This window comes from Rhinatrema bivittatum, chromosome 3, assembly GCF_901001135.1.
Source record: "Rhinatrema bivittatum chromosome 3, aRhiBiv1.1, whole genome shotgun sequence".
NCBI classification, from domain to species: domain Eukaryota; kingdom Metazoa; phylum Chordata; class Amphibia; order Gymnophiona; family Rhinatrematidae; genus Rhinatrema; species Rhinatrema bivittatum.
The window spans coordinates 32866862-33011040 of NC_042617.1; the positions used below are offsets into that span (position 1 = coordinate 32866862).

The following is a 144179-nucleotide window of genomic DNA, read 5'->3' on the forward strand; positions in this document are numbered from 1 at the left end:
GGGAAAAACACACCGTGCTGCTGTAACCAGTGCTATAAAAGTGATAAGAATCGCACATGTGCTGGCGATCTCATTACAATTACTGAATTGACATTTTTTCTCTAGCTGGCAGCAACATCATTAGACTATATAATAATATACCAGATCCCCACCATCCATCGTTTGCTGCAATACATTTTTTCAAGATTTTGTAGCAAGAGGTTGCAAAGTCTGGCAGAATTTTCACAATTCTACTGCAATTCGGTGGTAAATTTGCATGATTTTGCATGTATTTGCATATTGATTATGCATTTTTATTACTTTATAAAAATGAAGTCATTTTTCTACATTTCTGTGTCTAGTTCTTTTTAGGGTACGAGATCCTAGTGATGGTACTGGGAAAGGGGATGTGGAGAGAGAGAAAACCAGGGAAGGACAGTGGAGAATGAATCTCAGGTAGAAGGATGGAGGTGAGGGGGATAGAGATACAGGAGGAGGGGAGGATTAAGGGGGATCAGAGGGAAAGATGAGTGGAGGAGAGGAAAGTGGGAGGAGAAAGAGAGGGGACATTGGATTGGGTAATAAGAGGGATGATTCATTTGTACCCTTCCTCTCAATGGGCCTGATGCAAAACAAAAACATGCAGAAAGATCAACTTGTTCTCTCTCCAACCTACTCCTCCAGTCCTCTTACTCACAACCCACAGCATCTCTAATCTCACTCTCTTGCATCCAATCCCTCCACCCTGCACTCCCTCTGACCCCTCATTTACTCTCATTCTTGTCCCATCCCCTCATTCATTCTCCCACCTTCTCCCGTGCCTCATCTGATTCCCTCATGCCTCACCACCTATCCATGCACTCTTGTCCTACCCCCCACCCATCCTTTCACTTATTTCTTGTCAGCCCCCCGCCCCTCCCAGCCTCTTTCCAAGTACTCCTCATCCTTCCCTTCTCCGTTGATCGGCGGCAGGCAGAGGAGGAGGGGAGCCGTGGCAGCACATCGGCCCTACTTCTCCTCTTCTGCCGTCCAGGGCCCTCTGCGGCTTTCGACTGTGTGGCAGTTTGCAGAAGAGGAGGATGTGGCCCAGTGCATTGACGCTGCTCTCCTCCTCTTCCAACTGCCCAGTCAGCATGGGGAGAGAAGCCAGAGCACAGCCCGGGCAATCTCTCCACAAGCCACACAGCAGGACACGTCACCTCCCCACAACTTGCCTCTCCCTGCCTCCCACCGCAATTCTGCTGAAAGTCACGGGACACCAGGGGCCATGATTATACCTGGGAAATCCAGAGTTCTGCGTGAAATTGCCGTCTCTTGCGAAACCTCCAGGAAATCTCCAGGTGCAGGTTGAATCAGCCAGTGTAAGGTTGGAAGAAGAAGGAGATGGCATCATTGGCCCACATGGGCTGGAAGAAGAAGAGGAGGTAGGAGCCTGCACAAGCTGAAAACAGGAGGATTTGGCATCATCGACCTTTGAAGGCTAGAAGGAGGACAAAGCAGCTGCACTGAGAACAGGCAGGGCTGGCTTAAGCATTAGATAAACGTAGGTGCTTCTGGGGACCAGGCAAAGGGCAGTGAGCAGTGACAGTCAAACGGCAAGTTCTGACAGCCACAGAAACTCAGTTTGCCCTCAGTGCTTTTACTCACTTTGCCTTCACATCTTTCACGTGCACAAATAAACAGCCACACCAAGTATTGCTGTTCACCAGAGCTTTGTTTGTTTACTTTTTTTCTCATTTAAATGTGGATCAAAAAAAAAGCAGGCACATGACATCAAGCAACAATACTTCACACAGGTTGCCTTTTCAACATACATTAATGCTAAGAGCTGTATCGGCAGAAATCGGTGCAGGTAAGCGTTTCTGTGTTTTTTTATGCCGGGCGCATCATCTCCGGCGCAGAGGCCTCCCTCCAGAGCTCCTCCCTCCCATCGCTGCGCCATCACTGGGGCCTTCCTCCACCAGCACGCACCGTCAGTGTAAGAAAAGTGCTTTAAGTCCACCGACTTTTTTTTTTTTGAAGGGACACATCTGACAGTGCACTGACGTTTAGTGATCGGACTGCCACGGTGGAGGTGAAACCGCAGGGTTATCGTATCGCAAGGATTTCAGCAGATTTGGATCAGGTGCTCGAGCCCTAGGCAGCCATTCAGCAGGATGACGTCACTTTCTCCAGCTTTATTTTTGTTTAATTTAGTTTTTCTGTTTAAGTGGTTTGACTCACTTTGGGGCCAATGTAATAAGACCTGCGGCAAAACAGGCGCTCGAAATGAGCGCAGGTTTTTGATCACCGCGCATGGCTGAAGCTGCCGCTTCCGCAGGATATAAAAAAAAAAGATTTATCCAAATGATTTGCGCGCAGAAATCCTCGGATGTACGGAAAATGCGCGTACCTAAGCATGGTGCAGGGCCTATGTAATAAGCGGCCGCATCCACGCTCAAAATCCGCACTAATAATCCGCGCATAAAAGCGAGTGAGAGAGCGAACGGTTCTCCCTATTAAGTGAAAGTATGACCCTGGAAAGTATTTTTAATATTTCCAATAACTTGCCGCTCTTCTGTTCGTGTATCTGTCCGCCCAGGGACGTGCCTACCTTGGATGCCGTAAAAAGCGCTTTGCTAAGCTGGCCACTCTGAAGTCAAGATAGGTGTTCAGCCAGGCGCGTATCAGGCCGCACGTGCTCTTTTGTTCGTGGGGGCCGGCAATAGCTGTAACAGCCCCCAAGGTCGTCACACCAATGGTTTTTGCTGTGCGCAGGTAGGACAAGAGTCCACATAGGCCCTGACATCTCTCTGCATCTGGGGCCACCAGTAATACTGCTGGAGCAGCACGAGAGTCCGGGCCCACCCAGGGTGACCTGCGACACGGGGGCCATTTATTTATTTTATTTATTTATTTTTAATTTTTATAGACCGAAGTTCTTGTAGGAACTACAAATCAATCCGGTTTACATACAACTTTTAAATGCCCAAAAAGAGTAGTGGGCTTTACATAGAACAGTTGAACAATAAAACAGGTAACAATAGAACTAACAATAAATTATGGAACAAAAAGAATAGATATTCTATTTGTTCCATAAGGGTCATGGGACCATTCTAGTACCTTTTGTCAGAGTCGATGTGGAACGACCATCTTCCCTGGAGGGACGGTCACGGAAGAGGCCAAGAGAATCTGAGCTGGATCTATGATGTGCCTGGGAGGGTCAGGAGTGTCTTCAGCCTCGAAGGATCGCGATAGGGCATCCTCCTGGGTGTTTTTGGATGTGGGCCGGTATCGCACATCAAAGTCAAAACGTGTGAAAAACAGGGACCATCAAGCTTGGCGTGCATTCAGCCGTTGCGCTTGGTGAAGATGCTCCAAATTCTTGTGGTCAGTATATATCTGAAACTCCCAGTGATTCCCCAAGAGACATCACTAGTTATCTTATCAGAAGCTAGTGTAATTTCCTAAAATACTTATGATTATGAACGAGAACATGTCTACAACATGGTGTTAAACTAGAAGGTGAACGCTAACACACAGTATGTGATCGTTGACCTTGAATATGTATGCGGATCTTGTAAACTGTTGTGATCTACGTTTGGAGCAACAGTATATAAAACGCCTAAATAACTAAATAAAATGTCATAATCCAGTGTTGCGCACTTTCTAACCATTGCTGCCATTCTTCAAGCGCCATCATGATGGCTAGCAACACCTTATCTCCAATTCCATAATTCCTTGTCAAGAGAGAATTTGTGCGAGAAGAAGGAGCAAGGGCACAGGACTCCTGTATTAGAATGTTGGCTCAAGATGGCCCCAACGTCCAAGGAGGAGGTGTCGACTTCCAAGAGGAAAGGGTGTGTGGGGTCTGGGTGGTGGAGGCATGATTCTTGAAGAAAGGCCTTTTTTAATTCGAGAAACGCTTTGACTGCTTCTGGAGGCCAGACCTTAGTATTGGCCTCTTTCATAGTAAGTGCTGTGAGGGGGACTACGATCCCGGAGTAATGGGTAACAAAGTGTCAATAGTAGTTTGTGAAGCCCAAAAATCTCTGCAGCGCACAGAGGCCCAAAGGTTGGGATCAGCCCTGGATACTCTGGTCCTTCTCCACATCCAGTGGAAGCCATGGCTGGAAACAATGTATCCCAGAAAGGGTAGGTTTTCCCGATGATGTGGAAGGATATATTCTCCACGTGCAAGATGCCAGTGCAGACTCGTAGAGGAGCTGTGGTAGTAGTAATCTGGGGAGATGTTCTCCATGGATGGAAGAGATAACAAGCGGTGTCTTCGGGGAATCACTGGGAGTTTCAGATGGTCCACAAGGGCCTTCATGATGAAGTTTCCACCAGCGCATGAATCAACTAACATCAATATGGGGAACTCATGGCTGCCCACTGTGATAAGATACTGGTAGTATGAATTGGGGAACAGGGTAGTGAAACCTAGGATCATCTCCCCGCTGGCTCCTAGGCTTGCCAATTTCCTGGCCTCTGAGGGCAGTGTGCCAGCCGGTGCCCCATCCTGGCACAGAAGCAGAGTCCCAGGGTGCAGCGGTGGAGCCTCTAATCTAGAGAGAGGCGACTGCCCCAATTGCATGGGTTCTTCAGGCCACAACGCAGTAGGAGCTGTTGCCGATGTGGTAGAGAGAGGGCGCAAGTAGGTGAGAGCCATCGCACTTGCCTTCGTAGCGGCTTCAGCTCCTGGGCCCTCTGCTGAAAGTGGCAGTCAATCGTCCCGGCCAAGTCAATGAGACCATCCAGTCACTTGGGGAGTTTTTGTGCAGCCAACTCGTCTTTCACTCAGGAGGATAACCCTTCTAAGAAGATACTCCTGAGACTGTCCTCTCTCCAGTTCAGTTTGGTGGCCAAGGTTCTAAATTCAATGGTTCAGTCCATTAGTGGTCGTGTACCCTGCCAGAGATGTAGGAGATCCAATCCTACCGTGGCCAGCCGGCTGGGTTCGTCGAACACCTGCTTTTGAAGGCTTTGACAGTAGAGCATCTCTCCGTTCCCACAAGGGAGAGGTCCAGGCCAAGGCCTTCCCATCCAGGAGAGAGAGGATAAAGGTAGTCTTAACAGTGTCATTGGGGAATTGCATTGGCTGAAGCAAAAAATGCATAAAGCATTGGTTAAAAAATCTGCAGCACTACACGGGATCTCCGGTGTACCGAGAAGGAACGGGAGCCAGATCAAGGGCATGGCTGCTGCACCAGAGGCAGAGTAACTGCGGAGGCTGCTGTGGCATCAAGGTGGGTGCTGAGGCACTCCATGGAACCTGCCAGGAGTTCCAAGAATTGTTGCTGCTGCTGTATCTTCTGCGCTAGGCTGGGAATGGCCTGGAGACCTGAGAGTTCCACTGGGAACATGGCCTTGGCAGTCTGTTGCGGAAGTGGACCCTTGGACTGAGGCGAGGTTGATGCTACCCACCGGGAGGAGCCCTGAAGGTCCTAGTCGTCGGCAGGTGGAGCTGACTGGAGCAGAGGCCCAACAGGAACTTCACCACTACAAGCTCATGTCCCCCTTAGGTTGTGCCCTCGGGTGCCAGGGCCGGCTGGACTTAAGCAGGGGCCTCTGAGCTGAGATAATCCATGGGTGGAGCAACGGTTGGCCAGCAGGCAGAGAAACGATACAATCCGAGCAGGGATCGGGGCCAGCAGCAGACAGTAAAACGAGAAGGAGGTCAGGGCAGGCAGCATTCTGGAAGATGAGTAGCAAGCAAAGGTCACAAGGCAGACAGAGGTCCACGGTGGTCAGGAAGAGGTCTGAAGTCAAGCAAGGAATCCAATTAGAAGACGAAGCCAAGGTACAGTCCAAAGTCTGCTGAGGAGTCAATCCAAAGGAAGAAGGGCAGGAAGAAACAGCGGGAATGGCATGGAAGACATACGAAGGAATGCTGAAGACACTGGAACACGTAAGTAAGGCACAGGATCAGGAACCAGGAACGTGTGGCAAACAGCAGCTAGAAAGTCCGACCTACTGCCAAGGCGTCTGATGCAGGGCAGAGCAGGTCTTAAGTAGGGGAAAGCCTGTGATGTCATCTCAGGGCGCTGCAGAAGATTTCCCGCCACTGGCCCTTTAAAAGGAGCATCAGTCGCGCGCACACCTAGGGATGCCCCACTCAGCTGAGCGGCAGCCTAGCGCGGTGTGTCGGGCCTTTGCGGTCCAACAAAAGAGGTAAGAGTGGCCAGTCATGGGAACAACCCACAACCAGTCAAACGCAACAGGAAGAGGCGCACTCAGGTGTGAAACTATAGACCAGTGAGCCTGACTTCAGTGCTGGGAAAAATTGTGGAAACTGTCATAAAGAGTAAAATCACAGAACATGATTTAATGGGACACAGCCAGCATGGATTTACCCAAGGGAAGTCTTTTCTCACAAATCTACATTTTTTTGAAGGAGTTAATAAATATGTGGACAAAGGTGAACCGGTAGATGTGGTGTATTTGGATTTTCAGAAGGCGTTCAACAAAGTCCCTCATGAGAGGCTTCTAAGAAAACTAAAAAGTCGTGGGATAGGAGGTGATGCCCTTTTGTGGATTGCAAACTGGCTAAAAGACAGGAAACAGAGTAGGATTAAGTGGAAAAAAGTAAACAGTGGAGTGCTCAGGGATCTGTACTTATATATGTATAAGTACAGATATATATTTACATATGATCTGGAAAGGGAAGCATTGAGTGAGGTACTCAATGTTAGGAACTGTGGACCCTTGGTCTGAGGTGGGGTTGTTGCTACCTGAAGAGTTGGGCCCTCCAGGTCCTCACCGACGGGAGGCGAGGCTGGGCGGGAACAGAGGCGAGCTGGAACTTCACCTGTGCCGACCCTCGTTCCCCGCAGGTTGAGCCCTTGGGTGCCGGGGCCGGCTGGACTTAAGCGCACCTCTGTGTGGCTGGTCCCAGAGAGGGTAGACGGCTGGGTGCAGAGTGTGTCAGAGAGGTTAGGCACAGTCCGAGGCAGGAGCACTCTCGAGGAGAGAAGGTGAGAGAGTCTCAAGGGGTGCACGGCCACTGCAGCTCTGTAGAGTGTAGAGCAGGACCACGTGGGAGTGGCCTGGAGGTGAAGAGGAGCAGGTGCGGAGACTCGAACTAGGGTTCGCTGAATAAGGGCTAGACCGGGAAACCCGCTGTAGCAGGTGTCAGGAGAGCAGAAGCGCAGAGGTACTGCTCGAGACACGGCAACGTAGTGACAGGATCTTTTGTAGTAGAAGCGCTGGGCAAGTGCCCCGAGGAGCGGGGACGCCGAGACACTGTCCAGTAGAGACTCGGTGCTGAGCCAGGTCTAGTTGAGTGAAAGTACTGGAGCAAGCTCCTTACAGTAGAAGTGCCGTGGGGGTCCCGAGGAACAGAGGGCACTGGGTTAGGGACTCAAAGGTAGAGGCGCTGAACCAGGCCCCGAGGAGCAGGAAGCGCCGAGAGAGAGTCCAGGTGACGTAGCACTGAGATGCTATTGATGACATACTGAGACCTGAGGAGGAAAGGGAGAATAAGTAGTCTTTTGGCTCACAGGCAAACAGGTCCAGGGAGTTTGCTTGATGAAAATATTTTCCATTTAAAACTGTAATTCCCTGTAAGTACCCGGATCAGTCCAGATACCTGGGCTCATGCATCCCTGCCAGCAGGTGGAGACAGAGAAAAAAACTTGCCTGACCCTGCTACATAAAACCTAGTGCCACCTGCAGTTCCTCAGTATTTTCTCTGTCTCTAGCAGATGGCACAGGGAGCTCTACCTGCATTTCTGCTGGGTTTTTTGTCTTTAACGCTTTTCTTTTGAGCCTTCCTCCTGGGGGTTTTTTTTTGGTTTTTTTTTCTCTTAGGATTCCTTGTGGAAGAGCAGGGAGTGCACAATACCACTGAAACTGGAGGAAAGGGCATCCCTGAAAGAAGGAGCATATAAAAGCGAAGTAAAGATGCTAAGAAGGAGATGAATGTTCAGGGCCTGTTGAGAAAGATTGGAAAGCGTCACGCGGCTCCTTAATTTGGGTGACTACTTTCCCTACCTTGTCTCCAAAGAGCTTGTCCCCTGAACAGGGCACAGCGGCCAACTTGTCATGAACATCCTCGCACGAGCTGCTGGCTCCCAAACAGGCCATGTGGCGTACTCTGACGGCTGTTGCAGAAGATCCTGTTGCAGTATCAAATGATTCGTACACTGAGCAGAGGAGACTTAGTTTTTGGGGTACTTGCCGGGTTCTTGTGGCCTGGATTGGCCACTGTTGGAAACAGGATGCTGGGCTTGAAGGACCCTTGGTCTGACCCAGCATGGCATGTTCTTATGTTCTTAGATGATGTTTGCCCTTCTCTGCATTCAGAAGAACTCGCTGATAGACTGCCTGTTCTCTGTCCAGCGACTCTATCAGGGGTTTCAGTTTGTCGATGCAGTTGGGTAAGTATTGCACCATGTAGAGTTGGTGGGCTGTGATGCAGGCATTGAGCTCTGAAAGACCTTTCCAAAATTATCCAGTAGGCTAGGGTCCTTGCCTGGTGGGGTTTGGGAGAAAATGTGGGTGGTGTTAGGTGCTTTTAGCGCTGACTTCACAACCACTGACTTATGCGGTAACTGGACTACCTCAGACTCTGGGATTTGTTGTACTCTGTATTTGAGACCCAGTTTTCTGGCTACTGGGGGTGCAGAGTGCCGGTTTCTCCCACATTCTTGTTTGTAAATCGTGAAGGTTGTTGTGATTCTGCCTGTCGTGCAGCCTCCCAACCAGCAGAGCTCCACTTTACCTTAATCCAAGAAGAGTGGATGTTTTCCTGCACAGACAGACAGAGGGAGAGGCTGTAAAGGAACCGGAGAGAGATTTCTGTGCTGCTGCTGCAGTCTGGGTTTTGTCACATTCACCATCAGTGCTTAACAGTAAAGCCTTTTATTTTGGGCACTAGCCAAGTGGCTCCGGGGTATTTATTTCTGCCCTCGCTGCACCCACATCATAGCCCAGCATCCTCCCCAGGGGAAACACACAGGGAATGTGTAAGAAAACCACCCCCGTCACATCGGGACCTGCGAGGACTCCTTTTTTATTTCCCCCAGCCCAGCGAATCCACACCTTGGGAAGTAGAGGAGGTAAAAGAGCTGATCAGGGTTCCTGCCCCGAAGAGTACAAATAACTTTTTATGGCCGACCGGGGTGGAGGTTACACTCAGTATTTATTTATTTGTTGAGTTTTATATACCGTCATTCGGTAGAGCCATCACAACGGTTTACAAGTATCAAGTAATAGAAAAGGAACCGCAGTTTCATTCTGTTCCTAAAATATCTGCTCTGACTTTTCCTGAAAATAACCTTGTGCTGAAAGCTGAGGAAAAGAAACATGACACAGAAAAGCACTGGGTTTCAAAAGTACCTGTTTTTATTAACTGTTCCTTGGATTCCAGCTTCCCCTCCCACCAATTTAACCCCTGATTCCACCAGGTTAATGTCCACGCCTGCCTGAATTCCTTCCCCAGCTCTGGCTGACTTATCTGTAGAATCAGTGCCTGAACAAGAGGGGGTGAGATTCCATGCCACAGCCTCTGTGCTTTCTACTTCATTGACAAATGCTGAAAGCCATGCGCTGAAGCCTGAATCCCCTGCTCGGTGCTCCAGGTCCACAGCAGGCAGCCGGCACACTCTCCTTCCTGGGATCTAAGCCAGCATTGCACTTCTCTCCCGATTTTTCTGCTTTCCTCTTCTGAAAAAAAAATCTCTGTGACTGAAAAGGATTTTGTACTTTGCACTCAGACCTTGCCCTTACTCGCTAAGGAGGACCTTAATCCTGTCCCAGTTTTTATTCTAATTTCAGATTCTGCCTTGACCAGTTCTGTGCAGCCCCAGGGAGGGGTCCAGCTCATTCCAGCTGCCCCAGGAGGAGCGCAGTTCTACCTCAGTCTAGCTGTCCCAGGCGGGGTTCAGCCAAGTCCAGTTACCCCAGGAGGGGTCCAGCTCCAGCTCAGTTCTGGAATGGTCTAGTTCCCAGCAGCCCACAGAGGGTCCAGCTGCAGCTAAGTCCAGTTACCCCAGGAAGGGTGCAGCCTAGTCACGCGCCTCAAATACGTTAGTCCTCCTTCCCAGTGAGACCTGGGGGAAGGGGCGCTTAAGAGGGGGGTACTGTTGCGTTTCTGCCTGTTGTGCAGCCTCCCAACTTTCAGAGGGCCTTGGGGAGCTGCTCCTACCCTCTCTCCAATTATAATTTTCATGACTCAGCAGGGCCCAGCCTATTTAACCCTGCTTCTGTTTATGCTCGAGGCCTTATCATCGAGTCTGCTCGGCTCCCTGCTTCGCCCCACGTTTGTGTATGCTCTACGGCCTCCCTAGGCCTTCTGCTTTTGCCTTGTTCTGTGGCTTTCCTAAGCCTCTTGTTCCAGTATCGCTCTGTGGCTTTCCTAAGCCGCCTTGTTCCTAGTTTGCTCTCTGGCCTTCCTAAGCCTTTTGTGTTATCTGTCTGGTCTTTGTCTTGTCCTGTCCTGTCCTGGTATCCGGCCATAGTTTCTGACCCAGTCTTGTTTCAGTTCCAGTCCTGCTCAGCCTCATTCTCCAGCTCGCCTCAGCTTCCTGTCAGTGTTTCAGCTTATTCCAGTGTCCCAGACTGCTTCAGTGTTCAAGCCGGTTCCAGTGTCCCAGACTGCTTCAGTGTTTCAGCTTATTCCAGTGACCCAGCCTGCTTCAGTGTGCCACGCCTCCCTGCACCCAGTTTCAGATTCCAGTTCCATGCTGCCTCTGGTTCCAGCCTTGCCTTAGCTCCAGTCTAGCCTAACCTCAGTCTTTAGCCCCTGTCTAAGTCTTGCTGGCCACCAGAGCCCAAGGGCTCAACTTGTGGGGAGAGGTGGCTAGTATAGGCTGAAGATTCCCTAGCTTAGTTCTGTCTTGCCCTGGACTGATCTCGTGGGGGTTTCCCAGCCTTACAAGGTCCTCAACTGCAACAAAGATTCAGTGAACTGGGGTTGCCCCATGATCAAATAGGGTTTCCAGAATCTGGAGAAGTCCAAAATCTTCAGTGCGTTGGTCCTTGTTCTTACAGACATTGACTCCTAACACCTTACCCAGCTTTTTCATTAATTTGGTGTTTGAGAGGTCTTCTGGTGGTGAAGAATGCTGCAGTGGATCAGGTAGGGGGGTAGACTCTTTCTCAGAATTGAGAGATGAAGGAACACTACCCATGACCCCAGTAATGGTGATGAATGCAATCTGGACTGGGACTTTAGTCATCTTGGTGGAGAATGTTCCTGAGGTATGCTCCAAACAGTGGTGTTCTATGCTCCCTCCTCAGACTGGTTTGATTACTCCACAGAGAGGTGTGGTTGGGGGCTGGATCGCACAACTGGGACTTCTGATGGGAACTCCCAAGGCATGGAGGCAAGTGGGGCTCACTCTTGAGAGAACAAATTTGTTATTCTGGGCAGGAGAGCTTGCAAGGTTCCCTCCTTGTCATTAGCTGCCAATGAGGCAAAGAAAGTCTTCACCAAGTCCATTACTTGGTCTATTGGCTGCTGTGTCCTCTGACCAGAAGTTGGAGAAGAGACATCCTCTTCTGAAATCAGTATAGGTTCATCCTGTTGAGAAGCTCCTAATGGATGTATGGAAACCAGAGGCACCATGAAGCATATCTGATCTGGGAGGTAAGTGCAATGAATCATCCTCAGGGCCTGTCAATGATTGTTCCCACTTCAAATGCATCAAGTGCATCAATGGGGCTGGGGACCAATGCTCCAATTATGACAAGGCGCAGAGTGTCGATGGATCTGATTTTGAAAGTGTCAATGGAGCAAATAGCTGCATTGGCTGAATCAAGGCCCAATACGTTGACAGGGACTTGGTGTGTCAGTGGCACTGAAGGCTTGTGCTTTGATGATGCAGAGAGCCAGTGTGTCATTGATTCCAGGGTTTGGAGTGCCAATAGTGCTGAAGGCTGATGCATCAATGATGCATCAGCCTTCTTTGATGGCACCAGGGCTTGGTGCATCGCTGATGCTCTGGTCTGATGCATCAACGGTGCCTGGTGTATTGGTGGAACTAATCTGAACCTCAACTTCTGTGGCACTGACTGCACCACTGGCTCCGACACAGCGCATCTTTTTCTTATGCATTGACGGGGCCTGTAAAGGTTTACGGACCCTTGTCGCAGTGCTTCCACACCTTGCTCAACCCCAGTGAGCAGTAGATCTGGAAACTGGCACCACAGAAAGCAAACTATGCTCAAGGAGCTCCTTCTTAACTTGGCAGAGTGAGCCCATGGAGGCATCATTCTGAGAGGAGGATTGACTCTGGTTTTCACTGAAATGTGAAGTTCTTCTATCTTCCGGGCCGTTTCTTTGAGACTTTGGCAACATCTGGCCACAATCATTGCTGGCGTTGTGGTCTGGTTCCAGATATTTCTAACAGATATTGTGGCTGTCAGTAATGGATATTTTTCAGCCAGACATGCAATCCTTAAAGAATTGGATCAACCTTCCAAGATGCTACTCTTTCTCCAATGCCTTCCGTAAAGCTGGGTCATGGCTTCCTCAAAGTTTAATTATAATTGTCTTCATCGTGTCTTCAGTATGTTCCGAATGGTTCCTCACTTCAGCTCCCTTCCCAAGCATCTTTAGATCCTGTGTTTGGACCCCCAAGTTCCCCAGCTGGTATAGAAGATATACCTTCTTGTATTCAGCCAAAGAGAAGAGGGGGGCTTTGAGGAGGGGGTGCTGTTGCACTCGCCATTCGCAGGAGGACAGGAGTCAGGACATCACTTCGAACTTGGTACAAGGAAAGGCAAATCTCTGGCTGGATAAGCTCCACGAGCCCGGAACTAGGAACACGAACAGGAACTTGAGACTTGACTTGGAACTTCAAACTCTAGAAACAGGGTGTTACACTCGCCGGCCACAGCAGCGCTGCCAGTCCTCCAAGGCCAACCGCAGCATAGGTGCGCACGCCCCATGTCGGGTCTTAAAGGAACTGCGGCAGAAAAGGTTCCCGCAGTCCCTCACTGACGTCATCCAGCAGGGACTATTTGAACCCAGTCCCTGCTCTCCAGCCTTGCCTCTGAAACAGGTCTCCTGAAGCTGCTGGCTGCACTATTCAGCTCCTCATCTCTGGTTCCTGTTCTTCTCCATTCCCATCCTGCTCCTCGCCTCCTGGACTGTCTCTTGGCCTCGACCCTTAGATTGTTTGCAGCCTGTCTTGACCTTGGACTGTTCCCTGGATTTGCCTGTTTGCAGCCTGTCTTGACCTTGGACTGTTCCCTGGATTTGCCTGTTTGCAGCCTGTCTTGACCTTGGACTGTTCCCTGGATTTGCCTGTTTGCAGCCTGTCTTGACCTTGGACTGTTCCCTGGATTTGCCTGTTTGCAGCCTGTCTCGACCCTTGGATTGTTTTGCTGGATTCCGCTGCTAGCCGCCTGCCTCAACCCTGGACTGATATCTGGATCCATCTGTCTGCTGCTGACCACTAACCCAAACTTCTTCCTTCTGCCAGCACCCCCCCGGTCTTCAGGTGACCAGTCTTGGTCCGTGAAAAAGTTGGCAACCCTATCTGTATCCTACTCACAATTAATGATACCGGTGTCCCTCACCTTCAGAAAGCATTTAGTTCAAACTGAAGCCTTAGTAGATTCTGGAGCTGGGGCAACTTTATTTAAGAATCACTATTATGTCAGTGAAGATGCCCTACTACCAGCTTGACCACCCCTTGTGTTATTTCTTCCGTCTAAGGAGAACTCTTACTCGATTGCGTGACTATGACCACCTTACCTATCACTATGCAGATTGGGTCCCACCAAGAAACCCTCCAGTTCTATGTGCTACCTAAGGCATCCAGCCCTCTTGTACTTGCCTTACCATGGCTCAGACTCCATTAACCATCCATTGACTGGAGCACCTCACAGATCAACCAATGGGGTCCATCCTGCCAAGAGGATTGCACTGCCTCATTCTTATCTCCAGGTGCTCCACTCTGAACCATCTCGCCTGAAATACCAGATCTGCTGCTCCAGTGTACATCCTGATCCAGCCTATGTTCTGAGACACGACCAGAAACCTTAGCATCTTGTAATCTTGCTGACTGCTCAAAACCTCTGAAGCCCGTCGTCGTGGAGGTAGATGCCACTGCTAAGCCTGCAGGGACTGTCTTCATTCAGTACAATGATCTTGGAACCTACAAGTCATGTCTCTGTCCGTTCGAAGGAGCCTTGTCTGTAGAACAGGATCAATCAGCGGATGCTTCTTCAGATCAGTCCAGAAACCAAAGAATCTATAGAAGTCACGCTGAACCCCTCAAGTTCCTAGATGGTAAAAATGTACCTTCAATGTCTTCCCAGAAACTGAAGATAAGATGATTGGGAAAGGGGGCTTAGATAAGGGGGTACTGTTATGTTCTCCCACGAGCGGCTGCACTAACCTTCTGGCCAGCGAGCCTTGCCGTGGCAGGACATCGCCAAGATTGCTGCCACCGGATATTCCACTAGGCATAAACTCGCCTGAAGTCAGCTTTAAACCACAGTCTTCAGCCTGCCTTTACTTCAACCTCAAGCTACAGTCTTCAGTCTGCTTTCGTCTTCAGCCACCAGTCTTCAGCTTCGTCCGCAGTTCCAGATTTCTGGTCTTTCTCCTAATCTGGCCCATGCAAACACTTGTTTGCCCGCTGTTGGCGCAAACCTTACAGCCCTGCCCCTGAGGTTGCGTCAGTTGTGCCACGGGAAGAGAACATAAGAACATAATAACATGCCATACTGGGTCAGACCAAGGGTCCATCAAGCCCAGCATCCTGTTTCCAACAGTGGCCAATCCAGGCCATAAGAACCTGGCAAGTACCCAAAAACTAAGTCTATTCCATGTTACCGTTGCTAGTAATAGCAGTGGCTATTTTCTAAGTCAACTTAATTAATAGCAGGTAATGGACTTCTCCTCCAAGAACTTATCCAATCCTTTTTTAAACACAGCTATACTAACTGCACTAACCACATCCTCTGGCAACAAATTCCAAAGTTTAATTGTGCGTTGAGTGAAAAAGAACTTTCTCCGATTAGTTTTAAATGTGCCACATGCTAACTTCATGGAGTGCCCCCTAGTCTTTCTATTATCCGAAAGAGTAAATAACCGATTCACATCTACCCGTTCTAGACCTCTCATGATCTTAAACACCTCTATCATATCCCCCCTCAGCCGTCTCTTCTCCAAGCTGAACAGCCCTAACCTTTTCAGTCTTTCCTCAAAAGGGAGCTGTTCCATCCTCTTTATCATTTTGGTCGTCCTACTCTGTACCTTCTCCATCACAACTATATCTTTTTTGAGATGCGGCGACCAGAATTGTACACAGTATTCAAGGTGCGGTCTCACCATGGAGCTTACATTTATGCTCGCAACAGTGAGCTAATGAGATAATGTAAGACCCATCTTTAGATGTGAATGTCTCTAATCTGACATCTAAAGAAGGGGCCTATGTAATTTTAAAAGCTTTTGCATAAGATTTTTAGCTACATGTGCAGTAATACCTGTTTATAGAATTATTAATGTTCTGCATTTTTCTTATTTCCAATTTATTTATGACAGTACTGTACTTAGTGTACTATTTAAACATCTGCCTTCATAATAGTATAGTTTTCTGTGTGTCTCTGGTTAAATCTTTTTTTTATTAATTTCAAGATTCAAATTTACAAAGAATCTGTACACTGGTGGATTCTGCTCAGTGTTCAGTACAATATTGAGTTAACAGCATTAATACAGCCCCCCCCCTTCCTTCCCCCTCCCCAAAATCCCGAGTTGGCAGTAAAGGACATTTTTTTTCATTCTTCCCTAAAAGTCGTTGCTAATTAAACTCTGGGCTCCTGGGAGTCCCATATACGAGGAAAATCTTTATCCTTTTCTGGACGTGCCCAGTTTTTCCAAGTATTTTTCAAGTATATTTAGCTGGTGTATGTGATCTCGCCACTGCCTACAGGTGAGAGGGTCCACAGCGAGCCAACTTTGCAGAATGCATTTTTTCTCCCAACAAAAGCACTTTGCGCACCCATAATTTATTTTATTTATTTATTTATTATTTTTGATATACCGAGTTTCATGATAGGAATCACATCAACCCGGTTTACAATTAACAATGTGGGTAAAGGCAGAGAGTAACAAAGTAGAGAACATTTCCCAATACAACAACAAATATAGTATGAAACTTAACAAAAATTAAAACAATATTTTGGATGTGAGAAAGTTACAAAAAACATGGACGAATAACTTGGAAATGAAAGGGGAGGAATTGTAGAACGACTATTAGCATTTTAACCAGCTGTATCAATTAATAAATAAGTATAATATTATAAAATATAAAATATAGATGTGTAGCAAAATGATCAGATATGATATTGTTGTGAAGTATAATAAAATGTTGCTGTGACTGCGTGTGAAGTTAGTGGGTTTTTTTTTTTTTTTTTTACAGTTCCTAACTTTTGTGTTTATGCTGATGATGAGTGGGGAATTTAATCCAGATCTGGGAAAGCTTTTTTAAAAAGCCAAGTTTTTAGTCTTTTCCTAAAAGTTGGAGCGCATGGTTCTTGTCTTAAGTCCGGTGGGATGGAGTTCCAAAGGATTGGACCTGCTGATGAGAGAGCTCTTGAGCTGTAGGATTTATGATGGTAGGTTTTGGCATGTGGAACCTGTAGTGATTCTGTAGTGATAAGTGATTCTGTAGTGATTCTGTAGTGATAAGTGATTCTGTAGTGATTCTGTAGTGATTCTGTAGTGATAAGAGATGAATTGCGAAATGTGATACCCTATAAATGATCCCACATGTAGTGATAAGAGATACCTGTAATATAGTGATCCCACATGTAGTGATAAGAGATACATGTAGTGATAAGAGATACCCTATAAATGATTCCACATGTAGTGATAAGAGATGAATTGCGAAATGTGATACCCTATAAATGATCAAAAAGAACAATTTTAGCATTAACTGGTATTGTTGCACCTGTTATCAAAGAAATATAATGCGTAATAAACTGCCAGTAAGACTTAATGGGTGAACAATTCCAAAGTGCCTGTTGCAGCATGACATTTAACACGCTGGTCTGTGTCGTGAGATTTTCATAACAAAAGCTCGATGCTGGGAAACGTAGTATTGCATTAAAGAATATATACTGCAGTTTACAGAGAGAAGCATTACATGTAAGATACCTTATTCTCTTAAACAGTTTCAGTAAATGCAACCCCTAATCCTGTATCTCAGAGCCTCAAGATTGAAATGTAATTGTCAGAAGTTTGGTGCCCAACCAGCATGAGATGGAAAAAAGAGTGAGAATGTCGAGTAAGATCTTCATAACAAGCATGTCGAACAACGACATTCTGTTCTCCTGTTGCCAATCATCTTCGTCCAGTGAGTTTATATAATGCCTATCCTGCAAGTAGGCATAAAAATGCTTGTGATGTAAGGTAAACTCGTTTTGTAACATCTGATAGGATTTTATCTGATTATCATCCAAAAATTGGACAATATATTTCAGCCCCCTATTTCCCCATGTAGCAAATAACCAGCAAGTGCATTCCCAGCGGAAAAAAAAAAAAAAGCCCGGTTACCTTTAAATGATAAAAATTGAGAAACCGAGCTTTCCAGTCCTAACAGGACTGAGAAATATTTCCATGTTTTCAGCAACGAGAGCACTAATGGACACTCCCTAAGTTAAGGGAGTGAAATTGGGGGCATGTAAAATATAAGCAAGGTTCAAAGGGGCAGAGAAAGCTTGTTCCATATCCGTTGGCGTATAATAGTCGCATGGCGGAGATTACAGGCTATGTGATATAATTTCAAATTAGCTAAACCTGTCCCTCCCATCTCCCATTTACCCATTCATTTAGTCAAGGCAAGTCTAGGCTTAGCTCCTCTCCACAAATACCGCTGAAGGGTACCTTCCAATTTGTGCAAATCGTTCCGTGGTATGTAGCAAGGTATCATTCGAAATAGATAAAGCCACTTTGGTAATATTATCATTTGATTATAGTTCCACCCTACCTGGCAAAGATAAGGGGAAATCTCCCCACACCTGCATTAACTTATTTGTAGTGTTATAAAACTCCCGATAATTTACGGTATTCAGCTGAGTGGGATCATTATGGAGCGTGATGCCTAAATAGGTAAAAGATGATGTTGCCCAAGTCCCTGGAAAATTCCCATCCCACAACTGGTACCACCTGATCATGCAAAGGCATAGACTCAGATTTACCCCACCTGATTTTGTGCCCTGACAATTGACCATAAATGGAAAACTCCTTCGTTCAACACTACCTCCAAAGAAAGTTTAGGGCCAGCAATGTGCAAAAGAATATCATCTGCAAACACTGGCAGTTTAAAGAGCTATACACCTGAGCTTCCCACTGGGATTCCTTGAATTCCAGGGTTTTCCCGTATCCTCTGCAGGAGAGGCTCTAAAGACAAACCATATAGTAGTGGAGTCAAAGGGCAACCTTGCCTAGTACCTCTAGTGAGATGAAATTCTGCAGAACGGAATCCATTCACTGCCACCAATGCTGCTGGATTATTATACAAAGTGTGTAGTACCTGAAGAAAAAAATCTCTCAGTTCCAAAAGGTCTCAGTGTTTCAAACATGAAATCCCACTCTAACCTATCAAAGGCTTTTTCAGCATCTAGACTAACCAGCATTGCCTTTCCACAGAGGCAATTATTAATTGAATATTATTTGCTATATAATGACCATTTATGAATCCTATCTGATTTCTACCCAGTAATGTGGGAAAGACTGAAGCCAATCTGTTTGCCATAAGCTTGGCCAAGAGTTTACTGTCAAAATATAATGAGGAGATTGATCTATAGGATTTTGGAAGTTGTTGAGTCTTACCTGCCTTTGGAAAAACTTTAATTGTGGCCTTATTTGATGCAAGGGGGAAACTGGCCCAAACTGATTAGCTGTTCATACATTTTCCCTAAAGGGAGGAATAATTTTGGAGCTAATAGTTTATAAAACTCTGCCGAAAATCCATCTGGACCTGGAGCTTTCAACAATTTAGCCTTCTTTATTGTCTTTTGAATTTCAGTGAGTTAAAGTCTCCACTTGACCTTCCCAGTGTGTGAAGTTTAATAGATTGTAGGTATTTTCTCACATCTTAGGTACCAGATAGAAAGAGATTTAAACGTGAATTAAAAACATGGCTATTCAAAAACGCATGTAATTCAACTTAAAAACATCAGAATATACAGAACCACAAAGATAAGGACAAAAGATAATAATCGAATCATGAAGAATAAAGCAAACAAGAGAATGCAAGATTCTCAAAACAACCCACTAAGTCATGAAAATGGAGAAATTACTTACCTGATAATTTCGTTTCCTTAATCTCGGAAATCACCTCAGGAATTCTCGACTGGGGGAGGGACCGTTAGGTATCACCGCAGGAGAGCGGGGCTCATCTTCTAGAGGTAAGTTTTCTTTCTTCTTTGGCTTAAAAATTTTTAACACTATTCTAGTGTGTGTAGTGTCCCTATCTGCTTAGGAGATGGAGAAATACTGAAGAGCAGAGCTTCCTGCACGGGTATATGTAGGCTGACGTCCGCTTTGAAATCTGACTCCGTCTCCCATCTGCTATCAGGAGTACCCTATACCCATTGGTCCTGAGTCCATCTGGCTACACAGTAGGAAACTATCGTTTTGTTTTAATTATCCGTACTCTTTGCTTTATGTACTAGATCAATTTTAATATGTACTAGGAATTTTCACTTGATAGATATTAATGCCTGCCTACAAATTACACCTCTGTAACCAATCTTTGTTTGTTGAATTATAGCTATGAATGTCACTTTGTAAACTGTTGTGATCTATACATGGAATGATGGTATATAAAATGTCTAAAGAAATAAATAATACTTGGTGTTCCTCTATATAATGTTTGGTAATAGTTTCTAAAAACTTTTGAAATCTCTTTACCCCGTGATTATTGTACCTGATTGATGACATATTGCCACTATAGGTTCAGATCCCTCTCCAATTCTTAGATTCACTAATATCCTCCCACTCTTATTCCCATGTTGAAATAATTTACACTTATAATAAAGTATCCCTTTCTGAGCTCTTTGGTGCAGAAGGGCATTCAACTTACTTGTGTGGCTAATAGCTGTGATTTATTTAACCCTGTGGGAAACTGCTTGTACTTAGCTTTATCTAAACCAAGCTGTTTCTCTAAAATCTTTGAATTCAATTTCTTTCTGAGAGCCATTACATAAGCTATAATATCCCCCAGTACTGTCTTGGCTGTTTCCCAGAACAGAATAAGCGAATCTTGATGTCTTCCATTATGGGATACATATTTCTCCCATGTTTTCCCCAGGAATTTGTGAAAATTAGTATATATATAAAGATATTTGGGGACCCGCCTTGTTCTGTGTCTTTAGGGCAATAACCTGTGAGAGCCATCCATACTGGAGCATGGTCAGGTATCACCAACGGACCTATTTGCACAGTGATCACCTGGGAAAATGCCTCACTCGTAATCAAAAGATAATCAATGTGAGATTGCTTATGGGTAAATTCTCAATCAGAGGGGTGGAGAATCCTCCAAACATCAATCACGTCCAGGCAGTGGCACAAATATGCGGTACCCTTATATTTTGCAGAGTTGGAACCCTTATTCGGTGGTACTCTATCCATTTGCCCGTCCTGCACATAATTAAAATCGCCCCCAATAATCATCGTAGTATTTGTGTATGATAGCAATAGTCCTGCTATGGTGACAAAAAAAAGTTCGTAATTATTAAGGGCATAGACTACACCTAACCCTCTTAAGATGAAGTACCTCCCTTCCACAACAGCGATTATATTGGATTCCTGAAATGGGGTGTCCTTTCTCACCAAATCGCCACCCTCGTTTTACGGGATCCAGACGAGGTGAAATAAACCTTGCCCCACCCATTGTCTCTTTAATTTGCAGTGCTCCACTTCACTCAAGTGTGTCTCCTGCAAAATGGTGATACTGGTCTTATATCTCTTTAAAGCTTGTAAAATTATATATTGCTTGGTTGCAGATCCTATATCCACTATGTTCCATGTAACACATCAAATGAGGCCTTGGTTTCATTTGTTCATTTGTCTAATAGCCCTTCTCTACATTTCTTGGGAAAAAAAAAACAGAAATTGCTTTACTGCCCACTCCCTACCCTTTATTAAGTTGACAAATGATTCGCTTCCCCCTCCCTCCCATCACTCCCAGCCTCCAACATTCCTCCTCCCTCCCTCCCCCTTCCCCCCATTCGCATGTGTCCCCTAAAATTCTTATGCCCATAATTATTTATTTATTGAGTTTTATATACCGTCGATCGGTTTCGCCATCACAACAGTTTACAAAGTTTCGATGTGTAACAGAGTGTTCAAAAATTCATGCGCTTGTTAACATAGTTATTGAAGGTGTTACAAACGTAGTTCGGTTGTTAAACTGTACAGGATATATATTATGCACTTGCGTTGGTTCTACATGTTTCTATGGGCCGGTAGGGAGGGAAATTATAACATAGAGTCATTGGGTGTTTTGGTAGGCTTTGGTGAACATCCAAGTTTTTAGTTCTTTTTTGAAGGTTTTTAAATTTTGCTGTGTTCTCAGTTCGGTTGGGAAGGGTGTTCCAGAGTTCGGGACTTCCTAGGGATATGGCTCTCTTCCGAGTTGAGGTAAGTTGTTTGGGATGAGCAGGTGGAATTTTTAATAGACCTTTGTTAGCTGAACGGAGGTTTCGGTTTGGTGAGTGCAGTTTTATGGGTGCACTTAGCCAGTTTGTTTGTTTTTCATATATTATTTTGTGTATTATGGGGAGTATTTTGTAATCTATCCTGTATTTTAGGCATTAGGGTCACGTTCCATGTGCAGGGCTCCACTCCCCAAATATGTAAACCCTACAAACAAGTAGCTTCAACCATATATCATCAACAATAGACTCCCACTGGTAAGATTATCAAGGACAAAGAAAGAAAAGGAGGCTACTACCACAGAATTAAGCCTCTTAGGTAAAGAAGAAAGGAAGGAAAAAAGAGAGAAGGGAAAAAAAAATTTATCTCAGCTTTCAGCCCTTCAATCTTAAGTCTCCACTGGACAGCAAGAAATACAAATTAAGGAGTCCTCGCCGATGAGTATTTCAACATGCTGAAGATATTCTCTCTCTCTCTAATACCAACAGGGTATACGTCGCTGTGAAAATCTTCATTTCTCAAGTGTCTTGTGACATCCCAGTGCTGTCTCCCAGTTCGGCCAAGAATGCAGTCACTTCCTCAGCTGTTTTGAAAAGTGTGACTTTGATTGCAATGCTGGAGAAGTTGAAAACGAATATGGCAGTCTGCCAATTTAGCACACACCGGTGCAAACAGCTTCCTTTTCGCTGACACTGCAGCCAAATAATTCGGGAAGAGTAGAACCGAGCGACCATCATATTATAGTTTACGTTTTTCTCTGTATAGCCTGAGAACTTCTTCCTTAAGTCGGTAGTTAAGGAACTTCGCTGTGACAGGCTGCGGCCTATTTTGCGACTCAGCCCTTACACCCAGGCGATGCGCGCGATCTATTTGAAGAGTGCCACAGCAAGGCCCTTCCTTCTATCGATTCCGGTAAGGCAGTTAGCCTCACGCTGTAGCACCCGAGCTATTTTCCAGATCATCTAATTTTTGCTCGGTTTTTACCGCCAATGATTTTTCCACTGCTAGTTCCCTCTCTAGGACCTGGACCTGTTCCTCAATGCCAGTTAGATGCGTTTTCACGTTGTGGACCCACTGGGTGTTTCTAACAAATAGGGCTTGGATTTCGGCAAATTTTTCATAGATTTTGTCAAACCTGTCATCTAGATTAGACGCCAAAAATTGTCCAAGTTTAACCTTTATTTGAGTGGAGACGTGTATTTTGGGCACATGCACAAAATATATGTCTCCTCTCAAATAAAAGTTAAACTTGGACAATTCTTGGCGTCTAATCTACATTGTTGCCTAAACGTCCTTCTCAGATAGCCTACCCTCTTGTTTTATTAAACCTGTCATCTAGGGCATGACCACTTGTGCTATGAGATCTCTTTCACCTTCCGATGACACACTTGGAGAAGGGGGGTTGTTTGAGCCATCCACCATGTTACCCACCGCAGGCTTCCCTTTTCCCTCTGAGCCAGCTTTGTTGCCATAAATATTCCAAATTACAACTTTCCAAAACATATGAAATAAAGCTCTGGAATTTGTAGCCAGAGGATATGGTTAGTGCAGTTAGTGTAGCTGGGTTCAAAAAAGGTTTGGATAAGTTCTTGGAGAAGAAGTCCATTAACTGCTATTAATCAAGTTTACTTAGGGAATAGCCACTGCTATTAATTGCATCAGTAGCATGGGATCTTCTTAGTGTTTGGGTAATTGCCAGGTTCTTGTGACCTAGTTTGACCTCTGTTGGAAACAGGATGCTGGGCTTGATGGACCCTTGGTCTGACCCAATATGGCATGTTCTTATGTTCTTATTTAACAACTTTGAATAATTTTATGTCATCAGCAAATTTAATCACCTCACTCGTTCCCATTTCCAGGTCGTTTATAAATATATTAAAAAACAGTGGTCCCAGAACAGATCCTTGGGGCACTCCACTATTCACCTTTCTGTATTGAAAACATTTGCCATGTCATTCTACTGTTTTCTATCTTTTAACCAGTTCCCAATCCACAACAGGACCCTCCCACTATCCCATGATTTTTTAATTTCCTAAGAGGTCTCTCAATGTAGCAGATTAGTGAGGCAAGAGTTCCCTTGGCTAAATCCATGTTGGCTTTGTCCCATTAAACTATTGCATCAGTAGCATGGGATCTTCTTGGTGTTTGGGTACTTGCCAGGTTCTTGTGGCCTGGTTTGGCCTCTGTTGGAAACAGGATGCTGGGCTTGATGGACCCTTGGTCTGATCCAGCATGGCAATTTCTTATGTTCTTAAACACCAAGTGTTTTAAATTAGAGCTGTAGCACACTGTTAGCAGCCAAACTGTGCAGCAGAATGGTCCGGATATGATAAGATAGGGGAGCAGAGCCCTGGAGCGGTGAAGTTGCACATCTTCACTCTCCCATTACATCACACGACCTCCCTTTTCTGTGTGTTTAAATTTAATAATGATATACGGGGGTACCAAAGGAAGTATCCACAGAGTGCCAAATACTTTCGGTATGTCTCTGCCCCCTTCAGAACCCTACTCCTCCATCCCCTCTTGCTCTCACCTCTTGTCCTATCCCCCCTCCTTTCCCTTCGGTCTTCCTGCTTCCACCCCTCTCCTGTTGTTCTCTCTCCCTCCTACCCACCTCCCACAAGAAAAATGACAAAGGCTCAGCAGCCCCAATATAATATCAAATTGTGTGGGTGTTGCCAAGACTTTGTCATTGCTCTTGGTGAGGGGCGTTATGTTACATAACAGCCCTCACTCCCCACAAGAGCAATGCCCGGGGCTCCCCTTAGTCTAGGAGGACATGCATGGCTTTTTCTAGTGCTCCAGTGCTGCATTGCATGCAGAGTTTGGCTTCTTGAGGCTATCGTTCTAGCTTTTGTCTGCATATTTTTGTTTTTAATTTGTGATCACTCATTTTGTATTTGTTGAGGGTCATTTTGCATGTGTGACTAAGGTGAGATTCTGCTAGCACAGAGTTTCTGTGAAGGGATCTGTAGCAGTCTTGTTCATTGTGTTTTCCCAACAGGAGGTGTATTGGTGTTCTAGGGCCGGTGTAGTGTTTGCAGTGCAGGCAGAGTTGTTGCTTTTGGAGTCTTGTGAGTTAGTGCTGCTGTAGTATGGCAGATTTGCCTCATATATGCAGAGTTTCTCCCCCCGGATTTTGATTTATTTCACAATGTGCCTGGTAGTGGAGGAAATTTCTGTTTCTGTTACTTAGATGACACCAGAAATTTTTTCTATGGTGAGGTGTAGGAGAAAATATCCTACTCTGCCCCCATTGGTAGAGGGTTGTGTGGGTGTATGTTTGGGGGGGAGGGGGTGCAATGATGACAAATAGTCATTTTATACTGACATTTCTATTAGTAATGCTGTTTTTGTCATTTTCGCCTTTACAATAATGTCTGGTTTTCTAGCATCATGCATTTAATTGGTCTGGAAATGAATAATTATACACTGATTAATGCAAAGACTATATGTAAGATAGAATAATTAACAGCAAACGTAAAATAAAAACTTGGCATTGAGAATGTGGGTGGAGCTTGATTACCCCCTCCCCCAATTAAAAAGGCATTCCGCTACCCCTGGCTCCAATCTTCAGCTGGCGGGGCCTGGGGATCCCTACCAGTTACATTGCTTGGCCTCATGGCTTCTCCATCTTTTCATCTGATGGGGCCTGATGATCCCCACATTGGTCGGCCCAGTGGCTGCTCCGGCATCCCCATGCAGCAATTTTTTTGTCCCCAATCTTTGGTCCTCTAGGTCAATGGTCCCCCAACGCTGTCCTGGGGGCCCACCAGCCAGTCAGGTTTTCAGGATATCCACAATGAATATGCATGAGGGTTGGGGACCATTGCTCTAAGTGACCACCTAGCTTGCCAAATGGTAGTGCCGGCCCTGAATCAACCTAAAAAGCCCACGGAAGTTCATCAACAGAATCCTCAATCGTAAGAGATCTCCTCCTGCCCTCAGACAAACCCCCCCAGGAACTTGACTTTTCCTTCAAATTCTAGCAAAAAATATGTATTTTCTCTAATATTCACTAAACTCTATTTAGCAGTAAAAGACAAAACCAAGGAGGCAGCCTTCCCAGCCCCTTGGGGGAGGGAAATCAAAGTCACCGCAAAACGGGAACAGCTAGTGGCCAGATTTAGGGCCGATGTAGGCCCCAATTTCCCCATGAGCATCAGTGGGCAACTGCTCAGGGCCACCGCGCTGAAAGGGACGCTTCCCCCTGTGCTCCAGCAGCACTCACACAAGCACCGCTCAGACCCTCCTTAAAAGTGCGGTGGCATTCAGGGCTGCAGACCCGACTCTGCCTCTTTAAAGGGGGGAGGACTGAAAGGGCACTTCCTCCTCTCCAGGCTAAGTGGTGCTCAAGAGAAGGTGCTAGCAGGACAGAAGAGGAGGAGGCCTTCTTGTCAGGGCGTACGTTTAAGAACATAAGAACATGCCACACCGGGTCAGACCAAGGGTCCATCAAGCCCAGCATCCTGTTTCCAACAGTGGCCAATCCAGGCCATAAGAACCTGGCAAGTACCCAAACACTAAGGGGCAGATTTTATAAATCTGCGCACACGCGTACTTTTGTTCGCGCACCAGGCGCGAACAAGAGTACGCGGGATTTTAATAGATACGTGTGTATCCATTAAAATCCGGGGTCAGCGTGCGCAGGCTGCCCAAAATTGGCAGCCTGCGCGCGCTGAGCTGCGCGCCAAGCCGCGCAGCCTGCCTCCGTTCCCTCCGAGGCCACTCCGAAATCGGAGCGGCCTCGGAGGGAACTTTCCTTCCACCCTCCGCACCTTCCCTTCCCCTTCCTAACCCACCCCCCCGGCCCTATCTAAACCCCCCACCCTACCTTTGCGCGTGCTGGGCCGGCTGCCGCGCTCATGTTCCGATCCGGGGGCTGGTCCGGAGGCCGCGGCCACGCCCCCGGGCCGAAACCACGCCCGGGGCGCTGCCCCCGAAACATCGCGTCACTCCCGACACGCCCCTCCATGCAAGCCCCGGGACTTACGCACGTCCTGGGGCTTGCGCGCGCCGCCGAGCCTATGCAAAATAGGCTTGGTGCGCGCAGGGAGGGTTTGGGGTAGGTTTTCGGGGGGTACGCGTGTACCCCTTTGAAAATCTACCCCTAAGTCTATTCCATGTTACTGTTGCTAGTAATAGCAGTGGCTATTTTCTAAGTCAACTTAATTAATAGCGGGTAATGGACTTCTCCTCCAAGAACTTATCCAATCCTTTTTTAAACACAGCTACACTAACTGCACTAACCACATCCTCTGGCAAAAATTCCAGAGCTTAATTGTGCGTTGAGTGAAAAAGAACTTTCTCCAATTAGTTTTAAATGTGCCCCATGCTAACTTCATGGAGTGCCCCCTAGTCTTTCTATTATCCGAAAGAGTAAATAACCGATTCACATTTACCCGTTCTAGACCTCTCATGATTTTAAACACCTCTATCATATCCCCCCTCAGCCGTCTCTTCTCCAAGCTGAAAAGTCCTAACCTCTTCAGCCTTTCCTCATAGGGGAGCTGTTCCATCCCCTTTATCATTTTGGTAGCCCTTCTCTGTACCTTCTCCATCGCAACTATATCTTTTTTGAGATGCGGCGACCAGAATTGTACACAGTATTCAAGGTGCGGTCTCACCATGGAGCGATACTCTTGCTCCTATGCTTAGAGTCCCAGAAGGAGCCCTGATGCATGGCCCCCGCGCCACAAACGATTGCTGCTGCAGTGCTGGACTGAAGTCAGGTGTAAGGGGATAGAAACCCCCGGGTAACTGTGAATGAAGCGCAATATCTCCGCTCCGGTTCCAACTCAGCCACAAATCCAAAGGAGCAGGAACAAAGTACTAGGTCACCCAAAAAAAAAAGAGAAAACTAAGACACCCTTACATCCCCATCAGATCCTTCCCTCGTCAGGTGATAAACAATCTTCCTCGGCCACGCAGTCGTCATCCTTTCCTAGAAATTACACCCTCCAGGGCTGTCGCCGGGGAACACAGCATCCCAGGCCAAACCTGCAGTCGGTATCACCCTCCCCAACATGGCAATCCCCAGGCAGCTGCTAACGAAGGCTCGTGGTTCTGACCGAGCTGGAAACCCAAAAAGGAAGAGGAAACTGCAGGCAAAAAAAATAAAACCGCTAAATTAGATTATCTGTCATACTTTCCCTCCCCCGTTGCCTCCCTGGCTCTGGTTGGTGATCCACTTTGAATTAGTTTAGATTTGAATCCCCTTCTGAATGGGATTTGATTTGCAGTCTTCGACCTGCTGCAGGCTCCTTTCGAAGCTCCCAAGTGACTTGACTCACCAGACTTTGAGGCAGCGGCAGCAGGCATTCAACCAACTCCTCTGGGGACAGAGAGGCTCTTGATTTGGCCCTCAAGGGTTGTCTGAGTGGTGTGAGGCTGCTGACCAAAATTCCAGGTCTGCGAGAGTCCACAAGAAATCTTCCTACACTCCCCTCTTTCTAAGCTCAAATGTCGAATTGAAACACAAATAATAATAATAAAAAGTTTTGGACTGAATTAAGACTGACAAGTGGGAGCCAGTCCTATAAATGTGGGTTTTGATCTGAAGCAGGATACAGGCAGTGGGAATCAAGCAGCTGGAGTTGGCTTCTGCATCCCCCTGTGCAGCCCAAGATAAGATAAGTGTACTTTTCATGTCTCTTTGTGTGTTGTTTTCCACTGGCTCACTGAAGATTTCTCCGAGGGCCATATTTAGTTGGGGGGGGGGGTTTAGGCTGGGGGGGCGGAAGGAAAGTTCCCTCCAAGACCGCTCCGATTTCGGAGCGGTCTTGGAGGGGACAGGGAAAGCCAGCAGGGCTCCCCTAGGGCTTGGCACGCACAAGGTGCACTATTGTGCACCCCCCTATGCGCGCCGACCCCGGATTTTATAACATGCACCTGGCTGCGCGCGCATGTTATAAAATCGGGCATACATTTGTGCGCACCGGGTTGCCCGCACAAATGTACACCCGCCCGTAGGTTTTAAAATCCGGCCCTTTATGAATATGCATGAGATAAATTTGCATGCACTGCCTCAATGGTATGCAGATCTGTCTCATGTATATTCATTAGAGATATCCTAAAAACCAGACCGGTTTGTGGCCCTTGAGGACCGGAGTTGGACAATCCTGATTTAAACAGATAACTCAAAAGTTATCTTACTAAACTGATATTTGGACACACATCCGACTAGCCGGTTAAGTTAGGGGTGTTCTGGGAGTGTAACTGGGAGGAGCTGAGTTAGCCAGCTAAGCCTGGTCTGGACAAAGAGCTGGATAACAGCAGCTGGCTAACTGTAAGATAACCTGCTCCACTGTATAGTGCGGCCTCACTATTTAATATACTTCTAAAGTTAGCCAGATAAGTTTAACTGGTTAACTTTGCTATCCAAACAGTAACCGATTATGGATCTCTCTGTTCTTAGAGTGATATTGGATGTTACATGATATCTATGACTTCACATTACAAAAAACCAAAACAAAAAAAGTATACATCTTCACATAGGAATATTTAATCAATACCTATGAGCACAAGACATCTGACAGCTGAGCCACGAGTGTCTGATACCCCCACTCAGGGGTAGTGCTCCATCTACCATAAAGAGCTTTTTCACGCTTGCTTTACCATCTGCCCCTTTTTTTAAATTATTTTTTTTCTGGAGAGTGTTTTTATGTTCTTACTAGTTTTTGATACTCTTCATTGCCCCTCCTTAGCACATAGTAAAAAAAAAAAAAATTATATCCCAACTAATTCATTCCATGGTGTTTTTGATAGACACTAGATTTTTATTTCAGAATATGACAGAAATCATGGAAACCCACCACCCGAACTAGGATTCAAGCTCTTTTTCTGTAGAGGAGATGACCTCTCCTCCATCTTGTCCCTCTCCCAGCTGTTTATGTTCAGACCTCGCCAAAATCATCCATAATAAATCAGTCCTCGCGTTGCTCCACGCCAGCTCCACTTCCTGGCCCTCATGGAAACCTGGGGTGACTTTCATTCTTGGCAGCACAAGAGTGGTTAGAAATCAGAGAGTTTCAAGTTTGTTTTTTTTGCAAAGATGACTTATTTCCCCTTCACACGGACATAAAATATAGCTTCTGTGAACAGGCAGGGCTCCAAATATAAGAGACGTGTGGGTACATTCATAAATAACCTTTAAAATGGAACATAGGAGGAGTGCTGAAGAGATTGTCATGCCTAAAAAGAAAAAGCAGCAGAATTATGCACCTGGAGCCAGAGATGGATTTAGGGTTGGGCACCCCTAAGCACTGTTGCCCCCCTCTTATCTCTCTCTTCCCTCCCCCCCCCCCCCCCCAAGGTTGGACAACAGGGGGCAGAAGGGCTAAGGCACAGTCCCTCCTCATTTCCTACGGCAGCTCAGGGGTAGATCCTGTGGAAAAAATGTAAAAATTCAGAAGCAAACATTTCCATCTTTTATATTACATTATGAAACTAAAGTAGTTTTGCACTATATTTATTAGTAGAATTCATATCATTTTTATTGGAAGGCAGCAAATCTTCAGCCAGCCTGCTGCCCCATCCCTATTTCTGCTGTCTTAGGCACAGGCCTACTTTGCCTATTTGACAAATCCAGGCCTGCTCGGAGCACAGAATCCCAAGAGCAGTACAGGATGGCAGGTGAGAGACGAGAGGTGCACGAAACAGGAGAGAGATCTCGGGGGGGGGGGGGGGGGGGGGGGGTGATCCACATTTGGGAGTCCGAGGAATTCTGGGGTGCATCCAGGGAAGCATTACCAGAGGCAAAACGGTATTGCAATTTAATCAAGCATGGGGCAGACCCAAAGGACGCTTTGTTGGAGTATGGGGAAGTGCAGGAATAGACTCTTAATATTGCAACCGCATGGGAAAATGGCCCGATTCGGTGATCCTTTCTGTTTCTGTGTTAGATGTTCTGTATCTATGAAATAGTAATATTTGTTAAAAATACAATTTCGACTTGGCCACTGAAGAGAGGACCCATGTGTGGCAGGGCTCAGCCGTGCCTCGCTGACAATATGTTTGGGCAGTAGACGAGACTCATGGTGCAGTGAGGGTGGCCCCTGCCAGCCCCTTGCTCTGCATGGGGAGGATTTACTCTTGGAGGAGCCTAAACCCTTAGTGTCCCAAGGCAGAACCTGTTCCACCTCTGGAGAAGAGTGGGGTGAAAAAGTCCAAACAGCCACGTGCAATAATCACAGGAAGAGCTGTGCCCGGATAACCGCAGAGATCTAATGCACGGGAGGGAGAAGCTGTGTCAGTAAGCAGATTTAAAAAAAGAACAAGGAATCTGACCAGCTCCCATCTGTCAGCTAACTTGTTTACTGTATTACTTCAGATACATTTCATATATAGAAATTAAAATATTCTGCCAACGAAGTCTGTGCCCCCATCCAGCAACTGCAGCCTTGCCTGCATCGCAGAGAAAATGCGTTGCCTTGGCAACTTGGACGCAGAGTTTGAACAGAGAGTTATACCAGCCGACACCTAAGGTGAATGTAGTCTGCTGTGTTTGGAACAAGAAAAAAAGAAAACAGAGTTTTGTTTTAAAATTATTGACTGGCCTTGCCCTTCCCCATTCCTACTGAGAGTTCTCAGAAGGAGGGGAAGGGCCTGGGGACAGGGTTACTCTGCAGGCCCAGCCCTCCCCTCCGAGGTCCATCTCTGCCCCCGCTAAATAAACGCTCCTGTTATTACAAGCACTTGAATGATTTCTCTGCACACCTCCCCGAAAGCTAAGTCTCTAACCCATTCTTTGTCCCTGCTGGAACTTATTCTGGCACCAGCTATGGAATACACACAGGTTCAGAGCAGCGTTTTGTTAACCCGGACCTTTTGGTCTTAATCAAATAACTCCTCAACAAGCCAATCACATAGTCTCAGGCCAAGGTTTATTAAAAAAAAAAAAGATACTGACATTTCCTCCCTGCAGGATCCCGGAAGGCAGTAGTTGTGGACAACAAAGGCTTTTAGGATCAGCTGTGCTAAGGAGTTTCTCTCCTTTTGTCTTTGTGGAAAAATGGCCCCGAGATGGAGGAACCTTGAAAATATAATAAGCATGCTTGAGAATTGTGAAATTAGGTCAGAGTACCAGCTGCAGAGTGAAGTAACCATGCATTAAAGCAGACGTGATGGCCACAGCCCCCTGAATAACAACTTCCCTCTTGCATACTTACCATAGTTACTCTAGGCCCGTTTTGCAGAAAGCGTCGTCACATTCCATCAGATGTGGACATGGCCCTCATCCGGGAGCACCGTGGCCCCGCACCGATTCTGGGTGAGTGCTGCATGGTTACAGCCTGCTAGCACAACCCGCCCCCCCGGCACCCTTACCTTGTGTAATCACGCCGCAAATGATGCCTTGCAAACGCATGGGGAAATGTGCCGGCTGCAGGTGATAGGAAAGCTCCAGTCCTCATGGACACCAATATGCTCAGGGTCACAGGCAATCCCCAAGGAACACACATGAGATACGTGTGCTGGCCAGTCGGGATATTCTGAAAACAAGCCCATTGGTGTCCACAATGATTGGAGATTGCCTACCCTTTTTTCCGTTGGTGGCTATATTGTTGCTTCCTTTTCTTCTCATGTATTTCATTTTCTCTATTTTTCTGTTTTTTTTCTCAAGTTCAAATTATATTCAGTCGTCACCTGTTAGGGAGATGCCTGCATGGGGGCCTGAGTTTGAATATAGTAACAGCCCAATTTATCAGCTTCAGCCAAGCGGGAGTGGCAAAATAGGAGGAGCCCTCAAAAATGTAATAATATCTGAGGAATAAGTGTGGAAACAATCTTGAAAAGCCTCGTCATTGAGGCCTCCTCCCTCCCTTTGAACATTGCAGCAGCTTCAACAGCCCCTTTCCCGTCTTGTTCACACTCCGCAAATACCACTGAAGCAGCCCTCAAAAAGTAATCAGCCTTCTGGCCAACGCTGTCAGGTCCCAGGTCTGCTGCATTTGTCACTATCAACCCTGCTTCACTCTCTGACTCCGCAATGCCATGTAACATTAACCATGTGAAACTTCAGATCCGTAAATTGGCGAGTTTCCTACCGGCACGTGATGAGGCATGGTGAAGTATGGATATATATATATATATATATATATATATATATATATATATATATATAAAAAACCCCAAAAAGCCAGAATCATGCCCAGTTCATGGATAGGACTTCGTGACTCAATCGTTGCAGGAACAACTAGGGCTACCATGGCGAGTTGCACAGGCACTTTGAGAGGTCCGAGACATAAGCCTATCCAGAACGCTAAAATACTTACAGAACTGTATTATCAATCAGCAGGCCAGGGCCAGGATTGCCATCAACTCACACTGAGCTCAGGCAAGTCATCTTAGCTAAAGCTAATAAACATTGCTTTAGGCTCTGCTGGTGCTATGTTAAGTCAGTATCTGTCTGGTGAAAGGTATTTAAAGTGCAATGAATTTTCACTAAAAGGCATTTGCACTCTTATTACGTCCCCTGCTATTTCATGTAGGTGGGTACTTTATTAATCACTTCTCTTTACATCTTCAGGACAGTAAACAATCGCCTCCCCACCATTCCCCTCTCCCTACATATTCGAAACCTGGGCGTTACCCCTCAACAACCATCCGAACCTAAAAACATTCATAAAATCCACCCTAAAAGAATGCTATTTCAAAATCCATGTTTTAAAGAAGCTTAGGCCTCTCCTACATCTCCATGACTTTAGAACTGTTCTTCAGACCTTACATTTTCTCCAAAATCGACTATTGCAACTCCCTCCTCCTAGGCTTCCCCTACAATTACGACAGAATGCCACAGCCAGAATACTCATCAATACACACAAGAAGGATCACATTACCCCCATCCTAAAGAGTCTCCACTGGCTCCCCATTTCCTCAAGAATTCGCTACAAAAGCCTCTCACTAATGCACAAGACCCTTTACAATGAACACACACATTGGCTACACGACTCCCTCCACTTCCATCCATCCAACAGACCCACCCGAGCCGCCTAGCAAGGAACACTCCACATACCATCCCCTAAACTTACACACCTCTCCTCCACAAGGGTTGAGCATTTTCGATAGCAGGGCCCTCACTGTGGAACGAAACTCCACCCGACCTGCGCATAGAGCCATGCACGCAGAAGTTTAAAAAGAAATTGAAAACATGGCTTTTCTTGCAGGCCTTCGACTAAGCTCCCTTCCCGCTCCCTGGTTTTTTTCCCTGGTGCTTAAGCCTCCTTTAGCAACAACCCCCTTATTTGGTCCTCCCCCTGAGATTTGCCTCTCCCCAGTCCCTCCTCACATTTTGTTCACTTCTCCCCCATCACCCCTGTTACTTTTATATGTCCTTTAGCTCTCGCCCTTAAACATGTATAAATATATTTGCATTGTTTTGTCCAATTTTCACAACCCCCCCATGCCTCCAACCGCACTATATAAACTCCTTCCATATTCTTGCGTTTTGTTCTTATCATTTACAGCTTATTTTATACTTAGACTTATGTTAACCCTACTCTCTTCAACCTTGCTCTCTGTAAATAGTTTAGTTTGGTCCAGTTATTATGCACTCTACCAATTTGTTCTATGTAAATGGTTTAATCTTATTAACTACGCTATTCCTTTAATCACAATGTTCTTTGTAAACCTTTGTATAACCACAATGTTCCCTGTATACCGATACAATGTGCAAACGGTAATCGGTACATAAAAAACTCTAAATAAATAAATATTGAACAGCATTATCAAGCCAAATGCCGATTTTTGAATATTTCCACCACTTATCCAGCTAAAATTTAGGCAGATGATGTAGGGGAACTGCAGGGGTGATTGGGGGCAGAGTTAGGTTAGCCGCATAACTCTGGTCGTTCAGAGTAGTAGTTATCCAGCTGTTTTTAAGAAAGTCGGGTACATTCAGCAGCGCCACTGAATTATCCCAAACACAAGCCAGCCAGCAGCTAAATATTGTGCCCAAAGTGTCCTCTGGCTTTCTCCATGAACAAATGGAAGGGAAAAAAAAAATCAAGGGGATGCAGGGGTTGCTCATACAACTCTGGAGCATCTCAGGAGGAGCCAGACTGAAGGTAAGGATTATGCATGCAGCTTAAAAAGGGTTCAGTGGGGAGAGCGGTCTGGTCCTGTGCCAGGAGATCCGAACCAGCCCCGCTGCATTTGTTAATTTTCTTAGAAATACTTCTGCCTTCGAGTTTTAAAAATGTTTCAGTTCACTCCTACGCAATATGTCACACGTCTCATGCAGCAAGAGCAGCGCAACTTTGACTTCAGCAGTGTAGGGAATTAAAGTGAGAAAACATGCAAAAAAAAAGCTGGCACGTTAGATGGCTGAAGGAGAAAAATAAAAATTAAACCAGGATCAAAACGCAGGAGGTCCTGACCTAATCTCTCCCACCACCCTCCGACCCAGTTTGGGACTGGGATTGGTGTGCTGGCTGAGAAAGGACTGCGTTCGTACATGAGGCAAGAATTGTGCTTTTCTTTTTCCCCCCCCAAGGTTTTCACAGTCGCTTCTGGGCCTCAGCAGCCCTGTTCTAGCACGCAGGCTCCATCTAAGCTTCCAAGGCAAGAAGGGAGAAGATTATTATTATTTACCACTGCCCAAATTCATCCGGGTAAGCCAAGGCAGCCACAGAGCTGTGAACTCACTTTCCAAGGGCCGTGGCCGAGTCTTAACTCGGTATGCCACTCGACCCGACCCCAGAGGAATACGGTTTGCATTGGGTACGGGCGGGAAGCCACCGCAGCATAGACTCTAGTGGTGAAGTTTGCTGCGAAGTCAGCATTTTCTTTTTTTTTGTTTTTAAAGGGGCAGGACCATATACAGAATACAAGATTTAATCAAGCAGTGTGCTTGGCCTGTTAGGCCAGATGGAGACAGAGAAATAAAAAATCAACAATGGAGCTGTAAGGGATGTCTTTCTATCAGACTAGCTTTTGAGAGCTCCCTTCCCTCCATCAGGTCAATACAAAAGAAGCCAAGGATAGTATTTACTGTAGGGCAGCCGTAGCTCCTTCTGCTCTGATCTGTTGAAGGGAGCACAGTTCCCAGAAAACTCAAACTCAAATGTGTTAAGTCACAGCTGGTGTTTTTCAGTTGGACTAAGGTATTTGTTGAGCTTTATTTTCAGTTAATCCATTAAAATCTTAAATATGTTCAGCCTCCTCCCTACAATTAGGACAACTTTATCGTTCATTTTCTCCCATTCATTTGAAATAAAATTTCAAGAACTGCAGGGAAGTTTGGTTGAAGTTAATATCAACTTTTGTTGCACACTGACCAAATTGCTAAATCGTGTTACTTCATTGGGAGACGATTATAACACACTTACTCAACTCCCAAAAAACCTTTATCATAAATGATCTCAAAATCAGCTTCTTGAAAAAGGAATTAAAATTAGCTTTTTTTTCTCTGAATGTCACCCAATAATGCGAATCACATGGAGAAAACCACTAATTAATATTCTACTATTTATTAGATAGGCTTTTTAGTATTTGACATAAAATTATCAGAAATATACTGTGGATCCACTGCTGAGTGGTGAACTCTCTCTCACACACACATTTCACAGTCTTTTAAGATGCTTGATGAACGCTGGGCCTGGGGATGCAGGATCCCTCCATTCTCTCTAGCTAACTTCTCCTCTTCCCAGGGATCCTGCATCCCCAGACCCAGTGTTCATCAAGCATCTTAAAAGACTGTGAAATGTGTGTGTGAGAGAGAGTTCACCACTCAGCAGTGGTTCCACCCCTTTACAAATTAAGCCCTGTCTAGACCTTTGTCCCTGCTGATCATCAAGTCCCTCCTCTCCTTGGAAAATCCCCCTCTCCAGAAACTGTCCCTCCTCAAGCCAAGAATCAGATGGCTCCCCGCTGCTTTCCTGGGTGAGAGCAGGCTGGCGTGCACTGTCCACTGTCCTCAGGCTCCTTGGACAGGGGGGGTTGGGGGCCTGGAATTTAAAAGCAGGGTCTACTCTTTGCCTCCTTGGGAGTGAAAGGAAGGAAGGAAGTAATGTCAAACACTCTCCTCACTCACTTTCTTCTCTCTCCCTCCCCTGCTTCACCTTTTCTCTACCCCCTCCAATCACTTCACTCACAGATAGCCCCCCCCAATCTGATAATCTCATAGTCCCTCTGATACCCCCATTCACACCTCAGAGCACCTTTGATCCCCTGACTCATTCTTTCCCCCTCTCCCCCCCACAATCCACAGCCTCTCTAATCTCATCACTCTCTCATTTGCCCTTCCACATCCCCTCACTCGGCCTGTCACCGTCACCAGTGTGGGTCAGTAGCAGCAGCGATTGGAGGGCCTGGGATGAAAACATGCTAAGCAGGAAAGCCAAAACACGCAGGAGTGGTAGAAGTAATGGGGCTGTGGTCCCTCACAGCCTCCTAAATTGTGCTGGAAAATTGCACAAAAATCAAATCTACAGGGGCTTGAGAGAAGCAAGGACTGCCCAATTACCTGCTTGTTCAAGAAATCCGGGGGTAAGAGCTTTCTCGATGTCCCGACGGTAATTTTCTTCTGTTACCAGCTGTGACCAACTGCGACGCGGAGGGCGGGACCCCGGAAGCGGTTCCATAAGACCGGACAGCTTGCGGTGCGCAGCCAGCGCGTGGCTTGGGTTTGCCTGGCTTCGCATTGTCGGATTTTGTTGATTACGCTTGGGAAAGCCTCTCGACTTCACAATCTCCACTTGGGAGAATGAAAACAGACAACTAACTCAGTTAAATACCTTCTTATTTCTTCTGAACTTTATTGTTAAATTATGCCTCACTCGGCCCGGAAACAAAGGGCGAGAGAGAGGTTCACTATTGAAGGTGCTATAGCTAGTGCGGTGTCGGGCCCTATGGATGCCCACATCAGGAGTGCTATAAAACCGGGTGAAATGTCGCAGGAAGGCACTACAAGTCTTCGTGACTTGGAGATCTCTTTTTCCCCGGATGATAGAGCAACCCCTGGGAATCCTGCTCGAGCGAGATCTGAATCAACTGAGGACACCTTGTCGCCTCTAAAAAGAAGTGGTGACTTAGAGGGTGAACTGGGAACAACTGAGGTTCCAGAGGCAGAGTACACTAGAAGGTCGAGTGTACCAGAGGGGAATGTTAGAGAGGAGTTGTTGATCACTCAAGAATCTATTTTAGACTCAATTATTTAAATTCCGGCTTTTTCCTCAGCGAGGAGACTTTTGAGACCCTCTGGATCTAAAAAGGAATAGGTCTTACCATCTAGCTTTACTATACATTTACAGGGGTATTTTAGGCTGAAATATCCACCCTTATCTGTAATTTCCCTTCTATATTGTAAAAAGTTTTTCCTTTTCATTTGCGTGGATTTTATTAAATCCAGATAAATCCAAATCTTTTGGCCATAGAATGTTGATAGCCTATTTCGGAAGAAAGATCTCAATGTGTTATCCCTATCAGTTGAGAAGGCAAACTGTACTAAGAGAGTAGCCCTAGAAGTAATTTCAATTTCATCTTGGGATTTTTGTAGGAGATCAGAAAGATCTATTGACTCTCCTCCAATTACTTTACCTTCCTCATTTCCTGTTTTATTCCCTAAATTCAACTCCTTCTTTTTACTCCCCAGATAATACACTTTTACTATCACTGGCAATATTTTTTCAGGAATTTTTAAAATTTGTAACATATAATTCCTGAACAGTTCTAGTGCGTCTATCTTTTTAATTATGGGAAAATTATTCACCCTCAGATTTAACGATCTTACTGCATTTTCAAGATTTTCCAATCTTTTGCCTATTTCATTTTCATTTTTTATCTGGTGAGTCTGAATCCTCTCAATTTGACATACACGCTTTTCTATTTCATTAATAACTTCCTGTTGTTTTCCTAATTCAGTAGTATTTAATACTAATGAATTTGAGGTCTTAATCACTACTTCAGTTAAGTTATTTATGGAGACATCTATCTTAGCCATATAATTCCATAGGGATTCCATAGTGATATTTGCAGGTTTTTTGGGTATAGTAGCTTGTTTAATAGTAACAGTAATATTTTCTTGATTTCCTAACAACATATTCCCAATTTTAGGTGTACTCGTCTCTATCGGTATGATAACAGAATTATCTGATTTACTTAATTTCAAACTTTCTCCCTTCCCATTCTGTTGAATTTTTTCCAAATTTTTAACCCCTTGTGCAAAGGTTCCCTGATAGTCCAGAACAGTCTCATTCCCCTCGTTAAGAACACCTGGATTTCCAGGGGAAATCCCTATCTCCTTTCCAGGTGGTGGTGGCGTTTCCGGTGCTCCAGGGCTAAGTGATGCCTCTATGGCCAGAGGGGAACCATACCGTTCCACTGGATCCACCTCAACGGCCAGCTCATCTGGATTATGCTGTGAGTCTAACCACTGTAATACAGTCTTTTGGCCCGTTTCTGTTGAAGCCACATCACTGGAAGGCTTAAGCTTCGCCTTCCTTTTAGTATGTGGCATGTTTAAAAGGAAACAAATAAATTTAAACCTATTTCAATTAGGCTTCAAGTTTGTATCAGAGTGTTGCGTATTAAGCTTTGAGGTTCAGCTAATGAAGGCAGTAATAGAGAGAGCAGCTAAACCACTTCTAAGGCAATATTACAAAAGTCTCTGACCTGGTATAATGTCCAGCAAAGTCCCGGCCAAGTCCCGGCAAAGCCTACAGCGTGCGCCCCTTGAGCGCGCGCGGCTTAAGCAGCGCACCGGCGTCGACTGCGCGCCGCAGCATGATGACCTTTTGTAGGAACTTCCGGGTCCCGCCTGCAGTGGACACGCCGGGTAGGCAAATCAGAATCCCAGGTGCAAATCAGCGTTGGGGGCAGCCGAGACACCCCCAGAGTCCGTTCAGGTAATGTAAGCTGTTCTTTTCTCTCTGCTTCAATGAAACCAGGCAGAGGCAAGGCTTTTATGGGAACTTCCGGGTCCCGCCTGCAGTGGACACGCCGGGTAGGCAAATCAGAATCCCAGGTGCAAATCAGCGTCGGGGGCAGCCGAGACACCCCCGGAGTCCGTTCAGGTAATGTAAGCTGTTCTTTTCTCTCTGCCTCAATGAAACCAGGCAGAGGCAAGGCTTTTATGGGAACTTCCGGGTCCCGCCTGCAGTGGACACGCCGGGTAGGCAAATCAGAATCCCAGGTGCAAATCAGCGTCGGGGGCAGCCGAGACACCCCCGGAGTCCGTTCAGGTAATGTAAGCTGTTCTTTTCTCTCTGCCTCCTCAAGAATCTATTTTAAGTGAGGAAGAGTCAGAAATAATACCAATTGTAAGACCACAAATTTTTTCATTAGAAGTTATACGGGAAACATTAGTTGTGTTAAATAAAAATTTTGCAATTGCAATTGCAATTAAAACCCATAGTTAAAAATATAGAAAAAAAAATGGACCTTAAAGTTAATAAGATAATTTGTGATGATAAAATGAGGGATCGGGCTATTGAGAGAAATTCTGAAGAATTGAAAAAGTTAAGTAATCAGAATGAATTAATAATGATAGAAAATCAGTTTCTGATTAGAAAAATGGAAAATTTGGAAAAATCAATCTAGAAGTAGAAATCTAAGATTGGTAAATTTTCCTAAAGCTTCTAATTTCTCAGCAAAAGAAATGTGGAATAAGTTTGCATTAGAATTTCTTAAAATCCCACAACAAGCTTTACGTCCTTTAACTCAAGTATATTATATTCCTTCAGGGAAAATAACATCTGAAAAAGAGCAACCTTATCAAGCTTTAATGCCACTAAATGTAACTGAAATTCTAGAATCCACTAGTTTAGAAGAGGCCCAACCAGCCACAATGGTAATTTCTTTTTTTTTACTAAACTCAGATAAAGAGTGGGTTCAAAAATTATTTTTTAGGAATATAAAGGAGAAGTTTTACCAAAAGGAAGTAAGAATGTTTCCAGATGTCACCAAAGAAACTCAAAGGAGGAGAAAAAGAGTTCCTCTTATTAAAGCTAAAATTATTACAGATGGGTGCTTTGTACAAACAAATCTCCATGTAAATGTTCTATTGTTTATCAAAGTGTTAAGGTTTGTTTCTTTCAATCTTCTCATTTGAAAAAAATTTATAATAGATAAACAAAGTGAGCAAAATGTGAAACAACACTCCCTCAGTAAAATAACAAATGGCTCGATAAAGTTGTAAGTTGGCCTACCTAGTTAAATCGTCTTATTTCCTAGTGGGGGGTTTTTTTTCCCTTGGATATAATGCCTTTGTAATATTCCTATTTATATTCTCCCAATTGTTGAGGACTTAGAAGATGGTACATGAAATATTTACTTGTATGTTAAAATTTATTTTATGATCTTGTTTATGTAAGTAATGGCCAGATTTTGTTATCAAGAAATTCTTGATTGTAAACTGAAAATTTGAGAAATAAAAAAAAAACAAAACCAAATCTACAGGGCTGCCCATGTCTCAGTGTAAGCAGCTTCAACACTCTGTTCTTCTCTGCTTCCTCCAAGGGGCCGGGGACCACCACTTACTAATGTAACTGGCTCTGCTCTGGTTCCCCGGGGTGAGCCAGAATCGATAAACATTGCCAGCTGTGCTCCGCTCCATTTTCTTGGGTCCCAGAAAAAGAGGTAGCAGAACACCATTCGGTTTTGTTCTGCCAGCAAATAGGCCCTCGATGAATTTGAAAGTTGTGAGCAGGAGTGCCATTCATCAAGGCCAGGGCTTGATACCTTGACAACTGGCACTACTGCTCCCAAGTTTAAAAACTTGTGTCTGTCGTTGCAGCATCTGCTTCAGTATCACCCCCTGCCCCTTCTGTTCCCTGCAATACAGAAGTGAGAAGAAGAGGAGTGGGCCTGGTTTAGGAAGCCGCTCTCTTCTCAGAGTGCTCCAACCTCACCCCCTCTCCTTCACTTCCCTGCAGGCTGCCTGGAGGGGAGGGGCTGGGGCTGGAGTAGAACACCCCCTGCTGCTCTGGCTCCTTAAATCGGAAAGGAAGACCTGGCCCTGCAGTGCTGGCTGCTCTCCTACAAATTAATGCCAGGACTAAGGAAAGAAACCTGGTTATTCCTTTCTTGCAGCAAATGGGGGAATTCCCAAAGTCTATTTCTTCAAAATCTTAAGAATGTTCTTATCAAAAAAAAAATAAATTAAAAGTATTGGGGAGGGTAGAAATGGTAAGACTTATTCCCCATCACAGGAGGATTTGGCCTCCAGTTTTTGTTAGAGAAAATGTTCTCCAAAATAAGATTCAATTGCAGCCCTGTAAGCAATATGATGGAAAAATATTAATTCCAAGGGTCGGCCTCTATCGTTACTACAAGTTTAGCAAAGGATTGTGGTCGAAGTGTACTGTGTGCTATTTGCAAGCTTTTAGTATTCTTAAGTTACAGTTCTTTAAAGAAGAAAAAATGTCTCTGCATAGCCTAAATTCCTACCCAAAAGCAGATTCAATTACTGTGCTTACAGCTTTAGACAAATTCTTGTTGACCTTAATAGAACGAGGTTAACCTTACAACACAGCATTTTCTTTTTAAGTAATTCAAGATGACTCAGTGCAGCACTCAATCCACCTACATGATCTCATACCTCATTTGTGTAGGTTTTTCTTGAAATCTTCCTATCAAAAGAGTGTCTCATAAATTTAAAACACAACGCCAGCAGCAATCACAAGCACCAAGAGCGAGAAGTCATCTGTTTCAGCCTCGCTCCTCCCAGCCCTGCCAAATTCAAGCTCTGCCACATGGCTTGAAAGATGCAAACTAAAACAGTTACTCGGTGTTCCTTGAAGAGAGCAGCTCAGTCGCCCACATGGGCGATATCAGCAGAGAGTGCCGACCACAAAACCATTTCAGAACTTCTTAGGGCACTTCCCACATGCCTACAGCTGAGGAGTGCGCCACGATTGTGGAATTAAGAACAGAAGGATGGAGGGCTTGCGGGGGCCTGGTGGGTAATTCCTGGCTTCAGAGAACACCTGAGCAAATTCCCTTTCAAATCAAGCAATTCAACACAGTCACACCGATACAACTCTCTACTTAAGATTTGTCTTAAACAAGGAAAAAACAACTTCTCCCACAGGGGAGGACAACTATTTTCAGCATGTTAGAATTTCTTTTTCTTTAATTTTTATTCAGCACCATTGTTAGGCTCACAAATAAGCCAGCTCCAGAAAAAAACAAAACAAAACCCACACATGCTAACAAATTTACAAAATTAAGACAAAGGAAAAATATGTATACAGATTAGACCCCCAATATAAAGTAGGGGAGGAGAAGAAAATGAGATTATTAAAGCACAACACATAGAAAAAAAAAAATAGGACTTCCTTTTCTTTTTTCAAACAGGAAGACAAACTTAGAACACAGAAATAGGGCCAAGCAGGGCTGGAATTCAGCTGTAACCCTGAAAAGGTCCCTGAAGAATGAATGGAGTACCCAAACCAGATGTCACACCAGAAGTTTGTATCTAAACAATAACAGAATGGGAAGAGGTGGATTGAACCCCACATTGCAGCCTGCAAATCTCTTCTAGACCAGTTGACCTCAGATGGGCCTTTGATGCAGCTATGGCCCTGACTTTTTAGACCTTAGGCATAAATGAAAGATTATAGAATCTGCTATCCAACGGGCTAGTGTTCTCATCGTGACAGCACTTTCAGGTTGGTTGGAGTAAAAGGAAGGAGCTAGAAGAGCCTTCTGAAGCCTTTAGTCTGCTCCAGACAGAAGGCAACATCTGTTTTGCAATCTGCAGCATGAAAGGCTTGTTCATCTTTGTTGGCATGCGTTCTTGGGGAAAAATGTTGGAAGAACAAGTGACGGATAAAGGTGGAGATCAGTCACAACCCAAGTAGAAACTGAGGACTCGTGTGTAGCACTACTCTGTTGTGATGAAACTTAAGAGGTCGATAACTTTTTTAGGGGCTGACACTCCCTACCTCTGTGAACTGAAGTTACTGCCACCAAGGAAGCAACCTTCCAGATCAGGTATGTTAATTTACAAGAGTTCAAAGGCTCAGCTGCATCCAGGTCACATGACAGGAGGCTTAATACAAGGCTTTACTCAATTAAGTTCTACATGAATCATACAACTAAGGGGTATACAGATCTCAGTCTTCCTTCTACATTCAATTCAATCATTTATAAACCACTTTTTCTTTTTGTTTTTTTTTTTGGGGGGGGGGGGGATTAGACCATATTAAATGATGGTATGTGCCAATGGCATTGCAGCATATCCTTCAGCGATAATTTTGAGTCTAGACTTAAAAATATGCAGAAGAGGCTCTTCACATAGCTTTTAAAGTCATTTATAAGCTTCTACAGCTTGCTAGTTTGAGAGAAATGCAATTTAAGTTGTTTAACTAGGGAAAGGGGAGCCAAGCTGAAATTGTGGGAATCCAGGAATGGTTTCAAATGTAAAACTCATCTAGGGTCATTATGTCACATGTTCACGGTCTTAGGCCGCAACAGTCTGGGGGCCACATATGGGATTGCGTGGAAAGATTAGTGGGGTAGAGCAAGCCCATGGGAGGGGAAGATGATTCATTTGCATTGGTTTGAACAAGCTTTGAGTCTTCCAGCGAGAGACCCCAAATTGCTTACTATTCTGTTCACCATTGCCTTGAAGGTCATCTTCTCCCATTGGAACAGAGGAACCACCCATGTTTGCAGAATGGCAAGCTGAAATGCTAGAGAAACTACAATTCCAAGATTCGCAGGGTCATAGGTCAATATTATACCAGAGGAAGCATTTTCTTTAGTGGGAAAGGTTGGCAAAATTAATGAACGTGTGAGATGTATTATTGTCTAGGTCAGGATTTGTAGGAATGATTGAATGAGGTGTGAATGAAGTGTGGATAGGGTAAATTGTGTGTGGTGGGGGGGGGAAATGTTAACACAGGCAACAAATGTTTGTTCATATTTTGATTCCACACTAATACTGTATCTTACTACTTCTTCAAATGTGGATGGTGGGGTTTGTATATTCATGCTTCTTGTGTTAATAAATATATTTAAAAACAAATATGCAGAAGGTATTCAAACTGTGTTGGACAGGGGGAAAAAAAAAATAATAAAAGATTAGTGCAGGGTTGGCTAACTCCAGTCGTCAAGAGCTGCAAAAGGCCTGGTTTTCAGAATATTCACAATGAATATGAATGAGATAGATTTGCATATTCTTTGTGGACATGGATGGCAGGCGGGTTTCTGGAGGACCAAACTCCTGCTGTCCTTAGGAAACACCTGTTAAGAGAAAAGCAACTCTGCTTCCTCTGAGGACAAGCAGGATGGTAGTTTTCACACATGGGTAAATCCCTAGCTACAGGCTGCTCCCCAACACAAAAGGGGACCAAGAGACACCTAACCAAATGCCAATGGGCACAACAATTGTGCTGTTGGTAACAGAGGGAGGAGACAGCCTGAACCCAAAACAACGGACCCTAGGCGGGTAGAGTTGGGTTCTACACCTCAAACAGATTCCGAAAGGCAGACTGGCTGAACCTGTCACATCTGCCATCCTTAGCCAAACAATAGTGAAATGTGAACACCACATCTCTGCCTTGCAGATCTCCTCCACGGGAACTGCTCGCATGTGGGCCACTGATGCTGCCATGAGGCTACAGAATTAGCCTTGACATGACCCCCAAGATGCAGGCCCGGCTGGGCATACCAGAAAGATGCAATCTGCTAGCCAACTGGATGGTGTCTGGCAACAACAATGCCCAACCTATTCCCAAAGAAATAAAAAGTTGTGTGGACTATCTATGGCAGGGGTGGGCAAGTCCAGTCCTTGAGGGCTGCAAACCAGTCGGGTTTTCAGGATATCCTTAAGGAATATGCATGAGAGAGACCTGCATACACACTGCCTCAGTTATATACAAATCTATTTCATGCATATTCATTAGGGGTATCCTGAAAACCCGACTGGTTTGCAGCCCTCGAGGATCGGACTTGCCCACCCCTGATCTATGGGCTTCTGTCCACTCCAGATAGAAGGCTAAGGCTTGCTTGAAGTCCAAACCGTGCACTTCTTGTTCGCTTTGGTGCAAATGGGGCCTGGGAAAGAATGTTGGCAGGACAATGGCCTGGTTAAGAATTAAGTCCATCACCACCTTAAGCAGGAACCACCCTGTCAGGATAAAAAAAAGTGTAAGGTGAGTAAGTCACTAAGGCCTTGAGCTCACCGACTCTGATGCTGAGGTGACTTCCACCAAAAATATGACCATCCAGGTCAGGTACTTCAGGTCACAGGTGCACAGCAGCTCAAAAGGAGCTATCAGCTGAACTAACAGCATGGTGAGGTCCCAAGACACAGCGGGAGGCCTTAGGGGCAGCTTCAATTTAAGCAGGCCCCACATGAATCATACAATTGTAGACGGTACAGAGATGGGCATGCTATCTACACCATGGTAGTATGCACCAATTGCACTGAGATGAACGCTAACGGCGTTGGTTTTTAAGCGAGCTTCCACTACGCGTAGAAAGTAATCAAGCAGTTTTTGTGTGGGGAGAACAGATCTAGGCCCTTCTGCTCACACCATATAGAAAACCTCCTCCACTTCAGTCCATTGGCCTTTCTAGTGGAAGGCTTTCTAGGACCTGAGACATATCTTCTGAGAGATCAAGTGGTTGCAGAATTAAACTCTCAACATCCAGGCTGTGAGCAAGAGGGCCTAGAGCTTGGAATGTCACAACCTGCCTCACTCTTGCATGATGAGATCTGAGGAAGGCCCCAGACTGTTTGGTCTTCAGATGGACAACTCCCAGAGGTGTGGAAAACAGACCTGTCTCGGCTAGAAAGTGGCTATGACCATCACAGTCCCCTTGTCCTCACAAAGCTTCAAGAGAGTCTGCACCAGACACTAAGGCTGAGATTCTAATGGCAAAGAAAAAAAGGCTTGGCTTGAGGTGTCAGGCTCTAGTTGGAGTCAGGGAATTTGTACTTTGCATAATATATTTCATGTAGGTTGCAGGCTCCATTTCTGTCTAAACTTGCAGAGGGTTCAGCATGTGTAAGGTAATTACCAGTGACCCTAAACAAGTATGTGCATCATTGAACTGAAGGCCTGCAGCCATGTACACAGCTTGAACCAGAATGAAGGCCTAAGCAGCACAAAATATGGAGTCTTCAGGCTCATGATGATCTTGGCCACTGCATAAGGGACTGTGATTTGCACATAGAAGAAACCAATTGTTCTCCCATCTCAGACATCTATCTGCACCTTACACAATGGTGGGATACAGGGGACACAAGAATTGTCAGCATGTCCTTAGCCAGCCATGAAACCAGTTATGAAATGGGTATTGTTCAGCAACTATCCACTGATGAACTTTAGTACTTGCAGTGAGAACATTCAGATGCCATCATTTACATCACACCAATCCTTTCTCTATAGCTGGTGGCGACATCCAATCAAGATCAACACTGAATCCTATGGAACGGAATGAGGTTCCAAACAGAGGAAAGGACTCTGAACATTTTCTAAGAAATCCTTAGACTGACTGTTGCAGTTTACTACACCTGTGAACTTGCAAGTATAAGACTTAAGTTCCGTGCTCAGTAGATCCTGCTCCATAACCTGGACATAGGTGTCTTGCCACCTTAGCCCTTGAAAGAGCTTTGGTTAAAGCCAAGAACTTCTTACATAGTATTAGCAGCAGAAAAGACCAATGGTCCATCAAGTCTCCCTAGCACACTACCCATGGCAGCAATTGCCACTCAGTATAAATTACACCCATGTGTCTGTTAAGGGCAGTAACTGTTGCTCCATGCTGGTTACCCTCATGCCTTATGTTAAGGATAGCAATATTTACAAGCAAAACCAAGCAAACTTTCACACCCATAACAAAAATTACTGCAACATATTTACATGGTGAACAACCTTCCTGATTATTCAGACTACGCTTCTTGAAAGTTCTTTGCTTTTGGACTTGACCATAGAAGCTTTATCTCCAATGTCAGCGTATTAGTACCCAACTTAGTAAAAGCTGGGGCCCAGCTTTGGCCGTCTTCAGAATTGAATACCATTTTTTCACCACTCCACACACACCCCCCCCCCCCCGATCAAAGCAGAGAGCGATGTTAGAGTTGTGTCAAATTCTTCACGGGTAATTGGTTAAGGGTATTAACTGCCACTCCATGCGGTAACCTGCATACACCCTTTCCTTCATCATCCTCCTTAACCTTTTTGGGATTCAGAGTGTTTATCCCATGTGGTTTTGAGTTTTAGTGTTTATCCTCACCCCCTCTTCCGGAAGGGCATTCCACCATCCACCACCCTCTGTTACCCTGTTCTTGCCTGGATACAGCACAGAGACGTCGGAGAGACTAAGTATATTAAGAGCCAGCATATGTATTTCCTTTTGTCTTCATTTTTAATATAGTCCTTTTTATATAAACATTATCTATTCTAACAAAAAGAAAGTTATTAATCTTGTTTTTCCCCATTTCTCTCTCTCTTTGAATTCTGACGACTGCTTGCAGAAGTCCTAGTTTCCTCTGTCTAGCAGACGTTTCACTTCTGTAGTCTGTTTTCTGCTCTGTGTGATAAAGGAGGCGGGAAAGTACAATTTTCTTAAGGCAGATGGTGGGTTAGATATAAAGCACAAGCTGAACTGTTAAATTAGTCAAAGTCTGTGAAGATGTCAGTGGTCACCAACTCCTCAGAGATGAACATTTGAAACTGCAAAGACTATGCACAAAAAAACAAACAAACCCAAAACCTATTGGCATTACAAAGTGCTAAATGTGTGACTTTAGGAAAGGAACAGTGTCAAAAAATAGACAGACAGCAGAAGCACGAGCTATCAGAGTGCAAGCAAACACTGCTGAATTGGAAAAAAATTTAAGTTTCGTGTATGAACACTGTTTGTATAATGTCACTGAAAGATTTCCACCGATTTGGAAAGATCCAAGCAACTAGGAGACAGTTACTGGGATAACTCATTCTTGACAGAAACTCACTCGAACTTTTTACTTACCAAGCACTACAATTACACAGCTATACTTAACTGCAGTAACAAGTAAGAGAGGTTCACAGCACTAGTGACAAGACTAACAGCAATACACACACACACACACACACACAAATGCTGCAGTATCCAGGCTAGCAGCCTACATGAAAGAACTTCAGGACATCTGGGAAGAGACAGACAGCTGCTGGCAATTCCCAGTTGTGTTTGTAGATGAGAAATTTGCGATTTGAAAATATTTTCTTGTTTTAAAACAGAGCTGATCCCACATTTAAGAAGGCAGGCACAAGTTTAAGGTAACAGGCTACCAAAAACTACCTTATGTTTTCAGGGATATATTTGATTGGGGGGGGGGGGGTACTAACATAGTACAGTGAATTGTTACTGGCCTGTGACAGGTTTTAAATCAGACTGGGGGGGGAGGGGCACTGAATTTAATCAACATGAAGTGTGATCTATCATGTCTGCTATTATTAAATATATTTTGTTTATTGTTAAGGAAGCTTTGTAATAAATCTGTCTCTCTTATCTTTTACCTGCCTAAAAGTGTGGCTTACATTTGTTGTATTTGGTGGGGAGTAGGGCCTTGAGATAAACAAGATGTTTATCAAGGTAGTCTCACACCAAACCAGAGAAGAGATTTGGGGACAGATTTAAGATAACTAGGACAAGAACCTGGTGAATTATTTACAAGACCTCTGGGTTCTACCTTTGTTGTCATCTGCCTGCATAGGAGTTGCTGGATTTTCCCCGCACCATGTCAAGACAGGTCCTAGATTTCTTCAGGACAGTGATCCACCAACAGCTAAGGGTGAGATAAAACTGGTTTAATTTACCTTGCAGATGGGTTAATTAGTTTGGCATTGCATAATGGACAAGTGCAAGCTGCTTTAGAAATAAAGCAGGAGTTCTAGTTTTCATAACCATACTTTGCTCGGTCAAGTCTTGGAAGCTTAAAACAAAAGCATAAGATAATGTATACCATATTAAATCTTGTACTTATGCTGCTACAATAAAACTGACTACTTCAGAAAAGTGTAAACTGCTCCCTTCAAAGTTATTGAATTTGTATCATTAGATTATTAGTTAAATTTTTTAAGCACCTGTAGCCATCTTCGTTATAGGTATTGTGTATATTATAAGGTCTTTTTGAACAGTACCCACAGTATTCTTACCAGGAAGAAGTGAAGAGTATGGAGGTACTGCTGGCAATAATGATGAAGAATTGCAAAAGCTATGAGGGGATACACATCAGCCTCAGCACACATCGTGGGAGAACTGGGAAGTAGTGTAGTAATAGGAAGCAGGAGAACAGCACTATAGCAGAATGGGCTCCAGGTACTACAATCAGCACCTCTGGTTTCCTGCAGATTTTTTTTTTAATTCAGCAGGAAGCATTAGCAAATGCTGTGGCAGAGTTTTTAAAATTCTGTGGCATGGATATGGCAAGTTTTCATAATTTTACATAAAAAGTAGTTTTATTGAAAACATGTTTTTAAACAATAAAAATCAACTTTATGGTTTAAGTATTTAAAAAGTTACATTTGTAACTTATGTACTTTAACTGTGAAATGTCACTTTTGTTTTGAATTGGAAGAGTGCCCTCATTTTTGACAAGAAGCAGGTGGCACCTTATAGGCTAAAACAGTTTCCCCAACTGCTGTGCCCTGAGCTTTGTTTGTTTTCCCAACAGCTGGCCTGCAGGCACTGCTCCTGCCAGCAGGGGGAGTCAGAGCAGCATGGATCTGTGGCTGGTTTTCCCCACTGCAGTTGAAAAGGGCAAGGTGAACGCTGTAGGCACACAAGTCATGCTGGCCCCATGCAGTTCTGAATACTAGGGATGGGCATCGGTTTTTTGATGGATGAATATCGTACAATATTTTCTAATCCATCATGCAGCGGGGGTCCCTGAAAATGATAAGAAAACCACATGAAAATTATGTGGGGTTTTCCTATAGTTTGGGGGGGGGGGAGAGGAGAGAACGGGCACACTGGAACCCCCCCCCCAACCCTATAGATCTAATTATTTAGGATCCCCCACCCTCCTGACCCCCCCCCCTAAAGTTTGCCTAAAGTCCCTGGTGGTGGTGGTGCAGCAGGGGTCCTGGGAGCGATCCTATGACAGGAGCAATTCTCCTACCAAAGTGCTGACCGTCATGCACAAAGCCTTCCATAAACTTGCTCCAATCGATCTCTCTTTCCAGATTCGCCCTAATTCCTCCACAAGACCTAAGAGAAGAGCTTACCAAGGTTCTCTCTTCATCCCTGAAGTTAAAACCTCTCTAAGGAACAGGGCCTTTTCTTCCGCAGGTCCTATTCAATGGAACATTCTCCCACCAGACCTCAGACAGGACCCCTGCCCAATCTCATTCAAGAAAAAACTAAAAACCTGGCTATTCAACCTAGCTTTTCCAGAAACAGCATTTTAGTTAACACGTTCTCTCCTCTTTTCGCTACATATCTCTGTTCTTTCCTCACCTCAAGATAGGCTTGTTTTATTTCTGCTTTCATATTTTACTTTTCTTTTTTCTCTAATTCATTTCCCTTGAAGAGCCCTCCTATTACCCCTTGGTATTATTCTGCTTTTCTCCTCCCTTTTTTCTCCTATCTTTTTCACTTCATATCTTCTGCTTCAACCTAATAGTATCTAAGACCAATTTAATGGAATCAATTGCTTATTGTGACTGTATTGTTTCATAATTCAATTTGTTGTTCCAGGTTCTTTCAAGGTTAATGTTCAAGGTTCAATGTATAGCCTACAGGCAAGTTTTACGTTCTTTGTAAACCGGTTTGATTTGTATCTAATGCAGGAAGATCGGTATATAAAAACCAAAAATAAATAAAAAATAAATAAATACCATGTGACAGGGGCCGGCCAATGGCACTGATTGCCCTTACCATGTGACAGGGGCTAAGGGCTACCAGCACCATTTTGTTTACTGGCAGCCGACAGAGGGAGATCACTCTCAGGACCCCCGCTGGATCACCAGGGACTTTAGGCAAGTTTTCTTTTTTTTTGGGGGGGGGGGGGGTGTCAGGAATTGTAAATAATTAGATCTAAAAAGAGTCAGGGTGGGTTTTTTTTTTCCAGCTCGCGATAGCCGGAAAAAAAAACCAAACCATCTAGACCGTGGGAAATGAAATTTCCCACGGGTCCACGATACCAGAACAGATTCTGGCATCCGATTCACATCTCTACTGAACACAGAAGGAAACAGGCAAAGAAAGCAGCAGCAGCACAAGCTGCTGGCAGAGGCAGCTGGGGGTGGAACGGAAGAGAAAGAGAAGATACGGATGCCAAGGCGAGTAGGAAAGGGAAGGTGACGTGAGAGGGTAGGAGCTTGGAGATTATAATCGGGGGAGGGGGTAGGAAAGGCGACAGTGATGGTGATGCCAGGAGGGTGCAGAGAAAGCACAGGGGGGGGGGGGGAAGGTGATTCCAGCAGGGGTAGAGGGAGAGAAAAGGAAAGGTGGTGATGCAAAGGTTAGAGAAAAGGGAAGAGAAGATGTTAATGCCAGGGGCTAAAGAGAAAGGGAAGAGAGGCGATGCAGAAGGTAATAGGGCAGAAGGAGGATGACGAGAAGAGAAAGGGATGGCAGCAAAGGTGGAGAGAAGATGAGGGATTGCAATGAAGAAATGAGGAGGAAAGATGGTGATGCCAGGGGGTGGGAGATAAGGGAAGAGGGGAAAGAGGTAAAGATGCAGGGGGCAGAGAATGGAGAAAAGACTAAGATGCCAGGGGTTGAGGGAGGGAAGGTGTCTGTGCGCCATGCTGAAGTGAGCCAGAAAACACAGCGCAAGCCCATCCAATCTTGCAACCAGAAGAGGACGGATCCGTATAAAACGATTCTTTGGGCACTCGTACTGTGCTAAAGAGAGAATCATTTTTACGGATGCGTCTTCTTCTGGTTGCCACAGTGCTGAAGTGAGCTCAATGCCAGGTGCGTCATGACACAAAAAACTAACCAATGTATGGAGGGATCTGATGAAGTGGACTCTGCCTCAATAAATTGCTCTAGAAAAGATGCCACCTGCCTCTTGTCATGTTTGCTACACCAGACTAGCACAGCTTTCCCTCGGAAGAGCGGTGTCCTTTTTACATCTGCCTGAGAAAGTCCTTTCTGGCTTTTCGAACAAGCTTACGTATCAGCTATGTCTCATGCTGTTAATCACAGAGAAAGACGCGTGCACACACACATTAGAAACATGGTAACCGGAAGTACATTGAAAAAAAGCAGAGTATTAGATTTAAAAAAAAAAAAAAAAGTTGAATTAGTACAAGTCAAAGCTTGTCAGTAGTAGCATCAGTCATCACAGCTTCTGTGAATTGAAAGTAATGCCCTCTCTGCCAACTGTGGGACAGGAGCAGTTGAAGACTTTCAAAATAGCTAGCTCCAGGTCTTTTAAAGGTGTTTATGACTGGCATGTATGCAGGCGTAGGAACCTTTAGATAAAAATGAAATGCTGCTATAGGTGCATCTCCCCAGCCAGGAATTTTAGCACGATCAGCTTTGGTTTGATACAGATTTATCTTTGAAGGATCAAATGCTTTGAGACAGCTTTGTCTGGCCACTCCAACGTCACCTCTTACCCCTGTCCCAATAACTTCACTCCAGCGTGTAAGGGGAAGAAGAGAAGAAGGTTCCTTGCAGGTTGTTTGGAAGGGGAGGGACTGGGGCAGGAGCAGAGCGCTGAAACTGAAGGCAGGATCTTCAGCTTTGTTCAACAGACTGAATTAAGAGACATTAAAGCTTTCAAGAATGCCAGTGCTGTGGCAGAGTGTAAAATAATATGCAGCAACAGCTAAATTATGCTGTTCCCCCCTCCCATTACACAAGCACTGGAGGCTAGAGGCCCCTGCACCACAGCTGTCTAAACTTGAAAATGGTTAAGGGTGTCGTATTTTATAATTAAAAAAAAACCCCAACTCGTTTTCCCAAGCAGCACATTTGGACAGATAACGGTACCCAGAGGCCACCAACATATTATTCAAAATAAATGTGAACTAGAATATTTACAGAACATAACATAAGCATTAAGAAACAAGTAAATAAGGTCCACATCGAATTTTGCATCTTACTTTTATTTATTTGACCACTAGAGGTCACAATAAGAATGGAAGTAGAGGTCACAGTCTTTAAAGTCAGATGTTATAATGAGTTTAATTGATTTACAAACTTTAGTAACTCCCATAATTATGACAGGAGTTGTCAACTGTAGTGCTCTAGTGCACCACGTCAGCCTGGTTTTCAGGATATCCACAATGAATTTGCACGAGAGAGAGATTTGCATGCACTGCCTCATATGCAAATTCATTGTGGATATCCTGAAAACCTGTCCTGTTTGTGACTCTCAAGGACCAGCGTTGGCCATCCCTGACTTAGGTGCACTGCACAGATTTCTCTGCCTTAAGATATGGCCTTGGATCAGTCAATCATCCAAGTAAGACAGGGGTAGGCAATGCTGGTCCTTCAGGGCCACTAACAGATCTGCTTTTCAGGACATCCACAATGAATATGCAGGAGATAGATTTGCTCTGCTTCCCTTCTATGCACATCTCATGCCTCAGATAGATTTATATGTATTGCAGCCACTCTCTCATACATATTCAGTGTAGATATTCTGAAAATCTGACTGGCTAGCCGGGTCGAGAACCTCCTGCTCTAGATAGTTCCTGCGAGTTGGCTAGAACTATTTAGAGCAGGAGTTCTCAACCCCCAGTCCTTGGGACCCACCTAGCCAGTCAGATTTTCAGAATATCCGCAATGAATATGTATGAGAGATTTGCATAGATCTTTATGGATTTCAGCCATAACTCATGCATGAGATATGTGCATACAAATCTCTTTCCTGTATATTCATTGTGGAGATCCAGAAAACCAGAGCAGTTTGTGGCTGAAGGACCAGAACTGACAACTTCTGGACTATGCTCACTGCATTTCAAAGAAGCCTACACCTTCAGATAGTTACATCCAAGTCATCAAGGTGTCTGCTCTTGTGACAGTCTCCTTTGTTCAGAAGGCATATCAAAGTGCCCAGCATAATCATCTTGAACAGAGGTAGGCAACTCAGATCCTGGAGTGCCACAAACAGGTCTGGTTTTTAGAATATCCTAAATGAATATGCAAGAGATTTACATACAATGGAAGCATTGCCTGCAAATATACCATACCTCATATCTATTCATTGTGGATAGACTTCAAACCAGACCTATTTATAGCACTTCAGGAACACAGTTGCTTACCCCTCATTGAGCTTTTATTTCATAATGTTTATTTAAAGCCTTAAATCTAGGAAGGGACATAATCCTCCCATTTTCCTTTCAAGCAGGAAATACCCAAAATAAAAACCCCAACTTCATTCCTATGATGGAACAGGTTCAATTGTCTTGATCTACAAGAGGGAGGCGACTTCCAACATGAAAACTGCCTGATGTTTGTCAGCATGCCATGTTCTTTTGGGTGGGCAGTTTGGAGGGTATTCCAATAGACAGAAGCTTTATCATGCTGAAATCTGAAGAACATAAGAAAATGCCATACTGGGTCAGACCAAGGGTGCATCAAGCCCAGCATCCTGTTTCCAACAGTGGCCAATCCAGGCCATAAGAACCTGGCAAGTACCCAAAAACTAAGCCTATTCCATGTAACATTGCTAATGTCAGTGGCTATTCTCTAAGTGAACTCAATAGCAGGTAATGGACTTCTCCAAGAACTTATCCAATCCTTTTTTAAACACAGCTATACTAACTGCACTAACCACATCCTCTGGCAACAAATTCCAGAGTTTAATTGTGCGTTGAGTAAAAAAGAACTTTCTCCGATTAATTTTAAATGTGCCCCATGCTAACTTCATGAAGGGCCCCCTAGTCTATTATCCGAAAGAGTAAATAACAGATTCACATCTACCTGTTCTAGACCTCTCATGATTTTAAACATCTCCATCATATCCCCCCTCAGCTGTCTCTTCTCCAAGCTGAAAAGTCCTAACCTCTTTAGTCTTTCCTCATAGAGGAGCTGTTCCATTCCCCTTATTTTGGTCGCCCTTCACTGTACCTTCTCCATCGCAGTTATATCTTTTTTGAGTTGTGGCGACCAGAATTGTACACAGTATTCAAGGTGTGGTCTCACCATGGAGCCATACAGAGGCATTATGACATTTTCCGTTTTATTCACCATTCCCTTTCTAATAATTCCCAACATTCTGTTTGCTTTTTTGACTGCCGCAGCACACTGAACCGACGATTTCAATGTGTTATCCACTATGACACCTAGATCTCTTTCTTGGGTTGTAGCACCTAATATGGAACCCAACATTGTGTAACTATAGCATGGGTTATTTTTCCCTATATGCATCACCTTGCACTTATCCACATTAAATTTCATCTGCCATTTGGATGCCCAATTTTCCAGTCTCACAAGGTCTTCCTGCAATTTATCACAATCTGCTTGTGATTTAACTACTCTGAAAAATTGTGTCATCTGCAAATTTGATTCTCTCACTCTTATTTCTTTCCAGATCATTTATAAATATATTGAAAAGTAAAGGTCCCAATACAGATCCCCGAGGCACTCCACTGTCCACTCCGAAAATTGCCCATTTAATTCTACTCTCTGTTTCCTGTCTTTTAGCCAGTTTGCAATCCATGAAAGGACATCGCCACCTATCCCATGACTTTTTACTTTTCCTAGAAGCCTCTCATGAGGAACTTTGTCAAACGCCTTCTGAAAATCCAAGTATACTATATCTACCAGTTCACCTTTATCCACATGTTTAACTCCTTCAAGAAAGTGAAGCAGATTTGTGAGGCAAGACTTGCCCTGGGTAAAGCCATGCTGACTTTGTTCCATTAAACCATGTCTTTCTATATGTTCTGTGATTTTGATGTTTAGAAATACTTTCCACAAAGCAGCAAAACCACAGAAAGCAAGCAAGCTAATGGCTAGGTTTTGTTTCTCCATCCTTTTTTGCTAAAAGAGAAGCAGCCATCATATCCATTGGTCTTGGTGGAAAATGAAGTGAGGCGCACTGTATTGCTGAGGGGACGCTCTGGAATTGTGTGCTGTGATCAGAGCCGTCAGCTATCTCCACCCATGTGTGCAGCTACAGTAAACTGCTAGTCTTCATAAGAGGAAATTTATTTTTTTTTAAATTTGCCAATAATTTAGTGTGTTTTTCTTGGCTTTTTTTTATTATTAACAATCCCCCCATTTGGAAGGCACCCTTCCCTCTATAGCACAATCATGGCAGTATTGGTCCTTTTAAAAACACCAAGTCTGGTCACCAATATTATACAATAGCTAAGGCTCGCTGTCTGTAGGTAGACAGTTACTGGTTTTGTGGTGCTAGTCATAGTATTTTATCCTGTGGAGCAGAAGTTGTGTCCAGGAATCAAACCCGGGACTCCCATACATCCGTACGAGGTGAGAGTGCCACTGGCACAGCCCTATAAAAGTCTCTGTTGTAAGGGATTGAGGGATGTTTCATTTAATGTGCCATAGTGTGACAGTGCAAAACAGACTGAAGACTTGTTTTCAACCCTAACTCCACACACATTAAAGCAGCCATACTTCCTGTTCAAGGGAGGTGATATGTTGACTGTCCCATGCTTCTGCTATATAACCCAGCCAATTCTAAGAGTTATTTAGCACCCTAAGCAATGGCACTTTGCAACAAATTATACATCGATCCAATGAGTCTCTGCTAAGAGAGGAGCCAGTTTAAGTGGGTATCTGAGGTACCAACAGAAAACATGATTAACAAGGTCGCAATAAATGTCAGTAGTACAGCAGGATTGGAACCCAGTTCTCATTTTCAATTCATTATCCTAAAATGTTTTAGGAATAAAATTGAGATGCACTTTAAATACAGCAATCAGTGGACTACATGGATTCCTGGTTTATGCCTCTCCTATTGACTAAACAAGATAAAGTGACGATCTAGGGCTATTACAAATATATTAGCATCATTTCTGTTGACCTCTCAGCAGCATGATAGTGTCAGCTTTTGAATGCTGCTTTGGAAGATTTAAGCCATGACAAAAGGACTACCAGCTAAGTCCATATGATTCAAATGTTTGTTGAAAAACACCAGTTCTCTGTTAAACTTGAAATCAGAGCTGCCTCCAATGGAATAGCCAACTACACAGAAGTATTTGTACTGATCCTTTTTAATATCTAAATGAATGACCCACGCTGCTTTATGTATGTGGATGACTTAATCTTGGCATAAGCAGGAGACTGTACCCAAATCAAGCCAGGCTGATAACTACAATTAAGTCAACTTCAACCAAATAAGACAGGGCAGCCTCTTTCACTCCCACAAATAAAACCGGAATGGCATACAGCCAATTCATTGGATAAATCCAATCTTCACATGACTCTGGACTGTATACTTGCTTTCAAGGCACCTTAGAAAAAAGTGAGGTCTGTGCCCGAAACACCTATAAATTATGCAAACTGATCATAGCTGCATTTTCAGAACACATTTGCCCTATGCTGTTCTGGTGCTAAGTAGGCTTGCCCAACATGGGAATGCTCTGCCTATGCAATGAAAGTCAACCAGGTCTGGAATAACAGCTGCCAAATTGTCACAGGCTCTCATAAACCAGCTAAGTGACAGTTTATCTATATCTACTGGAATAGTGCCACCATACATCCAAAGAGTTATGGCCGGCCAAAACAAAAAAGGAAGCAGCAGAGGACAGACCCCTTCTATACAGTCCCACTAACAACCCCCCACCCCCACCACACACACACACCTGAAGTGACAGAGGAACGTCATACTATATGTGGCAGACACCACTTGGAGAGCTTGCTGCTGGGATTAGGATGTACCAGTTTAATTAAGCAGCTTCCTGCAAGCGTGGAGGAAGAACACATCACCTCTATACCCAAGACACCAGATCAGGAGTAAATATGTATACAATTCAGATACTTTACTGACCTACAATTGTGGCAAGGCAGACTGTGCAACACTGATTTGCCCACTTCCAAATGACAGCACCTACACCTGGTATAGGCTCTTGCTAAAGCCAAATTATGAGAGTTAGGTGCACTCATCAGCAGAAAGATATGACTGTATAACCAGGAGAAAACCCTTCAAAATATTTATGAGCAAAGCAGCAGCTGAAATGCAAATCCTTCTCCTTATATCTTCATCATTCTAGGGCACTGGGACAAACTCCTGTGGGTGAGGTGTGTTGGAGGAGGCAGCAAAGATGAAAAGCTGATTGCAAATACATACAGACCATAAGAATTTGATACAGCCTCAAAAAAAAAAAAAAGGTTAAAGCCTTAGCACACCAATAAGATTTAGGAAAACCGAATCCAGGGTTGGGTGATACATTACTACAAGTCACTGTGACCACACAGATAAGTAAATAATCACTTTCCTCTGTCAAGCAGTTGTATTTGGTTTTTTTTAAAGCAACAGATCTTAAGACTTTATTTTTTTTTAGCCAAGTTACACATTGCTGGCAGACAGTTTTTACATACCATAACATTTATTTTCATTTGTTCAGCAAATCTGCTTCCTCCCCCTACCCCTTAGGTCTCTCACTCAGTCATAGCTTTTAAACAAAAAAAAATGGGAAATGGAGGCACAAGGCAGTTATTTCCAATTTAAAAATTAATACAGAAAAATATAAAACTTTGTATACTAAGCAGAGCCATTTCGTGCAACTACAACATGTTCCCTTTGGTGGAAGTTATTTTTGTTGTAACAGGCACTGGTGCACGCAGTGGTGATGCAGTCTGCCGAGTGCCACTGTCTAAACGTTCACAGCCATATACTTAGCTGCGCAACCTCAACTCCCTTTGCCCTTTTCAGTGGGCGTTTCTTCCTCCTCCATGGCACGGGCTGAAAGAGCAGCTGCCACCCGTCTCCGCCAGGACCGCTGCCTGGGCACCAGAAGGGCTCACAGCCCTCCAACCGCCCTGCTGGAAGCCAGGGGAGCAGAACCTGCCCCACAAGAACACCCAATCCTAACAACGTGGACATGGAACTGCCGAGCAGAGGAATAAAAAGCAAGAGTATGATAAGCGCTCGAGCATTGCAGAGCAAGTTATGTCTCTAGTTATGTTCAGGAGTAGGACTGTGTGCATTAAGAAAAAAATATATATATATTTGTATAAGAGAGACACTTATGTCAAGAGACAAAATAAAAAAAAAAAAAAAGTTGCATTAAAGGCAGTTTTGCTCATTTCCCCAACAACTAAAATTGTAAGTTTGCAAAAATTGCCCAAAATTGTTTACCACAGAAAAATGTAATTTATTTTTCTCCAGCTGGATGATTAATTTCCTTACTCAAATTTCTAAAATAAATAGAGGCTTTCAATTGAAAGCATATTGCCTAACCCTCAGACGTGGCATCTGCAAACTTAACAGCCTAGTCCCTGGACTTTTCTTCCGTCCACTCAGAAGCCCCTCCTGACCTAGCGCTCTCAAGTCCGGAGAATTCATCCTCGACGCAGCTGCTCAGTCCGTTTCCATGGCAGCACTGCGGGACTCCCTGGCAACCATAAGTCGCATTAGCTGACTCTGGAATTTCTCAATCTTCTTTACATCCTGAGCCTGGTCCGTCCTATACAACAAACACTGGGGGGAAAAAAAACAAACACAAGACATCTCACAGTTAGATATGACATTCCACCTGTATCTGCCAGCACTGCCTTGCAGGGTTGTGTTAAGACAGGCAGCACACACAACTGGTAACTAGGTGACCATTTCAATTTCCAGATCTAGTATTCACTTTGCAACCAAGCTCCTTGTGTTCAGACTCACATTTTAAAGTATTCTGGCACAGGGGTACTGTAAGAATTCGGTGCTCTAAGTGCCTATTCTTGCAAGGCGAGGGTAGGAATCAATGATCTGGTTAGGTTGTACTTACAACTGCATCATCTGTTACTTTCATACACAGATTCCCATCGCAGTGTCTGTATTTCAGCACCACACGCACCTGAAAAGAAGAAGAATACGCATCACTGCAATGCCTTCCCCACGACGGCCTTAATATTCTAAGCACACCAACAAGGAAGCACTCATTTCAAGGTCACTTTCTGTGCCCAAGCCCATAGCATTCTGCAAACAGCGCTTCCTTGCTGTCCAGGCCTAGTGTGGGTCAATGTCACTTTGGAAGTTTCTCTGCCCTCCCCCACCATAACTCATAGCCATGGAAAGCTGTTTAAAGAAATGCTGCTGGCAGTTCTGCAGCATATCCAATGTTTCTTAGTCTGATTTCTCCCTCTGTTCAACTTATTCAAATATTAAAAACTTTCATAAGAGTAAGTGCTCTTAGAATTTTTATTTTATTTATTTTAAACACGTGCATCCTCTTTCTCCAAACCACTTTAGTTATTTATCTTGAACTTGCAATAAATTATACATAAAGTCATGCAGGCAGTTAAAGATATGGTGTGGACAAATAAAAAAAAAAAACCCCAAAAACCCCAACTCACAAAACTCTTAGGCACATGCCAATTTTTGTTTGCTTATTTTCCAGGGCAGAGGCATCACTTGATACTCTAAGTGTGTCAGAGGCGTCTCCCATCTGAGCATCATGGCACACAGTGCAGGCCAGGAATGTGCCAGCCTGCAGAGTGGCGCTGCAGTTCTGCCTCCTTACAGGTGCAGGGGCTCACAAGTCACTGGGAGAACAGCTGGAGCTGGCACAGAGGGTATTCTCAAACTCACTTAAGAACATAAGAAAATGCCATACTGGGTCAGACCAAGGGTCCATCAAGCCCAGCATCCTGTTTCCAACAGTGGCCAATCCAGGCCATAAGAACCTGGCAAGTACCCAAAAACTAAGTCTATTCCATGTAACCATTGCTAATGGCAGTGGCTATTCTCTAAGTGAACTTAATAGCAGGTAATGGACTTCTCCTCCAAGAACCCATCCAATCCTTTTTTAAACACAGCTATACTAACTGCACTAACCACATCCTCTGGCAACAAATTCCAGAGTTTATGGCAGGGGCCCTGTGTGCCTATGTCCAGTGATGAAAGGATTTTGCCTTAGCACAGAGACGCCTAACCCGCTCCTCCTCTTTTTTTTTTTTTGGTTGTCCTATTTTAGGGTTTTCGGAGGGATGCTCATTTCACAGGTTTCTTTTATTTTACCTTTTTCATATATATATATATATATATATATATATTTTTTTTTTTTTTTAATGTCTATGCTCACTCCTTCCTTCACTTCAGGCACTTCCCTGCAGTTCCTCTCCCTCCAGCCACTATCCACCACCTCTTCATTAATGGAAGAGAGCAGCTCTGGAGCAAAATGTTTCTGCAAACTTGGTCTGCCACAGCAGTGGTATCTATCCATGGGTCTGGATCAGCCATGAGGCACCAGTTTCTAGCTGCCTAGGCAACCTGGTGCCCTGAATATTTCCAGGCCCAAAAGTAATATATATATATATATTTAAACAGAATCACAGGCAGATGCAATATAGTGCGCTTGGCTGAGCAAAGAGCTTTACACCTTTGGATGAGCGTGTCGGACATGTCCAAAACTTTTCATGCAATAAGGGGACTAGTGCGTCCAAAACAGCACATAGCTAATAGCGCTCATCACATGAAAATTCATGTTGATGAGGCTAATTGCTATACCCCTCCATGCAAAAAAAAAAAAAAAAAGTCAGATTAGGAAAATGGATACTCCATTAACAAGCTTTCATTCTCCTGACCCGTGGCTGCGCACAGGTTAGGAAATGGATGCTCTTAGAACTGAGTGTTCATTTTCCTAACCCGCTGACAGCCACCTCTCCTGGGCACCCAGGACAAAGTTTTCCCTAGTGCCTCCTTTTTACCGCAGCGGCCTGTCCGAGGATTAAATGGTTTGCAGAATAACTTGGGCTGAACCAGTCATCTTTCATTTTCTACACTCCACAACATTAAAATATATTTTTAAGATTCAGTACCAAGGGATATATACAAAATGCACAGCTTCGGTGAGGGTGTGTGCACATGTTTGCCAGCCCTGGGTTTATTTCTTTATAGTGAGGATGCTGGCTACTTGTGAAGCTTGGAGCCGTACGCTGGGAAACCTCTCTCCAAGTTCCAGCTCAGGACTCTGCTTTAATACATAGGTGGTGCCTGTATTTACAACCGAAGGAGAGCACTACATTAGGTTGTCTGCAAAGCCAAGTAATAGACAACCTTCTCTCACAGTCTTCTCCCCACTCCCCTTTTTAACCCTCCTTTTGTGGCATTTCAAAGCAGATTACATTCAGACACTATAGGTATTTCCCTAGCCCATGGATTCATCATGCCGCTTTAAATATGACGAGCCACGGCCAGAAGAGGGGGCGGGGGTGTGATAGTGAGCCCGTAGTGCCAATGAAATAGCTGTAGCTATTTCTGGCGACAACGTGCGGCAAAGGGTGAATTGACTTGCCCAAGGTCACAAGGAGCAGCAGCAAAATTTGAACCCTGGGTTTGTTTGCAGCCCGCTGCTGTAACCACTAGGCTACTCCTCCACATATACACAAGAGGCAGCTCACATTGCTGCTAAAAAGGCCAGAGGCATCCTAAACATCCAACTTAAATACAGTGTCAGCAAGGGGCAAGTCCTGGACTGCAGTTTCCTCCTCAGTTCTACACCCCCCCTCTTCAAGCAACTACTGCAGATATAAATTATGACCAATTGAGCGCAGCTTCCTCTGGCGGCATGGGGACAAAGAATAAACAAAATCAAATAAAAAAAAAAGCTCTCCAATGAGAATACTACACCACATTCCATCTTTAATGTTTGGAGACATATTCAGCATACATTAACTACCCCAGGATCTCATTTGTTTGTATTACTGAGTGTTTAAAATACTGCCCTCTGGAACAGATGGAATCACTCAAGAGTACAATATGAACTCTGCAAGAAGAGGGGCCATCTAATGACATTTTGTAACTTTTTTCCTCATCTTTTCCAGTACAAACAGTATAGCAGGCACAGTTTTGTTAGACTGACCCTGGCAGGTTACCAGCGTTGTTTTCCCAGACAAAAGACAAACACTGGCTGGGAATGCATTGGTAAAGATACCAAAAGGGAAAGCAAGAGATATTGCATATTTGCCAAGAAGCATGCATAGCAGTGGGAAACTTAAAAATGCAAGATAAATCTTATGTGGCTGAACTAAGAGATGGGGAGGGGGAAGACAGCTGAAAGGGATAAGAAAGGAGGAGACAAAGGGTAGTGGTAAACTGTGTTCTTAGTTCCTGGACTGGGTCTTTTCAATATTTTTGGGAGCAACATAATGGAAGGGTTGTCAGGAAAGTTTTTGTCTTTTTTTGCTGATAGCAAAATCTGTAACCGGGTCGACAGCCAGGAAGGAATGGAAAACAAGAGGAGGGATCTAGTGAAGCTCGAGGAATGAGACCTGGCAGCTAAGATTTCAATTCTAAAAAATGCAGAGTAATGCAATTAGGATGCAAAAACCAAAAGGGAAAAAAAGATACAGTATTGGAGGTAAAATTCTTCTAAGCACAACGGAAGAGTGGGATCTCGGGGTAATTATATCTAAGATGGCCAAACAGGTGGATAAAGCGATGGTAAAAGCCACAGATATGTTTAGCTGCACAGGGAGAGAAAGGGTCAGCAGAAAAAGGAGAGGTAATATTGCCCTGTTCAGTGCCTGGTGAGACCTCATGTGGAATACTGTGCACAATTCTGGAGACAGCACCTTCAAAGGATATAAACACTACAGGATGGAGTCAGTCCAGAGGGAGGCTACTAAAATGATCAGTGGTCTTCGTTCTAAAGGATATGGGGATAGATTTAAAGATCTAAACATGTACACCCTAGAGGAAAGGCAAGAAATGGGAGATACAATTGAGACATTTGATTGTCTCTAAGGTTTCCATGCACAGGAGGTGAGCCTTTACAGTGGAAAGGAGGCTCCAGAATGAGGGGGTCATGAGATGAGATTGAAAGAGGGTAGATTCAGGAGTAATCTTAGGAAATATTTCTTTATAGAGAGGGTGATGAATGTATGGAACAGCCTCCCAGTGGAGGTGGTGGAGACAAAATCTGAATTCAAGAAAGCATGAGATAAATGCAGAGGACCTCCAAGGAAGTGATGAGAATTATAATGCTAAATTAATTGGATGGATGGGAAGACTGGATAGGTAGTCATACACTTTCTGTACATAAACAGTCAAAAAAAGCAAACAATGTTAGGAATTATTAGGAAGGGAATGGTTAATAAAAAACGGAAAGTGTCATAATGCCTCTGTATCGCTCCATGGTGAGACTGCACCTTGAATACTGTGTACAATTCTGTTCACCGCATCTCAAAAAAGATATAGTTGTGATGGAGAAGGTACAGAGAAGGGCAACCAAAATGATAAAGGGGATGGAACATCTCCCCTATGAGGAAAGGCTGAAGAGGTCAGGACTATTCAGCTTGGAGAAGAGACAGCTGAGGGGGGGATAAGATAGAGGTGTTTAAAATCATGAGAGGTCTAGAACAGGTAGATGTGAATTGGTTATTTACTCTTTTGGATAACAGAAGGACTAGGGGGCACTCTATGAAGTTAGCATGTAGCACATTTAAAACTAATTGGAGAAAGTTCTTTTTTATTCATCGCACAATTGTACTCTGGAATTTGTTGCCAGAGGATATGGTTAGTGAAGTTAGTATAGCTGGGTTTAGAAAAGGTTTGGATAAGTTCTTGGAGGAGAAGTCCATTACCTGCTATTAATCAAGTTGACTTAGAAAATGACCACTGCTATTACTGGCATCAGTAGCATGGGATCTTCTTAGTGTTTGAGTACTTGCCAGGTACTTGTGACTTGGATTGGCCTCTGTTGGAAACAGGATGCTTGGCTTGATGGACCCTTGGTCTGACCCAGTATGGCATGTTCTTATGTTCACTACTACACCACACAGCATGTAAACAAAGCTAAGAGTAATCAAAATACACACAAAACAATGAAAGATTTCTAAAGATAGCTAAACCAAACCCCAAAAAATTTGCCGAGTATATTAAACAGGCTGAAAAGGAATGCTACAGGTTCTTTTATGGGTGAAATGGGAGGGGGCAGACAGTATTATGAAACTACTTTCTCTCCTCAGCATTTATGGTGGTAAGGCCACAAGACCTGGATACTAAGCAGAATCAGCTGATTTTTTTTTTTATGTAATCACAGAGACAAGAACCTGTATGAAAGGCTGATTTTCAAATTAAGAAAGACAGGATTCCCAGACCATATTTGCAAGTGGCTTAAAACCTTGCTGCATAGGGTCACACTAAACAGAACATCTCTTCATCAGAAGAAGGTAGGAAGTGGGACTCTAAGGGCTCTGCGCTGTGTTATAATATTTTATCTATGATATAGCGGAAGGAAAAAAACAAATGAAATTGTCACATAGTAAATACACATCAGGGCTGCTTTTTACTCTGGGCAAGTGGGCAGACAAGAAGCAAATAAGATAAATTAGGAACCACAGGCAGGTGCAACATACCTTTGATGTTAACACTAGCCAGGGAAAGAAAAGCAGTCTACCAGCTGATAAACTGGGAAAGTGAGGTTAGGCCAGACAGCAGCAGCCAAGTGTTACACGAGGGGCAGAAGCAAGGACTAGCACTCTATATATCATATGGAGCACGGGTAGTAGCACCAAAATTGGTCATCAAGCTAATTAAGGGATCAGGTATCAACATATGGTTACAAATTTTCTAGCCACCATAATTTATGGGTTTGACAGTTGCTTGGTTTGACTGTAAATATTACTACCCTTATGATAAGGATTGGGGGTAACTGCCAGACTACGCTTAAGAGAAACCTGGGGGTGATCTACACAGTGCAGTAAATATTACCATAAGAAGCTTACTGGATGGACCATTTGGTCTTTTTCTACCATCATTACTATGTTAAATAGCTGCAGGCTGCATATAAAATGTGCTTAAAGGGCTAGAGGGGGAAAAAAAAAAAAAAGTTGTTGGCCCACAGTTTCTTCTTGCTCCTTTAAGTTTTCAGTTCAAATTGGAACCAGCCTGGTTCTGCAGTACAGTACCACAAGCCTTCACTCTCAGCCGCCCATCTGCTAGGCCAGCCACTGGCCACAGACTATTTCCCCTGGAACCATGGGGGAGGAGCGGGGGGTAATGGAGAATGTAGGTGGGTACTGCCCCAACCCCTTGATAACATCTGGGGATAGGTTTAACTTAGGTTCTGACTCCTCTCTGTGAGGAGGATTTTGTAATTGGGCAGCCTTATTGTATTTTAAGCTGGGTTTAACTTTAAAAAATAAATAAATAAATAAAATATGCTATTGTGGCTTTGTAATTATATAACTACAAAAGCAAAATCTGACTAAGAACAGGAAATGTATACACAGAGGGTTGTTTTTTTTTTTTTTAAAAGATTTAAAATAGGTCAAGAAGATAGACTATGCGGGTCTAATCTTATAGTTCCTAGAGACTTCCATCAAATAGTAAACTAATAAAAATTATACCCCACAGTGAATCCTTCTAGTGCAGGAGTGGCTAGCTGGTGTCTTAAAATGGATCCTTGCTGAACAAAAGTTGTAGCATGTAGAGGCTTTCAGGAGTTAAACATCTTTCTCCAAATTTTAATGCATAATTACTATTGGCAATTTTTTACTGAGTCAAAACAGTGAATACGGCACTTGCCAAAGTTTGTGCACCTCTGCAGTCAGTACTTTGTAACACCTCCTTTGGTAAAAATAATTAGCTTATGGGGGACATTGAAGGGGTTTACAGTATAAATGGTTAGCACAGGATAATATTGACAAGGAATGTCCTTAATTTGTTCCATCTAACTTTATCTGATTTACTTAATAGTACTTGTTACATAAATGTGCTTAGTATGATGTTGCTTCGGGGGGGGGGGGGGGGGGGGGGGGGGGGGGGGGAATTATGTGTTGTTAATTGTTAAGGGGGGGGGGGGGGGTGTAATGTTGTAAAACGTATTTTGAGTATTTATGTATCATACAACAGGCTTAGTGCTCATTGACTATGTATTATGTAGTTATGGTCTAATATGTACTGGCTAAATTGGATGTTGCCAATAAAAATTTAAATTAAAAAAATAATAATTAGCTTACAATTATTTCCTGTAGCCAAACTAATCTCTTGTTTGGAATGCATGCCCTCATTTCTCCTCACACAACTCTTAGTTCAGAAATACCCTGAGGTCTTCTTGCATGCCCTCCATATTTGAGATCTCCCCACAGATTCTTAATTCTGGGGATTATGAAGGCCATTCTAAAGCAAGAACTTCATGGTTGATTTTGGAGGTATGTGTTGGATTGTTGTCCACCCACTTTTCAACTTCCATGTCTTCACTGACTGTAGGGCACTGACTTCTAGGATATGTTCATATCAGCTCAAATCATATCAAATCAAATCAAATCAGCTCTCAAGAAACGAGCACTCTCAATTGCAGGACCATTACAATGGAACAATCTGCCCTCGGAACTCCGAACAGAACCCTGCCTGCGGACGTTCAAAAAAAAACTGAAGACCTGGCTCTTCTCAAGAGCATTTACTTAAAGTCCCATACCTGTCCTTACTTTTTAGAACTTAGGTTCAATCGTGTCTAACCGATTGAAGCTCCCCGTAACCTCTATAATGTACTCCCTGTGCTGATTATCATGTTTTTCCCTTTTTCGATATTCCCTATATTACACTCGTTATGCTTGTTCAACTACAGTTCTACTCTAGTACAATTTTGTTAATTATGTTCTTATTGTTGGCTGTACAAGGTTTAGTTAAATTATGTTCTTATTGTTTGATGTAATTTCCAACTGTTGGTTCACTGTAAACCGAACCGATATGTACTTGTACATGATCTTCGGTATAGAAAAGTATTTAAATAAATAAATAAATAAATGTTGATATTTTGTTGAATCTATTGTTCCTTCGACCTGTACAATATTTCCTGTTGCAATGGCTGCCACAAAACCCCAAAGCATAATAGATATACCCCAATGCTTAATGGTTGGAAAAAAAAACAAAACACCACCTTGCCAAATGCTTCATCCTTTTTTTTCTCCTAACATTGTTTGGTTGCAGGCAAACAATTCTGGCTAATCGAGGTTTTGGTTTTGTATACCTTAGCCAACACAACAGCAGAGGATACAAACACACCAAGGAGGCAAACTGCAAAAATAAATAAATAAAAGAAGGTGTGTCCAAACACTCAAGTTCATCTACAGACAAAATGTGTTCAATGCATAAAGTAATTTTATTTATATATAATTCAGAATAGTCAGTCTTATCTGTGAAACTTTTTACAATTAAATTAACAGCACTGTCGGTCCCCCAACACAAGCTGTGTTTCACATTGGCTGCATCATGAGCAACAGAAAATGAGATCACAGTGATCTTCAAAGCAATAATACAGAATCTGAAAATAAACAGAAAAGTAGATAAAAAGTAAACAGAGCAAATGAAAATGAAATGGGCATAGAAAAGCCCTAAAATTATAAACTTATTCCTTTTTAAATATATAAGTTATGTATAGAAAATATAAAAAAAAAAAGAATAAAACATAGGGTAGGTAACCCATGAACCACCTAGTGTTAGAGTAAACATTTTAATTTGAACACAAACGTCAAAAGCCAAAATGTGCACCTATGAGTGACCTAAAGAATATCAATAAAAAATATGATGCAATACAGAAAACTGAACACCCCTAAGATGCTATATATATTAAATCCCATAAATGAATGGAGTAGAAGGATTGTAAATGACAACAACCGAAACAGTTTTTAATAGGTATAAAATTCTTCATGAGCACAAAGAAAGTTAATACAATATTAAAAAGGGACAAACGCTGTCACAAAACTCTGCCGGTGTCAGGGTGAATGGGACACTGGAAGCAGAGAAGAAGTAGTGACAAAATGAAACTCGAAAGGATTGAGAGAGAGACACTAGGTTTACAAGCAACCGAGAAACCCCACTAAAGGATCCACAAAGACAACATACCTTCACGTGGGAGCATTACACGCTCAAGACTGCCGAAACTGATAATGCCAGCAGTTTAAATATACTAAAAAAAAAAACACAACCCATGCCTAAAGAACAGGGAAGCCCCGTGCATGAGCCAATCAGAAAATGGGTATGTCTCCATAATGAATAGACCAGGGGTACGCGTAATGGAGGTAGCGCATGCAAATAAATCTCACGCATAGTCATTAGGGATATCCTGAAAACCCGACTGGCTGGGGGGCTCTGTAGGACTAGTTTGAGCACCCCTGCCTTAGACTATGGTTTTTGTGATAAGGATATAGAAAACAAAAAAGCTTCCTTCTGACAGCTCTCACATGCAGATCATTGTTGGGTAATGTCAGAGACCACCAGCTGGCTCACGATCTGCTAATATTTTCCTGAAAAAGGACTGCTCAGAGCAGCTTTATGCCATGTATTAGCATTCAAACTTTCCAGTTCTCTCCCGACACACCAGTATCACCCTAGAATGGTACAAGTCAGGTCTATGCTAACCCAGGTTTCTAGGATTATTACATCATTCATTCCCCAACAGTGTGTCTCAGAATTAAGCCATAAGCAAAGGCTGCAAGTACTTCTGCTTCTATGTTCAGATAAGCCTTTACCGGGCTCCCAGTCTGGTTCTGTCTCCATCTCTCCTGGCTGCAGGCAACCCTTAAGAGGTCGACTGCCAAGCAGCCTTCTGTCTCAGCTGCTCCCCTAGCTGCTTGTTGGATCCTGTTTAATTCTCTACCCAGGATCTCAGGACTACATGTCCCAGCAGTCTTGTGCATCCTGTTGTCTGGCTTCACAATTCCCTTGCCAACTCTTTATTCAGTTTTCTTTCTCCTTTTGAACCAGCATTCCATGGACCTACCACAAGAATTCCCTCCGTCTACAGAGTTAGGCAGTCTAAAGAAACCAGACCCGTGTATAAAGCTACTGCTTTATCACAGTAAACAAGCACTGTGCTGCAGACCACTCCAATGGCAGCTAGAGGTTTAAAGCAGGTTATTCACCATGATCTGTGGAGTCTGTTTTGTAGATCTGACCAGTTTTCAGGCAGTTCTATCAGATTTTTCTTGGCCTTCCAGACTTTCCCTGATGTCAATAGTTTCACACACTTCTTGACAAAAAATGTTTGACAATTTAGATTACTAGCTGAAGCATTCAAAGAGCTTTCTTATAGGGATTTCCCCTGCTTTTTAAGGGTGAAATCTTTCTGCGGTGTTTAATACAAAATTACTATTTGTTGATTTAAAAAAAAAAAAAAAAAAAGACTGAAAATGTGAATACTTCAAGTGCAGAAGTTTAGATTCCCTTCCAGTTGATACACATAAGAAGATTTGCCATACTGGGTCAGATCAAAGGTCCACCAAGCCCAGTATCCTATTTCCAGTGGTGCATTACTACTTGAACAAAACAAAAAAAAACCAAAAAAAAAGTTAAAGCCTGAAAAGTTTGACAATTAGGTCTTTTGTTAGTCAGGAGAAGACAATTCCACAGCTGAACAAATACTCCAACCTTTCTACTCAGATTGTTTTTGTTCCGTTTACTTTAAACCAACATGGGCTCCTTTTTTTTTTTGTATTAACAATTTTATTGGTATGTGACAAGATAATAAACAGAACATAACAGTTATAGTGTCAACCTCATTGTTCACTACCACAATTTTATAACGTTGACTTCCCTTACCCCCATCCCTCCCACCCAACTGCACAGATACTCATAATGTCCGCAGAGGAATCTGAAGTTGGAAATAGAGTATGACATATTGGTCAATGTGGGTCCCTGTAATCCTTCAATGGGTTGCATTGTCCGCCCCCTGTCGTGAAGACCGCCAACTTAAATAGGTATCCCACGTCGCATGAAATCTGTTTAGGGAATTATGGTTTTCTGCCGTCAACTTGTATAATGTACAGACACTGTCCAACCGTCGCAGTATGGATTGTAATGATGGGCAAGTAGGTGCCTTGCATGCTTTAGCTATTTCCAGTCTCACAGATATACAAAATTGTAAAACAAACGGATGGATACATGTCAGCCCTCCTGTATCAATTACATTCAATAAAACCATTTCCATTGACAGTTGTTCAGCAGTTTGCAATATCTGGGAAATCTGGAATTCTATTCATTTCCATAGGGGCTGAATGCAAGCTCCCGACCACCACATATGAATATAAGTACCTATTAAACCACACCCTCTCCAACAAGTACCATCAGAATGGGGGGTTAGTTTTTGCCAACTGGGCTGGGGTTAAGTACCATCTGTACAGTTGTTTATAGCTGTTTTCAACCAGAAGTGTTGATATTGAGGTCTTATGAATTTGCTCAAATACCATTTCCCAGTCCTGTTGTGTAAAATCTCAGGGAAGGTCGCCAACCCATGCCCCGATACGTGCCGGCTGATAATTGAGCCACACATTGAGCAGTTTGTATATCCTGGAGATTAAGCCTTTAAGAGTGGTTAGTGTGGAAACGTATCCTTCAAACAGAGATTTCCACTGAGAGAGCGCCAGGGTCACCCGGGTGGTCCTCCAGAAGTGGCAGAGTTGAAGATAAGCAAAATAGTCGCAGGGCCCGACCCCCCCCCCCATACCAGCATACAGCCTCAAAAGTCATTATATCCCTGCCTCCCGATGTGTGTGTTCGACACAGTGGATACCCTGTTCTTTCCCACCTCGTAAAAAAAGAAAGCAATAGGCTCAGAGGGAATGTTTGGTTATGAAATAGATGAGTTAAAAAGTAACACGATTTACTCCCCACTAATTTAGTCTGCCATTTGACCCATACATTCATGGTATGACGGGTGGTAGGGAGCATATTGGGGCAGGGACGCCAAGTTTTCCTAGCTTGCCATGGTAAGGCTGCCCGAGGCATCATGGGTAGCATGGATTGTTCTATAGTTACCCAGTGCTTGACTTCTTTTACTTGATGCCACACCACCAATGGTTTTTAACTGCACTGCCACGTAATACCAGAGCAGATTGGGCATCCCCAACCCTCCTTCCGCCTTGGTTTGGTAGAGAACCATGCGACTAACCCTGGGGGGGGGGGGGGGGGGGTCCTCCGTTTCCAAATAAAACGGAAAACCCTTTTCTGCCATGGTTTAAGCATGTCATTGGAGATCAAAATAGGTAGAGACTGAAAAAGGTAAAGCAACCTCGATAACAGGTTCATTTTGATGGTTGCTATCCTCCCCAGCCAAGGTAATTGGAGTCTCTCCCATTGGTCTAGGTCAGCAAATACTTTCTTCAAAAGCAGGGTGTAATTCAGATGGAATAAATCTTCAGGGTTGTTGGATAAATATATCCCTAGATATTTTACTTTCTAGGAGGCCCAGCGGAAAGGATGCAATTGTTTCAGGGTGGGCACCATCTCGTGACTACAGGTAAGATTAAGGATCTCTGATTTATCCTAGTTCACCTTGAACCCGGAGACTGAGCCAAACTCTTCTATTCTTCTCTATAGCAGTTAAGGACTGATGAGGGTTAGTGAACGTAAACATAATATCTGTGAAGAGGGACAATTTGAAAGTGTGGTGAGAAAATGAGAAGCCCGAGACGTCTGGATCCCTTCTAATGGTGGTGGCTAATGGCTCGAGAAAAAATGGCAAAAAGGGAGTGGCGACAAGGGGCAACCCCTGCCTAGTCCCCCTGCCCACTGTAAAGTAGTCCGAGTAACCCCCATTGATTTTCAGACATGCCTTTGGATTAGTGTATAAGACTATGATCCATTGGCAGAAAACCATCCCAAAACCCATCTTTCGTAAGACCCGGAAAAGAAAAGGCCAGTGGACCACGTCAAAAGCTTTTTCAGTGTCCATGAATAGAAAAATGGCATCTGCGCTCTGACGTTTAGCCCACCACTGCATGCCAATTAATTTGCGTATGTTGTCGCCTGCAAGTCTACCTGGCATAAATCCTGCCTGGTCTTGATGTATTAAGGTAGTTATATATCTATTCATACGTCCAGCTAAGATCCTTGCCAAAGTTTAAGATCCAAGTTTAAAAGGGAAATTGGACAGTATGATCCGCAGGCCGCTGGGTCTCTTCCCAGTTTTAAAAGTACTGTTATGCCTGCTATGTTAGAATTAGGGGCAAGCATTCCCCCCCCCTTAAATAATTAAACACTTTCTGGAGATAGGTGACTAGGAAGGGGGCAAAGCATTTGTAGAATTTTGCTGTTAGACTGTCAGGACCCGGAGATTTGCCAATTTTTAGCTCTTTTATTGCTGATGAGATCTCCGCTGTAGAGATCCTCTCTAATGCCTGATGTGCTTCCTCAGATAAGGAAGGCAAGTGTAGGGGCTCGAGATAGCGGTCTATTGTGTCGGATTGGATAGAATGTTCAGGCACAAAGTTGACTATAAAATGATAGAAATCTGCATCTTATATCTGTATTATTAGTTAAGATATTGTCTCCCACATTTTTAATTTTGGCTATTGCGTTTTGAACTGTCACTTTCTTCAATTTTCGAGCTAAGTTATGGCCTGCTTTATTGCCCCCTTCAAAGTGTGATTGCTTAGTTAAAGTGAGTAGGTGTGCCATTTTCTTGGATTGGAGCCTCATTAGCTCTACCCAAAGTTTAGACAATTGATTCCATATACGTTGTGTCTCCCGTTCCTGGTGTTCCCTAGTAATCTCATGTCGGAGTGTCGATGCTTTCCTATTATCTTGTTTTTTAATATACGAAGCCCTGGATATCAATAGTCCCTGTAAAAAAGCTTTGAGGGAATCCCAAACTACAGGTGATGGCACTTCATCATTGTCATTTCGAGCAAGGTATTCCTTAATGTGTTCAATTAGGGATTTGTTAAATTTGTCATCCAGTAATAAGGAGTCATTAAGATGCCAAAATCGCATCCCTGTATCATAGCTTGCGAAGGTAATATTGAGTGTCACCGCGGCATGATCAGTTCATGCAATAGGGGATAGGTCTGGTTCGGACACACAATTAAAGATAGCTTTATCAACCAAAAGGAAATCTATTCTCGAATGATTTTGATGTGGTGCTGAATAGTACGTATAGGATCAGGACCTCAGGAAATGCACTCTCCATACATCTAACAATTGTCAGTGTTCCATCAGTTCCTTTAGTTTGTCTATGGGAACGTGACATGTTACCTGGCCTCTAGAGGAATCTAATGCGGGTATACGTACTAGATTGAAGTCCCCACCTATAATTAGGTGACCTTGCGTATGTTGCAGGGTCATCAGAAACCGGACTTGCTCCTGGTTAGGCGCGTAAACATTAACCAAAGTATAGTCCTGTCCATCCACTTTTATATGCAATAAAATGAACCTGCCTAGGGGACCTTTAATGAATTTACATAGTTCAAACACAAGATGTTGCAAAAAGAATATACCCACCCCAGTATATCTGGCTGTTAACACAGGGAGTGAAGTATTGGTGAGGGTATTGTTTTATGTTTCAAGAAAGATTCAAAGCGGCTTTTAAGATGTGTTTCCTGAAGGAAAATAATATCTGCCCGTAGGCTATCCAATTCCTTAAAAAGAGCATGGCACTTAAATGAGGAATTAAGTCCCTTAACATTAAGGGAGATCAATCGAAACAGTCATGGTCGAGCAAGAGGGAACCATCCCCCCACCAATACTTCAAGTACCCATCTCCTATGTTGCCTATTTGGATACAGAGTTGCACCCTGATGTGCCCCATCTGTGTTGTCAAATACATATAGTTCACCTAGGCCTATTAACATGGTGCCACTCGCCACAAATCCGAAGCCTAGTATGAAGCTCCCCTCCCCCCAGGACGCTTGCCATAACAGACATAAGTTACCCGCCTTTCCTACTTCAGTATTTAAGTCAAGCAAAGCAACTGTGCAGTTACACCCCCCAGCCTCCCGAGAGAACTTGCGCACTCCATCTTTTGGAGGAAGAAAAGGTCATGGTCCAGACAGCCCCAGCTGCATTATATATGAACACGTAAACCAAACAGGATAATGGAAGTATAATATAAAAATGCCAAATAATCTAACATCAATAATGCTATGGATGACTCCTGAAGCAGGGTCTCAATAGCCCTGGCCCCAATTGAGCTAGAGTTAACCATCTGCTAAGGAGCAGTTAAGAGCTTACTGATATAGTAAGGTCCTTGCAGAGTGAGATTAGTGTCTCTGAAGCTGGAGCTTCATGTCTTTTCCAGCAAAAATTTTTGAGGATCAGAACTCCAGGTTAAGCCAACTATTTCTGGAACTTGGCCTCTGCCATTGTGGGTGTTGTTCCTTGGCCTGAGATTTCTTCGGCTCCAGATCTGTGGGGTGAGTGGATGCAAATCCGTGATCTTTTAGAATCCGGGTGGCGTCTGCTACATTCATTATCCGCTGGGTCACTCCGTCCCACGTATAGCTTAGGCCAAAAGGACGTAGCCAGCGATATTTGATGTTTTCTTTTCTCAGGAATGCCGTCACTTCCCAGAGTGTCTGTCTACTTTGGAGCGTGGCTTGGGACAAGTCCACGAATATAGAAATTTCCTGGTTTTCCCAGGGCCACTTCATCTGCCTTCTCGCTATGTTTGCGATTTGCTCCTTAATAGTATAATCTTGAAAGCAAACAATGTCTCTAGGGATTCCTGTGCTTGGTGTCTTGAAAACCCTGTGGGCTCTGTCGAGCTTTATCACAGCCTGCTGCTCACCTTCACATGCACCATTAGTACCAAGTAAAAAAAGCATAGAACTGGGAAACAAGGTCCATGCAATCTATTCTTCTTATTTTCAAGGAAGCCTCTGAAGCACAAGTTACTTCTCCTAGCTCTATTTTCTAAGTCAGCCAGTTTGGAACGTATGGTGGCATTTTCTTCTTGTAAATCAGTGCAGAGCTCACTTAAATATTTGGAATTTTCTGCTTGGGCTTCAACGCAATTGTCTATATTGTCTACTCTATGTCCTAAAGTGGCCAGTTCGTCATGAAGATCCCTCATTTCCTCCATCTCACTCTTGTATGATTTAAGGTCCTGATGTATGCTGCAGAACCAGGAACAAAATTCAGCTATTGTGGGGGCACTGTCTGAGGTAATATTGAAGTGATCTGCCATTTCCTCGCTGTCCTCTGGTGTGTCCCCGATCGCAACCTGATCAGCGTCCCCAGCCTCGTGGTCTCCCTGCTTCTTGTAAGAAAAACAGCGGAAATCAACTGTTTTACGATTCGCAGCCATGGTCGGGTAGTCGGCCGTGCGTTCCGATTCAATTTTGTGTAGTTTTAGTGCGATTTGGCAGCGTTTGAAGGCCTGCTTGTGCGATTGAAATAAAAATCGCTGCAGAGCTCAGGTGGCCATCTAGCCCGATGACATCCTTTTAAGCAGCATTACAAGCATTTGAAAATGAAAATGAAGATACCAGTAAGTTGTGTCACTTTGTACCATCCAGAGATTTTTCAGCTTCTGTTCATGGATACAGAATTTGACCAGGTGTGCTTAAACTTTTGCACTCAACCGTATATGCATGGACATGCATCCTAGAAAAGTAGGCTCCATTAGTTATGCATGAATTTATCATCTTTTTTTGCCATCTTTCTCAGAGTCCTCCAAATAGGGATCGTTCAGAATGTGCAGATGGGCCCCATCTAGAGAGGAAAAACTTGTTTCCTAGCCTGCATCATTCCTTTGACTTTCAGAGCAATCAGCTTCAAAAATGGCTTAGGGTCCAGACCAAGGATATCAGCTGATGGGTCATTCAATGCACCAACATGGGTCAAGGGACATTTGAACCTCTGCACCAAGAATTAGTATCAGCAAAATTCTCTGCTCCAAAAAGTCTTACAGGCCAATGCAATACAGTGCACTCAGGCTAACACACAGGTTAAACTGTGGTTGGATGCGAGTTTTGGATGCACGTCCATAACCCTTGACACAATAAAGGGGATCAGTGTATCCAAACCAGGGCATAGCTAATAGCGCTCACCACATGTAAATGCCATTTTGATGAGGCTATTAGCCATTAGCGCCCCCCCCCCCCCATATATAAAAGATGAGCATGTGCCCGATGCACATTTTAACCCTCAAACATTAATGCCAGCCCCAGAGCTGATGTTAAGTTTTGAGAAGCCCCAGAATTTGAACAGAAAAGTAGAAAATACTGCTTTTTATTGGTTTCTCGGAAATATAAAGTCAGAGAAACCACAGAAAGCAGCCATGTGAAAAAAAAAATTAAGAGTCGACAGCGGTCAGGTTAGGAAAAACAAAACTCAATTGATAAGGGTCCAGGCAGAGCCACTTTTTCTGGGCGCCTGATGCCGAGGAGGCACTAGGGACACCCAATTTCCCCTAGCACCTCCTTTTTAAAACACAGCCACTCAACTGCCTACTGCACTGTGCTCCAGGAGCAGTGGATAGACATGCTTTAGGAAAGCGGGTACTCATGATTGAGCGCCTGTCTTTCACACACGGATACTGCATAGGTCTGTTAATGTGTATGACAAAGCTGGGGGTAGTCCTTGGTAGACTGTACATTATGGATGGCCCTTTCAAAGTTTATAATCCACTCATACCATAAGGTCAGCACACTGCAGCCTTCTTGAAGTTCTCTCTTCACAGCTAGCCCACTTCACAGAAACTCAGAAGGCATTTTCAGTAGCTGGAATGCTCTACCTGAGAATCTACATCTGCAATCCTGTAGTCTTCTCTAAAGGCCTCTCTGTTCAGGCATTTCAATTAGATGGTTCATATCTTTGATTCTTATTTTCTCCACTTTTCAAGGATTTATATATTATCTAAGATGCACATGGTATATTATATCTGTTAGCATTAGTTATGTACATTTGATAATTATGTGCTTTTATGTACTCTACCTTGAGCAAAGGATAAAACAGGTTATAAATCTTTCAAAATAAGATGACCCTCTTGAAAATGACCTCAGCCAGAGACTTTTTTCAATAGGTATAGTTATTGGACTATGAGTCACCTTCACACCATGTCTAAAAACAATGCATGCAGTGTACTAACAGATAAATGGAACAACAGCAGCTTTTATGCTGCATGTTGAAAAGCAGCAAGGAAAATTGTGCAATATATTAACTACAACCTATTACTATACTATACTGAAGCTGATGAATTCTTGGGGTGATGTCTCCAAATGGGTTAGTGCTGCACATACCATAACAGGAATAAACTTCACTCATAAGCCAGGCATGTTAGAAAGAAATACCTTTATATGTTGCTTGATCATATCCTGTGAATGCTAGAAGACTCTTTTTGTATGATGCAAATAGCAAGAACAGCATTAGCAGTAATTTTGAGAGACTGAGATTATATTCAACATGCCCCTGGCTTACAAGTGAAGTTCATTTCTATCATAGTATATACTGCACTAACCTACAAGCCTTAGCATACAATAGTATGTTGTAGCTAATTTAACCACACAATTCTTTTAGCACATTTTAACATGCAGCATAAAAGTGCACAAAAAAGAGCAACTTGGCACTCCTCCATGAAAATACCATGTTAAGGCATTAACTGTTACTTCTCAATCACCACCACATATTATTCACACTATAAATTAGAATTACTTCTATTAAAAATATTGCTCACATACAACTGTTCAAGGCAAGTTACATAAAAACATATACAATTTTAAAAAAAGCCAAACAAATGGCCACAAACAATGATCAGACCAGGTACATATCTCCATAGAACATACTATAGACCCTACATGAGAGACCTTTGGTGGAAAAAAATTCATCCCTTTAAGAAAAGGCTCATAAGCATAGGGATCATTTATTTAACACAGGCATAATATTACACCAACATTTTCACACTGCCACATATTTAAGAAACTAACCCCTAATTTGTTTTCAGCTTCCATCTTATTACTAACATATGGTCAAATACATTTAAAGAAGGAATCAACTCAAATACCTAGCAATAACATTTTATAAATCCATAAAGGCAACGGATAGAATTTATTGTGAAACGACGAAGAAGGCAGGAGCCAAGGTGTCCTTTATACCCTGCAGCGCCTTGCTCGGGAGGAAGCCGGTTTCAGTAACCATTACCGTGGGGAGAGAGAAGCGGTTCCGGACGGAAGGACGAAATCAGGGGGGAGGGGGGGGGGGGGGGGGGGGGGGCGAGCACCCGGCCTTCTGTTTTTTAGGTTTGTTTTGGGGGGTTTTTTTGCAACGAGGGAGCAAATCTGGAGCAAGGGAGAGGGCTAACAGCAAAAATAATTCAAGGTGTAAAGGCTGGAATGGAAAGACCCGTGCCGGGCGGGAAAGCGAGGGGGGGGGGGGGGGGGAAGAGAGCAGGTTTCGGGGCTTTGGCTTCACATCCGCCTCCTCACCTTCATGGGGCTCGTCTGGTACAGCTTCTCGGCGGCCCGCGTGAACTCCTCCCAGGTCTGGTAGTAGGGCATGGCGAGACGAAGAACAACCGGCGCGTCTCGCACACATCAGCACTAACGCTTGTCACAGGGCAGCCCAAGAACACACAACGGGATTGGCTCGCGCGAACGTCCACCAATCAGAGCCCGCGATGCTAGGCGGAGTATCCCCTGGGTGATAAGAGATAAGAAGGCGCATCCGGGTCACTTCTGCCAGAGACCGTCTGCAACCATAGAGGTCCGCGTTTGCGGCCGTCGGGGAGTTCCAGTAGAGAGCGCATTCTTGAGGCTAGGAGGGGGTACTGCGCGTCCCTTATAAGGGGTAATAGCGCGTCGAAAACGCGCGTCCAACCCCCCCCCCCCGAAACTAATAGCGCCCGCAACATGCAAATACATGTTGATGGCCCTATTAGTTATTCCGCGCGATTCACTAAGTAAAATGTGCAGCCAAGCCGCACATTTTACTTTCAGAAATTAGCGCCTACCCAAAGGTAGGCGTTAATTTCTCCAGACACCGGGAAAGTGCACAGAAAAGCAGAAAATAGGATAAAGCATAAACATTGGCAAGTTAAATGTAAGACATTGATAAGACAGGCTAAGAGAGAATTTGAATTAGAGGCAAAAACTCACAGTAAAAACTTTTAAAAATATATCCGAAGCAGAAAGCCTGTGAGGGAGTCAGTTGGACCGTTAGATGATCGAGGGGTTAAAGGGGCACTTAGAGAAGATAAGGCCATCGCGGAAAGATTAAATGATTTCTTTGCTTCGGTGTTTACTGAAGAGGATGTTGGGGAGGTATCCGTAATGGATAAGGTTTTCATGGGTAATGATTCAGATGGACTGAATCAAATCACGGTGAACCTAGAAGATGTGGTAGGCCTGATTGACAAACTGAAGAGTAGTAAATCACCTGGACCGGATGGTATACACCCCAGAGTTCTGAAGGAACTAAAAAATGAAATTTCAGACCTATTAGTAAAAATTTGTAACTTATCATTAAAATCATCCATTGTACCTGAAGATTGGAGGATAGCAAATGTAACCCCAATATTTAAAAAGGGCTCCAGGGGCGATCCGGGAAACTACAGACCGGTTAGCCTGACTTCAGTGCCAGGAAAAATAGTGGAAAGTGTTCTAAACATCAAAATCACAGAACATATAGAAAGACATGGTTTAATGGAACAAAGTCACATGGCTTTACCCAGGGGAAGTCTTGCCTCACAAATCTGCTTCACTTTTTTGAATGAGTTAATAAACATGTGGATAAAGGTGAACCGGTAGATATAGTATACTTGGATTTTCAGAAGGCGTTTGACAAAGTTCCTCATGAGAGGCTTCTAGGAAAAGTAAAAAGTCATGGGATAGGTGGCGATGTCCTTTCGTGGATTGCAAACTGGCTAAAAGACAGAAAACAGAGAGTAGGATTAAATGGGCAATTTTCTCAGTGGAAGGGAGTGGACAGTGGAGTGCCTCAGGGATATGTATTGGGACCCTTACTGTTCAATATATTTATAAATGATCTGGAAAGAAATACGACGAGTGAGATAATCAAATTTGCAGATGACACAAAATTGTTCAGAGTAGTTAAATCACAAGCAGATTGTGATAAATTGCAGGAAGACCTTGTGAGACTGGAAAATTGGGCATCCAAATGGCAGATGAAATTTAATGTGGATAAGTGCAAGGTGATGCATATAGGGAAAAATAACCCATGCTATAATTACACAATGTTGGGTTCCATATTAGGTGCTACAACCCAAGAAAGAGATCTAGGTGTCATAGTGGATAACACATTGAAATCGTCGGTGCAGTGTGCTGCGGCAGTCAAAAAAGCAAACAGAATGTTGGGAATTATTAGAAAAGGAATGGTGAATAAAACGGAAAATGTCATAATGTCTCTGTATCGCTCCATGGTGAGACCGCACCTTGAATACTGTGTACAATTCTGGTCGCCGCATCTCAAAAAAGATATAATTGCGATGGAGAAAGTACAGAGAAGGGCTACCAAAATGATAAGGGGAATGGAACAGCTCCCCTATGAGGAAAGACTAAAGAGGTTAGGACTTTTCAGCTTGGAGAAGAGACGACCGAGGGGGGATATGATAGAGGTGTTTAAAATCATGAGAGGTCTAGAACGGGTAGATGTGAATCGGTTATTTACTCTTTCGGATAGTAGAAAGACTAGGGGGCACTCCATGAAGTTAGCATGGGGCACATTTAAAACTAATCGGAGAAAGTTCTTTTTTACTCAACGCACAATTAAACTCTGGAATTTGTTGCCAGAGAATGTGGTTAGTGCAGTTAGTATAGCTGTGTTTAAAAAAGGATTGGATAAGTTCTTAGAGGAGAAGTCCATTACCTGCTATTAAGTTCACTTAGAGAATAGCCACTGCCATTAGTAATGGTTACATGGAATAGACTTAGTTTTTGGGTACTTGCCAGGTTCTTATGGCCTGGATTGGCCACTGTTGGAAACAGGATGCTGGGCTTGATGGACCCTTGGTCTGACCCAGTATGGCATTTTCTTATGTTCTTATGTTCTCACCCTCTGACTTAATATCATGGCGATATTAAGTCGGAGGTCCCGAAAGTTAAAAATAAAATTTGAAATCGGCTCATGGGTTGAAAACCAGACCCTCAATTTTGCCGGCGTCCGGTTTCTGAACCCTTGGCTGTCAGCGGGTTTGAGAACCGATGCCAGCAAAATTGAGCGTCGGCTGTCAAACTCGCTGACTGCCGCCGCTCCTATCAAAAAAGAGGCACTAGGGACGCGCTAGTGTCCCTACCACCTCTTTTTACTACGGGCCCTCATTTAAATACTGAATCGCGCGCTGGTGCAGTAAGGTGATTCGCGCGTCCAACGTGTGTGTCCAAACCATCACGTAGCTAATAGCGCTCATGACATGTAAATGCATGTAGATGAGGCTATTAGCTTTTAGCCTGATTCCAAAAAATCACCATGCACACAATTTAACAGGGAAAACTTAACGCCAGCCCTGGTCTTTACGCTCCCATCTGAAAATTCCCCCACAAAGTCACCAAAATACTGCTTTTCTGTGGTTCCTCCCAATAGTAAGTAGGAGGAACCACAAGAAGCAGCATAAAAAAAAATTTGCCTGCAGTCAGGCTAGGGAAATGGATATCTTTTAATTAAGCGTCTGTATTCCTTACCTATGGCTGTGAGATAAATTGTGTGTCCTTAGTGCTCAAAAGTATTGGGCACCCAGGAGATGTGGCTGTTTGCTACAGGCGCTCAATACAATTGGCTGTTTGCCATGGGCACGCAACCCAATTGACAGGCCGATGTGATATCATGCGCATAAAAACATGCGTCCAAACTTGGCGCTTGTTTTTTCAATGCGCGCACATCCACCTCTCCTGGGCACATGATGCTATATTTTAAGGAGCTAACGTTAAAAAGGACGCGTTTAGCTAAAATTGTGCATTTCTATCGCTCAAAAGCATCGGGCGCCCGAGAGACGTGGTTGTGCATGGTCTGGGGAAATGGGTGCTCAATACAAGCGTTTGTTTTATCCTGCCACAGATAACTCACACCACGCCTGCAGAAATTTTATTTTTGTAATCAAGCCCTTATATTTTTCTCCTAATTTTAAGTAATGCAAGCAGTATAACTTAGTAACCTGCCCAGAGTTGCAGTTACTACCCTTAACAGAATGCATGGGGGTAACCTACACAGAGCGGCAGTTACTACCCTTAACAGAACGCATGGGGTAACCTGCTCAGAGCTGCAGTTACTGCCCTTAACAGAACGCATGGGAGTAACCTGCACAGAGCGGCAGTTACTACCCTTAACAGAAAAGATGGGGGTATCCTGCACAGAGCAGCAGTTACAACCCTTAACAGAATGCATGGGGTAACCTGCACAGAATGGCAATTACTACCCTTAACAGAAAAGATGGGGGTAACCTGCACAGAGCGGCAGTTACTACCCTTACTGGATGGAATGGCAGTTACTGCTCTTAACAGAATGCATGGAGGTAACCTGCACAGAGCGACAGTTACTATCCTTAACAGAAAGGATGGGGTAATCTGCATGGCACAGCAGTTACTATCATAAGCAAATTACTATCATTACTACATTACTATATTTTTTGAAAAATTTTCTTTTTGCTTTAATAGCTTCTTTCACCTCACATTTAAACCATGCTGGCAGTCATTTGGCTTTCCTTTCACCTTTTTTTAATGCATGGAATACATTTGTTCTGGGCTTCCAAGATGGTATTCTTGAATAGCATCCATGCCTGATGTAAAATCTTAACCTTTGCAGTTGTTCCTTTCAGTTTTCTCCTAATCATTTTTCTCATGTTCTCATAATTTCCCTTTAGAAAATTAAATGGTATCACAGTAGATTTCCTTAATGTCCTCCCTTCAGTTATCAAAAAAGATCTGACCACATTTTATTTATTTATTTATTAAGGCTTTTATATACCGACTTTCTTGATACAAATCAAATCAACACATCACTCCAGTGCTAAAAAGTCAACACTGGCTACCAATAGAAAATAGAATAGAATATAAAGCCCTAACCGTATTACACAGCTCAATCCACAACAATGAAAACACAAGCCTAAATAACATCATCCAGAAACTTGTCTCCCAACGCAACACCAGAACAACAAACAAATTACTTCTCGATATTCCAACTGCCAAACATACCATTGTAAGAAACAGAGCCATTTCCATAGCAGGCCCTCATCTCTGGAACTCACTTCTGGAAAACCTGAGATTACAAAATAACACGAAAACATTTAAAAAAGATCTCAAAACATGGCTCTTCAGACAAGCCTTCAAAGATGGAATCGGCTAATCGCCCATATCACACTAATCACCACATACAACAATTATCACCCATTCTGTTACAGACAATTGAACTTTATAAATATTTATTTAAACCATGCCATTACAAATATCTAATCCCTATAACGGACTGACAAGCATGTCCCCACCAACGACGGACCTAACTTGATAGGATAACTGATAAAATGAACACATAAACCTCTGTTGTTTTACCCTAAGCCATATTATGCCCCCATCGATTATTTATCAGATCTTGCTGTTGTATACGTGATCATATCATGCTGTAATATGTTATACCGTTTTATGTAACGCATGTTTTATCTGTTTTACCTCTACAAATGTAATATGTTGTTTCAAATGTAAACCGGAGTGAAGGCAGCTAGCTAAACTTCGGTATATAAAAATGTACAAATAAATAAATACATAAATAAATAAATATTATGATCACTACTGCGAAGTGACTCCAATATTATTACATCTCACACCAAATCATGTGTTCCATTGAGGATTAGATCTAAAATAGCTTCCCCTCTTGTCAGTTTTTGTACCAGCTGCTCCATAAAGCAATCATTTCTTTAATCTAGAAATTTTGCTTCCTTGGCATGTCCTGATGTGACATTTATTGAGTCAGTGCTAGGGCAATTGAAAGCACCCATTATTACTGTGTTGCTTATTTTGTAAGCTTCCCTAATTTCTGTTAGCAATTCACCATCTGTTCATTCTGCTCAGGTGAATGGTAGTAAATTGGAGAGGAGAGGCAATTTTGATAGGAAAATGTGCTCTTGTTTGTGTATTTGTTATATTTTTATGAATGTTTTTATTATGTAACCCGCCTAGATAGTACAGGATGTCAGTTTTTTAAATAAATAAAATCAGTTTGTTTTTTTTCTGAGAAAGAAATCCTGAAGAAAAGTATCTGCTATTGCAGGGGGAGTTGAATGGCATGCAGGTTACAATGTTGAATGTGTATGCCCCTGGTGAATCAGCCAAAGCATTCTTTCAGAAGATGTTTGAGTTATTGTATACAGAAGGGAAGGGTACTGCAATGTGATACTGGACCAATGTGATGACAAAGCAAATGGTACACCAGGGGCAATACATGATAAGAGGTTCACTAAAGTTTGAAGTAATAGGAGAGCTGTGCTTGATGACAGAAAAACCCACTCGAAAAGGATTTTACATTCTTTTTGGCGCCACATGGATCTTACTCTCACATTGACATGTGGTGGATGGGCAGTGAGGATGTGTGGAGAATTGTGGAATGTGAGATAAGGATCTAATCATGTGCCAGTAACATCAAGCTTAAAATGGGAATCGGGAGGTGCAGGTGGGAGAAGATGGAAATTAAATGAGGCACTCCTTAAGGATATCTAACAAGAAGTAATTTATTGCAATGTTATTACCACAATAATTTTTGTGGTAAGTGCCACAATACATGAATGAGAGAGAGAGAGAGAGAGAACCTAGCTATAGAGCCTGCATAGTAGTTAGGTATTTATACCTCTATAGGAGGCCCACCTAGTCACTTGAGGTGAGGTTTAGGTATTAGTGTAGGGGTTAGGGGCCACTGACATTCAAAGTGAGATGTACGAACAGCACAATGCTCTCTTGTGAAGATTTGAGGACCTTCGGAGTGAGGAAACTCAACCGAAGATGAGATTTGAACAATGTTCTCTCAACCTAGCTTGATGGACTCTCTACCTGGGTAACATCAAGCTAGGTTGAGAGAACATTGTACAAATCTCATCTTTGGCTGAGTTTCCTCACTCCGAAGGACATCAAATCTTTACAAGAGAGCACTGTTCTGTTCTTACGTCTCACTCTGAATGTCAAAGTGGCCCCTAACCCCTACATTAATACCTAAACCTCACCTCAAGTGACTAGGTGGGCCTCCTATAGAGGTATAAATACCTATCTACTAGGCAGGCACTATAGCTAGCCAGTCAGTCTCAGTCTTTCTCTCTCTCCTAAAAACATTATGGGGTAGATTTTCAAAGGGTTATGTGTATAATGTAACCCCGAAAACCTGTGCGCACCCTGGAATGCGTGTATGTTCCAGGGCTTTAAAAAAAGGGTTGTCAGGGGGTGGGGTCATGGGCATGGCACCGGTCCAGGTGCAGGTCCGGGGGTGGTCCTGAAGCCTCCAGCACAGCAGCTGTGCTGGGGAATGGCATGCTGGCAGCTGTCTGGTGTGCGCAAGGCTCAGGCAGGTGTAAAAATAAAATAAGGTAGGGGGGATGGGTTACGGGGGGGGGGGGGGGCAGTGAAAAAACATTCCCTTGGAGGGAAAGGGGAAAGCCATCGGGGCTCCCCTTGGGCTCGGCACACGCAAGTGTGCACCCCCTTGCACGTGCCAACCCCAGATTTTATAACACGCGCGCGGCAGCACGCGCGTGTTATAAAATTGGGTGTACATTTGTGCGCGCCGGGTAGCGCATAAGAATAAAAATCTGCCCCTATGCATCTCTCTGGGGGACAGGGAAGTACCCACAGTACCTGAATTTAAGCCATGCTGAAAAGCAGAATATAAATAAATGTAGGAAGTGGATAAGGGCACTACCAGAGGACATCTCATTTCCATCAGTACCTTCAGAAAAAAAGAAGAGGGAAGGCTTGATAGATCAACCTGAGAAAGATGTTCAATTGAAGGAGAGAACTTTGTAGCCTTGAGAGTGAAATAGAAAGCCCTCTTGCATGAGGGAAGAGAATAGTCCATGAAAATGTTCCTTTTTTTTTGAAAGGGAAATAAACCAAGTGGTCTACTAGCAGAAAAGTTGAGAGGAGGGAGCGTTGCAGGTGGTGTTTTTTTGGGTAAATGGATGGAATTTAGGGAGAAGTTTAATTTGTCGCTCTTCTTCAATTGAGGGACCTGGTAAACAAAACTGAAATTCAAGAGATTGCTTACAACACCCCCCCCCCCCCTAACTTTGCTGGAAAAGTTGGTATTTCAGAATGCAGTGGATAAGGGCCGAATAAGTAGCATTTATAAAGCTCTGTGCCGGGCAGGGGAGTCGGGAGCATTAAGGGAGAGAGAGCCGCAGAACCAGGCGATTGGGATCAGCTTACAGATGGGATTTGGAAGTATCCTTTGTCGGCAGACATTGTTGAACAGCAGTACGGGATTTATAGGAGGGCATAAGTGACCCTTGTTGCCCCTATGAGCCATAGACAGATGGCGAACTGACAGATGTCGGAGGCTCTGAGACAGCAGGAGAGACCGAGGCCACATTTTAGCTGTGCAAACTGGTTATTCAGGGTTTCTGGAATGTGTTACCGAATGATCCTAGAGTGTAGGCCCTTCCTCAAGGATGCACGGGGGAAGGAGCTGCAAATGTAATGAAGAAATTCATTCTGGTAGGTAGGGGAGTCATCCTGAGAGGCTGGAACAGAATGCGGCTGCTCGCTGTTAAAGGCTGGGGCGCTGAGCTGAGCAAAATGATAGAAACAGAACTGCGATCTGGATGGCGCTGAGGGGAATATGCAGGCATCGAGCAAGAGGTGATTAAAGTTATTAATATCTGGAGGACATGAATCCGAAGAGCGAGTGATATATCGGGAGCTTGAAAATAACCACAAGACTATGTCATGGAGCCAATAACTGATTCTATTTATTGTACACTAAAACTGAATAAAAAATGTTCTGAAAGAAAAAAATCCTGTTTTAGCCTTGTTCATAGATCCCTTTTTTCTCTATGCCTTAATATACTTAGTATATTTTTGCATTTCATCGGATCCATTCCCCCTGGGGTTTTTTTTTAAATCCTCTTGTCTGCACTCTTGCGCTGTTCCATGTATATTGTATAACGATATACTCTGTGTGTGTGGGGGATGTTGCTGATAAACAGTGCAGTAGCACCTCCTACTGGCTTAGATTCATAATGGTGGGAGGGGCTAAAAGAAGAGGCATTTCACAAACTTTTAGCTGGACAACTTTCCTGGTAAATTGAAAAGAAATCGGAATGAGTTTATTTCACAGCTAAAGACGGTCTCAAAAACCTGGTGCCAGATCCTTTCTGGATAATTCTTATATTACTCCAACAGAAAAGTATCTAAGCGTACAGTTGCTGGCACAGTTGTCATGAATTACACTGCAAAGCCAACGTGGAATGGCTAAAAGGGAGTTGAAGTGTGCGTTTGTCTCTTCTGCAGTTAAATTCTCTAGCTCTCTTCCTCCCCACAGCCTCTTCCCAGGGTGCTGGGAATTTCCACTCTTGCAAAACCTAACCATTCTCTCTCTTTAATGCCAAGGTACACAAACAAACAAGTCCCAGCTCTCCCTCTGCTCCCCACCCTGGCAGCCCTTTAATGTCTGCCCCAGGGACCGGCCTTTACACTCACAATGGAAGCCTGTTGTGTCAGATTAGCTGTAGCGAGGCTCAGTCGTGCTCCCGCCGGTAAGTAAGCAACTGGGAAAGCAGCCAGCAGGATGGGTTCACGTGCGAAAGCCACCAACTGGGCAGAGCAAGCCCGGGCTGCCGCAAGAACATGACACTCTGGGAGCAAGAAACAGGATTTCACTGCAGGGGAGAAGGAGGGAGGCAGGGAAGCTAAGAAAACAGCTCCCAGTAATCTCCGTAAAGTGCACAGGCGGAAGGTTGGCGCGGAGCTGTCGTTGCCCTGGGACGCGACTGCGGGAGGGCCTGCAGTGTTTGATTATGGTTGGGTTCCTGCCAGATCCTAAGATGTGCCGTTGTGTGTGTGTGTTTGATGTCAGCAATCCTTCTGCTGAAGGAGGAAAAATGGAAGAAAGAGCAGTTGTGTGTTGCACTATAGGACACCCTGCTAGCATTTCTCCTTTACAATAAACAGGCCGATACAGTACAGTGCGCTCTGGTGGAGCGCACTGTTAACCTGCATTTGGATGCACGTTTTCGACGCGCTAGCTTTACCCCTTATTCGGTAAGGGGTAATAGCGCGTCAAAAACGCACGTCCAACCCCCCCGAGACTAATAGCACCCGCAACATGCAAATGCATGTTGATGGCCCTATTAGTCATTCCCGCGCGATACAGTAAGTGAAATGTGCAGCCAAGCCGCACATTTTACTTTCAGAAATTAGCGCCTACCCAAAGGTAGGCGCTAATTTCTGCCGGCACCGGGAAAGTGCACAGAAAAGCAGTAAAAACTGCTTTTCTATACTCCCTCCGACTTAATATCATGGTGATATTAAGTCGGAGGTCCCAAAAGTTAAAAGTAGTCAAAAAAATAAAAAATTTAAAATTGGCCCGCAACTCGCGGGTTGAAAACCGGAAGCTCAATTTTGCCGGCGTCCGGTTTCCAAACCCGTGGCTGTCAGCGGGTTTGAGAACTGACGCCGGCAAAATTGAGAGTCGGCTGTCAAACTCGCTAACAGCCGCCGCTCCTGTTAAAAAAGAGGCACTAGTGTCCCTAGTGCCTCTTTTTACCGCGGGCCCTAATTTGCATAGGCCACCCTCCTGAATCACGCGCCCAGGAGAGTGGCCTGTGCGCGCGCCGGGAGAGCAGGCGCTCTCCCGCGACTTTTTCTGTATCGGCCTGTAAATTAGGTAAAACCTACAAAGCATCTGGGTAAAGAGGACACCTATCTAAGGCAACAGGAGGTTTAATTCTGCACCTTCTGGCCATGTGCACCCATGATGCTCTTTCTTTACTTTATTTCATAGAAGTAACTGTATACATAGGGACCTTCGTTTTCAGTTTTTATTTTCCCAGGAATTTCTATGCTCTAACAAAAAAAACAACCTCAGTGGAAGCATAGAAACAGGGGCCCATCCATCCAATTGATTTAGCATTACAATTCTCATCCCTTCCTTGGAGGTCCTCTGTATTTATCTCATGCTTTCTTGAATTCAGATTTTGTCTCCACCACCTCTACTGGGAGGCTGTTCCATACATTCATCACCCTCTCCATTAAGAAATATTTCCTAAGATTACTCCTGAATCTACCCTCTTTCAATCTCATCTCATGACCCCTCATTCTAGAGCCTCCTTTCCACTGTAAAGGCTCACCTCCTGTGCATGGAAACCTTTGAGATATTTTAATGTCACTAATATATCTTCCCTATCTTGCCTTTTCTCTAGGATATACATATTTAGATCTTTAAATCTATCCCCATATGCTTTAGAAAGAAGACCACTGATCATTTCAGTAGCCCACCCCCTCTGGACTGACTCCATCCTTTTTATATCCTTTGAAGGTGCAGTCTCCAGAATTGTACATAGGATTCCACGTGAGGTCTCACCAGGGACTGTACAGGGCAATATCACCTCCCTTTTTCTGCTGACCATTTCTCTCCCAATGCAGCCAAGCATATTTCTGTCTTTCACAGTTGCTTTATCCACCTGTTTGGCCTCCTTAAGATCATCAGATACAATTACCCCCAGATCCCACTCTTCCTTAGTGCTCGGAAGAATTTCACCCCCAATACTGTACCTTTTGTTAGGAATCGGAGAGTGGACCCCTGTTCCGAGGTAGAGTCAGCACTGCCGAGAAGGAAGTTATCCCTCATCGGTCTCTACCGACGGATGGCAAGGCCTGTTGAAGATGTTGAGATGAAGACTTCACCCTGGAAGCTCGTGATCCCCCCAGGGGGAGGCCGTAGGAACACGGCCGCTGGGACTTAGGAGACTCCCTGAAGATGGTCTGGATGCAGGCGCCTCCTGCAGGTCGTGGGTTCCAGATGGCTGGCGCCTCCAGCAGGTCGTGAGAAGTCCGGGAGTATATGTTGAAGAATAGTCCCAATCCAGTCCAAGGGTCGAAGTCCAGAGAGAGGTCGAGAGCCGGTCCAGGAGCAGCCGGGAGAATGGTCCGAAGCCAATCCAGGAGCAAAGAAGGAGAAGGGTCCAGAGCCAGTCCAAGTCGATACCAGAAGATCACCACCGCCGGTCCAAGGATCAGGAGCCAAAGAGTCAGTCCAACGAGGAGAAGAGCAGAAGCGGAACAAGGAGCGGATCCGGAACACCGACACAGGAAACCAAACACAGAGCCTCGATACCAAGGCAAGGTCTGAGTGTCAGACCTTGCCTCAAGTACAGGAACCAGGAGGCGGAGTCCCAGGAGGAGCCATGACCATATCCTGTCATGGCTCCTTTAAATATCTTCTTCAGCCGCGCGTGCGGCCCTTAGCAGCAACAAAGGGGGAGGAGCCAGCCCGGCCGAGAGGAACCACGCGGCCGGGCTGGGCAGCAGTAGCAGTCCTGCGGAAAGGATGAGGAAGGCTGCCTGCCACCGCAGGAGCCTCCGGCAGGACCAGACGCTCAAGGTGAGCACTGTTGCATTGGCCGTTGGCCCGACCCGGGTTGCGACCCGCTGCGGCCGGTGGCCATGACACCCGGTCCCGGTCGCGGCGACCCTAACACCTTTCCCTTGGTTTTTGTATCCTAATTGCATTACTCTGCATTTTTTAGTATTAAAACTTTAGTATTGAAACTTAGACCATTCCTCGAGCTTTGCTAGATCCCTCCTCATGTTTTTCAGCAGAGATGTGAATCGGAACCGGAATCGTTCAGATTCCGGTTCTGATTCACATGTGGGTTTTTTTCCCATCGGGCCCGATCGCGCCCGAGCCGATAAACAAAAAATCCACCCGACCCTTTAAAACTAATCCCTTAGCTTCCCCCACCTTCCTGACCCCCCCAAAAACTTTTTACAGGTACCTGGTGGTCCAGTGGGGGTCCCTGGAGCGATCTCCCGCTCCCGGGCCGTCGGCTGCCACTAATCAAAATGGCGCCGATGGCCCTTTGCCCTTACCATGTGACAGGGTATCCGTGCCATTGGCTGGACCCTGTCACATGGTAGGAGCACTGGCTGGCCTGTGCCATCTTATGCTCCTACCATGTGACAGGGGCTGACCAATGGCACCGGTAGCCCCTGTGACATAGTAAGGGCAAAGGCTATCGGCGCCATTTTGATTACTGACAGCCGATGGCCCGAGTGCAGGAGATCGCTTCTGGACCCCCGCTGGACCACCAGGGGCTTTTGGCAAGTCTTGGGGGACCCTCCTGACCACCACAAGACTTGCCAAAAGTCCAGCGGGGGTCCAGGAGCGACCTCCTGCACTCGGACCGTCGGCTGCCAGTATTCAAAATGGCGCCGATAGCTTTTGCCCTTACTATGTCACAGGGGCTACCAGTGCCATTGGTCAGCCCCTGTCACATGGTAGGAGCACAAGATGGCGCCGGCCATCCAGTGCTCCTACCATGTGACAGGGTCCGGCCAATGGCACAGAATCGACATATACACAAACGGGCCAAGCACATTTCTGAGAAGTCAACAAGTACATGTGTATTTCTCCTGCCGTGCAGAAAAGTATGAGTGGATAAAGAGGGTATTACAAAGGCATTCTAGGGTGGGGTCAGAAAATACAAGCAGCTTTCAAAGCTCTAAAGAAGAAGGTATCTGAAACATGGAAAAGTGATGGCAGAAAAAGATCATACGACTTATCCAGTCTGCCCAACCACATCAACTGCCCAGCTATACAATCCCTACCACTCCCTACTGATGCAAGCAGCTACAGCACTGGAGGAGTCAGCTGCAAGAGCACATGGTTTTACCTACATAGAGATACGAACAGCAAAGTTGACATCACTGAAGATTTTCTGCTGTTTGAATTGATGAAAGGTACAAAAGGAGTTGATTTGTACATTGCACTCTCTACCTAGCTTGATGCACTTTCTATCTAGCTCTCTCTCTATCTCTCCACTCCTACTTTCTCTCTCTATCTCTCCACTCCTACTTTCACAATGCATATTTATTTAGCATAATGTATAAACTGCCTCCCCAGCTTTCAAATGGTCACTGAGTGACACTTAACAAAAAAACACCTAAAATAGACACAGACTATAAAACCTAAGCTTAGCAACAAGAATTAAGAAACCGCTTCAATGAGAAATGCATTTTGGGATCCCCTCAAATCCCAGCAAAAAGGTGGAGTTTTCTAAATATCAGATATAAGGATTCCAGTGTTAAGAAGTTCTGGCAATTTATTCCAGGGTGAGGGACCGATTACTGAGAAGGAATGAGCCCTACAACGGGCTCTGCCAGTCCCTCTGATAGATCCTGCAAAAGGGCTCTCTGATTAAATCAGTGCACCACTCTAATTTCTTGCTCGGATAGGCTACACAGTTGTTACGAATTGTTAGAAAAATTAGACATAGGTTTTTAAATTGAGCGCACAACTTAATTGGAAGCCAGCGGAAAGCCGGAAGTGATGGCATAGCACAAATATGTCTCGAGTAGCCCAAAGTGACTCTGGCCGCCATAAATCCCCATCATGCAAAGAAACTAATGGCAATTCAGAGAACATGAAAACAACTGAAAAAGGCACCTTGTATACAGGCACCCACCACACTTTCCTTAACAGCATGGGTATATGCGGAAGAATCAATTTTGTAATCATCTGGCACCAAAAAAACTTGTAACATAGTTTAAATAAATCTTATCCCACATATGAATTTGAAAAACAGTACAGCTCTTTATATATAGCATAGGCAGATGAAAAATTCCTCCCTCTATTTAGCCGGAAGAAGAGGCCAGCCTTATTGTTGTACTTCCTCTAACATAGGCCATGTATCGTCAGTCAGCTTTTTCATGGGTGCTCAAACAAAAAAAAAAAAGAGGTAACGATAGTCATTGCGCTCAGAAATGGGAGACCATAAAATGTATTTGCAAACAAAAGTAGGAACAAAATGCACATGAAGATTCTCTTATCCCTAGGCGATTTTCTTACTGGCATAACGTTTCTCTTAAGATCACAATGTTGTGGCAACTCACACTCATGCTGGGTCGAATGGCTCTTAGGAACACAAGTTCAGCATAAGCAAGAAAGCAGATTTTTACCATTCATGAAGAATCAGCCAATAGCCAATGCATTACTCGTGATGTAACATTATGTGGCCAATCAAACAAAAAAAACCCCCATATATATATCTACAGAGAGAAGAAGAGGCCAGCCATATTAGCCAATCCAGGCCTTCAAAACTACTCATAATGTAACATTGTATAGCCAACCAAAAACTAAGGAGGAACTAGCAATAAAAAAATACTGAAAATATATTCCACAAATTTGAAAGTGAATTCCCTTCAGCCCTGTGGTCTGGGTTCAGAGAAGGTTTTAGTACAGAAACATCAAGAACTGTTCTGCTAAATGAAATTTGAACCAAGGCTGATATGGGAAGGATTGTGACCATTATATCACTTGATGTGAGTGTTGTGTTCAATTCCATCAACCATGATATTTTATTGCAGCATTTACATGACCTTGGCTAAGAAGGAATTCTCCTACAATGGTTTCAATCTTACTTGACTCATCGGACATTCACAGTTTCATGGAACCAAGCAGAATCAGCGCTCAGATCCTTATTATTTTGGGGTCTCTCAGAGCTCTATTTTAGGTCCTATTCTTTTTCATTTGAGTTTGGCTTCCCTAGGAAGATCATGGTTTTAATTGTGATGGTCACACTGATGACATTCAATTTCTGGCTTTTACCGACTCTATTAACCCATGTTGTCTAGCAGTAATTGCAGAATGATTGAAGGAACACAAACTAAAATTCAATCTTTCTAAAACCTGAGGCTCCGCGCATCGGCAGACTCCATCAAACACTTAAAAGATTTAGCGAAACTATTAGGTACCTCGGTTCAACCAGAAAATGTGATCATTGTGGTGGGAGTCAACTTAGATGCAAAACTGATATGGAGTGACTAAATTTCTTCTCTTATTAGAGCATGATTTTTCTTTCTACTATTCCTTCCTCAAATAAAGACGGAATGGATTTAGAGTCTTTGATTCACTCACTGTCTAGTGGTCTAGACTGTTTGTAAAGGCTTATATCAGGGGTGTACCACAAAACTGCTCAGACGCCTTCAGCTGATACAGAACACCGCTGCTAGGCTGCTTTTTGCAACAACAAAAAAAAAAAAAAAAGACTGATTCAATAACTTCAAATGCATACAGAGTACACTAGTAACCCTTAGTTTGTGGGATCTAATTTAAGATCTAATCCTTTGTCTACAAAATCTTACATAATGGGAATCCTTAGAATATTGCTTATAAGGCATCTCATACTTTAAGATCATCCCAACTGGACCTGCTGACTGTGCCTTCGCCCACAACAATAAGGTTAGAACCTGCTATTAATCAAGCTGACTTAGGAAATGGCCATTGCTATTACTAGCATCAATAGCATGGGATATAGTTAGTGTTTGGGTACTTGCCAGGTACTTATAGCTTGGATTGGCCACTGTTGGAAACAGGATGTTGGGCTTGATGGACCCTTGGGCTGACCCAGTATGGCATGTTCTTATGTTCAAAGATCTGCCTTTTATTATACAGCTCCTTGCTTATCTCAACATTTCCCAACCTTCTTCTGGAGGCACACCTAACCAGTCAGGTTTTCAGGATATCCATAATGAGCATGCATGCGATAGATTTGCATACATCGAAGACCCAGTGTATGCAAATAAAACTCATGCATATTCATTGTGGCAATCCTGAAAACCCAACAGGATAGGTGTGGTTGGGAAACCCTGCTTTATCTATCCAGAAAGAGAATTATTTAAAAATCTGGAAAAACTTGACCATATGGTTATTTAAACAAGCATATAGTGAAGATAAGCTCTGTATATTTGAAGCTTTTTTTGCTGGACTCATTTATTAATCTGTGCTATTTTGTTTTAATAATTATTGTTGTTTTTTTAAATTATATACTGTTTTATTTTGATGCTGGGTTTTAAATTTGTTTTTTTTTGTTTAATTATTTTATATGGCTATGTTAACTTTTTTTTCCAATGGCATAAATTAAATATGTAAAGATGTAGTAGGCCAGAGTGACAAACTAAAGAGTAGCAAATCACCTGGACCGGATGGTATGCATCCTAAGGTACTGAGGGAACTAACAAATTAAATTCCTGATCTATTAGTTAAAATTTGTAACCTATCATTAAAATCATCTATTGTACCTGAAGACTGGAGAGTTGCCAATGTAACCCCAATATTTAAAAAGGGCTCCAGGGGCGATCCGGGAAACTATAGACCAGTGAGCCTGACTTCAGTGCCAGGAAAAATAGTGGAAACTATTCTAAAGATCAAAATCGTAGAGCATATAGAAAGACATGGTTTAATGGAACAGTCAACATGGATTTACTCATGGGAAGCCTTGCCTAACAAATCTGCTTAATTTTTTTGAAGGGGTTAATAAACATGTGGATAAAGGTGAACCAGTAGATGTAGTGTACTTGGATTTTCAGAAGGCGTTTGACAAAGGCTTTCATATTTATTTATTTATTTATTTAAAGGCTTTTATATACCGGAGTTCATGCACTAGTGCATACCACTTCGGTTTACACAGAACAAGGAACAGAAAATTACATCAAACAGATTGAACAATTAAACAAATATACAATTACATCCAACGATTGGGTATAAATAACATGGCTAACTTAGTAGGAACTTAGAGTTTGAGGTAAAGGAGAGAAATAGTACCAAGTGGTAACAGAACAATGTTAATAGCTAAATAATAAATATAAATATAATAATATTATAATAAATACAGGTGCTTACAGATTACAGTCTTCATGAAAAGTTTACGTCTACAGAATAGGGTTAAGTAAATAAGAACTGGTGGTTATTTCTATAGGAGTGAAGACTTCAAAAACTGAGGTTACATCTGGATTAAGAGGTATTGGTGTAGCATGCTCAAATATTTAATGATTTGGAATTGTGAGACCAAGGATAAAATTAGGAGTTGTTTGATATGATTATAAAAGCGAGAATGATTCAAGTTCTGGGACGTGGTTCTGAGCTAGACCTTTAAGTGTAGGCTTTTGTAAAGAGCCAGGTCTTGAGTTTCTTTTTGAATGTTCGAGTACACGTTTCGAGGCGAATGTCCGTGGGGAGGGCATTCCAATGAAGGGGGCTGGCAGTCGAGAATGCACGTTTCTTGAGTGAGGACTTGGCTGAAGGTATGTGTAAGGTGCCTAAGTATCTGTTTCTGATTGGTCTTGAAGACTCGTGTAGGCGAAGTGGAAGGCTTAGATCTAGCGACGTTTGTGAATGGATGTTCTTGTGTGTTATAGTTAGCACTTTGAAAATGATTCTGGATCTGATGGGGAGCCAGTGTAAGTGTTTTAGTATGGGTGTTATGTGTTCACTTCTGCTGGTGTTAGTAAGAATCCTTGCGGCGGAGTTCTGCAACATTTGTAGAGGTTTTATGGTAATGGTTGGAAGGTCTATAAGCAGAGAGTTGCAGTAATCGATTTTGGAAAATAGTATTGTTTGGAGGACTGTTCTGAAGTCCTGAAAATGCAGGAGAGGTTTCAGCTTTTTCAGAATATGTAGTTTATAATAGCATTCTTTCGTTGTGTTCTTGACAAATTCTTTGAGGTTCAGCCTTTTGTCTAAGGTGACCCCAAGGTCTCTTACTTGAGTGGAATTGATCATTGGTGGTGAGGTTAGGTTGTTGGTAGGCTGAAGGTTCTCATCTGGAGTGATAAGCAAAAGTTCTGTTTTTGACGTATTAAGTACTAGGTTAAGGCTAGATAGGAGTGAGTTTATGGACTGTAGACAATTGTTCCAGAAGTTGATGGTGCTGGAGATGGAGTCAGTGATTGGCAGCAGAATCTGAACATCGTCTGCGTATATGAAGTGTGTGACCTTAAGACTTGAGAGTAGATGACATAGGGGGAGAAGATAGATGTTAAAGAGGGTGGGGGAGAGAGAGGATCCTTGGGGAACTCCGAAAGAGGATTTGACCGGGAGGGAATCCTTGTTGCCGATTCTGACCTTGAAAGTCCTATTGTGTAGGAAGGATCTGAACCATTCCAGGGCTGATCCTGAGATGCCTATGTCTGAGAGCCGGTCGATCAGGATAGAGTGTTTTACGGTATCAAACGCAGCTGATAGGTCGAGGAGAATCAGGAGGTATGGGGTCTTTTTCTCCAGACCTACGAGGACTCTGTCAGTTAGAGAGGTTAGGAGGGATTCCGTACTAAGGGATTTGCGGAATCCGAATTGGGCTGTTGTGAGTATTTTATGCTCTTCTAGGTATTCAGATAACTGTTTGTTGACTATCCTCTCCATAAGTTTGGCTACAAATGGAAGGTTAGCTATGGGGCGATAATTAGCTGGGTCTGTAGGGTCCAAGTTGGGTTTTTTGAGGAGAGGTTTGAGGGTGGCTAGTTTCAGGATGTCTGGTACTAGGCCTTGGGTTAGCGAGCTATTAATTATCTCTGCTAAGGGCTTCGCTATGATGTTCGGAATGGTGAGTAGGAGTTTAGAAGGGATGGAATCAGTCGGGTGAGTGGAGGGTTTCATCTTTTTGAGAGTCATTTCGATTTCAAGTGAGGAGATAGGTTCGAATGAATCTAGGTTTATGTTCTGGTTGCGTGAAGGAGTGATGATAGAAGGAGGTATTGTGTTACTGGTTGCCAGAGGGGCCATTAGATTGAGAATTTTGTTTTCAAAAAATTGAGCAAGTTCTGTGCATCTTGATTGTGCTTGATCATCTGGGATAGTTGGTGAGGTGGGTTTTGTGAGCTCTGAGACATATGTGAACAGCGCTTTGGGATCAAAGGAAAAATTGTGAATTTTGTGGGCATAAAAATCTCTCTTTGTGCGAAGGATGTTGTTTCTGTAGTTGTGCATGAGGGTTTTGTACTCATTCAGTGTAGTGTTGGAAGGATTCCTCCGCCATGCGTGTTCTTTTTTTCTCAATTCTAATTTGATGGTTTTTAGTTCCTGCGTGAACCATGGTTTTTTGTTTTTGCAGGCTGGGTTGATCTCTTTGGTTTTTTGGGGGCAAAGTTTTTCTGCCACCTTGTTCGTAATGTTGTGCCATGACGAGGTGGCTGTTTCTGCGTCTGAAAGGTCAAGATTGGCGAGTTCCGAAGATAGGAGAGAGGTGAGGTCCTCTCTAGAGCATGAGTTCCTGTAGTGAATTGTGGTTTTGGTGTTTGGAGATATGGGGTTGTCCTTGATACAGAGATTAGTTGTTATCATCAGGTGATCTGACCATGGGATAGGGGAGCATTGTGGTGGGGAAGATTGTGAAAGGCCTGAGTTGATGAATATAAGGTCCAGAGTGTGCCCTGCTTTGTGCGTGGGACTTTTAACAATTTGAGAAAAGCCCATAGCCTTAAAAGAAGATAGTAGCATATCGCAATTGGCGGATAAAGGGATCACGTCTGTGTGAATGTTAAAGTCTCCTAGGATGACAGCTGGGGTGTCATTTTTTAGGTGTTTGGCGATGAGTTCAATGAGTGGTGATGGATCTGAATCCAGGAGACCGGGAGGGGCTTCTAAGAAAACTTCTAAGAAAACTAAAACTTCTAAGAAAACTAAAACTTCTAAGAAAACTAAAAATTCATAGGATAGGAAGCGATGTCTTTTTGTGGATTACAAACTGGTTAAGAGACAGGAAACAGAGAGTAGGATTAAATGGTCAATTTTCTCAGTGGAAAAGGGTAAACAGTGGAGTGCCTCAGGGATCTGTACTTGGATCGGTGCTTTTCAATATATTTATAAATGATCTGGAAAGGAATACGACGAGTGAAGTTATCAAATTTGCGGATGATACAAAATTATTCCGAGTAATTAAATCACAAGAGGATTGTGATACATTACAGGAGGACCTTGCAAGACTGGAAGATTGGGCATCCAAATGGCAGATGAAATTTAATGTGGACAAGTGCAAGGTGTTGCATATAGAGAAAAATAACCCTTGCTGTAATTACATGATGTTAGGTTCCATATTAGGAGCTACCACCCAGGAAAAAGATCTAGGCATCATAGTGGATAATACTTTGAAATAGTCAGCTCAGTGTGCTGCAGCAGTCAAAAAAGCAAACAGAATGTTAGGAATTTTTAGAAAGGGAATGGTGAATAAAACGGAAAATGTCATAATGCCTCTGTATTGCTCGATGGTGAGACCGCACTTTGAATTCTGTGTACAATTCTGGTTGCTGCATCTAAAAAAAGATATAGTTGCGATGGAGAAGGTACAGAGAAGGGCGACCACAATGATAAAGGGGATGGAACAGCTCCCCTATGAGGAAAGGCTGAAGAGATTATGGCTGTTCAGCTTGGAGAAGAGACGGCTGAGGGGGGATATGATAGAGGTCTTTAAGATCATAAGAGGTCTTGAACGAGTCAATGTGAATCGGTTATTTACACATTCAGATAATAGGACCAGGGGACATTCCATGAAATTAGCAATTAGCACATTTAAGATTAATCATAGAAAATTCTTTTTCGCTCAAGGCACAATAAAGCTCTGGAATTTGTTGCCAGAGGATGTGGTTAGTGCAGTTAGTGTAGCTGGGTTCAAAAAAGGTTTGGATAAGTTCTTGGAGGAGAAGTCCATTAATGGCTATTAATCAACTTTACTTAGAGAATAGCCACTGCTATTAATTGCATCAGTAGCATGGGATCTTCTTGGTATTTGGGTACTTGCCAGGTTCTTGTGGCCTGGTTTAGCCTCTGTTGGAAACAGGATGCTGGGCTTGATGGACCCTTGGTCTGACCCAGCATGGCAATTTCTTATGTTCTTGTAAATTATACATATGAACCACTCTGATGGTTTTTAATGGAGGTGTGGCATAGCAAATAAATAAATATGAATAAGAATAACTGCAAGAGCAAGGGCTTTTTGAGACACGAGACCAGTCAGCACAGTGTTGCGCGTCCCGGTCGCACTAAGGCCGCGCCCGGGCCTGCTCACCTTTTTCCCAGCTCCGCAGGTCCCGGGCCTTCCTCCCTCGCTGCCGCAGCCAGTCGGCTGTGCCCCCGGCTCAGGGCAGCGGCGTCCCCGGCTGCCTCCAGCGCTTCGGCATCTCAGGCCTTGCTCCTTGCCCCACGCAGGGGCTCGGCGTCCTCTGCTGCCTCGACTCAGCCCCTAGGCGCGCGCACACGGATCGCCTGGCCCTTTAAAGGGCCAAGGGCAGGAAACTCATCCGTGGCACGTCCCGATGACGTTTCCTAGTCTCAATATTTAAGCGAGGTCCTGCACCTCAGTCCCTCGCCTTGGCAATCGGGTCATCACCTCTGTGTGAGCTAGTTTGCCGCCTCGTTCCTGTGCTTGTTCCAGTGTTCCTGCCTTGCTCCTGTGTTCCCGTGGTCCTTCCTGTGTTCCAGTGTCTGTTCCAGTGTTCCTTGTTCCTGTTCCAGTGTTCCTGCCATGCTCCTGTGTTCCCGTGGTCCTTCCTGTGTTCTGTTTGTCTTGCTACCCAGGTAGTACCTTCTCGGACTGATACCCGGTACTGACCTCTGCTTGCCTGTGACCACGCCCGGAACTGACCTCTGCTTGCCTGTGACCACGCTCGGAACTGACCTCTGCTTGCCTGTGACCACGCCCGGAACTGACCTCTGCTTGCCTTTGTCTACGCTCGGATTGATACCTGGAACTGACCCTTGCTTTGGCTGACCATTCTCGGACGGATACCCTGGCTCTGACCCTTACGCTCCATTCGGACATTCTCTTTGCTCCTCCTGTGATCACCAGGCCTGCCTGCCTCGACACCACCCGCGGCCTCCTTCGAGCTGGACTACTAGGCGCTGCCTATCCTACCCGGAGGACCTTCAGTTCCTGTCTTGTTCCAGTGGTCTCCGGTACCCTCGGTTCGGGTCTAGCTCACCTGTTCGCTGACAGCCGCGCACCTCTCCTCTTGGTGGGCACTCCTCTCCGTCATCTCTCCAGGAGACCCCCCCAGAGGTCCACCTAAGACCAGGTGGTCCGGGAAACCAAGGGCTCAACCCGCGGAACTCCTGGACTGTTATTGGTGAAGTTCCTGTCAGCCTCTGTCTCCTTGTGTGCTGCACCTCCTGGCGGCAGGGGCCCTCTGGGATCCCTCAGAGGGCCGTACCAACCCTGCGCCAGGCCAAGGGTCTACCTCCAGCGCAACACACAGCACTGCAATCGTCTGGGCAAGAGGGGGCAGGCTTGCTGAAGGCAGCTCCACAAAGCCTCGAAATCCTGCACAGGGTCCACATAAATTCAAGTCTAATGTGTGTCGTGCAAGAAGCTTTGGTTTGCAACCCATACGGAAACTGGAGAGTTTCCTCTAAGGAAAGTACAGGTAATTGTAATGATATGCCTCGCCGCTGGAAAGGCGGCAAATTTCGAGAAATAAAACAAAACTGCAAGAATGCTGGCGATGTTCAGCCGTCTCGATCTTTCTCAGAAAACAAAAGCTTAGTCCGTAGAGAGAGAGCTGATTGATCTTAAGGCAGGGTTTAGCCACATAGCCAAGTGTCTGGATAGTTTGTTTCAGCCGCTGATGTGACTACCAGGAAGCGCGTGTGGGAATGTGGACAACAGGAGAGAGACCAGCCAGTGGTGCTCGAATATTTATACCAGAACAGCCGTTAGCAACGCTGACGCTTCCAGCGTGGCCCTCGCAGCAATGTCTCAAAGGGGCCCTGATCTCGCTGTGAGCACCGCGACCCCAGCACTTGGACTGGATTACTCAAGGGATTGGATGGGCGGGAAGGGGGGGAGGAGGGGAGGCTGGCCAGCGAAACCCACTACATTTTCCTTGTAGTTGCTTTCAGAAGGGGTAGGTGGTAACTTTATTTTTACAGCAGCCAGGATTGAAATTGCAAGGCGATGGCGATCCCCAAGACTCCCCTCAATGTCGGACATTCAACAAAAAGTGGAGCAAATTTATAGACTGGCGGAAATTACAGCATATCTTCGGCATACTGTGAACACCTGAGGAGTACATGGAGACTGTTTTCTAATTGGAAGAAGCACCAGGATTCTTCTGCGGGAGCCTTACAGTTCTAGCAGAGGGAAGAGACTCATTAAAATTTAAAAACAGTCTTAAATGAAAACTTAGCCCGGGAGTCTGCAAGGAATGGGACAGGCGATTTTTCTCTCAATATGTTGCGCTTCGGATTACGTATGCTATATATCACTCATGTTAAACAGAAAGGGAGGGGGGGGGGGAGGGTAGAGGGAATTGAAGTTTATACCTTTGTACTGCATTTTACATGTTGATATACTAATGTATTAATTACAGATATAGTACATAAGTGAGTTCATAGCCATTTGACAAGGCGTTTGTTGCTCTACTTTAAATCTTTGTGTGGTTCATTACTATTTTTCATGTACATAATAAGATGCACAATTGTATGCAGATTTGAACTTTGTAATGTTGCAATATTAAGCAATAAAACATTTCAAATTTAAAAAAAAAAAAAGAAGGGGTAGGTGGGCTGTGGGTACTTGAGCCCGGCAGGGACATTTGTAAAATTTTGAGTGCGGATATGAGAATTCAGGCCACAGGCCTGCACTTCACTTTTTACTTTTAACAACACTGTGCCACTTAACCTGTTTTATTCTTTGGAATAGAACTGGTTAAGTCTAAAGTTATCTGGCTAACTTATCCAACTATAGCTGAGTTAGCTGGATGGAACAAATCAAAGGGAATAAAATATGTACAAAAAATACCAAAGACTTTTATTACATAGCACAGCTCTGTTTTTTTTATTTTGTGATATTGAAAAATCTCTTTTTTTTTTTTAAACATTTGTGATGAAATGTTAAAAAAAACAGAGCTGTGCTATGTAATAAAAGTCTTTGGTATGTTTTGTATATATTTTATTCCCTTTGATTTGTTCCATTCATAACTATTTGGGAATTCTTTGTTAGTACCTTCCTTTTTGCATTGCCTTGAAGTTAGCTGGATAACATAGCTCCGCCACAGAATGCCTCCTATGTTATCTGGTTAACGTTTAGCTGGATAAGAACTTATCTGGCTAAAATTTAGCAGGGTAAGTGCCCAAAATATTAAAAAATCAGCATTTATCAGAAGTTATCAGGCTAAATACCTTTGAATATGGACCCCAAACAGTCTACTTACAGATCCCATGAAAGGGTGGACCTGGTAAGACTGCATTATAAGCAGTCTCCCAGAGTGCCAGCCCTGTGGTTTAGGCTTGCAGCTAGCGAGAGCGTCCTGTTCAGAAGATTGGATTATGAAGTAATGCTGATTCCACACCATGCCTTCTGATTCTTCTGGCATGTTGCCGCTCCACAAACCACAAGCAGCATCACTCATTCCCACTGTCCTGGAGAAGGGCACACTACCTTCAGGGATCCTGGTACATCCCCTACTCACCCAGGGCACATTTATTTATCAGGTTTTCTATACCGTCGTTAAGAAAAGCCATCACAACGGTTTACAAATTATAAAATACATAAGAGTAAAACATACAGTAGTAATAAACAGTAGGCATTTAAACTAATAATGGCAGTAAAAATAAACTAAGAATAAATATAAAATAAAAAAAATAAAATAGATAAAAAATAAAAATAAGTAAAAATGTTAAGAATTAGATGCTATTTCATTTGCTAGCCGTGTACGCCTTTTCGAACAGCCAAGTTTTTAAATCCCGTTTAAACTTCTTAAAATCAGTTTGTCGGGAAAACCAGTGGGGTGCGCTGGATTGCACCATTCCCCATGTAAGACAAGAGGAAGTCCTTCCAGTAGGATGCACTCACTCGTTTAGAGACTGGAAAGGGGGGCCATTGCAAATATTTTAAATGTTAGTCTCAGTTTGGAAAGGGCTCCTTGGGAGCTTGAATAACTGCAAATAGGCTAAAAGGAATGTGTAATGAGAGATTTAACGCAGGCCTCTGCCCATGGCACAGAATGTATTATCTGCATCCTTGCTATATAGAGTGTACATGAGGCTCATTATTCTTTTTCAGATATGCAAGATTGCTCCGATATTAGCAACATCTGGGATCGGGTGAAGGGAGCACATGGAGCATGTTGAAGGAATGATGTCCTGCACGGACATCATTCCTTCAACACTGCACGTCTAAGGGCAAGAATCCAAAAGAAGCTGCCCACTCCTCAGTCAGCCTCAATTAAATATGCTCTGAAATACTTACTTGAGTCTGCAGCACAGGAAATAAAGCGGGAGGGGGGGGGGGGGGGGGGGGGGAGGCCGGGCGGCAGCGACCGGACATGTATAGACAGCACCTTGATAGGATCCACAGAATCACATGCATTTATTACAGAGAGACGTACAGCCCGCCATTGTACCAGAAACCGTACATAGCCAGTAAGAACCAGACTCCTCAAACTTTTACGAAAACATTTAATATCAGAAGTTAAACGAAGATTATCCGGGAGGGAATTCCACAAAAAAAAAAAAGGGGCGACCGAGTAAAACGCTGGTGCCCTCTTACACCGAAGTCCAGCGGACTTAACCTCGGGCCGCGACAGTAATAGCTGAATACCAGCTCTTAAGGACCGCTGCGTCTGATGTGCTGGCAAAATCCGTTTTAAAAAATCGGGGCAATGTCCGGACAGCACCCTGTGGACCAGCACCCGCTGTTGGACTGGTAGCCAAACTGGCGAGAGGTGATCTCTCGATGGAGCAGTACAAAGCCCAGAAGCCGTCGATAGGGAAGGTCAGTGCATGAGGCCGTCCATCTATGCCAGCGCTTGTCTACCTTTTGTGCGTAAGGGACTAGCTAGCTCCCCTCCTTCAACTGCATGGACCGGCTGCAGCACTGATGAGGGGAGACCCCCTAGAAAATTAAACAGCTAGGGATTGGGGGGGGGGGGGGTAAGGATATATTTCTTCCCTTACCCAGTCTTTATTCTCAGGGGTCAGCTCTGCAACTACTCTGTCATTTTAAGAAGGTAACTAACCAGTTTAAGAAAACTGTTTTCTAAAAAAAAAAAAGACAAAAAAGTTTGTTATTAAGGGGAAAAAAAGCCCTCTCTCTCTCTCTCTCTCTCTCTCCCTCCTCGCCCACCAGTCAACACTATTGTCCTCAGAAAAGAAAAAAGAAAGACCCTCCCGGCCACCTGCTTGTCACTGAACCAAAAAAAAAAATATATATATAACTCCCTCCCTGTCCTTCCCATCCCCTTGCCAGCCAGCAACGCTACTACAATTACTACTGCCCTCAGGCCCAGGAGTGGCCCTGTACCCTCCTGGCTTCTGTATGGGAGTCGGGGTCAGCTGAAGTCACCTGCTGCTGCTGCTCCCCTCCAAATGTAGGCCCTGAGGACTGGCCCCAACTGGGGGGGGAAAGGTTCACAGGGCAGAGGGGGCGGGACTGGAAAAATCTCTGCTGGCTGCGGTCAGGGTTGTCCCTAGGGGGTGGCGAACACGAGCAACCGCTCTGGGCCCCATCCCTAGCTCTATCCCAGGGCCCTGCCGAGGTTGATTCGCCCTGCCCTCCCCCCCCCCCCCCCCCACCGTAAGATCAGCTCTGGTGCAGGCTGCAGCCACAGCGCAGATCTTGTTTCCTCCTCATCCTCCTGCAATCACTGTCGCCTCTGTGGTCTCTGCTCTCCATTTCCTCCTTCATCGAATGACAGTTGCCCTGCCCCTTAAGGCACAGCTTTAGTAGCAAATAACAAAGTCATGGCTCTCTCCTTTTTTTTGGACGATTCTGCTAAAACGTTCCCGTGCCTTAATGACTTTCCGGTTCGAAAGGTTCTGGTGGTTGGCGGTAGTGGTGGGGAGGGGTGGATGAGTTTGCAGGATTTTTCCACTGTGGGACTGATAGGGGAGGGAAATTTGCACCACTTGCAATATGTCATAAATAATCAGAGATTTTCCTAAAAACCTTGGGACAAAATGTGCATGATTATAAAGGCAGTATTAAAATGGAGTTTTATTCCAGTCTGTTGTCTGATTCCATTTAGTTACATTTGGCTTTGCAGAATTAACCAGGGAGCACATGGTTATGGCAGAGATTAAGGCAGAGCGAGTGGCTGCAGCCTGGTGGCCTGGAACAGAAGTAAATCGGGGAGGAGAAGGGACACCATTCCCTCCTCTAGTGCAGCTCTACATTCATGAAAAATCTTCCCCGGATGCTTGGTTGTAAGGTGCACGTGGGGGTTTCCTGTTCCCTTCTTTTGCAATGAGAGTGAATTAGAGTTTTCACTTCCCGAGGGGCAGCCATGACAGTCCATAGTAGCGAAAATGACAAGAGGCTGTTGGCGCCTTTTGGACTAAAAGATTTATCGAGGCATGAACTTTTTGAGGACAAGAGTCCGCTCTGGATAAAGCAGTGTGGATGCCAGGTTAGTCCTCTTGAATGCACGAAACAAAACACACAGGTTTACCTGCTTGTGAATGCTTATTAACAGGTCGATACAGTAACGTTGAGTTAAAGATTCCCGGTCTGTAACGTGCTGGGAGCGCACAATACAGACGAGTAAGGCCATCCAGCGATACAGTCTCCAGTTTCACGCGTCCTTAGCGCTTCCTAAACCCTTTCCTAAACCCTTTCCGCACCCAGCATGTAAATGAACGAAAAAGCTGTATAATGAAGGAATTAGCTATTCCCCTGCAATACTGTAACGGGCGCTGATATTATCTCCTCCATAACCCGCTGTTCTGCCGCGGCCTTAACCTGCTAGTTTACCGCCTCCCCCTAGTAGGAGTTAGTGTAGTGTAGGGTAAAAACATTGCTTACCCGCCCTGGTCCCGTCCGGTCTCCTGCAGCCCCGTCCGGTCCCCTCCTCCCGAAGCAAAAAAAAAACAAACGAAAAAGTAGCAAGGCTCGGGCCTGCTATGGTAAGTGTAAAAAGTGTTAAAAACAAAAAACCTGTGTGTTATATAAAAAAATAAAACAATTTTAAATACCTGTCGGAGGGCCGTGGGTCCCGGTGGGCGGCGGGCAGCCATCAGCGGCATCCGGTAGTCCCTTCTCCCTTCCTCCCTCCCTCCCCTGCCTGGATGAGCGCCAAAATCGCACGGGCGGGTCGGGGGGGGGGGGGGGGGGCGGCAGCAGGATCCGGGAGCGGCGGGTAGGCAGCAGCGGGGTCTGGGGGGGCAGCGGCAGCGGGATCCAGGGGCGGCAGCGAGATCCGGGGAGCGAGTAGCAGCAGCGTGTTCGATCGGGCAGGCAGGTAGGTGGCAAAATAAAGATGGCCGCCTGCACGGGAAAATCGTGCAATTGGCCGCTGAAGACGTGACGTCACGACGTTTGGCGTCACGGGGTGTGACGTCACGTCTTCAGCGGCCAATTGCACGATTTTCCCGTGCAGGCGGCCATCTTTATTTTGCCACCTACCTGCCTGCCCGATCGAACACGCTGCTGCTACTCACTCCCCGGATCTCGCTGCCACCCCTGGATCCTGCTGCCGCTGCCCCCCCGGACCCCGCTGCTGCCTACCCGCCGCTTCCGGATCCTGCTGCCGCCCCCCCGCTGCCGACCCGCCCGTGCGATTTTGGCGCTCATCCAGGCAGGGGAGGGAGGGAGAAGGGACTACCGGATGCCGCTGATGGCTGCCCGCTGCCCACCGGGACCCACGGCCCTCCGACAGGTATTTAAAATTGTTTTATTTTTTTATATAACACACAGGTTTTTTGTTTTTTACACTTTTTTACACTTCCTGGTACCTGTCATTTCAAATGTCATTTGAAATGACAGGTACCAGCGCACCCAGGTTACTGTATAGGCGCTGTATTAAGCGCCTATACAGTAAAATGGGTTGCGCGGGCATAACCCTTCCCTAACGCTTCACAGCCGCGGCATGCATTTGCATGCGATTAGAAGAGAGTATCGGGGAGTTAGTGAAGAGAACTGTGCGTGCGGGGAGGAAGGGTGCGCCTGACACTGCCGCACTGTTTTTACTGCGGCCTTACTGTATCGAGCCATTTGTGAGCGTAAACCTTACTGCCGATGCAGCAAGGTTTTGTTTTTTTTACACTCTCGAAATGAGCGTTCGAAAAATGTGCGCTCAGCTTAGTACATTTATTTATTTAACATTTTTTTATATACCGTTGCTCAAAAGTCTATCGAAACGGTTTACAAAAAATAAAATAAAAATAAAACATCATATATTATAAAATTAACATAAAGTTTAAAACTTAAAGCTATCATTCTCTACATAAAATTTCTAATAATCCTAGAATATTCCTAAAAACATAGCTCCTATCATGTCCTACATCACTCCAGCCTTCTTCTTCAGTGCGTCAAACATGTCTAAAATTGATACCTGCTTCTATTAAAAGTAAAATTTTTGTATTATCTTATTAACCACTATAGGTTTTTAATATACTCAACAACTTTTCAAAAAACTAAAATTGGTCCCAATATTTACATCAGTATATTACATTAGACTGTATAGGCTTTATTAAAGAACCAGGTCTTAAGTTCCCACTTAACTTTTTAAAGTTTGATTCTAGCCTCAGTGGAGTTGGAAGTGAGTTCCAAATTCCCGGGCCCGCCAAGGATAGCACTCTTTCTCTAACTTGATTAAGATGTGCTGACTGGACTGTTGGTAAAGAAAGCAAGCCCTTATTTGCCGTGCTCAAATTCCTTTGAGGGACATGTAATTTTACGGCTGCATTCAGCCAGTCTACCTGGTCTGCAAAAATTATTTTTTTTTTTTGCAATTGGTATTTTATTGAAAATTGAAAACATGAACATTAAGCAAACAGATTAACAGGAATACAGCTTAAAGAAGAATACAACTCAGAGTACAAAGAGCAATGAAATATCCGCTGCCAAAACCAGCAGACATGTTGCACTCTAAATGAGCTAAGTAAGGTTTTATTTTTTCAGCTCCACCCCCCCCCCCCCCCCCCCCCCTTTCCAGGTACATACACAGGATCAACATGTTAAGCAAAAAGAGGACTGTATTGGCTGCAATAAAGAGGTATAAAATCGAAATAAACGGTGTCAGATTTTTTTTTTTTTTTTTTTTTGTCCACCTTCAGAAGTGTGTCGGTAGATCATCCTACCCTTAAGTACTTGGCTAAGGTGTCCCACCGCTATTAGGCCGTCCCCTGAGTAGGACCCTTCTGAGTACGTAGCCATTGGGTCAGAGGGTGCCATATAGCTGAAAAGGGTTTCAAAGTGTCATTTTTAACCGCAGTGAGGTACGACAAATGATACTGGCTATGTAACCTGTGCAGGACCTCTGCCCTGGATGGGATGTCCGGAGATATCCACACCTGCAAAAATTAATTTATGTAGAATACACATCGCCTTGAATTTAATGCGGTACTCTATTGGCAGCCAGTGCTATTTAACTAGTATAGGTGTAATATGTTCGTTCTTGCTTACTCCTGTCAGGACTCTAGCTGCCGCATTCTGCAATACCTGCAATGGGCGGATAGTAGATATCGGTAGTCCCAACAAGAGGGAGCTACAGTAATCCAGGCTACCGAATATAAGGGCCTGCAATACTGTGTGAAAATCATTAGTTTCAAGCAATGGCTTTAACCTTCTTAACATCAACAATTTTGCATAGCCCTCTCTGACTTTTGCTAGAATATGCTTTTTAAAAGTAAATTCTGGGTCAATTATGAAGCCTAAATCCCTAATTGATTCTGAAAATTGTAAGGTAATATTATCCTGAAGTTTTATCTGGCTTATATCTCTGGGAGAAATTTTCCTTTCCAGTATGATTACCTCTGTTTTTTCCATATTGAGTACGAGTCTCAACTGGTCCAGCACCTGTTTAATGGCTTTCAGATATATAGACAGAAGTTTACATGTATCCTCTACTGAAGTTTCTATTGGTAGTAAAATTTGTATGTCATCTGCATACAAAAAATATTTTAGTCCCAAACCAGATAACAGTCGATAAATTGGCAACATGTAGATATTAAACAGTGGGGGCGATAATGCAGAACCCTGCGGGACTCCTGTATTCAGGTCCATTTTACTGGAACATGTATTCTTTACTTGTACTTGAAAGAAACGGTTTGACAGAAAAGATTCAAACCATTTCAAAACTGTTCCTGACATTCCTATTTCAGTTAATCTTGTGATTAAAAATTGATGATTCACGGTATTCACCTCTGTCAGAGGTGGAGTAAAGTTTCCAGTGTTGATATCTGGCCTTCTACAAGCCGACTCCTCTCCAGGCTTCCCTATTGGGGGGAGGATTATTCTGCAAAACCCCGAGCATTGTTTCAACAGTCTTTACTGTGTACAGTAATAATCACGTCGGATGCTGACTGTGGTTCCAAGGAGACTTTACTGATAATTAATTGTGAGGTGAAATGGATTACACTGTACAAGTACCTTGTTCATTGCAGTCCATTACGTTCTCATTTTCCAATAAACCTGCGACTCCGTACGGATGGTTTAATCTGATCTTTGGCGTCCACGTCCCATCCCAATTTCAGGGGCGGTTTTGGAGGCTTCCTCCCACATTGGTAGATATGATACTTAAATCAGTTTAGGTGGCCTAATTCAAAGTCCCCTTTCTTATACTTTGATTCAGTGCTGGAGAATAAGCTTCTTACTTCTTATCTAAACTCCTCCCAGGATATCCTGACAATATTGTTAAGTGGTTAACACCAGCTTGGAGCCACGGTTCTTCTGCTCTCAGGAATGAATGAAGGTCCATTTTCCATGTATGACCTCCGAAGGGTCACTAGTAAGAAACTCCTCTCCCCATGATGGCAACTAAATTCCCTTGACCAAGAGGAATTTAATTGACTGGGAAAAAAAAAACATTTCAAAATCCAAAAAAATGACACACAAAACAGAAGGAAATAATGTTCCTTAAAACTGGGAAAAGGGCACCCCTTCTATCTTTCCATACCCTAAAGGCCTAAATCCATAAGACCTTAGGGCTCCTCTCCAAAAAGCAAGAAAAACAAGACAGGTGTAGGAACAGCACCATCCGCCTCCTGGAAAGGCTAACCAAAAAATCCACACCCTCTCTAGATGGTTTCCCTTTTTATAGTAGTAAGAAGCAACCAAGAGAGCAGCCCACATCAGGGAACTATCATCCACAGTAGCATCGTCACGACAGCAGAAAAAGACCAAATGGTCCATCCAGTCTGCACAGCAAGCTTCTTATGGTAGCAACTGCCGCTCCGTGCAGGTTACCCCCCCCCCTCCCCCATGTTTCTGTTAAGGGTAGTAATATTTACATTCATAACCAAGCAACCGTCAAATCCATAACCAAATTACTGCTAGCAGCATTCTTACAGGGGTGAGCCGCTGAAATGATCCTGGCTGCTAGGTCCTCACAGAGCCATGCTCTCTCCCACTCTAGCCATCTCCTTGAGGATCCCATGACTCAGTAAGGCCAGCCCTATTTAGCCCCTGCCTCTCCCACAACTCTGTGCCTCTTCATCAATTCGCCTTGGCTCATCTTGCCTTGCTTCTCTTCTGCATGGCCCCTGAAGCCTTCTTGTTGTGCCTTGTCCTGTGGCTTCCTCGGCCTTCCTTCCTTGACCTCCAGCCTCCTCGGTCTTCCTTCCTGGTCCTGCTGACTCCTCGGCCTTCCTGCTTTTGTCCTGCAGCCTCCTTGACCTCCCTGCTTGTTCTGGGGCCTTCTTGGCCTTCTTGCTATGCATTGTGACCTTCGGGCCTACTATCCTCGCTCTGCCTTGCCTTGTGGCTTGCTTAGGCCCCCTTGTCTGTTTCTCCCTTGCCTTGTTTTATATGTATCTAGCTTTGTGTTAGTTTCCTGCTGGCCTGTTTTGTACACTTTATGTCTTGTTCTCGTGGTCCTGTCCAGTTCTAGTCTTGTCCTGCCCTGTTTGGCCTTGTCTTGTCTTGTCCTGCCCAGTCCTCCCTGTGGCCCCTGCTCTCTGTGGGCCTTCGGTTCCAGCCCTTGCCTCCAGTTCCAGTCCCGGGCCTTACCTCCTGTACCAGCCCTTGTTTCCTGTGCCAGTCCCCAGCTCCTGTCTGGCTCTCTTCTGCTGGCTTGCCTTGTCTTCCCTGACAGCATTCCTAGGACTGGTCTCGTTACTGACTCAGACTGTCTCTGGCCTTGACCTTGCTTATTCACTGCGTGCCCTGATCTCCTGCTTGGCCCCCTGACGTCGCCTGTTTGCTGCCTGCCTGGACCTTCTGCTTTGACTCTGAATTCATCTGAACTCTGCCTGCCCGGACCCCAGCCTGCCATGTACTGCTCCCAGAAAGCCCTGCCGGCCACCAGAACCTGCGGGCTCAACCCAAGGGGGAGGTGCCTGGTCAGGTGGAAGACCCTGGATAATTTCTTGGAGGAGAAGTCCATTACCTGCTATTAAGTTCACTTAGAGAATAGCCACTGCCATTAGCAATGGTAACATGGAATAGACTTAGTTTTTGGGTACTTGCCAGGTTCTTATGGCCTGGATTGGCCACTGTTGGAAACAGGATGCTGGGCTTGATGGACCCTTGGTCTGACCCAGTATGGCATTTTCTTATGTTCTTATGTTTGTCCTAGAGTCTGGCTCTGTTCCGGCTGATTCCCCACTCCATGCCAGCAGCCTTCTTGATAATTCAGACAATGCTGCCACTTGAATGTGCTTTGCTTTTGGATTTGGCCGTAGAAGCAGTCCTGTGGTTTTTCCCTAATGTCTGTGTATCAGTGCCCCGGTCCATAAAAGTCGGGGCCCATTTGGAGTGCTTTATCTCCACCTACACAGACGGTATAAGGCATATGCATGTGCTTATTTTATTTTCCTTTTTAGTGCACAGCGACGTGAATTAGTGCGCACTAACTCAAGTGGCACGCACTGGAATGGAAATGAACTAAACAAAAAACAAAATGAAAAAAAAAAAACCAACCCCTGAATATTTTCCGGCTGCGCATCTCTAGATGGTCTTAGTAGAAACCCAGCAGAGTTCTCTGTACTTCTTGAAGTACCAACTCCAGCAAGCTGCTCTTTCACAAAACCTGTTACAGCTTCAGTATATTTCCAAGGGCAGCCACAATCTCTGCCTCAAAGTGCTGACTTCAGCCCCTCTGGATCTTCCTCTCAGCTTCTGTTTGTTTCAGCCATGACTGAGGATGGCTTGCTCAGGCTGTCTCCCATGCTCAGAGTGAGTACAAAAAAAAAAAAGGCTTAATAATTCCCCCTTTCTCAGGATCTGTCTCACACTGAAGGAGAAGCTTTAGAGGCCCCGGGGTGTCTCTGATTCCCAAGCAATAAATAACTGTTTTATCTTGCCTCCAAGCAATTCAGTCAGCAGCCTCTCTCTGCCCCTCACAGTTCTCTTGCAGAACTCCTGCTGTGGTTTCTTCCTGTGCAGCTGCTTCTTATCTCAGAAAAACTTTCATCTGTTTCTCTCGGGGGCATTGCTGATACTTTTTGGGGTGGCAATGTGCTAGCTCCCCACTCCCCTACGCCATCCTATACGGGTGTTCACGGTAGTGGCTACAGAAGCTTTACATTTCTGGCAGCACTCTGTATTGTCTGTCTTTTCACCCTCCCCTCACCTAGCTGCCTCTCACTGTCTCTGTGCGGTTTTGGCAGCTACCTTACGTAGGGGCTGATCTCTCAGGCTGGGCAATTATGTGAACGGGGAACTTTCAAAGTGCACCTGCCAAAAGTGAACGGAAAGACTTTCTTGGTCTCAAATTTTTTACAGGACTAGCCCAAGGGCAGGGTGGTTTCCCTGTTCAAGTTAGCTTTTAATTTTTAATTCATCATTTTATATATTGAACACAAGCATAACTTGCTACAGAAATAGCATTTGACTGTTGTAAGGTTGACAGGAAAAATAAGCAAACAATAATGACAATCAATTGCTAACAGACCACCACAAAGTGGGGGAGCCCAGAAAGAGAGAGAAAAAAAAACAAACCAAGAGAGAACAAAACCTTCAAACAAGGAAAAAGAAAGCTATTCCAGTGAGGACGATGAACACTTTCAGGCCGATGCAACACCACGTGCCCAGGCTAGAGCACAGGTTACCTCACGGTTGGAAGCGCGTTTTGGACGCGCGTCCGTAACCACTTATGCAATAAGGGCATTAGCTCGTCCAAAGCACGCATCCAAGCCGAGCGCTTAGCTAATCGCGCTCATCACATGTAAAGGCCATGTTGATGAGGCTATTAGCTGGTACCCGCTTATGTAAAAAAATAAATGTGCGCCCAACGCGCACATTCTTACCCTCAAAAATTAACACCAGCCCGGGAGCTGGCGTTAAGTCTTCAAGAGCCCTAAAAGTTTACAGAAAAGCAGAAAATATTGCTTTTCTGTGCTTCCTCCGACGGAATATCATGGCAATATTAAGTCGGAGGAACTACAGAAAGCAGCAACGTGGGGAAAAAAAAAAGTCTTGCCGACAGTCAGGTTAGGAAAACGGACGCTCTGTTCACTAGCGTCCATTTTCCTAACCCGCGCAGCCACTTCTCCTGGGCACCCGATGCCATGGGCACGCTCGGGACGCACAATTTAGCACTAGCGCGTCCTTTTTAGCGTGGCGGCTCATTTGCCTATTGCATCGAGCGCCCAGGAGAAACGATTGTGAGCGCTTTTAAAATAAAGTGCGTCGGGGTTGCATCAGCTGGTTTGTTCTTAAATCATGAAAGGAGAGAGCCTATCCTGAGCCAAATACTGTCCAAGGAAATATATAAATACCATGCTAACCAATTTCAGGAACTCGATGATCTAAGCTGAATGGGTTCTAAGAAAACAAATTTCTCACAGGAAAAAAGTAGCAATACATTTGCAAGAAGATCGCAAAAAAAACCCACCTCTCATTGCGTATCTAGGAATGCTTTCCTTCGTGCCTTTGTAGCCCTAGAAAAATTTGAAGGTTGCCCCCTATGAAAAAAATACGCACGGCTTCAAAATACAATCAAAGAATCAGATCACCATCAAAACTGGAAGAAAAAGTCCTGCAGAAAACAGAATCTTTGTGGGGTGTGTAACCCTTTGTTCTAGATCAGTGGTTCTCAACAGGAGTGTCGAGAGACACTAGTGTGTCGGGAGGTCAGGGAAGGTGTGTCGCAGAGCCAGCAGAAGGCTGCTCTTTCCTCATCAGTCTGGGCAGGAGTTGGCTGATTTCTCCTTTATTGGGTATGACAGGAAGCTGCTCGCTCTTCTCCTTTTCCTGGCCAGTGGGAGTTTGTTCCTTCCTCCGTCACCCAGATCAGAACGCGATATCACCAGCTCCTGTTCATATGGGCCCAGCAGGACACCAACTTTATCATCCTCTGCCTGGCCTGGCAGTGAGGCTGCTGATGCTCTCTTCACCCCATGGGTCCTGGATGTGAAAGCAGGAGCACAAGGCAGAAAGGTGCATGCTCTGTAGATCCACTGGTGCTGCCTCCTCTTCTTCCTCTTCTCAATGCTTCTGCTGATAACGAGGGAGGGAGACTCTGGATTGGACTGAAGGCTTTTCTGCTGGCTGGGAGCCAGGAGGAGGGGGAAGTGCACTGGGCAGGAAGGCCTTCGGAGAGAGGGAGTCAGGGATGGGGGAAAGGAGGTTGGGGTTGCCGAGTAGGGAGAGGCAGAGGAGGGAGGGGTTGGGGACTCCTAGGCAAGGAAGAGAGATGGAGGTGTGGGACGGCTGGGTTGGGCGAGAGGGGAGCAGGGGATGCTGAGCAGGAAGGGTAGGAAAGAGGTGGTCAGAGGTAAGCTGGGTAGGGAAGGGGAGAGGGGAAGGACAGAAGGAGTTGAACGGGAGAGAGGGAGCACGGGGAAGAGGATGTGGGGTGGGGGATGTCGGGAATGTTGGACAGGGATATGAGCATGTGAAGGGATGATTGAGAAGTTGGGAGAAGGGAGGGGTGATGGGGGCATGGAGGGGAGTGACTGGGTACAAGGGCCATACTATTGTCAGTTTTGAGAATATGCACTTCTTCACTCTTTGAACTTTGCTTAGTGTAGGAGAAAATATATTTCCATTCCTAGTTCTCCAGTTTTGCACTGCATGCAGAAGGTCTTGGGGTTTCCATTCCAGGTTCTGTTTCCACGTTTGTAATTTGTGCTATTTTATTCTATATTAGGAGAAGTTAGGTCTGTCTGTGTTCTGTGTGCGTGTGACTGAGATGAGGTACTTTACTAGAGGTTTGTATCAGCCTTATTAGTTGTATTTTCTCAATATTATATTGCACTGGTGGTGAACTGCTGCCTTTTCATGGGTAGGGCTATTGCTGTTTCATTTCTTGGAGTTAGTGCTGCTGAGGTATGGCAGGTTTGATAGATGTGTACAGAGTGGGGTTTTTGTATTATTTTACAGTGCACCTGGTAGTAGCGGGAGTTTGTGATGCTGTTATTGAGATGACACCAAAATCAGAATATCTTTTTTGTACGGCGAGTTGTACAGGGAAATGTCTTAGTTTTGCTCTGCACCCATTGTTAGGAAGCGGGGGACTCCTGTGGATGCAGAGTATATGTTTATATTTAGTCCCATGACGGTCGTGTGATCAGTGTGTCACGCATGTAAGCGTCATCTCTCAGGTGTGTCCTGATAGAAAAAAGATTGAGCTGCCCTCCCCTGCAAGCTTGGTTCACCCGCCCCCTTCACAGATTCCCCCTCCTCATCAGCAGTTAGGATTCCCTCCATTATCAGTTTGTGATTCTCCCTCCTCCTCCGCAGGCTTGGATCACTTCCCTGCTCCGCACTCCCTGAACTCAGGCGCTCTCTCCCTGGAACTGCTCCTGTCTCCACATCCCCTACAGCACTTCTCCCGGCACTCAGATTCCAGGTCAAGGCCAGTCCCATGCCTGCAAAGTCCACATAAGGCACTCTACCACCCGCATTGTCCTGAGCCCTAGCAGTTCAGCATTCAGGATCTCCCCAGCTTACTTCTGGGGGAATTCTCTACTACTGCGGAGCACAGAATTCCCCTCCTGCACAGAATTTCTCATTTTTTGTGCAGAGTTTGGAGCAGGGGCGGATTGGCCTATCGGGGGATCGGGTTTCCCCCGGTGGGCCGGTCGCTCCCATCACGTGATTTTTTTTTTTTTTTTTAAATAGTGACAGCATGTGGGAGTGAGAGAGAGCCTGAGTGTGTGAGAGTCAGACAGCATGTGCAAGAGAGAGACTGTGTATGAATGATTGTATGAGAGAGAGCATGTGAGAGCCTGTGTGTGTGTGTGTGAGAGAGAGAGAGAGAGAAAGCATGTGAGAATGAGAACCTGACTATGTTTGAGGGAAGAAGATGGCGAGAAAAGAAACAGAAAAAAAGACAATATAAAAGGAATTGGCAAAAAAAATAAGAAAGGGAAGGTGGAAAAAAAAGCCTGTGCCCAACCGATTAGAAAACTAAGATCAGACAGCAAAGGTAAAAAAAAATAAATTACTTTTTAGTGATTGGCACATGTAATCTTTGGGAATGTGCAAGAATAGCACTTTCTCTATGCGGATCTCACAATGTACGAGATCAACATGGAGGAAGTGGAAGCCCATGGGGCCTGCACAGAGGAGGCAGCAGAATGGGCTTCAGTGTCAGTAGCAGCAATCAGCGCCTCTCCAATAGCCACGCGGCAGCAGTGACAGTGGCAGCAGAGGAATGAGAGAGGTTCTGAAGTTGCTGGCAAAAGAAAGAGAGGGGGGTCTGCCTTTAGTGTGTGCATGTGTATGAATGGGAGTCTGCCTGGGGGTGTATGTATGTGAATGCATGGGTGCCTGCCTGAGGGTGTGTCTGTGTATGAGAATGAATGTGTGCATGCCTGGGGGATGGGGAGGGAGTGATGTGAAAATGAATGGGAACCTGCCTGGGGATCAGTGTGTGTGTGTGAGAATGACGGGGAACTTGCCTGGGTGTGTGTGTTTGTGTGTATGTGAGGGAGCCAGTGAGTGTGAGAGCATGAGTGTGTATGAGAAAATCCAAGGGAGTAAGAGTTTGTGGGGGTGTGGAGGGGGAGAGAGTGTCTTAGAGCCTGAGAGTGTGTCGGTGTCAGTGAGAGTGAGAGGTTATGGTGGGTATAAGAGCATGAATGTGTATGTATGTGACAGTGTATGTATGAGAGAGAATGGACATGTGAGTATGTGTGTGAGAGAGAGAGGATAACCTCCTAATCCTCGACAATATCAGGGTGACTGGAAATCAAGAGCTCCCACAGAAGGGGACAGCAGGGGCTTTATAAAATCCTTATTAGTTTTAATTATTGAATATTATTTGATGTCTGCTCTTTTTGAAATATTTTATTGGTGTTATCTACAAATTTTTGAAAATTTCCCTGAGTTAAATTACTGGAGGTTCTATTCATTAGCAGTTTTGAAATATATATTTTTAGTATGATTTTCCTATTGTGATGTTTTATAGTTCTTGATTTTATTGTTTGATGTTTTATGAGGAATGATGGTATTTTCTGTTTTTCCATTGCTGCATTACATACAGTCTAACTTGTTGTGATTTCCAGTTCAGTTTGTCTGTGCATTTCTGTGTATATTTTATGGTCCCTTTATTCTGTATTTGGTGACTCACCAAATTGTATGTGTAATTGGGTACCCATGGGCCAGTATGGAGAAAAATCCCCCGGGCCACTATTTTCCCACAATCCGCCCCTGAGCACAAGAAAAACTCCGTGCTTGAGTTTATTATCTTTTGTTGCCTCGTCTCATCCTCGAGGCTTTTCTTTTCTTGTGACGGTGCACTGCCTGAATACACTGCCGTCAGGGGTCATGAAACCGGGCAATGTTGCTCGGCAGACTCGTGGCGTGACTCGTACGCTCTAGCGCCTCAGCATTCATCCTCGGGAGGAAGGGAGGCTGCCACATGCGCTCAGCTAGCATGGAGGAACCACCGTGGTGCTTACCACATGGAGCACCAGCCAACTGAATTTGACCTTAGTTCATTCTTAAAGCTTGCCGACCGTGAAAGGAGCGATTTATATGTATTGGATAAAAGAGACAGGACCGAAAGAGCAGGGGTCAGACCGTTAGCAAAACCAACCAACAAGCTGCTTTAATGAATATGTTTGTTCAGTCCATTCCCAATTGCTTTGTTATAAGCACCACTATATGGATCCTCAGTTCTTTTGGAACATATCTTTTTACAAACATTATATGGTACACTATAGGCGTCAGCTCTGTGTGTGCTTGAGCACCCCCCAATATTCTCTCCCGTACTCCTGTAGATTGGGAGCTGAGAGCTCCATGCTGCAGGGCGGTGGAGGAGCGCGGAGAGGAAGTGCTCGAGTCTCCTTGCTACTGCTCCTGCTTCCTCCTAGAGCCAATTGGCTGGTTGTGGAATGTTTGACCAATAGACATCAGGGGAGGGCTCCGCCTCCATCTGCAGCCTATCGGCAGGCTGTGGAATATCTGACTCACTGGCTACAGGGGGACCAGAGTGGCCTACGCAATGTTCGCTGCAAGTGGGATGGGCTCCACTCATTCACGCTGCACATATCTCCAAACCAGGGGCGGACTGTGGGAAAATAGTGGCCCGGGGGATTTTTCTCCATACTGGCCCATGGGTACCCAATTACACATACAATTTGGTGAGTCACCAAATACAGAATAAAGGGACCATAAAATATACACAGAAATGCACAGACAAACAGAACTGGAAATCACAACAAGTTAGACTGTACGTAATGCAGCAATGGAAAAACTGAAAATACCATCATTCCTCATAAAACATCAAACAATAAAATCAAGAACTATAAAACATCACAATAAGAAAATCATACTAAAAATATATATTTCAAAACTGCTGATGAATAGAACCTCCAGTAATTTAACTCCGGGAAATTTTCAAAAATTTGTATATAACACCAATAAAATATTTCAAAAAGAGAAGACATCAAATAATATTCAATAATTAAAACTAATAAGGATTTTAAAAAGCCCCTGCTGTCCCCTTCTGTGGGAGCTCTTGATTTCCAGTCACTCTGATATTGTCGAGGATTAGGAGGTTATCCTCTCTCTCTCACACATACTCACATGTCCATTCTCTCTCACACATACACTGTCACATACATACACATTCATGCTCTTATACCCACCATAACCTCTCGCTCTCACTGACACTGACACTCTCAGGCTCTAAGACACTCTCTCCCCCTCCACATACAAACTTACTCCCTTGGATTTTCTCATACACACTCATGCTCTCACACTCACTGGCTCTCTCACATACACACAAACACACACACCCAGGCAAGTTCCCCGTCATTCTCACACACACACACTGACCCCCAGGCAGGCTCCCAGTCATTCTCACACACACACACTGACCCCAGGCAGGCTCCCATTCATTTTCACACCACTCCCTCCCCATCCCCCAGGCATACACACATTTATTCTCACACACACAGACCCCCAGGCAGGCACCCATGCACTCACACACATACACCCCCTGGCAGAGTCCCATTCATACACATGCACACGCTAAAGGCAGACCCCCATCTCTTTTGCCAGCAACCTCGGAACCTCTCTCATTCCTCTGCTGCCACTGTCACTGCTGCTGCGTGGCTATTGGGGAGGCGCCGATTGCTGCTACTAACACTGAAGCCCATTCTGCTGCCTCCTCTGTGCAGGCCCCATGGGCTTCCACTTCCTCCATGTTGATCTCGAACATTGTGAGATCTGCATAGAGAAAGTGCTATTCTTGCACATTCCCAACGATTACATGTGCCAATCACTAAAAAGTAATTTATTTTTTTTTACTTTTGCTGTCTGATCTTAGTTTTCTAATTGGTTGGTCACAGGCTTTTTTTTCCACCTTCCTTTTCTTATTTTTTTTCCCAGTTCCTTTTATACTTTCTTTTCTCTCCATCTTCTTCCCTTAAACACACAGGTTCTCAATCTCACATGCATTTCTCTCTCTCACACACACACCGGCTCTCACTGTCACATGCTCTCTCATATAAAATTATTCATACACACAGTCTCTCACTGGCACATGCTGTCTGACTCTCACACACCCAGGCTCTCTCTCACTCCCACATGCTGTCTTGCTCAAGCACAGGCTCTCACTGTCACATGCTGTCTCTCAATCATTCATACACACAGTCTCTCACTCCCACATGCTGTCTTGCTCAAGCACAGGCTCTCACTGTCACATGCTGTCTCTCTCACACACACAGAGGCTCTCACATGCTGTCTCTGCAAACATTCAGGTCCTCACTCTCACACACAATCTCTCAACTCATCTCATACACACACACACTCTCTACAGACCCTCAGCCTCTCTCTCACATCTGGGCCTCCTCTTCACGGGTCACCGCAGGATGGGCTCTGCAGCGGCCCTGATCTTCTCGGGCCGCGGCAGCCCTGATCTTTCGGGCCTCTTCTGTTCTCGGGCCGCTGCGACGTGGGATTCGCGGCGGCCCGTAAGCGCTGCTCCTCTTCTGCACGCACTGATGCTCCTCCTCCTTCCTGCCCACGCGGCTCCAGCAACGTTTACTTCCGGGGCCGCACAGGCAGGGAGGAGGAGGAGCATCAGCGAGTTTAAACGCAATCTTTTTCTTCGGGCCGTGGTGACGTGAGCCTCACCACGGCCCTGCCGATCTGCCTGTCGCAGCACCGCATGAGCCTCCCTGCGCCCGGGGGCATTGGCTCCCCTCGGGATACCACTGCTCGCGGCGCCCCAGGCTTAGTGCTTCCACCGGCCCTGCCCGCAGGTTTCTCTTCGGGCCACAGCGCCAGCAGACCCTCTTCTTGTCTTTGGCCGGGAAGTTTAAAAAAAAAAAAAATTCACGTGATGGGAGCGACCGGCCCACCTGGGGAAGCCCGATCCCCCGATAGGCCAATCCGCCCCTGGTCACAGGTCTTGTTCTAGCACAGCCCACTCTAATCTATTTTTCCCTGGGTTTTAGAATCCTCTGTGGAAGTCGGCGTTTATATTCTGGATGCTGTGAGGAGGGGTTTCGAAGCCTAGATAATTCCTCTTCCAGATGAGTCAGTTCTTTTATCGTTGCAGACAGCTGGAGGCAAATTGGACAACCCTTAAGTCTCCAAATGCTATGCCTTCCGAACATAAGCACCACAATTGTTACACTGAATAAATTCCGATGATAAAGGTCAATGAGGAGATTTGGATAGTGTTATCTTAATTAATGAGTAAGTTGTTGGATTGTTACCTCGGTTAATTAACAATCCAACAATTTAATGAATATTACACAGGCATCCTGTAGGAAGTTTGGAGGTAGGAAGTTGGCTGAGGGTGGAGGTAACCTAGGTTTAATAGAAGAAGTTTCCCTCAGTTACCTAGAGCGTGGTGGCCAACTAGTAACCTGCCATTTAATCTAGGCAGGCTGCAAATCAAATGCTGCAATATAGCTGTTTACTTTGTTTTTCTTAAGTTTGAATTTAAAACTGACCGTGTTGCAACAGAGTAATGAGAGTGAATGCAGGGACGCCATTCAGAGCCCTGCACTGAAATAGTTTGCTGTATTTTTTATTCTGTTTGAATTTAAAGCTGACTGTTTAAAAAGGATTGTGTTGCTACAAAGCAAAGATCGGGAGAGTGAGGGCAAGGTAGCCCTTCAGACCATTCAGCATTCAGCGTTGGGGGTTGCTTGCCTTATTTTGGGGGCTGGATTTGAACTCGCTTCCTAAAGCAGACTGCATTTGAGTCTGAGGAAGCACTGCCATACTACATCAGTTGCCTGGGAGAGAGAGCGCAGAGGAGTGGCCCTAGAACAGAAGGTGCTTAAGGTTTTCACGGAGGAAGGGAAATAGACCGCTCTCTGGTAACTCCCCAACAGAGGAACACTAACAAAAAAAAAAGACACTTACCTGGAGGAATAAGAGTTGCAGCGCCAACTCCATGACACCGGGAAAGTTCTGATTTATCTGGCTAAGCAGCGGCTTTGCTAGGTAAGTAGTGTTTAGCTGGATAAGTAGTGTTTTTTAGACTTATCTGGTTATCTGACTTAGCCTGGTAAGTAGCGGATAAGTACAGCTTTCAAGACATAGCTGGATAAATCGGAACTTATCTGCATAAGTAGCATTCAGCTGCTATACTTGCGCATCTTTACATCTTCCTTTAAAAATATTTGCATGGAGATATTACAACGTAATTTATGTGCATTTAGCCGCCTCCCCCCCCCCTGTAAATCAGGTTTGACGCGTGTAAGTCAGAGAATTTTATAATATGCATGTGACAATGAAATTACCAGTTTTACCAATTAGTCTAACAGGTTATCGAGACCCTTCTGGCTCTTCAGCCTCGACTTCCCCCATTTCACCAGACTCCCCACTCAGTCAGTATTTCCTTTTTAAGACATTGACCATCATTTACACCAGATATAGAGCAGGTGTAAGTACACGCGAGTAAGCTGCCAATTTACACGAGTAAATTGCTTTTCAAATAGCAACTTACTCACATAAATGTTGGCTCCGCCCAGGAATGCCCCTGGCCCGTCCCTTTTTTACCACACAAATTTACTTGCAGACGCTTATGCCTATATAAGGTGTAAAAAATAGCATATACGCAAGTACATATGAACATCAGAAGTTGCCATACTGGGTCAGACCAAGGGTCCATCAAGCCCAGCATCCTGTTTCTAACAGTGGCCAATCCAGGCCATAAGAACCTGGCAAGTACCCAAAAACTAAGTCTATTCCATGTTACTATTGCTAATGGCAGTGGCTATTCTCTAAGTGAACTTAATAGCAGGTAATGGACTTCTCCTCCAAGAACCTATCCAATCCTTTTCAAAACACAGCTATACTAACTGCACTAACCACATCCTCTGGCAACAAATTCCAGAGTTTAATTGTGCGTTGAGTGAAAAAGGATTTTTATCCCATGCCCTTATAGAAACATAGAAATTACAGCAGAAAAGGACCAATCGGTCCACCCAGTCTGCCCAGCAATCTCACGGCTGCATCAGCTGGCCATATAGGTCTCCCCCATAATGGTAGCATATGCCACGCCATACAATTTATCCCCATACTTAGTTTCCTAAACCGTCAAAGTCAGGGCCCTTGGTTGCTGTCTGAATCCAATTCCCCATTACCCTCGTTTTTGTTGAAGCAGAGAGCTACTTCCTAACTTCAAGGAGTGCCTCCTAGCCCTTGTATTATCTGAAAGAGTAAATAACCGATTCAAATTTACCCAATCAAGTCCTTTCATGATTTTGTAGACCTCTATCATGTCCCCCCTCAGCCGTCTTTTTCTCTAAGCTGAACAGCCCTGATCTCGTCAGCCTTTCCTCATAGGGGAGCTGTTCCATCCCCTTTATCATTTTGGTCACCTTTCTCTGTACCTTCTCCAGTTTAACTCTATCTTTTTTGAGATCGGTGACCAGAATTGGACACATGGACTAGCCTGTATCACCATGGAGTGATACAGAGGCATTACGATAGTTTCCATTTTATTCATCTTTCCTTTCCTAATAATTCCTAACATTCTGTTTGCTTTTTTCACTGCCACAGCATGTTGAGCCGATGACTTTAATGTATTATCCACTATGATACTCAAATCTTCTTCCTGGGTGGTAACTCCTAAAATGGGCTATTTTTCTCTTATGCATCACCTTGGACTTGTCCACATTAAATTTCATCTGCCATTTGGATGCCCAAGGTCCTCCTGCAATTTATCACAATCTGCTTGTGATTTAACTACTCTGAATAATTTTGAATCATCAACAAATTTGATCACCTCACTCATCGTATCCCTTTTCAGATCATTTATAAATATATTGAAAAGCACTGGTCCAAGTACAGATCTCTGAGGAATTCCACTGTTTACCTCTGTCCACTGAGAAAATTGTCCATTTAATTCTACTCTCTGTTTCCTGTCTTTTAACCAGTTTGCAATCCACGAAAGGACATCGCCACCTATCCCATGACTTTTTAGTTTTCTTAGAAGCCTCTCATGAGGGACTTTGTCAACACCTTCTGAAAATCCAAATACACCACATCTGCCGGTTCACCTTTAGCCACATGTTTATTCACCCCTTATAAAAATGTAGGAGATTTGTGAGGCAAGACTTCCCTTGGGTAAATCCATGCTGGCTGTGTCCCATTAAATCATGTCTATCTATATGTTCTGTGATTTTGTTCTTTAGAAAATACTATTTACAAGTGTATATATTGATTTTAACATGTGCAACTTTTGAAAATTTACCTTTAAGTGGGATTCAGGACTCAAATTTTGGAAACTTTCCTGTCAGGTTAGTGCTAAATTTTATTAAGAAACACAAGAAAAACAACTGCTGGTATCTCCTTTAGTTGCAGATAATGTTATATTTCTGCAGATGTAAACCTGTGTAATATATCTGAGGTGGTATGGAGTATAATAATGTGGCAGTTGGAGCTTATAGAATGTAAACATTATACTGAAAGTTTGTAAAGGGCATTTCTCAGTCCTGCGCAGTCCCCAGAGGAGTCAGCAGACCTGTGCTGCCAGCAGGAGAGCTGTAGGCCCCAGGCCAGTGGAAATCTGAGTGGGTTGCAGGCCTCAAGCTGTGGAACCTTTTCCTTTCAGACGGAGTAATGGCCTCCTAAAAGGATGCACCTAAGAAGAAGCTTACTTGAGGAACCGGACCGCCATTCTGGAAGGAAATTACAAGGAACAACAGGTTTGAACTCTGAGGAAAGAGTCTTGGGAAGTTCTGTTTGTTTTTTCTTTTACAAAAATTCGAAAACCTTTTCAGTAATTATTACCATTTGCATTCATTTCAAGTGAATTTTCTAAAAGTTGCAAGTGTAAAACTAGCATTTACATGTGCTTGTGTATAAACCCAAACATACACATGTAAGTAAGTGTTGCACTGGAGGTGGACCCTTGGCCTGGTGCAGGATTGGTACTGTCCTCTGGTCGGACCCACAGAGCGCCGGGCACCAGGAGGCGGAGCACACGAGGAGACAGAGGCTGGCTGGAGCTTCACCAATTCCAGTCTGAGGATCCCCATTGAAATGGGGTGGAGTTGGGAGGGCCAGCGGTGCTCGAGAGGGCAAGGTATGGGCAAGAGCCCCTGGGTTGAACATGGCAGATTCCTCCATTTGGGAATGCATCTTTTCCACAGAGGATGCCAACGCTTCCAGGGCCTGTTGTTGTTCTCGGACATGAGTAGCCAGACCAGGGATGGCTTCCCAGGCAGGAGACTCCTCCGAGTCCATGGCCTTGGCAACCTGTTGCGCTGAGGGGGACCCTTGGCCTGGTGCAGGATTGGTACGGTCCTCTGGTTGGACCCAGAGAGCGCCTGCCACCAGGAGGCGGAGCACACGAGGAGACAGAGGCTGACAGGAGCTTCACAAATAACAGTCTGGGGTTTCCACAGGTTGAGCCCTTGGGTACCCGGACCACCTGGTCTTAGGTGGGCCTCTGGTGGTCTCCCAGAGAGGTATGGGAGAGGTGTGCCCACCACGAGCAAGGGTGCGCAGCTGATGCAGAGAGGATGGACTAGACCCGAACTGGAAGCTCCGGAGACCTCAGAGAGGTCACAGTTCAGGAAGGTTCTCCGGGTAAGACAGGCAGCGCCTGCGGGTCTAGTTGGGTGGAAGCCGCGAGTGGATTCCCAGCAGGCTGGTCTGGTAGTCACAGTAGGCCAGAAGAGAGTGTCCGAGTGAAGCGCAAGAATCAGAGCCAGAGTATCAGTCCAGAAGTGGTCAGCCAAAGCAGGGGTCAAAACCAAGGTCAGTCTGAGCATAGTCAAGGCAAGCGAGGGTCAGTTCCAGGTGGCAGACAAGAGAATGGTCAGGCAGGCAGAGGTCAGTTTCCAGGCGGCAGACAAGAGAATAGTCAGGCAGGCAGAGGTCAGTACCAGAGATCAGTCCGTAGGGGTACTACCTGGGAAGGATGCAGGAACACACGGAGTCTCAGGAACAGGGAGACGCTGGAACAAGGAGACACTGGAACAAGGAGTTAGGCAAACTAAGAACACCACGGCGTCGACCCGATTGCCAAGGCAAGGTCCTGGGGGACAGGGCCTCGCTTTTATACGAAGTCTACGTGACGTCATCAGGCTGCGCCGCGGAGCTGGTTCCTGCCCTTGGCCTTTATAGGGCTGGGCGGTCTGTGTGCGCGCGCGCGCGCCTAGGGGCAGGGCCAACGCCGGAGAGTACGCTGCGCCCTGGCGTGGAGCTAGGCCCGAAGTGGAGGGCCTGGGAGATGCTGCTGCGGAGCGCCGCGGACGGGGGAGGTACTGACAACAGGAGAGGTCGGCCCGGGGTCCAACAGCACAGGAGCAAGGTGAGCAGGCGCGGGCCTAGCGAGAACGGGACACGCAACAGTAAGCATGCATGAACATGTTTTACAGCCTGCCAAAGCGGAGTCTGTTACCTGCGTATAGTTACTCCTGCCAATTATCTGAAAATAAAAGTCTTTACTTCCAGATACTGTCTGGGTGAGGAGTGTGGCCAAAGACCCTGCATGGTTTTTTTAATGACCGTGCAAAAATTCTCTTTTTGAGCAACTTTTTATAACCCAAGTCCAAATTAGTGCACTACAAGCCAGTATCATGCAAATATTATCAGGGTTTCTTGTGTGCACTGTCGGGTACATTTTAAATCCACACACACACATATATACATAAAATCCGGGGGTTATGCGCGTGGCCAGGCCTTGCGTGCATGTGCACATTTTAGAAGGGGCCCGACCACGTGCATAACCCTTGTTACGCGTACAAGAGCCAGGCCTCGCAAAAGGGGTGGGGAGGGGCGGTCCAGGGGGTGGGGCGGGGCAGAGCTGCAGGCGGCAGGTACAGCTCAGGAGCTGGCGTAAGTTCTTAAACAGAGGGAAAAAAAAAAGTTATGACTTTTAAGGGGTCGGGAAGGACAAGGGAAGAGGGAGGGAGTATGAGCAGGGGGGAAGGTAGGGAAGTTCCCTCTCAGTCCGCTCCTTAATTGGAGCGGACTGGGAGAGAACTGGGGAAGGCCGGGTTGCATCACCACGTGGAGATTGCATAATCCTCCCCCCCTTATGGGTGCCGCCCTGGATTTTATAATCAGCATGTCCATGTATGTGAACTGGGTAGTGCGTGCACATGGACGCTCGTGTATGTTTGAAAATCTGCCCTATGTTTTGATGTGTGCATGGGGTTCAGGATGTCTGCGCATACACACACGCGCACAGCTTAGAGGGAACAGTGGGTCTGGGAGAACTGGTGGAGCTCAGGCTGAAGAACTAGGGGGGGTCCCAATGGATCGGGTAAACTGATAGCCAAATTGGTAAAACTGGTCATTTCCCATGTGTGCATGTTTTAAAATTCGTGGATTTGTGCGTGTAAAAGCCACCAAGTGCTAAGAAAAATACGTGTGTGAAATCTCCACTCATAAATGTTTAAAATTTAAAAGTACAAATACACGTGTTCAACAGAAGCGCACCACTTATCCGGATAAATTTCGACTCATCTACCTGGATAAGTCTTAAAAAAAATGCTACTTATCCGGCTACGTTGAAAATACATCCCGCGAATCTTTCAAAATCACGTGAATGACGTAAGGGTAGATTTATGCATGTTTTGCATCGTGCATGTTCATTTGTGCCCGCGATATAAAATACATGAGCATCAGCATGCGCGCCTCTATACACACGTAGATGGGTGCGCATGTGCATGTTTTTAAAGCCATCCTCCCTATGACTACTTGATTGATGAAACAACAACTCCTCAAGTGTAAGTTATATAACTAAAGTTATGTCACTGGGTAAAGCCAGATAACTATTTCTCCCTCTCCGTGGCTTTTTCATGAGAAGCTGGCAAGTGGATACCGAAGGGGAAATTAGAACAATCCAGATCCTGAACTGAACTCTTGAGTACATATTACACCCGGGCTGTCTGACTCTTCCTCCTGCGCAAGCCCCTGTTGTCTCACAGTGCCTCCAGGACTCACCACTTATCGGACGGGCAGAGGAAAAAAAAATCTTCGGGCTGCCAAAGCTCTTGGCTGCAGAGGGCTTTAGCAAAATCCCAGTCCCCTTTTAAAGGGACACTTGCTCGCCCCCAATAGAACCATGTTTTTAGTCGCCAGCTCATTACTGGAGAGCCACTCCGAGAAGTTAAGAATGAGCCATTTTTAACTTTATTGTTCTGTAAAATAAATAAAAATAAAAATAAAAAAAGAGAGAGAAAATCAGACTAGGGAAAATATTTTTATTCCTGATCCTCCTACCCACTCAATTACATTGTGAACATAATGCAGTAAGGAGGGGGTTTTTTCCCCTTCACAGATGATGTGCTGATCTGCTTGCAAAATGTGGAAAAGATAGTATTGGAAAGATAGCCTGTAATTTGGCAGCCTTTCATCTCAAATGTCAGAATAATTCCATATGTGAATCTTATTATGTAGATTGTTTATGCCAGAGAAAAAATGGCTAATTAGTTTCAAACCAAGATAATATTTCAACACTTTGTAATGCATTGAGCTCAGCCTTTTCAGTGTGGTGTCATGGAGCAAAAGAGCCATTTACACAGGAGCACATAATTTCAAAATACTCTAATACAACACAATTACAGGGGGTGCAATTTCAGACTTGCTAGGGATTTGTGCATGTAAAATCAGCACATACGCGCATAAGTAGTTTTCCTGGAGGCCGAGAGAATTGTCTGTCAGAAGGCAGCAAGTATATGCAGACGTCTGCTGCTGTGCGGAAAGGTATGTGCAGATCAAGGGCGTCTCAAGGGCATTCCAGGGCAGGTCAAAAAGTACACATATACTCAGGTATGTTATAAATGGAGTGCTTGCATAGGCCATCAAACATGCACATATGCTTTCACACTTGCTAATCAAGTCCTGGAAAGTAAATCAGATGCTGTTTTTGTCTACAAAAATGATAAAGGGAATGGAACAGCTTCCCTATAAGGAAAGACTAAAGAGGTTAGGACTTTTCAGCTTGGAAAAGAGATGGCTGAGGGGGGATATGATAGAGGTGTTTAAAATCATGAGAGGTCTAGAACGGGTAGATGTGAATTGGTTTTTTACTCTTTCGGATAATAGAAAGACTAGGGGGCACTCCATGAAGTTAGCATGTGGCACATTTAAAACTAATCGGAGAAAGTTCTTTTTCACTCAACGCACAATTAAACTCTGGAATTTGTTGCCAGAGGATATGGTTAGTGCAGTTAGTATAGCTGTGTTTAAAAAGGATTGAGTAAGTTCTTGGAGGAGAAGTCCATTACTTGCTATTAAGTTGACTTATATAATAACCACCGCTATTATTAGCAACGGTAACATGGAATAGACTTAGTTTTTGGGTACTTGCCAGGTTCTTGTGACCTGCATTGGCCACTGTTGGAAACAGGATGCTGGGCTTGATGGACCCTTGGTCTGACCCAGTATGGCATATTCTTATGTTCTTATTGTCTGCAGATTTTTTTGGTGATGGGCCTAGGGCAAGAGGTAGAAGATATGGGTCAACTGGGGGAGATCCAGTGTCAACACAACCTAGTATGTAAACTGCTCTTGTCTAGGGCAGCGCCTCAGAGGAGGTGGCAGCCTAGGGGCCATCTGGCGGACCTCAACCTGCCAATGGCCGACATCAAGAGGAGATTACAGCAGGCTCCAACCAACCAGGGGGGCCAAAATCATAAAGAGGTCATGGGGCTGCCTGGTGGAGTCCAACTGCTGGTGTTGGAAGAAGTGAAAGAGGAGGGTCCCAACTAAAGAAGAGAGGGAAGGGCCTGGTTGAGTGAGTGCAGGTTTGTGTTTGTATGTGAGAGAGGGTGCAAATGTGTGTGTGAGAGAGGGAGCGTGCATATGTGTGTGTGTGTGTGTGAGAGAGAGAGTGTGAGCATGTAAGAGAGAGTATGTGTATATATGAATGTGTGTGTGAAAGAGAGTGGGACATTTGTATGCATATATGAGAGAGAGTAGAAAGTTTGTGAATCTCCCCCCTATCGAAATCAAAACTTCTCATATATGGAGACTGGGAGATTTTTTTTTTTATCCTTATTAGTAGGGATGTGCATTCGTTTGAACCAAATAGGTAAAATGCATTAATGAGGCCATTTTTGTTTCATTAGTGGCTCCTCAAAATGAATGGAGGTTATCCACAAATTTAAACAAAAATCTTTGTCTCATTCGTTTCCTATTCATCTATGACCTATTGAAAAGTGCTGCTGTGAGACCGGAAACTATAGCAACAAATAAATGCCTATGTGAGGTCGCAGCTAGGCCAGAGCTGACACAGGAAAAGCAGGCAAGTAGACAAGTCAGAGGACCAATCAAGGTGAAGCATATTTTTTAACTAGCTTATGACTGGCATCTGGATCAAGTGACAATGACATTCTCTCACTGAAATTTGTCTTTGCAGAAGCTCTCAGTATCAAAGAAAAGGTTCTTGAAAAGAAGGAGAGAGAGATATTTTGGCATTGGCAAAGGGCTTTTTGTTATTTTTACTGCTCTCTTTGTGAGTGAAAGCAGAAGTGCTGCTGCATTTTGTCTGTTTGCTGGAGCACAGCAAAGACCAGTGCCAGTGAAAGAAAATAAAAAGCAGCAAAGGGATTTTTTAAAATCTCTGAATGCACAGTGTTCACTACTTGGCAGAAAAAGAAAAGAAGCACTGCCTTGTCAGCAGATTTTCTGTCACAGTTTTTGTGTGTGTGCAGAATCAGTTAATCTGAGTGCACACACATACACATACATTATGTGTGTGAGAGGGAGATCTTTGCACACACTGTGAGGAATAGTCTTAGTCACTAGCCATACAGAGACCGAGTTTGTGTCACTAGTAAACTGCTAACTCTGGGCTTGATTCACTAAAGGTTTTTCCTATAGACACAAGTGGTAGAAAAGCCTTAATGAATCTGACCCTCTGCTTGGTAAGTTGGCACTGGCATTGCTAAGCACTGAGGTGAACTCACTCTGTCAACTTGAGCAAGCCTGTGTGATGGACATAAACTCAGTCAGTATTACCTGGTTCAGTATCAATAAAGTATATTGGGACACCAGAAGCCCCAGTAACCACTTCTATCATGCCACTGCAAGCAAAGTGGAGAGGAGGAAATGGCAGTGGCAGAGAATTGGGTGTCCTGCTGTTGATGCAGTCCGTTAGTGGTGCTGCTGCCATTCTGTCCAGCTGCCCTCGAAACGGGCAAGTAGCAGGTTTGAAATTGAAATTGGAGAAATCCGAGGTGCTGCTAACCACGCTCGAACTACACACACGGATGCCAGTAGATTTCCCGAATCCCCAAGCTCCACACTTCATAAAGTATCTGGGAGTTGTAATCCCTCGTACCCCGGCTTTAGTGCAGTATTAAATCATAGAGCCATTCTGCGTAAGACCAATACTCAATTACAGCTTTGGCGAGACTTACCACTCAACCTGGTAGGAAGGATAGCACTTTATCAAATGATGGTTCTCCCCCAGTGGCTATATGCGATGCAGTTACTTCCAGTATATTGGACAGAGAGAGAGCTTCGATACCCAGGTGAGACAATTCTTGTGGAAAGGTAAAAATCCACAAATAGCCCTGTCTAAGCTTTGTTACCCTAAGAAATAAGGGGGCTGGGGATTGGATTATGGGTATTCAATATTATAGTCCCCTGACGATCGAACACCTTCAAATTAAACCCTTGAGACTCTCATTTATCTTACATAAAACACCTCAAATACTCCCCTTTCATCTTCACCACAGTGTATTAATAAAACCTACTCTAGCGGCCTGGCGTTGGGTGTGTAGGAGGTTGTAATTTCCTAGACAGGTTACTCATTTTTTACCCATTTTAGGGAACAAAGATTTCCTACCTGGTATGCAAAATAAGATATTCATAGACTGGCATGCCAAGGGCATTAAGGCAATAGTTCAGGTAGCAGATGACTTTAATGTCATAAAATCTTTTCCGACTTTACAAGAAACTTATGGTCTCCCATCTCAACATTTCTATGCCTATTTGCAATTGCGTCACTATGTACAGTCCTTAACTCTGCCAGATCCCCACAATCAGGCTTGGGAGCTTTTATCGGATTTCTTGGACATGGATGACCCCACTGGTCACAGAATAGCTTTTTAGTATAAATTATTAAACAAATATCAACCTGCTCTCTGTTGGGAAGTTACAGTGACTAGCTGGAATAAAGATTTAGGCACCAACTTAGTTTCTGCTTATTATAAGGGATGTTTTGCACGTGCATTATCTCTTTCTGTACCTGTTCCTCTTCAGGAGATTCAATTCAAGTTCTTCCATAGATTCTATGTAGCTTCTGCTCAATCTAGCAAGATGCAAAATCAAGGAAATGGGCAATGCCTTAAATGTGGTGACCCTCGTAGTACACTTGGGCACAAGTTTTGGTCCTGCCCAGGTACACAAACATCTGATGAAAATGTATGGGATTTATTTTGCTTGTAATGCCAATATGTTTCTTTGGGATGATACTAGGGGTATACCCTTTCCCAGCAAATTTGTCCAGTGGTGTTGTAGGTTAGCAATTTTACTTGCCAAAAAATGTGTGTTGCAAAAATGGATTTCCGAGGATCCACCAATGATAACCCAATTTCGTAATTTGATGCACCACACTTGTATCATGGATAAATATATATAAAAAATTGAATGGTGGGGGAGCTACGAGGGAGAGAGGAGGTCCCAGGGCTCTCCCCTACTGCCGGTGAGAATCGGAGCGACTTTTTTCTCCATCTGGATAGCCCCGTTGAGGGCCCTGCCCCGAAACTCCGAGTGGGCGACGTCATCAGCCCTGCGACTGCCGGCTCGATAAAACAGCCAGCCCAGCGCGACTTTGTTGGGTTTTTCCTGTCTTTCTTTCTTTGACTCTTCCCTAGCTGATGGGGAAGAAGAGGAAAGCAAGAATCATAATCTCCTCTCCTTTGAGTCAACAAAGTCGAGGCCCGATGGATGTTCACTTAATCAGAGGGAGCAACATGCCAGTAGGTGACCATGTTGAAGGCACGTCAAATGTCTCCTTGAGTCCAGGCATAGGCCATACACCACCACAACCAGATGGAGCCCCACCAGTTGGATTGCTGCAAGCTACAGAAGGGTGGAATCCTAATCAGAATACAAGTGAAGTATTAATTAATCCAACACAATTAAGGAAGAACTTTGTGGAGCACCAGCAAAGAACTGTGAGTGATCCCATGTTAACAACTAACAAAGGATTGGTACAACAGGGTTTAGATGAACCCAGGAATATCACACTTACAGACTTGTGGAGGATGTTAGCTAAGTTAGATCTAAACGTATCTCAAGTAAATGCACATCTTTCCTCTTTAGTTAATGTTAATAGGGCTTCTATTGAACAACATGATAAAAAATTATCTGAATTAGAGGTTTCTGTCTCTACTTTAAATACTAAAGTTCATCTATTACAAAATACTTAGAGTTTACATATTAAGGATAATATTTTGTTGCATACTGAAATGGAAAATGTAGTAAATTTGATTAGATCTAAGAATTTGAGATTGGTAAATTTTCCTTATACTCGTCTACTTTCCTCATATGAAATGTTTAAGAAATTTTTAAAAGAGATGCTGACTTACAAGGAAGGCGACATCCCTAAAATTTCTGACATCTTCTACTTTCTTAAACAGAGAGGTAATGTAACTATAGATCTGCGAGAAAATGAAGAGATAGTAACTAGTCCAGATATTACAACCTTCCTTGAAGAGTCTGTTGATGTAATTTCCAAAAGAGCTACTTTGTTTGTCTCTTTTTGTTCAGAAAAAGAAAAAGATCTGGTATTCCAGGAATTTTTCATAGTTAAGGAAGTTTCCTTTTGTGGGCAGAGGGTTTTTTTATTTCCAGATGTTTTCAGAGTCACGCAGGCCCGAAGGAGACATTTTCTATCATTAAAAAAATAGGATCTTAGCTATTGGGGCTACATTCTTTTTAAAAATTTCCTTGCAAGTCTTTTGTTTCATATCAGACTAAGGGGGTCATTTATCAAAGTGCTATATGGGGTTTTCACATTCGAAAAATGGGATTTGTGGGCTAGGCCATATTGCACAGCATAAGCTCCAGGAGAGAGGGAGAGAGAGAGACTAGCTGTAATGCCCTCACACTAGATAGGTATTTATATCTGTATGGATGCCCACCTAGTCACTCGAGGTGAGGTTTAGGTATTAGTGTAGGGGTTAGGGGCCACTTTGACATTCAATGTGAGACGTACGAACAGAACAGTGCTCTCTTGTGAAGATTTGAGGACCTTTGCAGTGAAGAAACTCACCCAAAGATGAGATTTGTGCATGTTCTCTCAACCTAGCTTGATGTTACCCAGGTAGAGAGTCCATTTTGATAAATCCAGGCCTAAGAGATTTATTTTTACTGACCCTGCCCACCTGGAAATGTTTTTGGTAGACAAAAAAAGGCCAAACGTAATTAACCTCTTCTCAGCCTCTAAGTCATAGGAGTCTATGTTTCCATAGATTTGAATCTTTCCTTTCTCCCCCATATTATTGGGTTCATTAATGCAGGGTAATTTTGTGGTAAAGTTTATTTCTTTAAAATTGTATTTACCTATTGCATGTACTGTTTTTCTTGAATTCTGTACATTGTAAATCAAGAGAATCAATAAAGAAAAAATTACAAAACAAAAAAAAAGAAAAAATTGAATGGTTTAAAAAGAAAAGGAACTTTGTGAAATGTTGAGAAATATTCCTTCAGTTTTGGCCCCTGTGGCTCGTAGTCTAATTCTCATTGACTTATTCTTTTAATAGAGTGCTCCACCAGCTGAAGAACTACTGCTGGCGGAAGGCTATTAGCCTTCTGTGGAACTGTACAGGTTTGCACTAGAATCATTGTTCATTGGTTAGCTGTGTATGTGGTAATACTGTGCGACCATGTATATAAAAACATATGTGTTGGATAATTGCCTTTGTTAACTTTCAATGATTGGAGATCACGTGATGTGGTGGGCTTGGTAGGCTGCTGTCTCCCGAGCTCCGGCTGCCCCCCGGCCTAATCTTTCCACATCTCGCAGAAATTGTGAATCTTTTTGCCCCACCGTGATCGCTGCACATAGTAGAGCTGCTGGGGCTCGACATTGCACTGCTTGGTGGATCATATGGCTACCCGATCGATCCGAAAAGAGAAGGAAAGGCTGAGAGCGCCCGAGGACAAAATGGCGTCGATACCGCCCGCAGATAGCATGGCGGAGGAGCTCTCCCTAGAAGAAAAGATTTCACAGGCGGTTGTTTCGGCGCTCGATATCAGACTACATCAGCTCTCGGAACAAATTGCGGATGTTCGAGCTTCTATCGCCGAAATAGATACCCGCACGGAACATCTCGAGGGCTGGGTCAGTCTGGTGGAGGACGATGTTGGGACCCTAGAGAAAAAAGTAGAGGCACTAGAGAAGCAAGCGAAAGCCAGTGAAGAAAAACTAGAAGACCTAGAAAATAGGTCCCCGACGAAACAATTTAAGATTTGTTGGCTTCCCGGAAGACCTGCAGGAAGTGGACCTACCGCGTCTCTTAGAATCATGGCTCCTCCGAATTGTACCGTCTCTGGCCTCTCCATCGGGTGGTTTATTGGAACGCGCACACCGCCTGGGAAAGAGAGCTGAAGGAGACTCAGCGGGTCGACCAAGGGTTATTATCGTGAGTTTTCTTCACTTTGCACATAAATCCTTGGTACTACAGCACTACCGAAAAGCCAGAGAATTTCATTACAAAGCTCATCGCATTTTGTTATTTCAAGATTTCTCACCAAGGGTGTCCTCACAACATGAGGCCTTTAGTGAAATTTGCTCGGAACTGGTAAACAAGCAAATTCACTTTGCGCTTTTATTCCCGGCCAAACTCAAGATTATGCACCTTGGGCAGGTCAAGTTTTTTGATTCTGTATTGGAAGCGCGTGCATATGTCCGCGATCTTGCTGGCCCATCTCCACTGAATGACAAGTGAAAAGTTTCAGCACTTGAAATGAGTCATTTCTGTTTATAGTCCCGAATTCTTCCTTTTCTACAATCTCTTCCATGTTTTTGCTTGTGGCAGATTGTGGAGTATTTGCATAAAGGTATTTGGGATCCGTGATGCATACCGACCAAGGACCTTACACTGCCTGCTGTGTTAGGCGTGCTGGTTGTGACACGAGTGGCTACAGCTGCGAGGTTGATTGTGTTTAGGTTGTTATTTTATCAAATGTCAATTTTTTGTATGTATGTTATGGATAACTACGTTGGCAAAGTTCTTGTAGAGGAACCCATGCAATAGGGAAAATGATGCAGGTATACAACTTTGTATTGAGCTGGCTGAGGGGGCAGCCGAGCACATGGATACGCCTGAGTGTTCTGCATCCCAATAAGGGTCCCAACTAATTTGTGGGTTGGGATCACTACCAGGAGGGACCTACCGGATTGGTGGGTCTCATATTGCTTCTGTACTATGTTTCTAAGAGGGACTGGGAATAGGGTTGGGGGTGGGTGTGTAGAGAACCTCGATTTTATAGGTTACTGTATCCTAATTATGTGGGCATGTTGTATGTTTTTTCATTTATATATGCACTCCTGCAGCATTCTAAAAGACTCGAGCTCTAGCTGGGGGAAAGAGAGTCTTAAGGGTGGGTTGGAGGATGTGGGACTGGATACATTATTACTTATCCGGTTATACATTATAAGATGGCGGTGGACGTCGTAACCTGGAATGTAGCGGGATTGGGCACCCCGATTAAAAGAGAGGTTTTTGCTCGCCTGACTAGGTTACGTGCAAAAATCACTTTCTTGCGGGAGACACATATGCTCTCTTCTGAGATATTAAAAATGCGGAAGAAATGGGTGTCACAGCTCTATTATGCTATAGGATCCTCAAAAAGTAGAGGGGTAGCTATTCTGATTCACCAATCTACTTCCTTTCACATGCAGGAAATGATACAAGATTCGGAGGGCAGATATGTAGTGGTTAAAGGTATATTATTAGGGTCTCCGCTCATTCTAGCATCTGTCTATGCCCCCAATTCCTATGATCACAAGTTTTACACTGCCTTGCTCTCGGACCTCTCTAAAATGGGAGACTATCCCATGATATTAGGAGGCAATTTTAACTTCGTTATAGACCCAGAGCTTGACAGAAACCGTCCCGGGGAGGGCATGTGTCCAGTGAGTGGAAGGGCCCTAATTTTCTCTGCCACCATCTTAAATTAATAGACTTGTGGAGAGCGCTCCATCCGGGTGCTAGGGAATTTACCCATATTGCATGTGCTCATGACACCCAAACTAGAATAGATTATCTTTTTATATCCGAAAATCTTTTTCCCAAATTTTCAGACTCCACGATTGAAGCCTTGGTAATATCAGACCACAGCCCGGTAAAAGGGACTCTCAATATTGGTGGGGTCCCCACTGGCAACCAGTGGTGTCTGCCAGCTTTTTTATCTGGTGACCCGGAGTTCCCAGTTTTCTTGAGGACAAAATGGAGGAAGTTCCTGTCACATAATGCTCAACACATCACGCATCCCATGCTTTTGTGGAAAACTGCTAAATGTGTCCTTCGGAGAGAAATTATTAGTTATGCTACCCACAAGAGACGGAGAATGGACAGAGACATCTTGGATTTAGAGAAACAGTTAAAGTTTCTTAAATCACAGGAGAACATCCACAATGCAGCTCCTCAGCTTAATACCCTATATAGGGAGAAACAGGTAGCGCTTAATACATTGTTGCATGATAGAGCTGCGCATACTCTGCGACATAGACAATTCAATTTTTTTCAACATGGTAATAAAGCAGGGCACCTGTTAGCCCATCTCTTAAAAGCACAAGTTCCGACCAAATACATTGTTAATTTAAAGAATGCCAAGGGAGACATAAAAATGGCAACCACTGACATAGCGGCAATATTTTCTGATTACTATCAGGCACTATATTCGGTAAATGAATCAGATATTACCGCATTTTTACAAAATTTATCTATGCCAAGCTTGTCTGACCCTCAACTTCATCAGCTCCAACGCCCCATTGAGGTAAAGGAGGTAATAGAAGCTATTCAAGCCTTACCGAATCAGAAAGCTCCTGGCTCCGATGGGTTGACTTCTACGTTTTACAAAGCTCTGCAAGAGGAGATCGCTCCTGTCCTTCAGGGGACATTTGAACAGATGACAAATCAACAGGAAATGCCACAAACTATGCGGGCAGCTACCATAGTGATACTTCCAAAACCGGGTAGGGATCCTTTATTGCCCTCCTCGTATCGGCCAATCTCTTTACTCAACCTTGATATTAAATTATATGCAAAAATATTGGCAACTAGACTGAAGGATATTATGCCCATTCTAATATCTTCAGACCAGGTGGGACTTGTAGTGGGAAGGCGATCCACGGTCAATATTCATAGAGTACTGGTAGCCCTTGATCGCTGTCATCAGTTCAAAGTACCTGACCCTCTCTTGGTCACATGTGACGCTGAAAAAGCGTCACATGTGTATAAGCGTTTGACAGGGTTGCTTGGCCATTTCTGTGTCAGGCGCTTCACAAATTTGGATTTGAGGGTAGAATTTTTGACTATATTATGATGTTATACTCCAATCCTACTGCACGGATTTTGGTGAGTGGGGAACTTTCAGAGGAGTTTTGTTTACGACAGGGCACACGTCAAGGATGTTCCCTGTCTCCTCTTCTTTTTATTATGACAGTGGAACCTTTGGTTGCTGCACTAAATTCAATCTCAGCAGTTACGGGTATCCCGGTTGGATCTAACTCTTTTCTTACCCTTCTTTTCGCTGATGATATATTACTCCTTTCCAATGCTAAGGCGGCCCTCCCAGCTGCTATACAGATTTTTCGCGCCTATCAGCTTTTGTCGGGGTTTAAATTGAATCTAGACAAGACTGAAGCCTTGGACATCAGGAGGATTTTAAAATCTGATTGGAAGGAGTTTCCAGTAAAATGGGCTGGCTCTACTATCAAATATTTAGGGATCTATATCCATGCCAATCCTAAACAGTGGTATGGACTAAATATTCCCCCCATGATTGGGAAAATAGTTAACAAAATGTCAGGGTGGAAGGCGCTCCTGTTAAGCCTCCAGGGATGCATAGCAGTTTTAAAGATGGTAATTGCGCCCCAACTGCTGTATAAGCTTCTTATGTTACCAGTATTAGTCCTCGAAAAAGACAGATGCATTTTGCAAAAAGCCATTCGGAATTTTATTTGGAACGGGAAGAAATCTAGGTTGCCTTATGCCACGATGTTGACACCTAAATCTCAGGGGAGTTAAGGGTTACCAAATTTTAAGTTATATTCGTTGGCTGCCAATCTCAGATTTCTGGGGGATTTGTTGTTTGATACTTCAGAGTATACTGATCCACACATGATCAAAGCTTTGTGCGCTCCTTTAGAACCGAGCTATATATTACATACTTCGAAAGCTGAATTTCAACAGCTCAATCTCCCTTACTTATTACTAAAAACCGTCAGAAAGGTGTGGTGTGAAACACATAAGATTCTTGGGCTATCCCCATACATCTCTCTGTATTTCCCTATGCGAGGCTCATCCACCATGTCTCTTTCTGTTCCGCCCTCCAGCCATCAGTTAACTATAGGATATAATTGGCCTTTAGGGGAGATACTGGACTCTTCAAGGAGTCAAATGCTCTCCTTTGAACAGTGCAGGGATACCTTGGGTTTTGGTTCGCAACACTTTTTAATATATGGGTATTTACGAGCCAGATGTACTGCGATGTTACAACAGGTACAGGGTGCTATTGATAATCCTGTGTTCAATGATTTAATTGCATGCTTTCAAAATCGCAAAGGATCGCTCTCGTGTTTATATGCTTTTTACAATTGTAATATGTCACACGCTGTACTTAAGAGACTGTTTCCCCTATGGTCCAGAGATTGTCAAGAGGAATTAGATGAGAAGATGCTCAGGAATTCCTAATTACAAACAGCGTAGCTCTCCAGGAACTGCAGCAACGCATTTTTCATCGAATTGTTTACTCCCCGGCTCATGCGCATTGGATGGGGGCTTTAGAGTCGTCTAGATGTCTTAAATGCCCGGAAACAATTGCTTCTCTCATTCATTGTTTTTGGGACTGTCCCACCATCCAAACCTTCTGGAGCACCATCCAACATTACTTATCCGATATTCTCCATGTTGAACTTACCTGGTCGTGCTCCTTTTGCCTATTAAATAATGATGCTGGAGAGCAAAGTCTTAACGTAGATAACATTGGGTTTATATCCAAGGCCTGTTTAATTGCTAAAAAGTGCATATTGCTTAAATGGCTTGACTCTGCTCCGCCAACTAAAGAGATGTGGCTGGCTCTTTAGACGGAACTTTACCAATTGGAATATGGATCTATGTTCAAACATTTCACCCCACGGAAGAAGCGATTATTCCAAGAGATTTGGACCAGCTATTACAGGACTTTATCATCAACCATTCATCAGCTTGCTCCCCTAGACATTTAAAAAGGAGATGGCGTATGGGGGCCTGGTCTAAAGACTTGACCAAATGCTTCTGGGTACACGCGATGATTGACTCTCAGTCCTTGGATTCCTGGTATCCTGACTCTCGTGGATATATGCTGTCCTTTACAGGGCTCCCTCTTGATAACCTGGGCTCTCGTGATATTTCTCCCACTAGCTGAACATTACTAGTTTGTCTTATGCTATGTGCTAATGTACAGGCTGGTGATAATGTCCACATAGGAGCTGTCATAACACGGTGGTATGGAGGTTCTCTACAGGGTGGGGGGGGGAGGATAGGGGGGGGGTAGGGAGAGGAGAGGGGTTTATCAGTATTACCTTGTATTATATTCTTCAGGATACTCTCTGTTCTTGTTTAGAAAAATTGGAAAATGGGGGTTTGTCACGTGCATCGTGTCTTGACTTGTTCATTTGCTTGTATTGTGCCTGCCTCCCAATAAAACAGTATTTCAAAAAAAAAAAACAACTTTCAATGATTAATAAAAAAAAATTTAAACAAAAAAGTTTTTAATTATTGGATGTTCTATTTGTCAGATGCTTTGAAATAGTTATTCTTTTTATTATCATGGTTTAACTATTATGAGTGATGTTTTTATATTTTTTATTGAATTGCTTTATAATTTATGAGGAAGGTAATATTTGGGGGTTTTTTATTGTTACACTGCTTACAGAGTATGGCTTCTTGTGGTTTCCAGTTTCATTTATGCCTGCACATTTCTGTTTATACTTTATGGTCTCTTTATTCTGTATTTGGTGAGAGTCTGTGTTCTGCATGTATGACCGAGGTGAGGCATTCTGTTACTGTGTAGTTTTTGTATAAGGGTCTATAGCATCCTGGTTTGTTCTGTTTTCCTAATAACAGGTGTATTGGTGTTATAGGGACTGGTGAATTATTTACAGAGTTGCTTTTTTATAGGAAGGTTTGTTACTCTCTGAGTTGCTGGCAGTTATTGCTGTTCTGATATGGGAAGTTTACTATATTGCTGTTGTATTTCAATTTACTTATGGCTTTTTGAAGAACAAGCCCAGGTCCAACACACGTTACAACAGACCTAATACCATAAGGGTTCCAAGTGTCTTTGCAGGGTTTCCTGACTGGCACCACAGCAGTGCATGTACATATAATAATCATGTTGTAAGTGATTCTTTTTACCTCAGAGAACTATACTTTGAATGTCGTTTTTCATGCAAAATCTATTATAAATGCATCATTTTAAATGTTTGCAGAGAGGGCCATTATGCGAGGAGGACAAAGCACAATGCTGTAAGGTTCACCTAGGGAGCTTAACATTGCATCAACCTTGGCATAAAATACCCTGGGATCCCATTCAAAGACTCTGACCAAGGTATGTCTCCCACACAGAATTTACCTTGTTTGGTGGCGGGGGGAGGGTTGTGTGTCACTTATTCTTTATTGCTTTGCTTTAATTTTGTTATTTGAGAGCGGATGACGTCACCGCGCAGGCCGGCAGCTTGAATCCGGGGCTGCTCAACCCCCGTTCTTAATCGCATGCCATCGGCGTTTCCAGGCCTCGTTTTTTGCTGAAAAACCGCTCAGCCGTAGCCCCGGGAGTAAGGATGACGGCAGCGAAAAAAAAACTGGATCTAAAAAGATTCTCTTTCGCGGCTGCCGCGGCTGAAATGGAGCCGGAGGAGGGAGCCAAAATGGCGGACGGGCCGCGCTCTCCAGCCGCTTCGGCGGAAG

General features: G+C 44.3%; 1 protein-coding gene across 1 annotated transcript; it reads right to left on the minus strand.

Moving 5' to 3' along the window:
- Positions 1-58903: 58903 nt before the first annotated feature.
- SRP9 (signal recognition particle 9) lies at positions 58904-80026 on the minus strand. The gene is made up of 3 exons (XM_029593079.1): positions 79745-80026; positions 60388-60456; positions 58904-60095 (listed from the first exon to the last, which is right to left on the minus strand). Exons 1-3 carry the CDS (start codon positions 79814-79816, stop codon positions 59976-59978), a joined length of 261 nt encoding a protein of 86 aa, XP_029448939.1. The 5' UTR covers positions 79817-80026; the 3' UTR covers positions 58904-59975.
- Positions 80027-144179: the final 64153 nt, after the last annotated feature.

Bases quoted from the DNA above. Each gene is read 5' to 3' on its own strand.
- SRP9 (XM_029593079.1), bottom strand. From the start codon at position 79,816: ATGCCCTACTACCAGACCTGGGAGGAGTTCACGCGGGCCGCCGAGAAG. The intron at 60,457-79,744 runs GTGAGGAGGCGG...TCTTCTTTTCAG, and splicing joins ACCAGACGAGCCCCATGAAG to GTGCGTGTGGTGCTGAAATA. The intron at 60,096-60,387 runs GTAAGTACAACC...TTTTCCCCCCAG, and splicing joins AAGTAACAGATGATGCAGTT to TGTTTGTTGTATAGGACGGA.